This window comes from Gobio gobio, assembly GCF_949357685.1.
Source record: "Gobio gobio genome assembly, chromosome: 12".
Classification (NCBI taxonomy): Eukaryota; Metazoa; Chordata; class Actinopteri; order Cypriniformes; family Gobionidae; genus Gobio; species Gobio gobio.
In genome coordinates, this window is record NC_137105.1 from 41,119,134 (window position 1) to 41,263,312 (window position 144,179).

A 144,179-nucleotide genomic window follows, 5' to 3' on the forward strand; every position below is an offset into this window, starting at 1 on the left:
GCGAGAAACAGAGCGCGCGGCCTTCCTAAACGCCCCGCTCTCCCCGTCTGGGCTCTTCGGACCAGCGGTCAAGGGGATCGTCGACCGCTTCTCTGAAGTGCAGAAAACGACGCAGGCCATGAACCTCTTCCTGCCTCGACGCCCCGGCACTGGCAATAGCTCCGTTGCTCGCCGTCCTCGCGACCAGCCAGCACCGAGCTCCACGCAGCGCCCAGCGCGGCCCCCTTCGTCTCAGCGAAGACCGAGCGGCCGCCCCAGATCGTGCTCTTCCAGCCGTGGTAAGCCGCCTCCCCCTCGGGGCCCCCGGCCTAGGATCGTGCTGAAGTCCGAGCCTCCAAAGCCCTCCTAGCCAGAGGCAAGAAACGACGGTTAAGTCCCGCCGCGGCCGGACCACCGTCAAAACTCTCTTTCCTGTCAGCCCCCACCACTGTGGCTGCTGCAGATGGATTTCACGCAGCCAACGAGCCGGCAAAAACGCCCTCTCGCCTGTCAATAACCGCCGTTTTTACGGCGAACCAGAGAAATCACAAAAGTTGCATTATTTCTGGTTGCACGGCTCACGCCATATGTGTTTCAAATGCAGTAAATGTGCCCACTTTTCTGTGTTCACCCCTGCACACAAGCACTATAAACCCCATGTCCCCCACTCACATAAAGCGGCCTCCGGCCGCTCGAGTGCTAGAGTTAGGTCACGTGTCCGCTTGTTTGCGTCCACGCCTAGCCACCACACGCGCTGTCACACAGCCACTCTTAACCGGCCATGTTCCACGCGTAAGAGTTGTGCCCGCTCAAACGCGCTCACACATTTTCGCGAACATTATGCCTCAGGCGCTACGCGCCGCGCCACACACTATTTGTTCTCCGCCCAGGGTGGCCGAAGCAATGAGTGTAGGGCCACACACAAGCCAGTCCCCGCTCAAAGCGGCAGAGATACAGTGTGTAAGGCGGCCAGCCATCGAGAGCGATCGGCTGGCCCACAGCACAGAGAGCGCGCGCACCGCGCCCGCCCCTCCTATACTGGCCGTCAAACCCGCGAAGCGCGGCGTTTCGAGCCCGGAGGCCGTTCTATCCCGCGTGGCACACGCGAAAACGTGGGAAGCCATTCCAGGTGTATCAGAATGGGTGCTGAGAATAGTGAAGCACGGCTACACTCTGCAGTTCGCTCGCCGCCCTCCGCGCTTCTGTGCGCGTACAGAGACGAGAGTGAGCGAGGAAGTAGCACATCTACTTCGAGCGGAGATAGCCACACTGCTGTGCAAAGGGGCTATAGAACCGGTTCCCCATTCTATGAGCGAGTCAGGCTTTTACAGCCGGTATTTTCTCGTGCCAAAAAGGGACGGGTCGCTCAGACCGATTCTGGATCTGAGGCGTCTGAACAAAGCTCTTATGAGGAGATCGTTCAAGATGCTCACGACCAAGCAGATCCTCGCGCATATTCGCCCGAGAGACTGGCTAATTTCCCTAGATTTGAAAGACGCATATTTTCAAATCAAGATAACGCCGCGTCACAGGCCATTCTTACGATTCGCCTTCGACGACCAGGCTTATCAATACACCGTCCTTCCGTTCGGCCTGTCACTAGCACCCCGTACATTTACGAAGTGCATGGACGCGGCCCTCGCTCCCCTAAGAAACCAGGGGATGCGAATATTGAACTACCTGGACGAGCTCCTCGCCCACAAGGCAATGCTGCTCAGCCATCTGGACAGCTTGGGGCTCACGGTCAATTGGACCAAGAGCTCATTAGTGCCCACGCAATCAACCTCATTTCTGGGTTTGAATCTGGACACTGTGACTATGTCTGCCCGCCTGTCACCCCAACGCGCGCGCCAAGTTCGGCGCATGGCTGCGTACTTCCGGCTGGGCAAAATCGCACCTCTCAAGCTTTTTCAGAGGATGCTGGGACGTATGGCCTCAGCTGCAGCTGTGCTCCAGCTGGGCTTAATGCGCATGCGCCCGCTGCAACGCTGGTTAAACGCCCGAGTGCCTCACAGAGCCTGGGCTTCCGGAGGCTTCAGGATCAGAGTGACTCAGGGCTGCGTTGCGGCCCTAGAGCCCTGGTTAGTAGCCGACTGGTACCAGCGGGGAGTGACAATGGGAGCCATCTCACACCGCAAAGTCATCTCGACGGACGCCTCCACCTCGGGTTGGGGCGCCGTTTTCGAGGGCAGACCGGCCTCGGGCCTCTGGTCGAGCGGAGAAAAACTCCTACACATAAACTGTTTGGAGATGATAGCGGTAGAGAACGCGCTCAAGCAGTTTCTCCCGTTTATACGAGGACACCACGTGTTGGTCCGGTCGGACAATACCACGGTGGTGTCCTACGTGAACCGGCAGGGCGGTGTCAGGTCCAGGTGTCTGGGCAATCTGACGGAACGCCTGCTCGTGTGGGCACACAGCTCGCTGCGCTCGCTGAGAGCTGCGCACGTACCGGGCCACCTCAATGTGGGCCCGGACAAGCTGTCCAGGGGCCTCATTCTCCCAGGAGAATGGTCCCTGCACCCCCAGACAGTCCAGCTGGTATGGCGCCTATTCGGCAGAGCGGAGCTCGACCTCTTTGCAACAAAAGAGAACGCCCGCTGCCCGACGTTTCTGTCCAAAAGCGAGGATGCGCTGTCCCAACCTTGGCCCAGCCTCCCGCTGTATGCTTTCCCGCCGATTTCCCTATTGACCCAGGTCATAGCGAAAATCAGGGAGACGCGCCGCCCGGTGCTCCTTATAGCGCTGCGCTGGGAGAACCAGATTTGGTACCCAGAGCTGGTGAAGCTGTCGCACTCACCCCCCTGGCCAGTTCCGCTGAGAGCAGACCTCCTCTCTCAAGCAGGAGGGTCAGTTTGGCATCCCCATCCAGAGCGATGGTCTCTGCATGTATGGGTGACCAACGGATACCCGTTGACCTGCCCGAAGGGGTTATGAGCACGATTTCACACTCTAGAGCCCCCTCGACGAGGCGGTTATATAGTTCTAAGTGGTCGGTGTTCACTGAGTGGTGTGCTTCCAAGGGATTGGATCCACAGCAATGTGGGGTCCAGCGGGTGCTCTCCTTCCTCCAGGAGCTGTTGGAACTGGGCAGGTCCCCTTCCACGCTCAAAGTGTATGTAGCGGCTATAGCAGCGTTCGCTCAGACGACGCTAGGCAGCACGCTAGGAAGGAACGAGCTCATCATCCGTTTCCTCAGAGGAGCCAGACGGATGAATCCCCCGCGGCCCCCATCGGTTCCTATTTGGGATCTGGCCTTGGTCCTAGAGGCCATGAAGGCTCATCCTTTCGAACCGCTCGAGACTGTGGAACCGAGGTTCCTTTCGCTAAAAACCGCGTTCCTGATAGCTCTGGCTTCAGTAAAACACGTGGGGGATCTACACGCGCTCTCAGTGAGCCCGACGTGTATGGAGTTCGGCCCAAATGACTCCAAGGGCATTCTTAGGCCGAGGCATGGTTATATCCCCAAAGTGATAGGCACTCCCTTCAGGGCGCAGATTGTCTCCCTCTCGGCTCTGCCAGCACCCGACGAGGGGGACGGTGGCAATGTCCTCTGCCCTGTCAGGGCATTGAGGGTTTACGTCACACGCTCCGCCGCCTTCAGGCATTCTGAGCAGCTATTTGTTTCGTTTGGAGGGCGCACTAAAGGTCTCGCCTCCTCGAAACAGACCCTATCCAGGTGGATAGTGGACGCGATTGCAGTAGCTTACGCTTCCAAACACCTGCAGTGCCCGCTAGGTGTCAGAGCACACTCCACTAGAGGCATGGCCTCTTCGTGGGCTTGGGCCAGAGGGATTTCCATCCACGATATTTGCATGGCGGCAGGCTGGGCCTCCCCGTCTACGTTCGTGAGATTTTACAATCTGGAAGTTCCTGCCTTACAGGCGAAAGTGTTATCAGTTCAATAAGGCTGTTGGTTCTGCCCAGTGATTCTGCGCAGACATAGCTCACATATTGGTAGTAAGTTCGGTACGAGGCTTACTTGAATTTGAAGGAGATCGGCGGTGCCGTTCCCTCATTTACGAAAAGAGCTGTCGTGAGTTTGAAGGTGACCGGCGGTGCCGTTACCTCACTCATATGACTAGATATTGTGAATTTGAAGGAGACCGGCGGTGCCGTTCCCTCATTTACGAAAAGAGCTGTTGTGAGTTTGAAGGTGACCGGCGGTGCCGTTACCTCACTTATATGACAAGATATTGTGAATTTGAAGGCGACCGGCGTTGCCGTTCCCTCATTCATGAGACAAGGTGTGGTGAATTTGAAGGCGACCGGCAGGTGCCGTTCCCTCATTCATAAGACAGGGTGTTGTGACCACCCGTTGTAACCACCCGTCAGTTCGAACGAAGTGTCTGTATATGTGGTGGCCCGTTTTCCTTACCGGCCACCCTGCCCGAGCAGTGTTTTTTTTCCCCGGTTCCCTGGGATACATATGCTGTATGCGAGGCGCGCACGGCGTTGACAATATGTTCCCGTAGCGTAAGGAACTTACGCAATACGAGAGAACCTCTCGTAAGAGAACGATACTCGGTTACTTAACGTAACCTTGGTTCTCTCTAGAAGAGGGAACGAGTATTGCGTTCCTTGCCGTGCGCCCTGCGGGCTTTTACGCTTCAGAACTACGAAAACCGAATATGCAGCCCGTGAGCCCTGCTTATATACACGTGGCCACGCCCCACCTGTAGGCAAATGAAGCCAGGTGATTGGTCATCAGTGTTGGGCACGTTACTTTAAAAAAGTAATTAGTTATAGTTACTAGTTACTTCTTACAAATAGTAACTGAGTTAGTAACTGAGTTACATCATTATAAAAGTAACTAATTACCAGGGAAAGTAATTACTGCGTTACTTTTTTTTTTTTTCAAATGTTCAAATATGTCAAATAACTTGGATGCCCCCAATATTAGATATGTTAAATGAATGAATTGGACACTAAATAGAATAAATTATAATTATAAAACATTGTACATTAATGTACACTATTGTAATGTTGCTGTGGGACAATGTAAGAGACACCTATCAAATTCAATGCATTATTGTAAATATTATCAATAGGCCTACTATAGTGTATATATTATCAGTACTATACTTTCCTTTGGTAGTGGAGCTCACGTTATCACCTGGGTTTTTAGCCACTAATTTTGTGGCATATGATGATGTGAGGCGCTTCAGAATCACTTGCCACCGGCGTGGAGAGACTCTTTCTTCCTGGGCATAAGTTGCATGCTACATAAATATTCTTACCTTTCACCTCAACGAGGGAAAAGTAGCGCTTATACTTCCAGTTTGCGAAAGCTACCTTTGAAGTCGTTGGACCATCGCTGAATGTGCATATGCGTGTGCGTCATTGGTGTGTGTGTGTGTGTGTGTGTGTGTGTGTGTGTGTGTGTGTGTGTGTGTGTGTGTGTGTGTGTGTGTGTGTGTGTGTGTGTGTGTGTGTGTGTGTGTGTGTGTGTGTGAACCATAGACCGTGAAAAAAATAGGTGTGAACTCAACCTATCAACTTCAACCTTGTCTCCCACCCACCAATCATCATCAGTTTTGTATGTGCACCACCGCACCCACCCCCAACAAGAATGGCTGGTGCGCGCGCGCACACACACACACACACACGTTGCAGGTCCGACTGACAGAGAGCCTGTTCGGATGAAAAGCGCTTCAGTGAGCTCAATTATAGTAACGCGACTAACGCCGCTTTTTTTCCCCTCAGTAACGCTAACGGCGTTGTAACGGGAGGAACAGTAATTCGTTTGATTACTCGTTACTGAAAAAAATAATTCCGTTAGTAACGCCGTTTATCTGTAACGCCGTTATTCCCATCACTGTTGGTCATTGGTCGCCACGTCACGCGGGCTCACCGATAGGCTGCTGCAGTTGCCAGCAGAGCAGCCAATAGCACGCTGGTATAGCCTGCTATGGTCTGCCAGGCTGCCGCACTGCGTTGACAATGTTACAAAATTAAGGATAATTTTGGGTTTTTCAGAAATCTCGAAGAAAGAATACTTTCCCGTAGCGTAAGGAACTTACGCAATACTCGTTCCCTCTTCTAGAGAGAACCGAGGTTACGTTAAGTAACCGAGTATCGTTTTAACAGTTTTACACTGTTAAAAATCATAAAAAAAAAGTTAAATGACTGGCAGCTATGGCTGCCAAACAAGTACCATAAAATTAAAGTAAAATATCTTCATTTAAACAAGGAAAAATTTGTAAAATAACAGTTTAATACTGTATTAAAAAAATCGTACAAAAATGGTAATTCACTGGCAGCTACGGCTGCCAAACAAAAACCGTAAAATGAAAGTAAAATATCTTAATTTAAACAAGGGGAAAAAATCTGTAAAATAACAGTGTTTTTCACTAAAACTTTTAATGGAAATTTCTGTAAAATTATTGTTTTTGCGCTTTATTTGAATTAAGATATTTTATTTGGCAGCCGTTGTTGCCAGTTATTTACCATTTTTTACTAATTTTTAGATAGATAGATAGATAGATAGATAGATAGATAGATAGATAGATAGATAGATAGATAGATAGATAGATAGATAGATAGATAGATAGATAGATAGATAGATAGATAGATAGATAGATAGATAGATAGATAGATAGATAGATTGATTGATTGATTGATTGATTGATTGATTGATTGATTGATTGATTGATTGATTGATTGATTGATTGATTGATTCACAGTTGTTCCACTGTGTCACAACTTCTATTTCTGTTCTAGTTCACTTTTGGACCCTTGTATTGCAGCACTTCTCACGTTACTGTCTGCTTAGGAATTGCTTAAGTAGTGTTCCTCATTTGTAATTTGCTTCAGTTATCTGTTAAATGAATAAATGTAAATGCACATAATAAAGAGGCCTTATGTGATGCTGCATGCACAGTGTGGAGCCCTGTTAAATTGCACTGTGGTGTCTAATTCCCAACCTGAGGATTTTGCCTCGATAGCTAGTGTTAAAATTAGATCTCATGTTCCTTATTTGTTTTTATAATTTAACTAACTCCAGTCATGTTTTTAAGGTGCGAAACATTACAAATTCACCGCAGATGCTTATTTTGCTATGTGATGGTAATTAAAATCAGTACAGGACCATAGATGCGAATCTTAGTTTAAAGTGCCTGTATTGTGCTATTTTAATGGCTCCCTAATTTTGTTTTGGAGGTCATCATAGGTAAAAAAAAAACTGTTTAATTTTCTCATAATATTGCACATCACCACATTTTTCGATGATTCTCAAACGACTTGATGGATAATCAGTCTCTCTAAATCCCCTTTCCCAGTCTCTGTTACGATTGGTCTACCGTGTACAGTGCGTGTTTCAGAAGCGAAACATCCATTACCATAACTCAACTTCAGCTTCCTAAAGTTCAGCGATTGTACACACTGTAAAGACAGTAATGATGACGTTGATTTTACCATATCAATCCGAGCACGAGTCCGATGATGAAACATTGGAAGGACTAGTTATTCAACCTGAGCCTCCATCGCAAGGACGACTTAAGCAGGACGTTTCTCAGTGATACACTACTCATTTTGAGGTACATTATGAGATGTTGCAACTGTAATTCCTCACCATCAGCATTAACAATTGTATGTACATCAACAAACCGATGTGCAATATTTCTAATTTATTGCAGTGCACTTGTGGGAACTGTCATACGATAACGCATGCATTAGCCAAGCAATGGGAGCTTTAGCGTAGTTCTACCTGGAAAATTCAAATGTCACGTCATTCATTAATTATCTATCTAGCCAATCATTATTCGTCATCTGTAGTATATAAGTTCTGTTCCCACCCATTACTACGTTCGCAGATACTGATGCCGGCGTTCACCCCCATCCTCCCCACCACCATCAGGCCGGTCCATGTCCTTACATCAGAGGGTGGGCTCCGCCCCTGCCTTCATCTTCAGGCAGGAACTGCAAGCATCCGCTACCCTCCGGATTCGGACTATGGACGGGGCCTAGGCCAAAGAACTTTATAATTTAATCTAATTGATACCCATTGTATACAAACTGTAAATAAATCTCCTGAGTCTTTCGGGTAGAACTAACGTGAATGACTGATGTAACATAAACGTTTGTAAAACAAATCTTGCTCCATCCTTTATCTTTACTCAAAGTAGTAAGAATGACAGACAATCTGCATTAATAGACACAGTTTTAGGTAATAGTGGCCCACAGCTGATTTGCAGAAGTATTTCAGTAAGACAGTATGTTACTGTAATAAAAGTTAAAAGTTAGCCTGAATAAAGTTAGCCGGAAACTTACACAACATAAAACACAAAACTGCATATTTTGAACACCCGGTAGAAAACACATCACTAATTATTCATACTTACAGGTTGTGATTCTGAGAAGCACTGTCCCATCTTTCAAGAGCAAGCATTTTGTGAATCCCGTGTTGAACTCCGAGAAGCAGATGTCAGTAAAAAGATGTGTTTGAGGGCTGGTCAAGTTGTTCGCAGGCAGACACAGTGGCGCCACCAGGGGGTGGCCAGGGGTGGCCGTGGCCACCCCTGGCCGACTCCTGGCCACCCCACTGGCCACCCCATGGCCAGTATAAATTTTAGTAGCATCAGTTATGCATTTCAACCCTAATGCACAGCCAGGCAGGCAAGCCGCTCTAGACCTTCGATCACACACAGCCCGCCCCTCCCCCGATGCCGCTGTTGCGCGCTCAGACAGCAACAGTACAGGTCAGCGCCATAGTTGCCAAGTCCGCGTATAACCAGGGCCGGCCCGTGGCATAGGCGGAATAGGCAAATGCTAGGGGCGCCACTCATCCATAGGGGCGCCAAAATGTATTACTGATACTATTTTATTAATATTAATTCGAAATATTAACTTAACTAAGTGCCCCGCTTCTTCCCGGTCCGCCTCATCAATCTCCCCCCGCCGAGCTACTTGAAGTGCGTCAGAAATATAACGCGCGATCAGTTTAACGTTGGGAATGTGTTGTGTCGCGTCGCCTCTCGCCGCATCTAATGTAGACAGGATTGCTTTCATTTTTTACGGTGCTTGGCCGCTCGCGCCAAGTGTAGACACGGTGAAAGTTGCCTGATATGATGGATGGCCGAATGGTAGTGTCAAAAAAGACAGAAGCCCTCTGATGCAGGGAAGATAAGGGAGACACTGCAAAAATGCTCTTCTTACTTAGTATTTTTGTATTGTTTCTGGTCTAAATATCTAAAACTTCTTAAATTAAGATGCATTTAGCCTACTAGATAAGTAAAATGACATAAGATCTATTTTCTTGTTTTCTTGAAAATAAAATTAACAAAATTAAGTGAGTTTATGCTTAAAACAAGCTAAATTATCTGGGGTGAGAAAAATTATCTAGTTTCTGATTAAATCTTGTTTCTTGTTTCCGTCCCAAACAGAAATAAGAATTTTTCTCACCCCATTTGGCAGATAATTTTGCTTGTTTTAAGCAAAAACTCACTTCATTTGAGTGTTTTTTCCCCCCAGAAAACAAGAAAAAATATCTAATGTCATTTTACTAGTAAATACATCTTGATTTAAGATTTTTTAGATATTTGGACTGGAAACAAGAAAAAAATACTAAATAAGAAGAGCATTTTTTGCAGTGTAAAGACAGAGGTAACGTGATGTAGGCTTTTTGATGAATTAATACAGTTTATTTAATTGCATAGTAGTAAAATACTTATGTTCGCTAATTCATTCCAGTTTTACCTTAAACTTTATGCAAACAGCTGTTCTGGGTTCTCCAGAGGCCAGCCAGTGTAATTTTGTAAATAAAAACGCATGCAATATCACTTTTTTAATAGCCTAATATTTTTACTCTACAGTTGTGCAGTTTTAAGGGGACATATGGCCCTTTTAAAATGTATTTGCCAAAATTAGTAATGATATTCATATACAGGTTTATTTAAAATAGCAACATTTTATTTAAAATTCACATTAAATATCTACATTTCTCAGTTTAATTCATGGTGAAAACATGAATGTGCATAGTTTAGTGGAAGATTGCTGCCATCTACTGGAAAACAAACACTTTTGCTAGTTCTCAATGAATAGTTTGTGCATGAATGCTAGATGCTATTACTCTTGCTATTTGTGTTTAAGCTGTAATGTGGCGTAGGTGCTATTTTTGTATAGTTTAACTATCATCAGCCTTTTAAAAAATAAAATAATAATAATAATATCATGAACATAATGACGGGGTAGAATGGACTGGACATCATATAGAACAACAACAATGAAAATAAAAATAAAAACATCAATGCATTACAAAAATAAAACAGTAGTAATTCCACAACTTAGACTGATAACATGTAGTGCTAAACCTTACAAGGGGCACCAAGTAAAATCTTGCCTAGGGCAGCAAATTGGTCAGGGCCGGCCCTGCGTATAACACGCGACTTTGGGCTTCTTTTTTGGCAAGTCACGTTCAAAAATCACGAGTCGCGGGTTGCGGTTTTTTGGGCTTATTTTAAAAAATGTGGTTGCTTGTTAGGAAAATATAAGCAACTTCGTTTCTTTACATTTATGGTCACTGTTTTGTCCAAAACATTGCCTGACACTGTCTTCTCACAGCTAATAGCCATTCAGTGCAAAGATACAAGTGCTGTAGTAATCCGTCCTCATACATCCCGCCTCCTTCTCCCCCTCATTGAAGAGAAATCGCGTTCAACGTGCAGGCATGTGACGTTATAAATGCACGTAATGATAGTTAGTAGACTTAAATAGACGTATACATTTTTACACACAATGCCACCAGCAGAGATGTACAGAGATGGAGAGGAAACAGGGAGGAGAGGCAGCTAATTTAATTAAAAAATATATTTTTGTAATGTTTTTAAAATTACAGGCTATTATTTAAAAAAAAGTAAACTAATAATAACAGTAGGTAGCCTATATGGTTCGAATTTATTTTATTATAAATATGTGGCTATATTGTAGCGCTCCCTTAGTGCTTGTCTGTGTCCCAGTGTGCATACTATCAATCATATAGTAATAAATAGTATGTGACATTAGTAATTTTCAATACTATTTAGGGCAGATAGTATATGCACATTGAGATGTAGGGCTTATCTTTTACAAGGTTTTTCAGTGTGTGTTCACTACTTACTGCCCATTATATGTGTGCATTAACTCCGACTATGGGTTACCATAATTGGCCTTCTTGTCACTTTTTCTCTTTTTCCATCTACAAACCACTTCTGTTCACAGCTGATCGGAGGATATTGAGTGTCCTTATTGCAATTTGATAATTTTTGTAAAATAACATCTGTTTTTGCTTTTCAAACTCCGAAAGGTTTCAGTGTAATATGTTGCAGGCCCATTTATTGATAAAAAAATATTTATTATAAATAATATTGATGATAATAAATAATTTAATAATATTGGGCTTGTTTTGGGCTTGTTTTTGAAGCTGCGGTTACTTATTTGTCTCGCGAGAGTTGGCAACACTCAGCGCGTGCCCGTCAGTCAACAGTTTCAAAAGAAGTAAGAAGACGAAGAAGACTACCGTAAATAAGTCAAAAAATATTCTTTAGTAAAAGAAGATGGGGAATTATGTGTCGTGACTTGCTTTTTAAGTGCCAAATGGTTACAGTATACTGTTACAGCAGCTTTTTGATGTGTCTTTGACACGTTTTGACAAGAGTTAACGTTACCTAGCTAACGTCGTTAGCTGGTGCAAGTTATATCAATTTTCAGACAATGAAGAGAAAGTCCACAGACATCTCTTCTTATTTTAAGAAGAAAAGTACAGAAGGAGGAGTGAAAGAGATGGCAGGGGAGCAAGAGAGGCTTAGTAATAGTGAGGATGAGGAGGAGGATGCTTTTATTTGTATCTGCTTTTCCCCAGTAACTGTTTTGTTTGCAATAAATGTACACCTTATGCCAAATATAATTGCAAAATAAAACAGAATTGTTGTGCAACTCAAAATGTTAACTGTACTGTTATTAGTCTATGCACATTATATAATTAGTAACATTAAATATAACACAATAAACCAAAGTATATCAGTAGGAGTTTCCCTAAGTCTTTCTGATAGTTTTCTACAGGCCGGTTTACTACACCAGTAGAATACAATTCTGAAATTATGGTTTCTAGTTTTGGTGTGCCACCCCAAGATTTTAAGTGGCCTCATCTGGCCACCCCTATGAAAAATTTCTGGAGGCGCCACTGGGCAGACAACATACAACATTATGCAAATGTTGGCTTTAGATTACGGCCCGGAAAGTACTGCGTAAATAAAGAGAATTTACAGCATAATTTTTGGTAATTATAGTGTAACTATAAAGTAAGTATGTGTAGGTAAAAGGGAACAATATGTAATATTGGGGGAATAAAGGGGTAACTATCAGGAAAATTAACTCATTATTTATACTGTAAGTATTTTTTATTTAAGAGGTAATTATCCATGTAGTTACAGGGTAAGTATGAATCTGCTGCCTGCAAATTAAAGCAGTGTTTGTTCCCCTCTTGTTTCATGTAGTTACAGGGTAAGTATGAATCTGCGGCCTGTAAATTAAAGTGGTTCTTGTTCTCCTCATTTCATGTAGTACAGGGTAAGTACAATAAAAACACATACACAATCTGGTATCACTCGGAAACCTTTATTTAAAAAACACGTTTCGTTTCTCTTGCTTGGCTTTATCCTTGTCTTGTTCCTTTTCTTAGTACTTTTTCATCCTTGCCACAGATGAATCTTAAGAAGGATGTCTCTAGCTATTCTGTATTATGTAACTACACTGAAAATACAGTTCATGCAGAAATGTTTTTCACCCTCATGCCATCCGAGATGTACATATGACTTTATTTCTTCACATGAACACAGAAAAATAAATAATCTCTGCTAATGAAAACTCATTTGGGTTCCTAAAAGTTCAAGCATCAAACAGCACATCCAGCAATAACGTCTCGGTTACGTATGTAACCCTCGTTCCCTGAAGGAGGGAACGGAGACGTACGTCGGAACTGACCGACGAATTGGGATCTGTTTCCAGAGACCGACCTACTTCGAGTGATTAAAACGAGCCAATGGACATTGGCATGCGGTTCACACATTCCACGCACCACCCCTTAGCGCGGGTATAAATACGGAAGTGGAATACCGCATCATTGCTTTTCAACTGAGGAGCCGAGATAAGTGACTTGGCCTTCAGCTGAGGCACAGCACCTGGCGACGGGACGTACGTCTCCGTTCCCTCCTTCAGGGAACGAGGGTTACATACGTAACCGAGATGTTCCCTTTCAGTCGGTCACGTTCGACGTACGTCGGAACTGACCGACGAATTGGGATCCCTACCAACACGCCAGGAGGCTGGCCCTTCCAGCGTCCTGCCTGAGCTCGCTGGACCACTCCTATGTTAGAGTGGGAGTCAGGGCTCCGGGCAGGGAAGGACAGTCACTGCTGTTCCTGCAAGACCCACTCAGCGTGACTATTGGATAACGCTGGGAAAGCGTGCCCGTCTCGGGAGATGGTACGCTGCGGACCACATCCTTCAATGGAAGGAGAGGTGGAATACACATAAGGAATAACCTAACAGGGTAGTGCAACAAATGGCAGTCTCTGGGGTGGACCCAACCTGGTTCCAGGGGGGGAAGAACACAGCCAGAGACGAAGCTCTGTCGAGGGAAAGACACGGGGCTAGCCGAGTAGGGTAGCTGGTACCGTGGAAAATACACATATGGGGTAGCCTAGAGGGGACCGCAACATATGGAACCCAGCCTACACACACGTTCCACAAGCATACGGGTGCAGGCCTGGCATCAGACGGCCGCCACGTCTGACACCGGAGGGGTGACGGAGGAACTCACAGGGTTAGCCGATTTTCGGGGAACACGACTGGAGCAAATAGACGCACGTATCCGGCCCAGAGGGCGGGAGTGGCGTATGCAAGCCGACACTTAGAATGGGCACTTAGCGCTGCTGGCCACTGGGGGCGAGAATGCGGGAAGATACCGGCTCTACACGGAGGCTATAAAATCTAGCGAACGTGTTAGGTGTCGCCCAGCCCGCAGCTCTACATATATCTGTCAGCGAGGTGCCTTGAGCCAACGCCCAGGAAGAAGCAACACTCCTTGTTGAGTGTGCTCGCAACCCGAACGGGCAAGATACGTCTTGGGACCGGTAAGCCAAGACAATGGCATCCACTATCCAGTGGGCCAACCTCTGCTTGGAGACAGCCTTTCCCTTCTGCTGGCCTCCGTAACAGATGAAGAGCTGCTGTGAGGATCTGAAGCTCTGAGTCCGGTCAACGTAAGCGCGAAGAGCGCGGACGGGACATAACAAAGCTAGGGCTGGGTCTGCCTCCTCCGAAGGCAGCGCTTGCAGGTTCACCACCTGGTCCCGAAAGGGAGTGGTAGGAACCTTGGGCACGTATCCAGGCCGGGGTCTCAGGACAACGTGAGAGTTGGCCGGCCCGAATTCTAGGCACGATTCGTCGACCGAGAGTGCATGCAGGTCCCCTACCCTCTTGATTGAAGCCAATGCAATCAGGAGAACTGTCTTCATGGACAGGATTTTTAGCTCAACAGACTGCAAAGGTTCAAATGGAGGACCCTGAAGTGCTCTGAGCACCAGGGCTAAGTCCCAAGAGGGTAACGAGGTAGAACGAGGAGGATTTAGTCTCCTCGCACCTCTGAGGAACCTGACGATTAAGTCGTGCTTACCTAAGGATTTACCGTCTACTGCATCGTGATACGCCGCTATTGCTGCGACGTACACTTTGAGGGTGGAGGGAGACAGCCTTCGATCCAACCCATCCTGCAGGAAGGAAAGCACAACGTTAATCGAACACTTTCGGGGGTCTTCCCGGCGGGAAGAGCACCACTCGACGAACAGGTTCCACTTCAGAGAGTAGAGGCGCCTCGTAGAGGGGGCTCTAGCTGAAGCGATGGTGTCTACCACTGCTTGTGGTAGGCCACCTAGAACCTCTGCGTCCCGTCCAGGGACCAGACATGGAGATTCCAGAGGTCTGGACGCAGGTGCCATAGAGTGCCCCGCCCCTGAGAAAGCAGGTCCTTCCTCAGGGGGATCGGCCAGGGAGGGGCTGTCGCGAGGAGTGTGAGTTCTGGGAACTAGGTCCGGTTGGGCCAGTAAGGCGCAACTAACAAGACCTGCTCCTCGTCCTCCCTGACCTTGCACAGTGTCTGTGCGAGAAGGCTCACTGGGGGGAACGCATACTTGCGTAGGTCCCGGGGGCCAGCTGTGCGCCAGTGCATCTATGCCTAAGGTACCTCCGGTCAGGGAGTAGTACCACTGGCAATGGGTCGAGTCCGGAGAAGTAAACAGGTCTACCTGTGCAAGTCCGAAGTGGTCCCATATCAGCTGGACGCTCCGGGGGTGGAGTCGCCATTCGCCCGGAGGTGTCGACTGGCGAGAGAGCTCGTCGGCTGTCTGGTTCAGCGCACCTGGGATGTGAATGGCACGAAGTGACCTCATAAACTTCTGACTCCACAGGAGGAGATGGCGGGCGAGCCGGAGCATGCAACGGGAGCGTAGACCACCCTGACGGTTGATGTATGCAACGGCCGCAGTGCTGTCCGAACGGACCAGTACGTGCTTGCCCCGAAGCGGTTTCTTGAACCGGGCCAGGGCAAGACGTACCGCCAGTAACTCTAGGCAATTGATATGCCAACGCAGTTGGGGCCCCGTCCACAGACCCGAAGCTGCGTGCCCGTTGTACGTGGCCCCCCAGCCCGTGGATGAGGCATCCGTGAAGACCACAGCATGCCTCGACACCTGTTCTAGGGACACTCCGGCCCGGAGAAACGAGGGGTCTGACCACGGACTGAAGGTTTGGCGACAGTAAGGAGTAACTAGGACCCGGTACTGACCGCTCTGCCACGCCCATCTCGGGACTCGGTCGTACAACCAGCGTTGAAGCGGTCTCATATGAAGCAATCCGAGCGGCGTTACCGCGGCTGCAGATGCCATATGCCCCAGGAGCCTCTGAAATAATTTCAGTGGGACCGCTGTCCTGCCTTTGAACGTATTCAAGCAGTTCAACACTGACCGGACGCGCTCTGGAGTGAGGCGCGCTGTCCGGCTGACCGAATCCAGCTCCATACCGAGATAAGAGATCCTCTGCGCGGGGCAGAGTTTGCTCTTCTCCCGGTTGACCCGAAGTCCCAACAGGCTGAGGTGACTGAGCACTATGTCCCTGTGTTCGCACAACTGCTCCCAAGACTGGGCGGGTATGAGCCAGTCGTCGAGATAGTTGAGTAAGCGAACGCCGCATTCTCTGAGCGGAACAATGGCTGCCTCGACGACCTTCGTGAAGACGCGAGGTGACAGGGACAGCCCGAAGGGCAAGACTTTGTACTGATATGCCCTCCCCTCGAACGCAAAGCGCAGGAACGATCTGTGTCGAGGAAGGATAGAGACATGAAAGTACGCGTCCTTCAGGTCGATCGCTGCGAACCAATCTTGGGGACGGATGCATTGAGAAATGCGTTTCTGCGATAACATTTTGAACGGAAGCTTGTGCAGGGCCCGATTCAGAATGTGCAGGTCCAAGATTGGCCTTAACCCACCCCCTTTCTTGGGTACAATGAAGTAGGGGCTGTAGAACCCCAACCTCATATCGGCAGGAGGAACCGGCTCGACCGCGCCCTTCGCCAGCAGGACATCGATCTCGGACCGCAAGACATGGGCATCGCTGCTCCGCACGGAGGTGAAGAGGATGCCCCTGTACTTGGGAGGCAGGCGTGCGAATTGAATCGCATAGCCGAGTCTGATGGTACGGATGAGCCAGCGAGACGGCCTGGGGAGACCTAGCCAGGCCCCCAGAGACCGAACTAGCGGGATCAACGGCACCACAGACGTACCCGGGGTGAGGCAGCGAGGTGGAGTATTCAGACCCGACTCGGGAGGCCCGGAGGTGGCCCGGAGTGTTGCCTGAATACTCCAGGTGGGGCAGAGAGTGGGTGAGAAGGCCCGGGGGCGTCCTCGGTGCCCAATCTACTGTCCCCTGGCGAGGGGTGAGAGGGGAGGAAAGGAATGGCAAGGCCCGGGGGCGTCGCACACTGCCAACCTGTCCCTCTCTGGGCTCAGGGAGGGAAGAACTGCTCTGAGAATGTGGGTACCGCTGGACTCCGGGGAGCCAGCGGCGTGACCGAAACCAAAAAAAAAACAAATAAAAAATATTCTCCCCCCGGTCCTCCTCCGGGGGAGGGAGGGGTGCGGACACCGTCTCCCCGAGCAAATTCCTCTCTCGCTGGGCTGCCCGTTTCAGGGTCGCTTGCCCTTGTGCTTGCTAGCAGGCTCGCAGGACCCTGGACGGGTTGGGCACCTCCCTTGCGCCCGGCCACCTGCTGCCTGGGTGGAGGCGGACGCAGGGTGGAGGCAGCAGCTGGTCGTCGGGGCAGGTTTTTTTTTTTTTTTTTTTTTTTTTTTAGCCACCTCCGTCTGCTTCTGGGCCACCAAGAACTGCTGGGCGAAGTTCTCGTTGGCGTCGCCGAAGAGGCCAGCCTGACAGACAGGGGCGATGAGGAACCGAACTTCGTCGGGCTCACGCATATCTGCCAGGTTTAGCCCCAGCTTCCTGGACCACTGGTGTGGACATCGCCTGACCCAGGGAGCGTGCAGTGACTTTCGTCACTCCGGAGAGCGAGGTCCATCACCGCACGCAGTTCCTGCATAACCCCTGGGTCGGGACTACCCTCATGCATGCAGGACAGAGGGCAGTGAGAGAGGGAAAAACTTATACAGGTTATGGCCCTTTTGGTGTTCCATATTTTGACACCAAATAGTTCCATGCTGTTAAATTTTTCCAATGCACATCCGGGCAGCCACCCCGGAAAGCATTGCTGTCAACTCTGAATCTGATTCAGCATGAGCACACACCATTATAGTGGGAAACTCAGCATTATCATTTCCAGCGCATAACAGCCCTCTTTCCGATGCAGCAATTGACATCTGTCCTCCGCCAGAGCGCCAAATGAAACGCTAGATCCCTTTTTTTTTTTTTTATCCCTTTTTTTTTTTTTTTTTTTTTTTTTTAAGGACCTGCAATCCCATCTGTAAGCTACCAGCAGGCATGTGAGACAATGAGCGTGGCCGTCAGACTTGACGGCACACGGCGCACTGAACAATCCAGCCCCTATGAAAGAGCAAGGTGAACAACGCGCCGACGCGGTCATGTTCTCGTGAGAGAACATGAACCACCCACAAACAAAGTCTCAGCACGCTCGTGATGCGATAGAGGAGTGGGGGCCCGAAGAGATGTACTCGGCGGGGAAGCCCCACAGTAATCCTCAGGTCACCAGCGCTTATTAGCCAAAGTAATCCTTTTCTGGAGCCCCAGAAAAGAAACTAGATCGGGGAATAAGTGAAGGGACTCAACCCCGTTTGAGGTTTCATAGTCTCGACCGCGCATCAGAGCGCTGAGTGACGCGCTGGGTTGCCGTGACAACCCCCGCTATCAGCCGGCGCGAGACGCTCAGCCCTTACGAGAAAGGTGAGACGAACAACGCGCCGACGTGACCATGCTCTCCTGAGATATTATTTGCTTGATACAGCAAACCGTTAGGCTCCGAAGTTAAAAAGCAATGATGCGGTATTCCACTTCCGTATTTATACCCGCGCTGTGGGGCGGTGCGTGGAATGTGTGAACCGCATGCCAATGTCCATTGGCTCGTTTTAATCACTCGAAGTAGGTCGGTCTCTGGAAACAGATCCCAATTCGTCGGTCAGTTCCGATGTACGTCGAACGTGACCGACTGAAAGGGAACTACAGTAATCCATACGATCCCAATGGATGAATCAATGTCTTCTGAAGTGAAACGATAAGTGTTTTTAAGAAAAATAACAATATTTAAAAAAATGTATAGTCAACTGTAGACTATCGCTTCCGACTCTGCGTGTGCATGCGAGGGTTGAGTTCACGCTTGACGTAACTTGAAGCATGACGTGTGTGCGCCAATAAACTCTGGTCATGCGGATGATTAAATGCGCACAAGAACCAGAGATGGGCATAAATACATGGAAATGTATTTAAACCAGAGATGGGCATAAATACATGGAAATGTATTTAAAATACAAATACAAAATACTGTGTGGAAAAATGTATTTAAATACAAATACAAAATACTGTGTGGAAAAAATGTATTTAAATACAAATACAGTATTTTGTATTTTGAAAATACACAAAATACATGTGAAATTGGTGATTCAGTGCAGGTGTCCCTATTAGGCTGAAATCTACCTGGGCCTATTCATTAATATGTTTTGTTCAGTTTATATGTGAAGAAATCCATTTATTCACAAACTTCTCACGAGACGAGTGTTTGACAAATTATTCGGCAAACTACTTCCTCTCATCGCTGCTTTTTGATGGTTTGGAGAACAGTTACTCAGAGTCGCCCTCTGTCATTTCACAGAATTATACAATGGAGAGCACGTCAAGCATTACTTCACTGAGGAGCGCTGGCAGTAAGCAGGTTCGCGGCGTAGAGCCATGCGAATTGCGAAAGTATAAACAAGCCTTCAACCAGTGTTGCCAACTTAGCAATTTTGATGTTAGATTTAGCAACTTTTCAGACTACCTTAGCAACAATTTTTTCTAAAAGCACCTAGCAACAAATTTAGCAATTTTTTTTAATTTATTTGGCAACTTTGAGCAACTTCTGAAAAGTGACTCTAATCCAAACAACACACGTACAAGCTAGCTCAATAGGCGAGCGGTTCATTCATAATTCCTTAAGATCGCTGTGGAAATGTGGAAATCGCTGTAAAAACCGGAAGATAGGTAGCATATTTATGGAGCCCTACATATGACATGCAGGAAAAAACTAGTAGGCTAAATCATGCACACAATTTATAAAACGAGGGAACAAACTAGTACATTTTGTGCATAATTTACTTTCTTTTTCTTGCACGTCATGTATGGGGCTCCATACATATTAACTAACACATTGCTTTAATTTTTTTTACAAACAAATCTCAATTAGCATTTCAAATAATATCTATGCGTTACATAATGGCGTAGTTTTGCCATTCGATTACGTAATGTACACATTCACAATGTCATTTAGCAACTTTTAGCAACAACTCGATCTGCCTTTAGCAACTTCCCCTGAAAATTTGTTGGCAACAGTGGCTTCAATTGAACAAAGCTAAAGAGAAAGCACAACTGTGTGCTGATTCCACCGCTTGCCGCATTAAAAAGGCCTTTAATTCAAAAGTGTAGGCTTATTTGTCAGCGTTCCACTCCGTCTCAGAGCGCGCGTGCAAAAAAACTGCCTGCCTACGTGCAATTGTGAATTTGAATTTCCTTTCGCGGCAGTTATAATAACACAAATCACATCACACCCAATAACTCATTCGCCCTTGCTTCTTTTTCCACTCCAACATTCCAATTATTCCTTGCCACTAAAAGCTGCACAGATATATTTGCTTACCCCGATAGGCCTATCTATGTAAACGATTTAGAAAAAGTTCCATCGATTCACAATTTGTATCATCGCTACGAATCTACGATATGTATTGTCATATGATATCACCCATCCCTAACATGCAGTAACGTTAATGCTTCAAACACATTTGACAAGCTACTTTAATCAACAAGTAGAATTGACCATGACATTATTATTCCAGAAAAGTTCCAGAAAAAGAATGTTGGGGTTGTGGGGAGGGGCATGTCTGGTCTGAACTAGTTGATGAAAGGCTTTAAAATACAAAATACAAAATAGTATTTTGTATTTCAAATATGTATTTTAAATACATGTATTTGAAATACTGCCCAACCCTGGCAAGAACGTCATGAAAGCTTGAAGCTTCTCATCCACGCCCTGGTAACAGCTGATCGGATGCAAAAAGATTAGATTAGTAAATTATGAGAGCATTTCTGGTGTACTTTTTATTTTAATAAATAATAATACAAAATATCAATTCATCTTAAGATCCAACTGTGAAAATAACAATAAAGAAGAAGAGGAACAAGAGGAGGAGAAACCAAGAGAAACAAAAAAGGGACAAAACGTGCCTCTTTCTGTCCGGACGTTATTATTTTAATGAAAACTTTATTTTTAAAAAATGAATAAGAAGTGTCAAATCTGTTTTGGATTAAGTTGTTTTTCAAATAAATATTTCCAAGTGATATCAGATTTTGTATGTGTTGTTTATTGTAATTACCCTGTAACTACACGAAACAAGAGGGGAACAAACACCACTTTAATTTACAGGCCGCAGATTCATACTTACCCTGTAACTACACTAAACAAGAGGGGAACAAACACCACTTTAATTTACAGGCCACAGATTCATACTTACCCTGTAACTACATGGATTTTAAGGGGAATTACCCCTTAATTAAAAAATACTTACAGTATAAATAATGTGTTAATTTTCCTGATAGTTACCCCTTTATTCCCCCAATATTACATATTGTTCCCTTATACCTACAAATACTTACTTTATAGGTACACTATACTCTTTACTTACGCAGTACTTTCCGGGCCGTAATCTAAAGCGTTACCCAAATGTCTTTTCTAGTCATGTAGAACTGTAACGCAGAGGGATTTTAATTGCAAATGACTCGTATAGACGGTTCAGAGTTGATTCTTTCTTTTGGGAGACAATAACTTTATTTATCATGCACTTTCGACTTTACAACTTTGCAGAATGTTTACATTCACAAACAGCTATATTACACACTGCATGAAAGGGAATGTTTGAAAAACCATAATAGGGGCACGTTAATACATACTGTAAATTTGTGTGTGGGTCGGGGGGGGGTGGGGGGGGGGCACATTAACTTGGTGGCATTTAAAGGTGTTGATGAACAGTCCAACAGCTCTGGAACTTTCCACGGTTTGTGTCACTCCACTTGCTGGTGTTTGCGCATTTCCAACAGTGGTGAGGATATTGGTCATTACATTATTTGTGTCGAACGACACAAATGAGTCGTTGAATTATTCACTCCCCTCGTTTAAAAAAATCCCTAATTCATTCAGGAATGAAACTGTCTGTGAAACATCAGGAATATATGATTATAATGTTGCTTGCTGGAACCTCCACTGGTGTAGCAAAATAATGTGTATAGTTATTCTATATTAACTACTTTTTTGTGACAGTGGCAGGAATTTTAGTGACTATTTCTATAGGTTACAACCGAGTCATTAAATCATTCACTCAACTGATTCATTAAAACACAATTCACTCCGGAATGAAAAAGTGTGTATATTTAAAGAAAAAGAGGTTATGATATGTGTGTGTGTGTGTGTGTGTGTGTGTGTGTGTGTGTGTGTGTGTGTGTGTGTGTGTGTGTGTGTGTGTGTGTGTGTGTGTGTGTGTGTGTGTGTGTGTGTGTGTGTGTGTGTGTGTGTGTGTGTGTGTGTGTGTGTGTGTGTGTGTGTTCCTGGCTGCTCTATTGCTTCCCTGGAGCAGAGGAAGTCTGTTGCTATGGTTACTTATCAGGAGTAGAACTAAATTGCTAAATGAGTATTGAGTGGATCAAGTGTATGTCCTGGGTAGCTGATTTATATTTTCTCCGGCATCGTAATCTCTCTTGCTCTTTCTCTGTCTGTCTGTCCATCTGACGGTCAGTGTCTCTCTGTTGACACTAACCCATCTGGGGCTTGTTTGGTGAAGATGTAAAGTCGCTCATGCATTACGGTCCTTTCTGCCTCTGCTCTCTTGTGTTTGGGTAAAAGGATATCAGCATTCCTGCCAGAACTAGAGGAGGTTTCACAAATGCTATTGATCCGCATTTTTTTCTGTCCTCACTTTCTTCCTCTGTCTCTCTCGCTCTCTGAGATGAGTGCTCAGGGATTGCCCCTCCAACACCAAATGTCAGGTGTTAACTAGCCAAGCATGAAGAGGAGAGTGAGCCAAGCTTTCTGGGATTTAACTCTGTTTCCCCTGTTATAGACGCCTCATAGTACTGACAGGAGCGAAACACACACACACACACACATACTTGCACGTGCACACTCACATAATCGCAAGGAACAAAAGCTTTTGCTCACATTCAAAATGTCACCAAAGCATTTCTCTTCCAGGAGACAGGAGCAGTAGTTTCTGCCTGAAAGGGAGCGTGAGGACTGATTGGGACTTTAAAGGTTAGTTCTTTGTTCATATGCTTTCACCAGACAGGAGAACCGGGATATTGATTTGTGCTTTGTGAATGTGTTTTGCTGAGACATCTTTCTTATTTGTCTCTGTCTCTGCATTTTTCAAAAGAATTGTTCCTCAGCCTGTGAAACTGCTTGAATTTTTAAATTATACATTATACTTTTTTTATACAGGGGAGACGAGGGCTGGTTGCCACACTCCAGTGATTGTTTCTCATTGTAAGTTTCTCTTTCCATAGATACATACATGTCTGCTGAACATGAATAGGCAAAAGATACAGTTTATTATACGCATACTGACTTTTTCTGAGAACATGTTCAAGGTTGTCCCAATGGGAATAGGTTATTCAGTTTTTATACATTAAAAGGTGTTCATGATACAAAAAAATTGTTTTGGTCAATGGATATGACATGCTGCCCCTGACATTTATGAAAAATACCCTTGTACTGACAACACAGGTAAACCTTTAAGTTCAAATGTATCATCATTATATTGTTAAAGGCACAATATGTAATTTTCGCCATTAGAGGTCGCTTTGCTTAGAGACGTAGCTTGATTGCACCGTGAATGAGAGTGGATTCATGGGAGTTGTCGTCTTAACCTCCACAGCCGATGGAAGGGAATGAACTCAGGCAGAAATCATGTTCATGGGTGAACTGATGTATTGAAGTTTTATTGACGTACTGTGGTATGAAGCAGGGCAGGCCATGAGCCGTGGGAGCGGAACAAGGCTGCTGGAGTGAATGCCAATGCGAGACAAGCACGACACACCGGTCTCGAGTCCAGCAGAGCTTTTATTATGCTTTATGCTGCAGTCATTGCGCATGTGGGGTAACACAGAGCTGTTTTACATGGTTAAAACAATCATACATTTGAGTGCGTTTAAAGTTGTTAACGTTACTCTGTGCGTTAGCGCGGGGCCTGGTATGAGAGACTTGTTGCACTTGCAGTGTCAATCAATATTAGACTTGTGCTGCTAAATGACATGCACTTAATTTTTTAATATATTGTATGATGGAGAAAGCCCTCTCTGATTATGCTGTTAGCCACTTGACAAAAAACACTAACCTAAAGGATTATTAGGAACACCATACTAATACTGTGTTTGACCCCCTTTCGCCTTCAGAACTGCCTTAATTCTACGTGGCATTGATTCAACAAGGTGCTGAAAGCATTCTTTAGAATTGTTGGCCCATGTTGATAGGATAGCATCTTGCAGTTGATGGAGATTTGTGGGATGCACATCCGGGGCACGAAGCTCCCGTTCCACCACATCCCAAAGATGCTCTATTGGGTTTAGATCTGGTGACTGTGGGGGCCATTTTAGTTCAGTGAACTCATTGTCATGTTCAAGAAACCAATTTGAAATTATTCAAGCTTTGTGACATGGTGCAATATCCTGCTGGAAGTAGCCATCGGAGGATGGGTACATGGTGGTCATAAAGGGATGGACATGGTCAGAAACAATGCTCAGGTAGGCCGTGGCATTTAAACGATGCCCAATTGGCACTAAGGGGCCTAAAGTGTGCCAAGAAAACATCCCCGGCACCATTACACCACCACCACCAGCCTGCACAGTGGTAACAAGACATGATGATCCATGTTCTCATTCTGTTTATGCCAAATTCTGACTCTACCATCTGAATGTCTCAACAGAAATCGAGACTCATCAGACGAGGCAACATTTTTCCAGTCTGCAACTGTCCAATTTTGGTGAGCTCATGCAAATTGCAGCCTATTTGTAGTGGAGATGAGTGGTACCGGGTGGGGTCTTCTGCTGTTGTAGCCCATCCGCCTCAAGGTTGTGTGTGTTGTGGCTTCACAAATGCTTTGCTGCATACCTCGGTTGTAATGAGTGGTTATTTCAGTCAAAGTTGCTCTTCTATCAGCTTGAATCAGTCAGCCCATTCTCCTCTGACCTCTCGCATCAACAAGGCATTTTCGCCCACATGACTGCCACATACTGGATGTTTTTCCCTTTTCACACCATTCTTTGTAAACCCTAGAAATGGTTGTGCGTGAAAATCCCAGTAACTGAGCAGATTGTGAAATACTCAGACCGGCCCGTCTGGCACCAACATCCATGCCACTCTCAAAATTGCTTAAATCACCTTTCTTTCCCATTCTGACATTCAGTTTGGAGTTCAGGAGATTGTCTTGACCAGGACCACACCCCTAAATGCATTGAAGCAACTGCCATGTGATTGGTTGATTAGATAATTGCATCAATGAGAAATTGAACAGGTGTTCCTAATAATCCTTTAGGTGAGTGTAGTATTGTCTATGAGGCATGGTAAAAACTATCAAGAAAACAAGCAATTCAAACTATAAGACTAACCTTGTTGAGCTATATAACAATGATTAGTTTTCTGTAGATAAAGGTATCCAAACAGTTGCTCATCTGTCTAACAAAACACACAATATATTAAAGTGTCTTTGGTGATTCCATGGTTTCTACGGAAGTAAAACTGGAAATCAAAGTTAATGTGGATATGACATCATTGACAGTCGAATTTGGTAATTGCAGATTTCGCTGGATTAAACGTTGGAAATGTTTGGGATAATGTAAGTATACTAGTCAACAAAAAATGTGTGTGTGTGTGTGTGTGTGTGTGTGTGTGTGTGTGTGTGTGTGTGTGTGTGTGTGTGTGTGTGTGTGTGTGTGTGTGTGTGTGTGTGTGTGTGTGTGTGTGTGTGCACATTACATGTGAGGAAGATGCGCTACTCTCCTACTGAGCACTGAAGAAGCCGTAATTAGCGTAATTCTATTCTCTGAACCCTTGGGTTTAATTAGTCACACTGACTCACTGATGACTAGAGCGTTTAATCAATTCTAATACCAAAATAAACTGACATATCATCCCGATTTCTGTCTCCAACTCTAACGTCCCTATTGATTGCACAAATATATCATACTATCTCCATTCGTGACTCTGATGGCTCAATCTTTTGATTGGAGGTTTAAGTCAGGCTTAAAATCAGGCAGCACAAAAGGATACATTTTTAAAGGATCAAAAGGTAAGAGATGGCTACATGATCCTATTCTAGCACACTACATTACCCATGACTCATCAGTAATTGCTTCTATCAAGGATACAACAGCAGACATCAAAAGAAGACTGATGACAACATTCATCAGATAGCAAAATAGAGCAGGGGTGCCCGAAATGGACCGCAGACCACCTGCGGCCCAACAGCGTTATTAAATTCCTCCTGCAGGTTAATTTAGAAATGTAATTAGGTTTGGCCCACTAGGAGAAAAGAAGGGTCCCAGTTTTGACCACTAGGTTCCACCACTGTAGTAAATCGCATCTAAAACTGATTAGCTAGTCATTTTTTGTCCCACATCAAAAATGCAATTTGTAACATGGCAAAGGTTTGATAATGTTAGGTTGGCAAAATGAATACCTTATCACAGGGAAGTCTTCAGAGATCAGTGTGTGTGTGTGTGTGTGTGTGTGTGTGTGTGTGGGTTTAACTTCCATTTGTTGCTGTGAATGATGTAGGAATATTATAATAAGATTTAGCCTATATCCAGAGTCTTCCAAGAGTTCCTGTTGGAAATTGATGCTGACACTATGATGACCATTTGGATCTAGTGTGGCTTAAGTAGTGGCTCAGATGTTTTATAACATGATTACTGAAGTGGTTTCTTAAGACAAAGACTGTCTTAAACATCCTTGGTTAGATCAACATGAAGAATTTGTGTTTAAAATAACTGCACGCACATACAAGGCTCCAATGTGTTTGAGTTTCTGTGAGGAGATTGAGAGTTTTCCAAATGCTTAAATGCTAATGAAGAAATATGTAACAGTGCTTTCATCTAATCATATAATACAAGCAGCTCTTTGCAGTCCTTCAAGGGGACATTAATTTGCACTCAAGCTCTCTGTCCATTGTTCATTTCAATGGATTCATTGAAAGATGGAATTTGTTGGAGTGAAATGTAACTCAATGAAATGGATTTTGAAGACACTCTTGACAGTCCCAATACCAAAGCATGGAAACATCCCAATATTGACTTACGGAGCATCTCGCCACAAGAATGTTGAGAATTTTGGGCTTCATATGTGAACAAATATTTTCTTCTAATGACGCTCAACACTAACGTCATTGGAACTGTCAACTGTTGACGCATTCCATCTCTATGAGTTTCAACAGTCCTCCGCTTCATTGACATCAGAAAGGGCTTTTGTGAGTGGCATAAATCAGCTTTTACTTTGAATAAACCTTTTTCTGTATTGAGGCCTTGAAATGTTTTTGCAATATGCTGATTTATTTTCTTGATCTTTTTTGTTTTTGAAAAATATACATCCATTAGACAGAAATAATTTTCAAACCATGATAGATAGATTCGTCCATTCGAGTCCATTCATGAAATTTCCTCATTACTAAATACTCCACAAAGTGGTAGGCATGCTAAGGCGCACAGTACGCAGAAGTCTCCAACTTTCTGCACAGTCAATAGCTGCAGACCTCCAAACTTTGTGTGGCCTTCAGATTAGCTCAAGAACACTGCATAGGGACCTGCATAGGGGGGGGGGGGGGGTTATGGTGTGGGGTTGTTTTTCAGGGGTTGGGCTTGGCCCCTTAGTTCCAGTGAAAATAACTCTTAATGTTTCAGCATACCAAGACATTTTGGACAATTTCATGCTCCCGACATTGTGGGAACAGTTTGGGGATGGCCCCCTTCCTGTTCTAACATGAATGCGCACCAGTGCACAAAGCAAGGTCCATAAAGACATGGATGAGCGAGTTTGTTGTGGAGGAAGACAGATAGACAGACAGACAGACGGACATCATGATGCACTTAGACAAATATGTCCAATTTATCATCTACTCTCATTGCATCTATTTGCAACTATTTGGATATAACCAAATATGCACTCTCTTGTCCCTCACTCCCTGACTTTAATTACTGTGAGACTGACTTCAGACACCTTCAAAGACGGGCCAATTAGGCTCTTGTGTTTTTATCTGCCTTGTAGAAAGAAGTGTTTGCAAGCATGAGCAATTCTCACTCACATTACCAGTGTACAACTTCTCTGTTACCCAGTCTCACTTTTTTTCTTCATTTTCCGTGTATATGCTATATACTGTAAAAAAAAAAGATGGACAACGCACCTTCACTCTCTTCCATTGTAGTAAGAGAAGCCCAATATGGCACTGTCACCTAGGCTGCATCCGAAAACCTAGGCAGCTGACTTGTTGCCTCACTGCCTTATCAGTGCAATACCTCTATAAACTGATTTCTGACAGACTTCTGAGGCAGCATAACAGTTTAATGATGTACAGCTAAATAAAGCGAGCTTTGGTGAGAATTAAATATTTAATTTCTCGCTAGAAAGTAGAAAACATTGGTCAAAAACTTACATTTACACACAAACTGACCAGCAACCGCAACTTTCAGACGCCATCTTTCTTTTTCTAGCTCAACTGTCTGTCGCCGAATGGAACGCATAGGATTGTGGGATATCAAAGGCAGCGAAGGATACATCTATGCTGCCTTCAAAAATCAGATGAAGGTCTCTCAGGAAGCTAACATTGGATTCGAACGTGCCTTGATGCTTTCCTACCTTGAAATGTGTCCTCCGAAGGCAGCATTTTCCAGTTTTAGGACGTAGCCCTTGAGTCTTGAGTCTGCGCAGTAGTGAACTTGGAGTCCGAGTCAGTGAACACGAATTGGAGCCGCAATATCAAGGTCCCGCTCACACTTCCGCAAAATCGGTTAGTACTAATTTACTGCAGAACAACTCATTATGTTGGTGTGAAATCAACAGTTATGGAAATATAGAAATAAAAGTTAAAGTCCAATCTCCACTTGAAAATCCCGAAAAAAGTCTGTTGGTGCCTCTCACTCAGCTGTCATGAAGTCAAAAACCAACCCCCCGTTTTTATAGCATCAAATAACTAACTAAAACTAAACTTATTTAAAGAATGAACACTTGAACGAACATCTGCGTGATAAAAACTGCCTAAAATGACAGATAATGTTTTGTTAAAGTGCAATTAGTTTTTTTTTGTTTGTCTCACGTCCTATTATATTACATGGAGAGGGTGGGGTTTATGACCTACATCCAGCCACCTGGAGGTGATCGAGACGCTTTGACTTTCAGGACTCGTGTGGCACTCTTGGTATATGCAAACCGTTTTTTGTGGAGGGTGACGATTATTCGACCAGCCACCTTCCATTTAGCGATAGTATTCGTGTATTTTAATAGGAACAATATTTTACCTTGCTAGAGACACACAGGAGACACTTGGAGGTGAGAAACAGATAGTAGGGTAAATCCAGGTTGATTGGGACACTATTTTCAAGTCATCTTAATGGCAAAAAGTGTCCCAATCAACCTGAATTTACCATTAGATTTAGTTATAGAAATAGATATAGAAATATTAGAAATATATAGGTACTGAAATTATTCTGTCAGTTTAAATGTATAAACATTATTTTATATAAATGTGAGACATTTAAAAAGCTGTCCTATTTGTTTTATTTATTGTTTAATTAGAACTGGAGCTGTTCATATATTCAAATGGAGATCTTGAATATGATCATTAGCAAGGAAAGAGATCTATAAGCACATTGTACAGAAACTGTGCCGTTTGCCAAAGTTGACTTTTCCTCCTTTTTTTATTTGAGGTTTATGTATTGAGTTAAAACTGAATGTTTGTTTGCAAATCACACTTTTTGCCCATTCATACCAAACACCAGACATCTCTTGCTAGGAATGTGGCACTTGGACGTGCTTTATCACAGTCTAAATGTGTCTCACTTTGCCATCTGTTCTCTAAGTAGCTTGAGTACTTGGAAGTCACAAACCAAAAGTTAAGATATGCACAAACCGTTTCTGGGGTTTTCAAAAATGTGAAAGCAAATCCCAACCCGGCATGTGGACAGCAAGCGATTTAAAATTTGCATTTGTTTTGCTGCATGAGGCTGCCTGAAGTATTTCACAAACGAGATAATTCAGCGCACAATTCAAAACAAATATGTAATCTGAAAAATAAATAGCTTGCTTAGCCATTTTTTGCACCTATAATGTCAAATAGCATTTGTATATTTTACCATTTTGGGGCATTTTAGCATCAGTGCTATCAAATATTGTATTTCTCATATTATTATTATTATTATTATTATTATTATTATTATTATTATTATTATTATTATAAGAAAATGTATATTTCATTTGTGAAAGTGTATGTATGAAGCTGTGAGCTGTTAAACTGTTTTTCCAACAAACAAACAAAAAATTGCATTATCTACAAACCACTACCCAACATCTATCAAGTAAATGGGGCACCTCTAGGAATACTTTTCTGTTTCACTCTGGTTTGTTTTGTTTACTGTGAATGTTTCATCATATTTCTCTGTGTCCATTAGGGAGCTGCTGTGCCAACAACCCAGAAAAGTTTTGGGTGGATAGCTGCAGCTGATGAAGTATTTTATTTATCCTATAGAAAACAATTGTAAAATCAATTTGCTTAGAAGTGTTTTGAGGCCTCATTGCCTGCATGACTGAGAGAAGTCACACGGGAGAGAATGGGATTCTATCTGCTTGCAGTTGCCATCTGCACTGATAAGATGCTCTTTTGGTTCACATGGCTTTTAATATGTTCTTCTCTTGATGAAATAATGAGGCAAAAAAGCAGTCGGCCACCCTTACAAAGAGAACAAGAGGGCCAATTAATGAAGTAACTGAAAGTGTTGGGGAGTACTTGGGAGATTCCAAGAAGAGAAAAGGATAAGAGCACCTGCAAATGAGATCATTGGTTATAAAAGTGTGACTTGCGATTGAGATCATCAGATGGCATCTTTGTTGTTTCTACAATAAAGTTAACATCTTCTGAGACCTGGAACTTCGACTCTGATAGAGGTTCTTAAAATGCAGAATTAAAGGAACATTATGACTTTTCCACAACACGGCATAAATAGTTAATGAACTGTGATTTGTTTATTTTTACCATGACCTTATTATTACGACAGCTGAATCTTAAGAACATACTAAGCGTGAGGCCACACGACCATGAGAGCCCCAGTGTCTGTGAGGGCCGGATTACTGTGAATACCTGATATATAATGAGGACCTGAGCACTGCTGAGATTATTGAGTTTGCTCAATGGAGTAATTACAAATCCATGTGTGGGATCAGAATAGGAAAAGAAAAAAAAAACCATTATAACCGACCTGGTCCCAGAGAGTTACGTTTTATTTTTGCCCCTTGGAATTTTTTTTTTATTATTATTTAATCAAGGTCAATTCTCATTTGAACAATTATGGCTTAACCTATAAAACAATGCAAAGTATCTGGAAATTATGTAAATGATAATTAATAAACTAAACTAAATGTAGACTAGACCAGGGGTTTTCAAACTGGGGTCCGGGGACGGCCAGGGGTCCTCCAGATAGTTAAGGGGTCCCCAGAAAAGTTCAGAGAATAAAAAGACAAAGCAAAAATGGATAAAGTCTACCAAACATTCCAACTGTTTCACTTCTAAATGTTTCTCTCCTTTCTTGCCATATACATACTTTACAGAATATATATATATTTTTTTTTACTATAGTCCCCTTTATCTTGCTCACTGGGTTGTAAGGCAGTATTCTTAACCCAGTATGTAAGCTGTTTATATACATTTATTGTGAAAGTTGCTTATATCAATAATTTAAATTGAAAATGTTCTTCTTTAGGTTTAACATCCAACATTAATATAGCCAATTTAAGTTTGGAAACAATATGTTGTATTTATAATGTCACACTTATCTAAAAGTTTTAATGTTTTTTACATACATAAAAATATATTGATCAGGAAGGGGGTCCCTCATAAAAGATTCATCATATTTGGGGGTCCTTGGCTTCATAAAGTTTGAAAACCCCTGGACTAGACTAAATTTAAAATGATTTGCCAGACCCTCTTATAGATTAGTTTTGAATCACTTGATTTGTCAAAGTTCGACAGTTTAGTGGAATCAAATCAAATGATATTCACTTTTGTTATAGAAAGATAACTCTTTCCTCGTCATTGACGGACATTTTCGTCATTTGTGAGAAAACGCTAGCCCTAGTGGCAGCAAATCTAATTTACAGCCAGGGTCGTCTAGCAACTCTCCGTTGCCTTGCGAGTTGGAAAAACCAAACTCTGGTCAGGCCAATCACATCGTGTATAGAGTCGGTGGGCGGGCTTAACATAATGACCGCAGAGTTGCGGCGGTTCCGCGTGCTACTTGTAAACAAAGAAGCTGGCGAACGGCGGTCTTTCGAATCGGCTTTGGCCGTGACTCTGGAAGACTTGGAGTTAAGCTTTTCTTTGAGAAAAGAACAAAGAACGGCACTGAAGTCATTCTTAAGAAAGGAAGATGTGTTCAGAGTTTTGCCGACTGGATACGGCGAAAGTTTAATCTATCAAGCTACGCTTCACCTTCTTTATTGCTCTGGTTGGTTGTAGCGCTATCCTATTCCCCGCTTCCCCGACATTGACAGAATTTTCACTCTTATATGCTACCCAGATAGCAAATGACATCTGGTCCAGTTGTGGCCCATATGGATGGAGAAATTAAGCTTCTTGAATCTTTGAAGCTTTCATCTCTGATTGTTTCGGAAAAGATTTTAATCATCAGAAGTGTCATAGTTTTTTTTTGTACCCATACATTTTAATTGCTCTTAACTTCAAATATTTGAGGAATCTAATTCATACATTTAACTTAAAATTATCATGTAATCACAGAAAGAAAGAAAAAAAACATGATATAATATTTCATTTTAGCATTTACGCTCTCTTTTGAGTGTCATGGCAAAGCATGGGAAATAGAAATGCCAGCCCTTTTCAGTTACATTTAAGTTTGTCTTAATGAAAAGAATCAAGTTCATAAGACTCAAAACAATGAAACAATTCAGATTACTTCAAATGTGTCTGTTGAGTGACCTCAAAACAAAAATGAAAGTTCTAAATACTCATAAAAGTTGACCGGTGGCTGGCAACTTTTTTTAAAAACGCTGGCAGGGAAAGAGTTAACAATGTCAACAAGAAGAATTGTTTATTTCTCTCAGGAGGAGGAAACGCACTGCTAAATAAAAAACATGATATAATATTTCATTTTAGCATTTACGCTCTCTTTTGAGTGTCATGGCAAAGCATGGGAAATAGAAATGCCAGCCCTTTCAGTTACATTTAAGTTTGTCTTAATGAAAAGAATCAAGTTCATAAGACTCAAAACAATGAAACAATTCAGATTACTTCAAATGTGTCAGTTGAGTGACCTCAAAACAAAAATGAAAGTTCTAAATACTCATAAAAGTTGACCGGTGGCTGGCAACTTTTTTTAAAAACGCTGGCAGGGAAAGAGTTAACAATGTCAACAAGAAGAATTGTTTATTTCTCTCAGGAGGAGGAAACGCACTGCTAAATATAGAGCCAAAATAAACTGTGAAGAGCCACTGTGATTGGCCAATGTGAAGTAGGCGGTTCTTGGCCAGAACAAACTGCTATGTGGACTTGACCATATGTGATTCAGTTGAAATTCTGGCTACATGAGACTAAGTAGGTTGTAACTTCTCCTGTGTCCTGAAATACATTTATCGGTTTATGGACACTGAGAGCAGATGTTCATACGAATTTTGTGCCAGAAGCTCAGTTAATTTCAAAATACTAGTATTCCCTCTAAGAGAGAAACATACATTTATTGGAAAAAGAAAGAAAGATATTGGCCTGAGTTTCAATCCCCATGTTATTATATATAAATTTTCCATTGAATTTTGATCATTTTTGTCTGTCAATAATTCAGCGTCTATTGATAGAGAAACACTCAAACAGACAAGTGTAGGAGAGTGAATCCTGGGTTGCTAATTATTTCATAACAGTTAGAGAGCCATTTTTATCTTATTATTGTGGCATGAATATTGTATATACTGAGCAGATGTGCTGAAAATTATGAATATTGCCACTTGGGAACTGAATATTTAGAAACTGAGTATTTAGAAGCGTGTTTAGAAATAGTGGTGTTAATGGAACCGTAATCTTGCATAACTGATGGTGATTCAATATTTCAGTGCATTTTAGATTTTTTCAGGAGTCTGAGAATCCCTGGTTTGCTAATTATCCATTTTTTTCAATGTCTATGTACCTGGAAACTGTTGTTTGCATTTACAGCGAGCACTATGTAGATGTATGTTAATGGTTATGCAAATAAGGCCATCATCATCAGGACTTCAACATGCTGTTATCATGTTTCTGTTTTGATTATGAATCCGCTAGAGTATGCGAAGGGAATCGAAATGATGATCAAATGATAGAGGCATGACAGTGTCTGGATAACCTCTGTCTTTAATCTGTCCACGGCTGATCCACTGTGAGCCTGATAACTGAGTAGATTACCACTGACCAGGGGCTAAATGTGTAGAGACGCTGAGCATATTGTCTTTGTAAATGGTATGTAATCCCTCTTTTTCACTATCACACTCTCTCTCTTCATGAGCAAACATGCACAAACACACAAGATTAATTTAATGTTTTGTTCGGTTTGGTGTCTGAGAGGCCCTTAGGCTCATTTAATAGCACAAAAAAACATAATTTAACTCTGAACTTTAATGTTTATTTTTTCATCATCTTCCTGAAGACGACTATAACCATTATAGAGAACATTTCTTAAAGGGATAGTTCACCCAAAAATGAAAATTATCCCATGGTTTACTCGCCCTCAAGCCATCCTAGATGTATATGACTTTCTTCTTTCAGAGTTGGAGTTATATTAAAAATGCCTTGGCTCTTCCAAGCTTTATAATGGCCGTGAATGGAGGACGAGATTTTGAAGCCCAAAAAAAGCACATCCATCCATCATAAAAGTACTCCACACAGCTCCGGGGGTTTAATAAAGTTCTTCTGAAGCAAAACGATGCGTTTGTGTAATAAAAATATCCATATTTAAAACTTTATAAACTAAAACAACTAGCTTCCGCCAGACAACCGTACGCATTGATTTACGGCGAAAGAGTAACCCCGAACCTGACGCATGACGTATTGACGAACGCGGAAGTGCAAAGGATAGAGCAAAGCAAAACACGTCTAAAATGAGGATTTTTAAAAAGAAATGTCGGAAGATTTCGATATAAGAGACAAGCTTAAGTTTGTTGCCCAGCACTATTTGTTTTAACTGCAAGAGTTACGCTACTACCACGTCATACAACACGTCAGGTTACTCTTTTGGCGCATGTTGACCGTCTGTCGGAAGTTAGTTATTTTAGGATTTTTTTCTTACAAAAACCCATCGCTTTACTTCAGAAGGCCTTTATTAACCACCTGGAGTCGTATGGATTACTTTTATGATGGATGGATGCACTTTTTTGGACTTTAAAATCAGGACTGTCTATCACTGCCATTATAAAGCAATTCTATTTTTAATATAACTCAGATTGTGTTTGTCTGCAAGAAGATAATCACCTAGGATGGCTTGAGGGTGAGTAAATCATGGGGTAATTTTCATTTTTGGCTGAACTATCCCTTTAATTACATGGATGAAATGTACTACATCAGAAATAATTAATTAAGATTTTTTTTAATTTTCACATACGATTTTCCAATTAGTAGTATTACTCTACAGTTTTACTTTATTGTATTTTTCACATATTGTAAATAAACAAGTAAATTAGATTGCTATTTTCGATGCCAGATAAGTATGTCAGCTTATCGATATCATACCACAGAGGAATAAAATTGGTTAAACTAAATTAGATCTGCCTACAGCTTAGGTTTGAGGGTTCTTCATTTAAAAACATAACAGAGGCTTGTTTAAAACTATTTTGCATGTCTCTCAAACATGCAGACAGTAAAGTAATTTTCAACAACATGATAGTTAATAACTTCTGTTCAAATGACAACAACATGAGTGGCTTTTAGCAAACATATGGTTCGCTCTTTACCGTAGCTAATAGCTTTATTGGCCAGTACAACATTTGTTTCCTGGATGCCTGTGACCTCTTGTTCTGATTACAAGAGAGCATAGTCGTCCCAAGTGACAAACTGCAAAAACATTCCCCATGGAGTAACCAGGGGTTAAGAGGCTCACAGTGGATGGGCATGATGGAAAACAGGAGCAGAGAGTGACAGGACTGTGATATAATTAGCTCTCCTAGAGTCACTACTACTTGTTATTGAACCTTTAACCTAAGCAGCACAGATCATTAATCATCAGGCTACCCATTGTATTCAATAGAATTTATTACAAGCAGAGAGAGTTTATTAGCATATAAGATTGATTTATGGATTGTGTTACGGCTTCCGATGATAAATATCCACCATTCAAAAAGTTTAACTTATTTTGTTTTAGAAGTGCTGAAAGTAAAAAAGAGGTCTGACTTTTTCATGCGTATGCTTTTACAATCACTGGTAATTTCATTTGTGGAAAAAAGAGCCAAAAGAATGAGATTTTTTTTTCTTTATTGTTTTCTTTTCTAACATTGCTATCACACGGTAAACCCAAAATAAGTTGGCAAAACTCAAAAAAATGTGGTAATCAGTTACATACATTTTTAAAGTTTAAGTTAGTAGAACTTTGTATGCATACATTTTAATTGCTCTTAACTTCAAATATTTGAGGAAGCTAATTCATACATTTAACTTAAAATTATCATGTAATCTCAAAAAAAACATTACATAATACTTAATTTTAGCATTTACGCTCCCTTTTGAGTGTCATGGCAAAGCATGCTGGGAAATTGAAATGCCAGCCCAGTTTCAGTTACATTTAAGTTTGTCTAAATTAAAAGAAAAGTTCATAAAACTCAAAACAATGAAACAATTCAGATTACTTCAAATGTGTCAATTTTGTGAACTCAAAACAAAATGAAAGTTCTAAATACTCATAAAAGTTTATTTGTTTGAACTAATTTGTTTAATTTGAGTTGGCTCTACTCAAACTAATTCCTTATTTTGAGCTTTAGGGTTGGCAGTGCACTGTACATAACTGATAACAAAAAAGAAGAAACATAAGTATTCAAATTAAAATGGAAAAACATCAAATGTGACATGTTCACTGTAAATCTTTTTGTCTTCCAAACATGTTACATTTAACAGTATTTTACTGTAGCAATTACATCAAATGTAAGGTTAGATATTACAGTTTTTACCTTACTGTTTTAATTAACAGGTTTTTGATGCAGCATTTTTATAGTCTTTACAGTTAAAATTACAATCATTTTTTACAGTCTTTCAATGCAACATTTTTTCACATAATGCAGTTAAGCAGTGGTAGGATAACAGGGCTAAAACAGTGGTTAAATAACATTATTTCATAAAAATAAATGATTGAATATGAATTGAGAGAAGCAGGTTCAGAACCATAAGGAATATTAATAAACAGGTGGATTGTATAGAGCCAACTCCTGCCCTACAGATATGAAGAGAATGACAACAGACACGGTCAGAAGGCCACAGTGAGATTTCTACACATCAGAGTACCCTTTTAATGCACCTTTTGTGCTGTGTAATAGCACTACTGGTATAGACTGGAGCTGTCTGTGATTAACACTTGATACTTTCATAGAAATAGGTAAAATGACAAAAAATCTTAAGCAAATAAGTCAAGTGAGATGTGTAGGTGTGATGTACTTGTTTCGACGGGTGCATCAAAGCACACACACACGCGTGTTCTTCACACAAAGCCCCTCAGGTGAAGAGAAGTTGCGGTAATTAAGTTGTTCAGCCAGTGAGCTGTGGAAGAAGGAACATTTCTTGTTTCTTCTTTCATCTCAGTTTTAACGGCAAGTCCTTTTGACACAATTCCACAATCCTGCTGCCCTCTAGTGCCAAATCTCCATGATTATTTTCCTCTGCTCCTCTAGTCCACTGGTGGAAGTGTCACACAATGTTTGGTGTTTTTTTGTTTGTTTGTTTGTTTGTTTGTTTGTTTGTTTGTTTGTTTGTTTTTTATATGGATGCACTGTAAACCCGTATAAGTTGGGCTAACTCAAAACATTTGAGGTAATCATTTACATCAAATTGGTTATGATGCTCCCAGAGTAAGCAGAACTATTAAGTTTTGAGTTTGTAGTACTCATGCATGTACTGAGTTAGCTAATTGATAGCAATTAACATAAAAAATTGTTAATCTAGTTCATTAACTTTGTTTATTTTGAAATCTTGCAAATCAAATTATTGAGTTATTTACTTCACTGTAATAAGTAATAAGTAAAAAACCCTAATAAGTAAAAAAAAAGTTGAAAGAGAAATTTTTAAGTTAAGAAACTCTTAGACTCTTAAAGATTTTTACTTTGTACTCATACATTTTTATTGTTCTTAACTTGAAATATTTGAGTACACTAATGTATACATTTAACTTAAAATTATCAGGTTTTCTCAACATAAATATTTTGCTAGCTATAACAAACTAATTCAGAAAATGCCAATTTGCTAATTTACTAACATGTAAACAAAGATGTTTCCCAAGCTGGGAAATAAGAAAAAATCCCAGCCCAGATTAAGTTAAACTTAAGTTAGTCTATAAATTAAAGGAAATTAGGTTATACAACTCAAAACAATGAAACAGCTCAGTTTACTTGAAATATTTCAGTGCTGTGAACTCAAGAGAAAAAAGAAAGTTCTAAATACCCATAACAGTTAATTTAACTGAACTAATTTATTTAATTTAAGTTTAACCTACTCAAACCAATTAAGTATTTTGAGCATTAGGGTTTACAGTGTGGATCTCTATGATGTCAGTTTCTTAGGGCTCCACTTGTTGAATAAAGTAAAGTGTGAATACTGTGTACTCTGTTAAGGCTCTCTTGAAGATTCATGTTCTGTGTGAATGAGACCACATTTGAAATATAATTGGTACACGAATCGGTGACAGTTTACTCGAACACATATTCACTATTAACTGACTTTTGCCTCAATAAACTCCTAATTTACTGCTTATTAATAGTTAGTAAGGTAGTTTTTGTAGTCTTTAAGTTCAGGTACTGGGTAGGATTAAGGGATGTAGAATATGGTCATGCAGAATAAGGCATTAATATGCGCTTTATAAATACTAATAAACAGTCAGTATACTAGTAATATTCAAGCTAATAAGCAACTATAGTGAGAAATAATTCAATTAATTTAGATTAAATTAAATAACTTCTGTGACCTAATTATTTAGTTGTTGTTGTTTTTTTCAGTTAAATTAATGTAGGCCTACTTCAATAATGTTTTTTTGTTTGTTTGTTTGTTTGTTTTGTTTTTTAGGGGATTTTATAATAATAAATTATATTACAGTAACAATTATATTCGTTACAATCCATTAATTCACTTGAGCTAGATCTGAAAATGAAATTTCCAATTTAAACATAAATCTCATTCAGAATAAGTTAATATGTGCTTTATAAGCACTAATACACAGCCAATATAGTAATATGCAAGCTAATAAACAACTAGTTAATAGTGAGAACAGAGAATTGTTCAGTAAATCTGAGGAATTGGACCAAAATAAAGTGTTACCCATGAATAATTTTCCGATATATCGTTAAATCATAGATTTTCCCCAGTTGCAGAAACCCAATTAAATGTTCAAATAACACTGCTCTCTGGCTTTTTATTTGTCAATCACAGAATTCTGCAGTAGCCTATATGGTAAAGCTACCTGCGCACAAACCACTGTGTTTATACATTATCATAAATTTAAACAATATGATGACAAATACCAGTTTGCAATATCAAGCAGCATAACTAAATGTTTTTATACAGCTAAAATAACATCACACATTTGGCGTGAAACGAAAGTTGCCATAGTATTACAAAAAAATGTAGGGCGGGGCTTGATTTTGCCCATCGTGAATTGATTGGATGGTTGTGGTTTGCTATCGCTGTGATGTCATGTGAGTGACAGGTTGTCCCGCCCCCTCACGCGAGAAGGTGATGTGCTTGGATAAATAATTTATAAAAATGTATCATTTACCATTATAGCTGTTTTGAAAGCTGTATTGTATAAAGCGCTTTATAAATAAAGGTGGAAGGTGCACTATTCCATAAAAAACAAGACTTGTTGAATTTTGATTTCATGATGACTTTAAGAGGACTTCAGTATTCATTTTATTGTTGCAGTGTTCGTTTCTAGGCCAATTATTTTGTACATTGTCATGGACTTTTTTTCTTAGTGTAAGCCATAAGATATACAGTACAGGTTCTAATCAATCTTTCATGTCCATGTATTTATTTATTTATTTGGCGAGTAGCCCAAGCAGAAATATGCACAGTGCACTCATTATTGCAAAACAAACCCCTTTATGATATTGTATGATAATGATTGACTGACTGCATCTAAAGCTGTTGCAGGAGTAATCCATATGTTTTGATTTATTTTTGTTTCAGAATAAAAGGTTTTAATTAGTCGCACTGGATTTTCAGAGGTTGTGTCAAGGGTGTTTACAGTGTGGCATTAAAAAAATCTTTCCATATTTTTTTCTCCAGCACAAAAGCGCTCCCTGAAGGGACTGACATTTCAAATGCCTGTGTGTTTGTGCGGCTCCTGTTTGTGTGTCTAAGATACGTAATAGAGATTATAGGAGCGGTGTTTACGGGTGTACTGTATACGCGCATGTGTGCGTGCAATTGTGCTCGCAGGCGTTTGCATGTGTGTGTGAGATGTCGTCCTGTGGGTGGAATATTTACCTCCTTCCCTGCGGGTGAGAAGTTCAGTATAAAGCACTCTGCTTTCTGATTGGTTTGAGTGACTTCTGCGAAATACAATCTGACCTCAATAATGGTGCAGGCCATTGCTTATAAACAAAACTAATGGAGTATTGAACTTTGATACAGCACCGGCCAGGTCTAATCTAACATACAGTCACACGGTATTAACAGACGGAGTCTGAAGCGGCCCGGTTTAGCCCAGTCAGCCCTACCGAAGAGAATGTAGGCTATTCATGCCTCCTCCTGCACGCAGGGGCTCTGTCTCATCAAAAGCTATCAGCATAAAATCAGTTCCCTTTCCACAGCTCTGCAAACACACTGTAAATCTAAGATGAATAAAACATCAGACACACCAACAAACACCCTGATCAATGAGGGTGGGGGGTTGGCTGAGCCGAGGGCTGGACAGGGTCCTATATGTGTGTATGTGAGACAGATAATGAGCCCTAGATAAAAGTGTGTGAGGATGTGTCATTTGGTCCAGTGTGTTTACGGGACTAATTTTGTCACAAACACACTGAAAGATACCACAGGACGCCAGAGATAAGCAGGTCCCTGTGCTGAAACACACACACACACACACACACACTCATGGCATTGTGACTGCCTGGAGAGGTGGATAAAAGGAAGGGAGAGAGTTATCACATAAGAGAATGTGGCTTTGATAAACGAATGAATCTTTTTTTCTCTGAACAGTGTTCAGACACAGGGACAGTTCAGCGAAAATCATGCAGAGAGTCCAACGAGAGCGAAAGTTAAATAAAAGAAAGTTTGAGAGTGGTACTTTCTTTAAAGCAAACTACCAAATATATAGCTGACTGATTGCGCAAACACTAAAGAAAATGGCTTGTAAATAAATTGCATATGAAGTAGTTGATGAAAATGTAATTATTCAGTTAATCTGAAGAATAATAATAATTTAATATAAGATTTTTAAATTAAATTAACTTCTGGTGTTTTTCACATGGCAGTCAAAAATGACCTAATTATTATTATTTATTTATTTTATTTTATTTTTTTGTTCAGGGAGATGTACTATATATGTATATTAATTTTTTAGGGGATTGTATGGTACTAAATTATATTTTTGCTAAATCATAAATCTTGAATTCTTTGCAGCACAGACTTTTGTCTCTTTTTGAATAAGACACATGGCACATTATTGAGTGAACTTAAAACAATTATAGACATTTAAAATGATTGTTATGAAAAATGCACAAAAATACTATTTTACAGTTTTACATGAAATATATATTTTCCTTTTTTTACTCACTCAAATTGCTTGTTGGTCTAACTTAATACAATTATGACACCTATTTTCACACAGTTGAACTGATTTATTTGAACTTCAACTGGGTTTATTGCATTGATGAGTAAAATTCATCCAAAGTGAATGAGAGCACACCAGTTTCATTTTATGTATTCTGTGAATGTTTCCTGAACATAATTCCCTCTTGTTGAGCCAACCAGTGCTGTTGCTGTTCAGACTGGTGCCCTTGTGTAGAGTTGCGCAAGTTTTCCGTGTTTTTAAGAAAATGGAAAGACCTGTTAGAGTTTGAGTGTTTAATGTTTGGTTATTTTGAACACTTACAATAGTTTGTAGAATATATATATATGGATATATGGTTACCATTGTGGTGAAGAGTTGAGCTTGTGGTTAGGTTGTGGGTAGCTGTTATACACACATACAAGTTCCATGATCGTTAGATTGCAAGGCGTAAAACTAATGACCATATTGTGACACATCCCCAGTGCAAGGAGAGGTTTACGCTGCCACAAAACAACCACAAGAGAGCGGGGTTAACACTATTTAACCAAGAATTGAGGGAGGCAAAAAAGGAATCTAAACTGGAACTTAGATTCTGCCCGGTCTGGGGTATCCGTAACAGCCGTGTTCTCCTCGTCTACTTGAACACTAGGCCACCTTGGAGGGGAAGGCAGAACAAAAATAAAGACAATGTTGGTAAAGCAGAGGTTATAAGTTTAACCGTGTCCTTTTCCTCTTCAGTCTGACTCACTCTAGGCCTCCCTTTGCTTCAGCGCCCCATCCTGGGGTTTCCAGAATTTTCCCAGATTTTTCCCAGATTTATACTGACATACATTGGGTCATTATTGGCTACAGCTGTGAGTGATTCCATGCTTGGAGTGTGAACAGGTGGAAATACTCACAGTTGATGACTTTTCCTAGTTTGGACCTACTTCTTTGTTCCTTGGCTCCTTTCTCCACTATTGGTTTGCCACAATATGTAGACTGTGTAAATGATGTGCTGACCTGCAAACTTAATTATTTTATTTATGTCTATAAAAAATAATAGCCATCACAACACTTGTTCATATGCCAAGTGTAACATTTGTAGCATGCAAGTATTGATCAAGTAAAAAAAACTTCAGCCCACAGCCTAACCACAATGTCTACACTACACGATAATGGTCACCTCAAAAATTGACATAACATAAACTCTTTTAAATGTCAAATATAACTGTGCATCAATCAATTAACTGGTCTTTCCCTTTACTAAAAAACACATTACACAGCACTTAATTTCAACATTTACTCTCCTGAGCCATACCTATGCAAAGCAAGCTGGGAAGTATGAAAGAAAAATTTCAAAAAGGCAGTCTAGGCAATTAATGCATAGATGGATAGACGGACGGAAAATCCTATAAAGGATGTAGAAAGTGTGTTGGGTTAGAATAGGTAAAAGAATATTTCAGTGCGGTTATGAGTGGCATTTTCTGCCAAATGTATGGCTGACTGATTACTCAAACACTTTTGTAGTGTGTGTACATACAAAATGTCTAATCACACAAAATTGCATAGGTGATGAAAATTTAATTATTCCCATTAATCTGCCATTCATCAAATATAATCACTTAATCCTGATTATTTGGATTCAAGTTTTCTAATTGGATTATCTGATTGTACCCATACATTCTAAATTATTTAATTCATGAATAGTGAGCCAATGAGGAGTTATCCAGGCTGAATTAATGAGCATGTGCATTCCAGCAGACTCGAAACACCGTAGAGCCAAGAACTCCCCACGCTGACCTGAGAGCTGTTCTACATTCATACGCCATATTCTTTTACTTTTTATCTGTCATCTGATTCCTAAGGTTTTATTCCAAGAGTAATGGAAAAAGCAAATGTTGCGTAAAATAGGCTAATATTGACAAAACATTTATAGTCTGCATTCGATAAGGCTGGATTCTCTATATGCCGATTAATAACTGATGCAGTAAATTGTGATAAAAAACTATTCACAGTGTGAATCCTTAAGGAGTGAAGTTCTAATCACAAACCTACACACTTTAGGTGAAAGCGCATGGAAGTTATTTGTATTCATTATGAGTTAATTGTTCCTTTTGTCATTATTTTTATCTCATTTATATTTGCATCAGCACGTTCCGTCGCTCTGGGGCAGACGGCTTGTGTAAAATACTGTGAGTTGAATAAGATTTAAGCAAAAGCCCGCCAGGCAGACGTGTACTCTTTCCAAAATTCTCATCAGTAAAACCAACAAAACATCTCTCAGTAGACCAAACCCAAAATCCTTGGTTGTAGTGCAGATTGGTGCTTATAATCATGTGAGTTTTGAAATGTCTCCAGGTCTGAGTAAATGATGTTGTGAAATTCAGACAAATCTTAGTAGCGAGAAGTTGTTTAACAGTTTTGATCCATTGATAAAAGTTGTGGCAGTTGTTGTTCTGCCTTTTTGTGATGTAACGACTAGAAAAGTATCTTCAATAAAGTTCCAGCAGGCACTGGATCAATGCTTTAACCAGAACTCAAGAAATTACAATAGTGAACTTGGGTCTAATCAATAGTCATTATGTGCTGAGTACTTAACTACCTTAAATTATGCTGCACAGTACACAATACAGTACAGATGCACACACATGGCATGGTACATTTAATGTTTTAAAAACTGAAAAATTTTCCCCTTGCATTTTTCATATACAGACGGCAACATTGTCAAAACGATCCTCGTTCACACGGATCCGCGAAAATGACTAAAAACGCTGTATTGTTGGCGATGTCACTTTGTAAACACACTATGCGCCTATAGACTGAACACGTAATATGCATGTGCATGACATCACCGTTTCCACAAATTTTAATTTTTGTAGTTTATATGGAGTCGATAATGGTATCGTATTCAAAAACTTGCACTTCGAAACCCATTTTCAAAAGTTTTCAGGCCCCCAAAACACTGTTGTCGTGTTAATGAACAACCAAACCGCATAAAAAGTTTTCAGTTGTTAGTTGAAAACAGTATTTTGTAAACGGCCCCTTAAATATCAGGTACTTGTCACATTGTTGAATTGCAGCCAAATCAAAAACACTGTAGCTGTATTAAAGAGTTTCGAAACATTCACATTTAGCGTCATAAAATGCTCCTGAAAATTGATTTAGGGGAAAGATGTGGTAATCTCATGTTAAAGGCTTAGTTCACCCAAAAATGTACATTTTGTCATGAATTACTCAGCCTCATGTCGTTCCAAACCCGTAAGACCTTTGTTTATCTTTGGAACACAAATTAAGATATTTTTGATGAAATCCAAGAGGTTTCTGACCCCACATAGACAGCAACGTTATTAACACTTTTAAGGCCCAGAAAAGTAGTAAAGACATTGTTAAAATAGTCCATGACTCCAGTTGTTCAACCTTAATGTCATGAAGAGACGAGAATACTTTTTGTGCGCAAAAAAAAACAAAACAAAAATAACAGCTTTATTCAAAAAGTATTCTCGTTGCTTCATAACTTTAAAGGTGCTGTATGTAAGAATGACAGCTAGTGTTTGAAATGGGTACTGCAGTCCAAATTCAAAATATTGTTTCTCCGCCCCCTCCTCTTCAGACTCAACGTTCAAGTGGGTTGCCTATAAGTTGATGAGTTGATTTATCTGCGTTTTGATGTGCTTCCGTTCATAGAGATTTTTAGATGGATGCCGAGGCTTTTTAGGTCGGGTAGAATCTGCGATCTCTGACCCAGTTTGTTTGCTGGCTTCCATGGCAGCAAAAATCTGTGTTTTCCACCACACACACAAAAAAATTGGTGTTGAATTTACTTAAAAAAGCAGTGTCAAGTGGTTCCACACAACTATATTGAGTACATTTTACAAATAACATTTTAGTCATATGATCAAAAGAAATTCAAGTAAAGCTGACAAAATTTCTTTGAGTAAATACAAACCATTTGAATTTGTCACTGTTACATAATATTTATATGTCCAGTTTACTTAATAAAGCCATGTTAAATGTATAAAAGTTTATTATGTGAACACATTTATTGATTTAATTTACCTTATTAAATTAACTATTTGCTCTACAAGTGTGAAAAGTATTAAATAACGACAAGCATATTTTTTGAAACAAAATGCAAAAATGATTTATTGGACAAGCTCAGTTTAATTGAGGGCAGAAATCCCATCCAATAAATATGTGTGTGCGTGCCCACAACCTAAACACAGGCACCACTCTTCTGCATAATGGTAACCACAAAATTACAGAAACTCTTCTAAATGTCCAACATAACTGAACATAACACTAACATAAACTAACAACATCTTTCCCTTTACTTAAAAACACATACAATAACACTTTAATCCCTAAATTTACTCTCTTAATGCAGTCTCTTGCTAAGCATGTTGGGAACTCCAGATCCACTGCCCAGTTTGTTCGTTTCACTCAGCAATGTTAAGATGACTGAACAAACACTTATTAAGTAAAGCTGACAAGACTCATTTTTAGTAGAAACAACAAAAATTTAAGTTCATGTAGTTACATGAGTTTTTAAGTCATGTGAACAAGGATGATTTGAGTGCAACTAACAACAGTGAAAGAATTTTTTTTTGAGTGCAACCTGTGATGTCAAAATGCTTTTGGGTAAACTGGCAACCTGCGGTATCGCACAGACCAAGACAAAAACAGACATTCCGACACGGAACGCACATTTCAAAGTAGAATAACTGGCTGTTGCATTATTTTTGGAGAAACGAGTATGTGAACTTTGCATGTTTCCTACATATCTGCAAACATATTATGGTATTTTTATGCTTTATTACTGTCAAAAACTTACAGCACCTTTAAGGTCGAATCACTGTAGTCGCATGGACTATTTTAACGATAACTTTAAATGAAATTAAATTAAACTTCTGGTGTTTTTCACATGGTGGTCAAAAATGACCTAATTATTACGTTTGTTTGTTTTTTCAGTGAGATGAATCTACTATATTTTAGTTCAATAATGTTTTTATTTTATTTTAACGATAACTTTACTTTCCAAGTCTTGAAAGTGGAAATACCGTTGCTCTCGGATTTCAAAATATCTTCATTTGTGTTCCGAATTAATTTTTTTGTGGTGAACTAACCCTTTAACGTGAGATTACCACATCTTTCCCCTAAATCAAATTTCAGGAGCATTTTATGACACAAAATCTGAATGTTTTGAAACTCTTTAAAACACAGTGTTTTTGATTTGGCTCAAAATTCAACAATGTGACAAGTACCTGATTTTCATTTTTGGGTGAACTAACCCTTTAATGTGGGTGATACTTTGCCTCCAATCCTATTTAGATCCTAAAGATAGGATCCTGCCTTTTAAAGATGATTGACATCTCAGGGAGTAACACCAAAAATCATCAGTTTCTAATTATATGATGGTATTTAGATGGTTTGGCTGATTAAGATATATATAGAGTACCCTTCAAATGTTTTTAAGTCTCTCATGCTAACCAAGGCTGCATTTATTTGATCCAAAATACAGTAAAATAGTAAAATATTGTGAAATATGAATACATTTAAATATGTATTGATGTAATAGTATGAATATATTTGTAATGTATTCCTGTGATTGTAAAGCTGAATTTTCAGCATCATTATACCTGTAAAATGTACTTTTGAAGTATTATCATCATATCATATAAGAGGCGGTCAATGAATTTCAGGATATCAAATCTCAATAGATATTTATAAACCCACATGTCACTCACCTATCTGAAACATCTCACCTGATTGATATATCGTGATTCCTTTATCTTAGCCATATGTCGTATGTGGTTGTAAATTGACAGCTGTTCTCCAAGCATGTTTTTGTGTGTCAGTCAGAAAAGATTCTTCACAGAATGCTGGCAGATTGGCTAGTGTTTACAACAACACAGGACCTGTCATTTTATTCGTGGGAAGATTGAGGGGAAAGGGGTGAAAAGGAGGAGGAATAAGGGTGGAGGACAGAGACGCAAAGCCAGAAAAGAGGGAAAGTGAGAAAGCGAGAGAATTTGAGGTGAGGGTGCAATGAAGTTAGTGACGGGTGTGCCTGTTACCTGTCAACAGCTTGTCTTGGCTGCCAGAGCCGGAAAGGCGTGCATGCGAAGTGTGTGTATGTATACATGTGTGTGGGGGTGTGTGAGTGATGGGTCCGGTCTGTGTGTATGTGGCAGTGTGGCCCATCTCCATCTAAAAGCCTCTTACTTATACCATACTGGAGAGGAAGGACGGAGGGTTGTGCTCAATTTTGACTCGCCCTCATTATCTTTTAAAAGCAAAAATTGGGGTTATGATGAAACCATGTTGGTGAAACCATGTCTCCAGTCCTATTTAGATCCTTTAGAATCTTGTCTATTAAAGGAAAAAGATATCATAATGCCAAAAATAAGTTTCCAATTCTAAAGATGCTTTTAAGATGGTTTGGTCGGTTAAGATATAGCCTATGTATGTATAGTTTGGGGTCTGTAGGATTTTTTTATGCTTTTGAAAGAAGTCTATATGCCCACCAATGCTGCATTTTTTTTATTAAATGATTTCTATTTGAATAAACTTTAAAAGATCATAAAACCCCCTGTTTAAGCAGCCATCAGTTCTCACCACAGTTTCGAAAAATGTTATAAAAGTGGGCATGGTTAAGCTGGAGTGGAGGGAGATGAGGGGAGACAACACAGCAATGACTTCTGATTCAGAGTTTTATTTCCCTCTCAGTAAAAGCATCAAAGCTTCCCCAAAAAAATGCATGCTGCAAAATATCATTACGCAACACAATATACACATAGTTTTGTAAGCTCACCTTAAATAACACAAATACATAAAGTGCATATCCTGTGACTGCTACCATTTATTGCATAAATAATAGAAAATATGAACACCCTGTTGCTCCATTTATAACTTTTGAAACTTATTTTGCAGCGTTTTATGAGCCGTTTGATCGGTTAATGGGCCGTATGGAGCGATTACACTCACAGTGTGGATGAATCGCGTTTGTTTCGAAGACTAAGGACCTACTGAAGACAACTTGTGACGGAGAACACATTCTGTAACGTTGATACAAAGATGAATTTAAACCCGGAAGTTAAATAGAGCGAAAAAAGGTTTAAAATCAACTTATTTTCTTCTACAATCAAAATGAATGGATGGTAACATTGACTTATATGATGCTCAACACTCAGAACTCATACATTTGGTTGAGAGTTTCATGACCCTTTTAAAATGTCATTTATTCCTGTGACGGCAAAGCTGAATTTTCAGCAACCATTACTCCAGTCTTCAGTGTCATATGATCCTGATTTGGTGCTTAAGAAACAGGAGGCAAGAAGAGTTGAGAACAAATTTCGACTCGACTCACAAAAAATAAGAGAATGGTGAGGCACTTAAAATGGAAGTAAAAGGAGGCAATTTTGGAACATTTAAAAGCAGAAATGTGAAGCTTATGATTTGATACAATCACTTACATTAATTATGATAAAATTCTGTCTGTTATTTGAGCTGTAAAATCCTATATGGTCGCTTTAACTGTTCTGTTGTCGTGGCAACAAAGTTGGGAAATTAAATATATTCTGGTCTTTTATATTAAATATATAAAAAGGGTGATGTTTTTCACACTAAAATCATGTTAACAAGCATATTGTTTGTCTTGTGGCTTTGTTGTTGAAACAGTGAGTACTTTAACATGTGTCTCACTGTAACCCAGATTTTGGTTGTTGTTGTTTTAAAGAATTAAATGTTTTTTGCAATCAACATTATGCCACAAATGCTGTCGATTGAGCTTAGCTTGTACTGAACCAAGAATATTTTTAAATGGAAGCTGATCATTTTGAATGATGACGTTTTTGAGCTTAAAGGTGCTGTATGTAAGTTTTTGACTGTACTAAAGCATAAAAATACCATAATATGTTTGCAAATATTTAGGAAACATGCTAAGTTCACATACTCATTTCTCAGAAAAACAATGCTACAGTCAGTTATTTTACTTTTAAATGTGCGTTCCATGTCGGAATGTCTGTTTTTGTTTTGGTTTGTGCGATACCGCACGTTGCCAGTTTACCCAATAGTATTTCGACACCATAGGTTGCCAATTGGTGGAAAAAACATGCAGCCATAGAAGTCAGCGGACAATCTGGGTCAGAGATTGCAGATTCTACCCGATCTAAAAAGCCTCAGCACCCATCTAAAAATCTAGCATATTAAAACACGATATTAACTCATCATAAATCAATAAATCATTAACTATAGGGTCTGAGTCTCCTCGCCTTCCATTGTCAATTGCACTCATTCCCCTAGCGTGTCCTCAAACTGTCAACCCACGTGAGTGCCAAGTCTGAGCAGGGGGGGGCGGGGGAAACAAAATTCTACAATATTTAGAATTTAGACTGCAGTACCCATTTCAACCACTTGCTGTCAATCTTACATACAGCATCTTTAAAGGCATGAAACAGAAGTTGTGATAGTGTTTCCTTTCTATTGTGATGTATATCCAAGTGCTTCTCAGGTAAGAAAAAATATAGGGCGGGCTTTAATTTTTTCAATTGATTAGATGGTTGTGGTTTGCTATTGGTCTATCTCATGTGATTGACAGGTTGTCCCGCCCTCACGCCAGTAAACACATCATCAGAGAAGAGAAGCCATTTCACAGCAAGAGGGAGGGGAAGATATTTTGATTAAAGATCACGAGGGAACATGAATTTAAAAAAAGATTGCTGATAAATCATTACTAATAAATAGGCTTACTGCAATATTCCATAAAAAATAAGAAATGTCAATTTTGATTTCATGGTGACTTTAAGTGTAGATGAATGTTGCTGGTGAGTGTGCAGACGTTTGCAGGTCTGTTAAGGGATAGAGAGTGGCATAAATCAGAGGAGATGGGTATTGTTATGCTTGGAGTTGTCTCTGCTCTAGGACTGAGCTCACTCTCAAAGCTGCTGGCAGATTTATACACACACGCACACACAATTTATTTTACATTGACAGATTGAGCTGAAATATGAAATCATTCTGGACATGGGCTGCACTGTTGGCAGGAGCCCTGTGTGTGTGTGTGTGTGTGTGTGTGTGTGTGTGTGTGTGTGTGTGTGTGTGTGTGTGTGTGTGTGTGTGTGTGTGTGTGTGTGTGTGTGTGTGTGTGTGTGTGTGTGTGTGTGTGTGTGTGTGTGTGTGTGTGTGTGTGGACTGGTAATCATCACGTTATGGGGACAAAATGTCCCCACAAAGATAGCAATATCCGAAATCCTCATCCTTGTGGGGACATTTTTAGGTCCCCATGAGGAAAACATCTTATAAATCAGACTAAGTGATGTTTTTTGAAAATGTAAAATTGCAGAATGTCTCCTGTGATGGGTAGGTTTAGGTTTAGGGGCAGTGTAAGGGGATAGAATATACGGTATGTACGGTATAAAAACCATTACGCCTATGGAAAGTCCCCATAAAACATGAAAACCCAACATGTGTGTGTGTGTGTGTGTGTGTGTGTGTGTGTGTGTGTGTGTGTGTGTGTGTGTGTGTGTGTGTGTGTGTGTGTGTGTGTGTGTGTGAGTGTGTGTGTGTGTGTGTGTGTGTGTGTGTGTGTCTTTCCGTACCCTTTTCTTTTTTTATTTGCTTATTGTATATTCTTCGATCTTAAAACAGAAAAAACCTTAAAACACTAATAATTTTGCACTTGAACAGGAATGCTGAACCTGAACGTGAATCCAAGGTGTGTGTGTGTGTGTGTGTGTGTGTGTGTGTGTGTGTGTGTGTGTGTGTGTGTGTGTGTGTGTGTGTGTGTGTGTGTGTGTGTGTGTGTGTGTGTGTGTGTGTGTGTGTTGATTTTGGAGGCAAAGTGAGTGGATTGAAGAGGAATGGATCAAAACAAGGAGATCAGGAGGTTTAGGGGATGCGGACAAAACAATACAACAGAAAAGAGACTAAAACAGCCGAAGGTGAAGATATTGAGAACAAACTAAAAGAGATTGTTCATTTCTGATTCATAGATGTTAGCATCATTGTTATTATTTATTGCATAAACCATATGTGATGGAAAGACATGGTCTAAAAGCATGATTGAAAACATAACTTTAAAAATATAATTTTAGCAGTCATCAAGCACTGATCAAATGGTGGAATAATATATGCCTAACCTGTGTGGGAGAAGACGTCCCATCTGCAGATGGTGGTATGATAGATAAACAAGAAAACAAAGCCAGAAAAAGTGGAATGCAAAAGTTGTAGAATAAAACTTTTTTTCTTATAGTTCAATGAAGGTCACATTAAAAGTACAAACTTTTTTTTCTTCCATGACTTCATTTTTGCTACTTTCCAAACGCCTTTTAACTATTGTTTTAGGCTTGTTTCAAATCAAGACTTTCTTAGTATTGAAAATCCACAAAAAAAATAAGCTTTGATGATCTAAATAAGAGGGATAAACATAAAACATGTATTGTATGAAAATTGCACTGTCCTTGTTAAGTCATTTCAACAATTTTACCAAAATAAAGTTCTATCAATAAAGTTGGTGTGCTGTTTGCCAAGTTACCACTGAAGATCTTGAAGTATGTTGAAGTATGATGTGTGGAAAAATATGTATATATATATCGTGTTAATTATCACTGAACAGAATTTGTTTTTATATTGTTCAATTAAATTAACTCTGTGTATTTATACTACATTAAATGGTATCTAATTAGACAAAGGATGTCTAATCACCAGTGCCGGCTGGTCAATAGAGGGCGCTGGGGCGCCGCCCCCATCAAAATTCCAGAAATATACATGTATACAAAAATGATATAAAAAAAAAAATTATGTAGTCATACGATGTGCCAGCTGTTAATAAGAGCCTCAGCATTTAATAAAAACTGGCTTTGATCGGTTAACTATTTTATATGTTCTTCAATATGTTTCAAGCGGTTTCATGCACGAGGGACGCCGGACAAATGGATGTCTATCTGAGTATAAAAATATACGGGCAGCATGTGACCTGAAGCTGGTCTCTAATTGGTTTCTTAAAGATCCTCCTCCGGACACAGATCGCTGCGTCCCTGGCAAATCAGAATTGGATGCGTGTTATTTTATCCAATCTGATTGGTTCGTCACCTGTCATTCAACTTTACGCTCTTGGCAACTAAAGCGAAAGTGTGCGGGCGACACAGTCACTCCGACTCCGCCAAAACCTTGTTAGGACGATCACTTTCGTAGATATTGCAGCAGTTAAACCAAATTCTTTCACAAGGCGTTCGCTGAAGAAAAAAAAGGATAAAGGATCCCGGACCAACGCGATTTACAGATCCAGCAGCAGGCCAGTGACAGAGGACGAAGCTGCACTCGGAGCTTCACGTGCTTGCAATGAGAAACGTAGTTGGCTGGCTGGATGTGTTGTTAGCAATGCCCTTTATTGCTTTCCTTGTCTTTTATTTCAAAGTGTCGGTACTGAAGTTTTGTGGACAACAACGGGGGTAAGAGACCTCAAATATCTAACTGAACAATGCAAATGTCAGGATACTACTGAGATGACTGACTTTGATCAGAGAGTCATTGAGAAATTTGCTGGCCAGAAAGAAAGGAGAGCAAAATGTATGTTCAAGTAGTCAACATGCTAGTCTGTTATTGCTGTTTTCTTTTGTTTTTCCTTTCCTCATTCAATTATATGTGGGAAATAAATGTGTAAAAAGATAAAAGTGAAGACACTGTTTTCTCTTTGAATTTAGTCAACATGCATCTTGATACTGCCAAAAATAATTATCACCAACCGCCACTGCTAATCACAGAATGTTATTAAAGAATCATATTTTCATCAGAAATGATATTACGCGGCACCTGAAAATAGTCCCCAGATACTTCATGTTTATTCTGTAACTAGTAGGGGAGATCGGAGCACAACCTAACTCTTTTTGACTTTCTCAGTTTGTGTAAATCCACTTGGGGTTCAGAGTATTTCTTTTTTCCCACATTCATTTAATCTCATTATTACAATGTATACTTTTTTCTTGATTTAAAAGAGTGCCTAGAAATTTCCTTGTCGGTCGTAGTACACAAAGTCAAGTTTTAAATAGGAAAAATATCAAAACTCTTTGGTAATTTTTTGAGCGAGAGGCTAACGGTCTAATCAGATTCAATGATCTATGCTAAGCTATGCTAAAAGTGCTACCGCCAGACCCGGAGATCGGCCGAATGGATTCGAAAACGGTAAAACTCAACTGTTTAACTCTAGGGGAGTTGGAAATATTATAATATTATAATACACAATTTTCAAAAAAAGTGGAGTGTTCCTTTAAACACGATATTTTATATTTTGTAAATGTTCGCAACTTTCCACTGGTTCCCACTGTTTGTTCACTGCTTGTTAGTGGACAAACGAAATGAACTAGTGTTGAAGAAAGCCCATAAATGTAATAAAAAACCATCTGAACCGTTCATCACTTGTGGTCATGTTGTACTTTTCTGAAATGATCATGTTGAATTATGCCACCCATGAGGCATTATGGGTAATGGTGACTCTCATTAAGCCTGCTCGCCGATCACATGCACCGGTGAGAGCTGTGGTCTCTCATTAGATCCCTTAATATCTCCCCATATTTCATTCAGCTGCCGTTTACATTAGATGTCTTTCATTTACATGCAGGGAGCCTTCACTTCAGCTCCAGCTTCCTGTTCATCCTCTCCTTCCTCCCACTCTCCCGATCCTTTCTCTTTAGATGCCTGTCTCTTTTACTTAAAGTCATTATGGTTCAGTCAAAATCTCTCTTCCTCCCTCTGTCTCTCTCTCGCTGTCGTTATCTCTGGCCCTCCTACAGACTTCCTCTTCCTTTCCTATTAGTGTCGCTCTGTAACCTAGCAACGGGCAGACTGTTTAATCAAAAGACAGATTCAATGATGATGAAACTCTAAAATAGGACAGGCTCCGTCAAAATGTCTCTCTGTCTCTATACAGATTTGAGCGCACTTTTTTTTGCCCTAGTTAAACATTTATATGTGTCTTGCAAGTGCCACAAGCAGAGAGAGGACTGCGTAATAGGCAAACAAACGAAAACAACATAAATGTTGCACTTGTTGTGTGATTTTTGTCATATTCAGTAGGAAAAATCAGCGGCATGAGCAGTTTGTGATTGTGCAACAATTACACATGGACTAGCTTGTGTTTTTCTGAGAGGTTGTGCCATTCTTTCTGAGCAGCAATTTATGTTGTTCCCGAAAATAAACCTCTGCACATATTTTCCTTGAATGAGATTTAACCTTAACTGCCTGTTCTCCGCTTCACCTCCACCATGAACAATCTCTCTCACTCCCGTTCGCTCTGTGAAGGAAAGCTCAAGAGTAAATGGTTATCATTTAATTGAGGCTGTTTCTCTTTATTTTCCCTCCTCTCTCCACCTCTCTATCACTCTTTCTGTCCTCTGTGAGCTTGACTGCAACAAATCAGGCTAGACTAGAGGAACAATCTCAGTCCTGGCCTGACACACACATAAACACGGTTGAGCAAAATACAGAGTATAAAGACTTATTTTTTTATCAGATCTATTGCAGTTATGTCTAAACATTGATGACTCATCCTGCACTCTCTCATTTAAAACAAGTTGGCCCTTTGATATGTCAATTTATTTATAAAACAGATTGTTTTAATTAAAACAATATTTAGTTAAACAGTCATAATATTCATAATACTGTCAAAACAAATAACACAAGACGTCAAAACTTATTTTAATTTTGCCATTCAACACCACAATTAGGGCTGTCAAAACGATTAATCCAACATAAAAGTTTGTGTTTATATAATATACACACGCATTTATATATATATATATATATATATATATATATATATATATATATATATAAACGCAAACTTTTATGTTAGATTAGATTAATCGTGATTAATCGATTTGACAGCAGTGTATAAATATATACACTACCAGACAAAAGTTTGAAATCATTAAAGGGTTAGTTCACCCAAAAATGACAATAATGTAATTTATTACTCACCCTCATGCCGTTCCACCTGTGCGTTCACACCGCCGCCGGTGAGAGCGTCAAAGTGGCCGGGAGTCAATCATTTTCAATGGGAGCCGGCGGCAAGCTCCGGCGATAGCGGCGCGTCTTGGATGATTTGGGCATTGAGGAGAGTTGAAATCAGCTCAGCTTTATGGTAATGAGCTATGACGCGGTTCGGCGGCAACCAATCGGAATGTAGAAGTGCTCCGCTTGAGATGATTCCAGAGAACGCAGCAGTGTTAATTTTGACAGCAAATTTTTATTTAGTTTTAGTCATAGTCTTTTGACTAAAATGCCATTTAGTTTTAGTCATATTTTAGTCACCTGAATTGTTTTTAGTTTTAGTCTAGTTTTAGTCGACTAAATATTATAAGATTTTAGTCGACTAAATCTACAGTAGACTCTAAAATAAGTGTATTTATTTTTTTAATTTCAGTTAAAATTGATTTAATTTCAAGTAATGAAGATTTTTTTAAATGGTTTTAGTTAACTATTATAACCCTGATACTTTGATACTTTATTGAATATGTGTCAAATACTGGTCTTTCCTCCTGACTATGAATTAAATGGGAATTAAATTAAATACAGTTTATTGTGTAACCAAAAAACGAATATATAATGCGTGACTTTCAATTACAAACAAGCTCGAAATACACATTGACTCTTATTTTGAAATGTCTGTGCCTTACAGTTGCAGCAGGAGCTCATTCAAGTTCAGGAGACAAAATATGCGTTGTTACAACCGTCTAAAACATATTACTATATAAACATCGTAAAGTAAACATTGTCATTATTCCTCAGCATTAGTTCATAAACAATTGCCTGGCATAAATGTGCGCTATTCATTGATTGTGAGCCGCTCTGATGCTTGAGCCTGTAGAACGTGCAACAGCGCCGTGTTCTCGAGCGGTTAGATCAGCACGTTCAAATCAAATGTGCGCATCTGTTACAGAGGATATCAGTTCTGACTGGATCTCTTCCCTAATAGGCCTTTATCACAGAGGAATTGAATACCGGAATATGCGTGTCGAAGCAGTGTGCTGATTCTTCCGGTTATGCATGTTATTCAATGTGCTGTGAACACCTAGCTGAACAAACGACCATTAAAATAAGCATCTGGAGGATGATTTAAAAATCCGGACATTTTCCGAGACAGGAGAAGAGAGAAACTGATCATTACTGTGTACAGGATTTTTCAAACTCTGTTGAACTTGTCGTTTTTTAATCCGACATAAGCCGAGGGTCGTAAACATACGTGATTATTTCACCACACGGTGTCAGTGCACGTCTAAATAGTGTCCGCGATTAAGTGTGTGTGAGACCTAACGAATAAGATCTGAATGAACATATTGATTTGTATTAATATTTTAGTCATTGTTCTGTCACTTTTCAGTGACAATCATTTCACTGTAGCCTACAGTATATGTAATTCACACATTTATGCCAAAATTCAGTCACGCTGTTAACGTATTACTGTTTAAGATTAATTAAATGCTTAACATTGTTTACTTTCTTTAAGGCAGTTACCGCGCATTCATTCATCTATTTATTACAAGAAAATGAACCATGGTTTTTATTACAAATAAAATAAAACATGGTTATTGTAGTTTATCATGGTATTTTTTAGTAAAACTAATACAAATGGTAGTCAATCCACGAAAAAAAAAACATGGTTACTACATTCTTACTATAATAAAACCATGGTTAACTTTCGTAAGGGTGTTTATCAGTCAAATTAATTAAAAAATGTAACAACAGGTATGAAATATGATTAGTAAGAGAAACACTGTTAATGAGAAGACAATCACTGGACTGCGGCAGGTTAGAAATGTATTTATTATTCAGAATGCACATTGGGATAGGAACATTTCAGCAGGCTGACGATATGAGACGTAAACATCCGCAGTTTGGAAATGCATAGGCCTACAACACACACACACACAACTTCATCCCACCATATCAGTCTCACCCATGCTCTCCTCTATTCTTTTAGTGTCAGGAAATGTTCAAATCTGAGGTAAGGATGTCATTATTTAGTATTAGAGCACGGGATCACTGCAGTTACACCCGCGTTTTGATTGAGTCGCGATGGGACCGGAAGTAGAGGTGCACTGCTTCACTTACCGGAAATAGGAAGTGTGATAAAGGCCTATTGTCCCTCCCTAACATTTTCAACATTTTGAGAGGTTGATAAGAAGGTGCGCAACATTATTTATTAGCAACATTTTCACTCTAGAACACTTGTTTTTCAGCGGGAATGCAATTCATTTGCTCAAAAAAACACAGATTCGACCAATTGCATTAAGGCTTCAACCAGGACAGTTATTGTAATGTATAGGCTGCACGCAAGTTAATGTTAATTAAAGACCACGGCACGTCTCCTATAAACTGCATGTTGAAATTAGACTAGCACTTAACCATGAACACAAAAGCCACACCACACAATGGCTTTTAAATGGTTTATTTCGTTAGCAAACATGCAACTATAATTTGCAATTTTTTTTTAACTTTCACATTTAAATGATTTCATGAGGTTAACTTGTACAGTTATACCCTACCTGTGGTCAGTCTGCACAAATGCAGAAAAACATGATTGTTTGCTTTGCAGTCCCTTTAAATAAAGTAAAAAAAAAAAAGTCCAAACATTCAATCGATGTCAGCGCGTCCACAAATCTTTCTACAGCGTTGCTGGCAGGTTGGCCAGAGTGAAGTTTGAGGCGCCCTGCCAGCGGCGTGAACGCACAGTTAGACCTCCGTTCATCTTCGGAACACAAATTAAGATATTTTTGTTGCAATCCGATGGCTCAGTGAGGCCTGCATAGCCAGCAATGACATTTCCTCTCTCAAGATCCATTAATGTACTAAAAACATATTTAAATCAGTTCATGTGAGTACAGTGGTTCAATATTGATATTATAAAGCGACGAGATTATGTTTGATGCGCCAAAAAAAACTAAATAATGCCTTATATATAGTGAAAACCGATTTCAAAACACTGCTTCATGAAGATTCGAATCGTATATATGAATCAGTGTATCGAATCAGCGGTTCGGAGCGCCAAAGTCACGTGATTTCAGCAGTTTGGCGGTTTGACACGCGATCCGACTCATGATTCGACGAGTCTCTTCTGCTCACCAAGGCTGCATTTATTTGTTACAATGTTATAAAAGCTTTCTATTTCAGATAAATACTGTTCTTTTGAACTTTCTATTCATCAAAGAATCCTAAAAAAAAATGTTTTACACAACTGATTTCAACATTGATAATACTAAATGTTTCTTGAGGAGCAAATCAGCATATTAGTGATGCTCAAAATTCAGCTTTGCATCACAGGAATAAATGACATTTTAAATATATTCAAATAGAAAACGTCTCGGTTACGTATGTAACCCTCGTTCCCTGAGGAGGGAACGGAGACGTACGTTAGTGACTAACGAATGGGGGTTTCGCTTAGAAGCCAATCATCTTCATCGTATTCAACAGCGCCCAATGGCAGTGCCAATGCCATGGGCATGCGGAATTTGCATGCGTAACTCCGCCCCACCTCGTCGGTATATAAGGAAGTACGCTGCGAACATCGCATTATGTTACTGCTGCAGGAGCCAAGACTGAACTCCGCGTTCCAGGCAGCACAGCTGACGTGGCTAAGGAAACGTACGTCTCCGTTCCCTCCTCAGGGAACGAGGGTTACATACGTAACCGAGACGTTCCCTTTCGTTCAGTCACTACGACGTACGTTAGTGACTAACGAATGGGGGATCCTATTCAACAACGCCACTCAGCTGTCATCCAGTGCCCTGCGTAAGTGTGAGATCCCGCCACTTAAGGCCCTAGGACTCCCACTTATCACAGGAATACCAAGGTACACTGGGAAGCATATCCCAGTGAGGGAATGCCAAGATGCCTACCGTAGGGAGGACTTAGAGAATACACATATGACCCGCTGAGGGTTGCATATGGAAGATCTCTAGGGTACCAGCCGAAGGTGGATTTTTAACCCTAGGGGTGGCAGGGACTTGCCAAGGGAAAGACACCTGCTCACTGAGGAGGCTTACGGTGGGAATACTCGTGTGGGGGTCGCCGGAGGGGAACCATGCACACGGAGCACCTGGCCGGACATGAGGGTCTGGGCTCGAAAGGGCAGACTGAACTGATGTCGGCGTCGACAGTGCTGGAGGAGCTCAGGGCTCTCGGGGAGCTCACCTGAGGAAAATATCGCACGTATCCAGTCCTTGGAGTGGAATGGCGAGCAAGCGAAGACACCTGAGCCTGGCCCATTACCGGCCACCCGTAGGGGCGAGTACATAGTCGGACACTGGCTCCACTCGGAGATTGTAGAATCTGGCGAATGTGTTGGGTGTCGCCCAGCCTGCAGCTCTGCAGATGTCTGTTAGCGAGGCGCCATGCGCTAGAGCCCAAGAGGAGGCCACACTCCGGGTGGAGTGTGCCCTCACACCAAGGGCACATGGTCGGCCTTGCTGCTGGTATGCCAAAACAATGGTGTCCACTATCCAGTGAGACAACCTCTGCTTTGAGAGAGCGCTTCCCTTCCGCTCTCCACCATAACAGACAAAGAGCTGGTCTGAGGTCCTGAAACACTGCGTCATGTCTACGTAGGCGCGGAGAGCGCGTACTGGACAGAGCAATGCCAAGGCTGGGTCTGCCTCCTCCAAAGGCAGCGCTTGCAGGTTCACCACCTGATCTCGGAACGGAGTGGTAGGAACCTTGGGCACATATCCGGGCCGGGGTCTCAGGATCACGTGAGAGTTAGCCGGCCCGAACTCAAGGCACGCTTCGTCAACCGAAAATGCTTGCAGGTCCCCGACCCTCTTAAGCGAGGCCAATGCGGTCAGCAGAGCCGTCTTCATAGACAAGAACTTAATCTCGGCCGACCGCAAAGGCTCAAAGGGAGGCCTCTGCAGAGCACTTAAGACTACTGAGAGGTCCCAAGAGGGAACGAGAGGAGAGCGAGGAGGATTCAGTCTCCTCGCCCCCCTCAGGAACCTGATGATCAGGTCGTGCTGACTTACCTTTTTGTCTCCCAGGAGATCGTGGTAGGCAGATATTGCGGCCACGTACACTTTAAGGGTGGAGGGAGACAGCCTTCGCTCCACCCCCTCCTGGAGAAACGATAGCACGGACCCGATCGGGCATTTCCAGGGGTCTTCTTGGCGGGAAGAGCACCATGTGACGAAGAGGTTCCACTTCAACGCGTAGAGACGTCGTGTAGACTCAGCTCTAGCGGAAGTGATGGTAGCGACCACCGCAGGTGGAAGGCTACTCAAACCTACCGTGTCCCGTCCAGAAGCCACACGTGGAGCTTCCAGAACGCTGGACGCGGGTGCCAAAAGGTGCCCCGTCTCTGAGTAAGGAGGTCCGGTCTCAGAGGAATAGGCCAGGGAGGGGCTGTCGCAAGGAGTAAGAGTTCTGGGAACCAGGTCTGGCCGTGCCAAAGCGGGGCGACCAAGACGACCTGCTCCTTGTCCTCCCTGATCTTGCACAGTACCCGTGCAAGAAGGCTCACTGGGGGAAACGCATACTTGCGTAGCCCTGACGGCCAGCTGTGCGCCAGTGCATCCGTGCCGAGGGTGCCCTCGGTCAGGGAATAATACAGGGAGCAATGGGAAGAGTCCTGGGAGGCAAACAGATCTACCTGTGCGTCGCCGAACCGTTCCCATATCAGCTGGATCGTCTGGGGGTGGAGTCTCCACTCTCCGGGGAGAGGCTGAAACCGTGAGAGCTCGACGGCTGCACAGTTCAGGTCTCCAGGGATGTGGACAGCACGAAGGGACCTCAGGCGCTTCTGACTCCACAAAACGAGATGGCGGGCGAGTTGAGACATACGGTGGGAGCGTAGACCGCCCTGGTGGTTGATGTACGCTACTACGGCCGTGTTGTCTGTCCTGACTAGCACATGTTGACCCTTCAGCAACGCTCGGAAGCGGTGCAGGGCGAACCGTACAGCCAGTAACTCGAGGCAATTGACATGCAGAAGGCGCTGGGGTCCTGTCCAGGAGCCCGCGGCTGCTTGTCCATTGCACATGGCACCCCAGCCCGTGGATGATGCATCTGTTGTCACAACAACATGCCGGGAAGCTCGTTCTAAGGACACTCCGGTCCGTAGAAACTTGAGGTTCGACCACGGGGTGAGTGTCTGTAAGCAGGCCCGGGTCACTGGGACCCGGAGCGTGCCAGACCGCCATGCCCATCTCGGGACTCGATCGCGTAGCCAGTGCTGAAGCGGTCTCATATGAAGCAATCCGAGCGGCGTTACCGCGGCTGCAGATGCCATATGCCCCAGGAGCCTCTGAAAGTGTTTCAGTGGAACCGCACTCTTGCCCTCGAGTTGTCGAAGGGAAGTCAGCAGAGACTGCGCGCGCTCGCTCGAAAGCTGCGCGCACATGGCGACCGAGTCGATATCCATACCGAGAAAAGAGATCCTCTGCGCGGGGCAAAGTTTGCTCTTCTCCCAGTTGACCCGAAGGCCCAGACGGGCTAGGTGATGGAGCACCAGATCTCTGTGTCCGCAAACCTGCTCTCGAGAGGGACCCAGTATGAGCCAGTCGTCGAGGTAGTTCAGGATGCGGACCCCGTGCTGCCGAAGGGGCGCAAGGGCTGCCTCGGCAATCTTCGTAAAGACGCAAGGGGACAGAGATAGCCCGAATGGTAGAACTGCGTACTGATATGCCCGCCCCTCGAAAGCAAACCGTAGGAACGGTCTGTGTCGAGGCAAAATGGAGACATGGAAGTAGGCGTCCTTCAGGTCGATCGCTGCAAACCAATCGTGTGGACGAACGCATTCGAAAAGGCGTTTCGCTGTCAACATCTTGAACGGAAACCGGTGAAGGTAACGGTTCAAGACGCGCAGGTCCAGGATTGGCCGTAGCCCACCGGTCTTTTTGGGTACAATGAAGTACGGGCTGTAAAACCCGCAATTCATCTCGGCTGGAGGGACAGGTTCGATCGCACCCTTCGCCAGTAGGGTGGCAATCTCCGCTCGCATGACGGGGGCGTTGGCCCCGATCATGGTGGAACGGACTCCCCGGAAGCAGGGAGGAACCTGCGCGAACTGAATCGCGTAGCCGCGCCTGACGGTCCGCTCGACCCAGCGGGACAGCCCTGGAAGCTGAAGCCAGACATCCAGAAACTGCACCAGCGGGGTCATACGGTGTACAGACGTACCCGGTGTGGGCTTGCAGCGATGCAGCGTCACCGGCCCGGACATGGGAGGCTGTGGGGCGTCCCGGTGCGGGGGCACGGTTGACAGCTGCGTCCTGACAGAGGAGACCAGGGAAGGACAAGCGTTCCACTGGGGTCTGCTCTGCCAGGAGGCTGGCGACAGAGTGGGATGCGAGTGGCGGGACCCGTGGGTGGCGCGCACCGTCATCACCGGACTCTGTGGGCTCAGGGATGGGAGTGTTAATTCTTTCTTTGACCAACATAGGGTGCTGCTGACCCGGGGGCCAGCAGCTGAACAAAGGATTCTCCCCCGGCCCTCCACCGGGGGAAGGAGTGGTCCTGCTACCATCTCCTTGAAAGAATTTCCCATCCCTGAGCCGTCCGTCTCAGGAGCGCCGCTTGGCCTGGCGTTTAGCGGGGCGCGGGGCGGCCTGAGGGGACTTAGACGCCTTCCTACGGCTTCCTCCGCGACCCGGCCCGGGTGAAGGCTGCTGCTTGGACCGGGTGGGAGGGGCGGGAGCCTTAGGAGGGCGTCCTCGGCGTGGAGCAGACTGAGGCGACTGTGCCGGCGGCTGGGTGGAGGCAGCAGCTGGCCGCCGGGGCAGTACGTGTTTGATTGCCTCAAGAGGCCGGCCTGGGATATGGGGGCATCGAGGAACCGGGTTCGCTCGGTGTCCCGCATATCGGCCAGGTTCAGCCACAGGTGACGCTCCTGGACCACATTTGTGGACATCACTTGACCCAGGGAGCGTGCGGTCACCTTCGTCGCCCGGAGAGCGAGGTCGGTGGCGGCACGCAGCTCATTTAAGAGCCCCGGATCAACTCCACCCTCGTGCATATCCTTGAGGATCCTGGCCTGGTAGACCTGGAGGATCGCCATGGCATGCAGCGAAGCGGCAGCCTGCCCCGCGGCTCTGTGCGATTTCGACACCAAGGTTGATGTGAATCGACAGGCTTTGGAGGGGTGCTTAGGATCACCACGCCAGGTTGAAGCGCTCTGAGGACACAGTTGCATCGCAACAGAACGCTCAACTGGAGGGACCCCAGTGTACCCTTTAGCTGCCGCCCCATCGAGGACGGAGAAGGCGGAGGAAGTCAGTGAACGGTCACGGGAAGACAACGGGGACTTCCAGGACCGCGTGAGTTCCTCATGCAGCTCGGGAAAGAAAGGTATTGAGGGCAAGGACTGACGGGTGTCAGCGCGAGCCCCCAAAAACCAATCATCGAGCCTTGAGCGTTCGGGACAGGGTGGAGGGTTCCACTCGATCCCTAAACTCGCGGCTGCCCGAGACAACATGGCTGTCAGCTCTGGATCTGACTCGGGCAATGCTGGCACGCCCGAGGGCGGCAGCACAGCCGAGTCATCATCTCCAGAGGACTCGAGCCCACCTTGTGATGCGGTGATCGACATCGCATCCTCCTCCGGAGCGCCAAATGAGATGCGCGGGGGGGCCGGAGCCGGCCCCGCGATCTGCATCTGAACACTCGCGGGTTGCAATGTGCAAGACGGGGGTGTGGCCCGAGGCATGAGCGTCGGGGCTTTGTTCCACACCGTAACCGTCAAGTCACCCTGACCACCAGCCGAAGTACTGGGCCTCTGGGACTCAGTAGATCGGGGTGTGGTAGAGGGGACTCTCACTTCAGTACGAAGGTCATGGAGTCTTGACCGCAACATTGCGATGGTCATGTTCCCGCAGTGAGAACATGACTCATCCGCGAACGCTGTCTGAGCATGCTGAAAGCCCAAACATACCAGACAGTGTTCGTGCCCATCAGAGGAGGAAAGCAACCGACCACACCCAGAAGTACACGGACGAGACATCCTGAAAAGGACGCGTCACGTGTAAGCTCTTTTATGAGAGGAAAGCCTCGCAGAGAACGCCGAAGCGCCCAGGGACCACACACCAGCTGTCTAGCAGACCACTGCGCAGATCAGCAGGCAGGCAGTATGATGATCACTGGAACGCGCCGTAACACCAACGCCTCTGGAAAGCTGCTCGTCTCGAAAGCTGTCGATGACTCAGATCAGGCTTGTAGGAGTGAAGAGATCCTCTTGGCTCCAAAGCAGAAACATAATGCGATGTTCGCAGCGTACTTCCTTATATACCCACGAGGTGGGGCGGAGTTACGCATGCAAATTCCGCATGCCCATGGCATTGGCACTGCCATTGGGCGCTGTTGAATACGATGAAGATGATTGGCTTCTAAGCGAAACCCCCATTCGTTAGTCACTAACGTACGTCGTAGTGACTGAACGAAAGGGAACAGTTTTTTTACATTTTAATAATATTTCACAATATTACAGGTTTTTGTATTTTTAATGACATAAATGCAGCCTTGGTGAGCAGAAGAGACTTCTTTAAAAACATTACAAAATCTTAATGGCCCTCATTTATCAATCTTGCGTACACCAATTTTCCAGCGTACACCTGGCGTACACCCAAAACCACGGTGACTTTGAGATTTATCAATATGGACGTTGGCGTACGGCACGCTCAAATCCTACACCAGCTCAGGAGGTGGTGTACGCACGTTTTGAGTTAGTGCGAAAATGCGCAGAAAAACAATTCCTAACACCACAAAACGCACTGACAAAGATATGCTAGGCCTATAGCTATTATGACCCACTGTAACAACAACAACAACAACAAATAAAGCCCTATTCGCATGGGATAAGTATTATCTGGGGACCTCGTGTGATTTAGAAATTACTCCCCCACATCTAAATTTTGCGTGGCGCATTCGCACGGGATAAACTGTGATTTTACTCGAATTTACTGACTTATCTCCCGGATATGATGTTACTTGAAAATGTTTTTTCGTTATATAGCTGTATGAAATTATAAACAGTCGTATCGATATCATTTTGATTGTTTTAGTAATAGCTACAAATAATTTCGTATAATAACAATATACGACGGAAGATTCAGTTTCAAAGCTAATGTAAAAGTGCCCATTTAAGCGAGTTGTCATTGTACTGTTCTATTTTTGTGTTTTTCATTAAGAATAATATTAAACACACCATTCAAGCAATTACTCCCAAATTGTGCTCATTCTAAAGTGAAAGTAGTAGCTAGTCTATAATCCGCGCGGCTGCACGGGAAGTCATAACGGTGCGCATTATACATGGATTTCTCGGCGACGTCATCACTGCTTGCGCACGCACCCGAGAGGCAGAAAGAAGAAAACTCTCGTGTTGTAGGTTGGTAGCGGCGTGTCTGTAAGTCAAAATGCCAAGAAGTTGCTGGGTGGTTAATTGTACCAACAGAGCCAGTGCTGGGTGCCTGATGTTTAACATACCTAGGGGGAAGCATGCGTTTGCCAAAAAATGATTTTTGTTATTGCAGGTACATTTTGATAGGTAGACGTACCCTGCCATGCATTTGCAGTTAGCTGTGAGGATGTACCCAAGGGCCTTGAGGACATACACCCAGGCATCATAAGGCTTGGCTTTAATCCCTTGCCTTTGACTAGGGAGCACACCTGACCTCAACACGCAAAAATCCGGTGCAGCATCAAAGTATTTAACAAGCTGCACATGACCGCACGTAGTTGTATGCGAGGGATTTGTACGCTCTATTTCTCTAGTATACACACTTGGTGTCTGAATTAGATAATTGTATATATCAGGCCATTCAATTGCTGGCCATTTTTTGTCATCCACAATCCACAGATCGTCATGTATAGCGTAAGGATCTGGCAAGATCTCACCATTGCTGAGAGTAAGTTTTTTTTATATAATCGGCACGGTCGGAGGTAAGGCTTCCCACGTAATCCATTGTCAAATATTTTATTTACAGTTTAGTATTTTGTGTATATATGTGCAGTCATGAAATGTGGCAGGTCGTAAAGTAACCTTAACAAGCTTAACGTAAATAAAAACAAATTTGCGCTGTCCAGTAGATGCGGCTAGTACATTACTAGCCTAACATGATCATTCATACATGTATCACAGCAACACTGCAAAATTAAAGACAGACAAACAGATCCAACTAAAATCACGTTTTATTGAGTCAGCAGTTATATACAAACAATAAGGAAAGCTTCAATACTTAAGGTTGTTGCAGTAGCGGACCAGCTCAGCGATCTGTCTTTCTGCCTCCAGGATGCGCACGCACCCTGTAATGTTTGTAAACAGGAAACCTGTGTATATGCAGCCTAGCTCCATTCTTCGTGAAAGATAAAGATAGAAATGCGCACAGGACACAAAAACCTTGCAAAAATTATATACGATCCGCCTAATCCCGGCCAAATAGATGCCGATTCGCACAGGACTAATATTATCACAGGACCTCGGTGTTCGGCGAAATATGGTAGGTCATTTGCGGGGGAATTTTTACTTTAGCTACATATTACAGACATGGCCGATTTGCACGGGATTAAGATCACAGACATTCTCTGCAATTATTACAAATCACCAGAGCTCCCCACATCCCGTGCGAATAGGGAAGTAATTATAAACTTAAGTGTTTATTTTTGTGCATGGATGGACTTCAATGTTTAATTTGTGTGACTTTACCAAAGCATTTGATATGTATTCCTCCAGTTGCGAGCCTGTGCGCTTTACCTGACGTTGGTTAGGCCCGGCAGCTGCGCACGGACTGGGACTGAACATAATTCAGACTGACAAAATAATAAAAATGACATTCTTCTTCTTTTAAATAATAATAAAATAAATAATAATAATAACGAAATTCTTCTTCTAAATAACAATAAGCGTCATTAATAATACAAATCATAATAATAATAAGAATCTAATTGTCATGCAATTATATTAATGTGAATGAATGGTACTCCACATCACATCATCATCACTATTGTACACCCGAATACATGTGATGTGATACGAAATTAAATGCATATTATTTCAAAACACGTGCTGTAAAATAATTAATTGTGATAGGTAATTTCTCATCCAAAAAGCTATTTAAACTGGATTTCCACCGTACACCTTTTTGTGGGCGCCTTTAATCCCACTCTTTAAACTCCCAAATAAAACAATTTAGTTTTTTTTCCACTTCCCTGGTGATGGTCTCGATCTCCACGTACGAGAAGTTTCGCTTCATTGCCGTCTTCCGAGTGTCCATGGCGTAAAATGAGGGCGTGGGGGAGGCAGAGACTTGAATATATAGGGGCGTGTTATTCTAATGACGATCGTTTTCAGCCACGGCATTTATCAAGGGCAGGTTTTGCGTACGCCTGGATTTCAGAGGTGCGCACAGCTTCATAAATCAGGCGGTGAGAGGAGTGTAAGCATAATCTTACGCCAACATATACGCCCGTTTCTACGCAAGATTGATGAGGGCCAATGACTCCAAACTTTTGACTGGTAGTGTAGTTCATTTATAAAATAAAACATATATGTTTAAAAAAAAACAGCACATCCTTTGAAATTGCAGTTGCAAATCTGCATGCTACCTTCTAGGGGTGTAACACAAAACTGACGGTTTCGGTACATACCTCAGTTTTGAAGTAATGGTTCGGTTTCGGTATGGTTCGGTGCAGCAGGGGGGAGAAAAACTAAACATAAAATTGCTTTTTTTTTTTTACGGTGGCTATTGAACAAACTGTGTCTCTAATTTATTCAATTATAATTATTTTTTTTATCTCTGCTAATACTTTAAAACAATATAGGGAGCCCTTACTTGCACATTACTATAAAATAAAGATTAACAACAGAGCCCAAACTATTAACCTATTCAGTTTCTGTTTATTTTTAGATATAATAATCAACACTCATATAACAAGTGCACATATGTAAAATTAACACAAGGCAGATTTTGCATCTAATTAAAACATGTATATTTTTACTCCAATTCGTTGTTGAAATATGATCATTTGCACAGTGACTGTCCTTTTCATGACAGATTTATTTAAACATACATCAAATAATCAAGAGTGGAATATAATGAATATATAGTTGTTGTTTTTTTTCTCAGGACTCTTCTGGAACATTACAGAGATCGTTCTCAAAGACTCCTTTCGCTTAGTCACTGGTAAGCTTGTGTCGCACTCAGGTAGTTTCTGAACTTGCATGGTCCTAGACCGCTTGGCACTCTGGATGTTTTCTGAGCTGTGCAACAACCTCTTTGCAAAGCCTGAGTGGCATACGTCATTCTTAAACTCAAAAGTGTCCTCTGACTCTGGACTGCTGTTGTTCTGTGGCTGATATATTCTATTTACACCATATAAAAGTAGCAGTTCTTTGCAATATGTGTAAATGGTAATTACATGCAATTAATACTTTATTTTGACAGATACATACTATTTGCACCTCAGTATTGTTGTACATTAACAGGATGCAATAATAACATAGTGTAAATGATTATATTTATTAAAATTATTAAATGGATGCCGCCTTAATGGGACAATAAACGCCCTCCCTACACCTAACCCTACACCTGACCCTACCCAATAAATGCTTTTATTTGTATTAATCATTTCATAGGCACCTTATTTCCACTTTTAGAAAATTGGCTTAATTTTCATTGAAAGTGAATGCCTTTCCGATGTGATATGTGATGGGAAAAGGGAGAAGAGCGAGCTCTGCAAAAGGCGGATTCGAACCAGGCACGCTATTTGCACTTGGTGTGAATAGACACTCCGTTTAATCAAATGAATTTAGTTTTGTGACATAAGGTAAAGTGAGGTCAATCTCAACAATGGGCAAGAGCTGGGCGTTCAGTAAGCCATGAGAGTATCGCTGTATATACCGTGGGTGGTGTATTGCGGTTTTTCGGTTTGGTTTGAACATCATTACACCCCTACTGCTTTCTGAAATTAAGAGACATTCTGAATTCTGAATGAATACTGAATCTCTGGCCATATCCACTGCCATCCTGCATTTGGGTTCAGACTGAGCTGTTTATATATTTATCTTTACCAAGATAGATTTTTCTTTTTATTAAGGTTATTAAAAGTGTATGCATCACAGTGGAGCTGCTTTGTGTCTACAGTACACTTAACACACACAAAAACCTTTCTATGCAACCCAGAGGACGTAGATCTAATTTATGTAGCTTTTTCTCACCCACTGGCTCTGTAGGAATGCAAGCGCACAGGCACACAGGCCTCTTCTATAATGTATTGTGCCATTTGTTTATTATTCAGAGTTTGGTCTTGACTCCGAAATGTTTAAGCCCTTATCTCGAAAGGTCCCTGGATCGTTTGAGAAATGTGTACACTGCTCCATGTGTATCTGTGCCTGTCAGCGTGTTTGTGTATTGTGCGCCTGTGCACGTGGTTGTGTGTGTGTGTGTGTGTGTTCGTCTGCAGCTTTCTGTGTCAGTGTTAAAGTGTTCTGCTGCTCTCTGGAGGTTGCTGTGAGCAGTTCTGACAGTAGTCTTTATACGAAGAGTGCTTAATACTCTGTTGTCACTAGGGGCCGCTGTAGAGCATCATTACAGTGTCCCTTCTTTCTTTGTTTGTGGGTTTTTTGCAGGAAAGAAAGTGTGTCACTTTATGTCAGTGTGACAAATCATTAGTACAGCCTTTTCAAAGCACAGAAAGAAAGGATTTCATCTCACATTTATTAGTGTTCTTTCTCTTCCTTTGAAGCAGACTCTTTTAGTCTTCCGTATTTCACATTTAAACCCTGAGGAGAAAGACGCTACTGCTTATTGTCCCAATAGAGACGCTACTGCTTATTGTCTCTACGTCCCCTGCTGTGGCTCATTGTGTGGCATTCTCGACAAATCAGAGCGTTGTCATCCTTCACATCCTGTGCATGCGTGAATGCACAAATGCACGGCAAACACATTTTATGTCAGGAACCCTGCTGAAAAACAGGCATACATCTTAAACTAGCCAAAGCTGGTTTGCTGGTCTGTTCGCTGGTTTTAGGAGCTTATTTAATGTGCAATTGTAGTGTACTTCAAATCTTAAAAACTACTTGCAGATAATATTAATGAAATAAAAAGCCACTTAAGTGTACTTTAGAGTTACACTGAAAATTCCTCCATTCAGATCCATTTGAATAAATCTTGCATACAACATGATACAGACAAAATTCTTTTTAAATGATCATAAATTAGATATATCATTTGATAACCCTCACTGAAATTGGAAATTGTGTCACCATGGAAATGATACTTTAAAATCTCCTCCCCCATAGTGTCAAGTATCATATTACAAAATGTTTTATGATGTTGGGCAAGTTACTGAAAATTAGTAGTTACAGTTACTAGTTACTTCTTTTAAAAGTAATTGAATTACTTTACCAATTACTGTATATCAAAAGTAATTAGTTACTAGGGAAAGTATCTTTTAAGAAACTTTTATGTCTGCTTTTTACACCTATTTATTGTAATCAACAGGGCAACAGGCCTTCAAATCAAGCATTGGTACAAAAGTCCCATTTAATTCTTGAAACGAAATCGCAAGTGTCTCAGTCATTTAACAGTGTTTTTTTTTTTTACCATATTAGGCCCAATGAAATAAAAGTGATTGGTCTACAGTATTAACACTAATTAAAAGAGAAAACAAAGATTCCTTGAGGTGCTACATATAATTGAATATGCGATTTAACAAAAGCTTAACAATTAACAAACATGCCTCATAAGGCAAAGCTAATAGAGATAAGAGATGAGATTCTCAACAAACGTTAAAATGGGCTAACAAGTCTCATCTCTCAAACCTTATCTGAAAAGCGTGGCGTGCTCTGATTGGCCAGCGATCCAGTGTATTGTGATCGGCCAGAATACCGAGTATGAGGTCTCTGCAGAACAAAAATGAGAGTTTCTAAATTTGTGGGTGTTTTCAAATTGATGGGTGTTTATAAATCACGCAATGAAAATGATCCCCTTCACCCGACCATAAACCCTACCCAAACTGTGGGTCAACGTTTATAGCGCGACTGGACCAGAAAGTATCAGATTGGTACATTTGCATTTGTTATCGTAGAAACAACAAAGACGTAGAAACGGTCTGTACTCTCCCAGGTGATAGAAACAGTACTCCCGAAAAATACACAGCATCTCCACGACATGGCGGTGCGGTAACAATACTAGAGCAAGAATGAGCTTCTTGTCTGCAAGCATTCATTTTTCACAAAAGAGAGTAACACTAGTAACAAACTCATTTAAATTTCAGTAATTGTAATTGCGTTTTGTTAGGCTGACAAGCCAGACCCACATCAAGATGTTGGGTCTGGGAACTCATCATTGAAAAGGCTCAATCCGAGGGGCAGGACAAACGGTTGTCTTTCAAATTCCCTCTGCACGCAATTTGTAAAACGCCGAACACATCTTCCTTTTTTAAGAATGACTTCAGTGCCGTTCTTTGTTATTTTCTCAAAGGAAATTATGTTAAGCCCGCCCACCGACTCTACACACGATGTGATTGGCCTGACCAGAGTTTGGTTTTTCCAGCTCGCAGGTCTACCGAGAGTTGCTAGGCTACACTCGCTGCAAATTAGATTTGCTGCCGCTAGGGTGCGTCTAGATTTCTAGGCTAGCGTTTTGTAAAACATTTTTTTAAATATTTAGTTACATGCTTGTTACCGCTAAAAGTAGTGGAATTACAGTAACGTGTTACTTTGTAGCGCTTTACTCCTAACACTGATTATGATATTTTATAATCTTGACAAAATACATAGTCTCAAGATTTCATATTTGGTGGTTATTTTGTGATAGTAGTAATATTACAAAAGAACTTTATACATTTGTGACAGGAAAATGCATTAAAAAAATATTTTTTTTTTGTGAAAGAGAATTGCTGTTTTTGGTATAACGCCTAAATAAAATCTCACAGGAACCTACATTTTTTTATATCAACTTCAAATTTGGAACATAACTTTAGACGTACGGCTTTCATTTTATAGCAATTTCAGAGTAAAAAATATTATGTAAAATATGTTTTTAATATATATAAAATATAAATTTTAAAGCACAGTACTTTTTCTTAAAAAATTTTACTTCTATAACTTTTTCATACTCAATTTTTTTGATGATTTCAGCAATAATCTGCAGATTGTCTTCTTTAAAAAGAGGTCATAATATGTATGACTTAGGTCTGTATTACAAAGCGTTCATTAATTACAACAATTTAAGCTCAGATAGTGCATTTTCATGTCTATGTTAAAAAAAAAAGGGGGTGACACTTAAGGGGTTAATTTAAAAATGTACTACATTGCAACTTCATCATTACAAATGTGTCATAGGAATGTATTTAAATACATGTTGCTGAAGTGTACTTCTTTGTTCCCGACTGTATTTGTGTTTCATTGCTTTGTTTGAACACTTGGGATCTTCTGTTATATCCGTGACACACTGGTGCTGAAATATAAAAGTGATTGGGGGATTTGGTTTCAGTGCATCAACTGAATTGTTATGGAATGCATCCGAACTCTGCAATCTGTTCAGACATCTTGTTTTGAAATCTGTGAGATGAACACAAAGAGAGTGAGACAGAGCGTTGATTGAGTGGATCAGATGTGTTGTGGCAGTTATAGCTGGCTACTTCCTGCTAGGTGGTCTTCTGGTGGATATGACACCCCCTACATAGTACCAACCCACCTCTGTGTCTAAAAATAATGTTGCTGTAGATGAAAATCAGATCTGGACATCACGGTAAAAATAATCCATGGCAAAGGTGAAAAGTTCAGAGTGCTTTTAAAGGCTTGGTTCCTTCAAATATCATTGGTTATTAGCAGAGGATGCATTAAAGTGTCTCTATTATGGTTTTTCAAATATTTCCTTTCATGCAGTGCGTAATATAGCTGTCTGTGAATGTAAATGTTCGGCAAAGTTGTAAAGTCTAAAGTGCATGATAAATAAAGTTAGTGTCTCCCAAAAGAAAGAATCGACTCTAAACTGCCTATTTGAGTCTATTTTGCCATTTTACTGACGACTGATTCTCAAATCTCTGAGTTCAATGCGGAACTCGCAAAACTCTTGCTCTTAAAAGATGGGTCAGTACTCAGTTTATTTGGACCAGTTTGCTCCTCAGAATCACAACCTGTAAGTATGAATAATTATTGATGTATTTTCTACTGGGTGTTAAAAATATATAGTTTTGTGTACGTTTCCAGCTAACGGGCTAACTCAAGTTATTACTGTCTTACTGAAATACTTCTGCAAATCAGCTGTGGACCACTACTGCCTAAAACTGTGTCTATTAATGCAGATTGTCTGTCTTACTACTTTGAGTAGTACAAATGTAAATATAAAGGATAAAGGATGGATAAAGATAAAGGATGTAAAGATAAAGGATGGAGCAAGATTTGTTTTACAAATGTCTGTTACATCAGTAATTTACGTTTGTGTTCGGCTATGCACTGTTATTGAGACAGTGCCTGCATGTGCACCGCAATAAAAAAAAATCAATTAGTGAGGAAAACTGAGTACTTACAGTTGCAGCATCTCATAATTTACCTCAAAATGAGTAGCGTATAACTGAGAAACGTCCTGCTCAAGTCATCCGTGCGATGGAGGTCATCATCGGAATTGCGCTTGAATTGATATGGTAAATGGTCAAATCGACGTCATCATTACTGTCTTTACAGTGTGTACAATCGCTGAACTTTAGGAAGCCTCTGGAGCTGAAGTTCAGTTTTGGTAATGGCCGTTTAGCTTCCGATGCGCGCGGTAAGCAGTAGACCAATCACAACAGATTGGGCCATCTGGCCAATCAGAGCAGAGTAGGCTCAGAAAAGGAGGGATTTAGAGAGACTGATTCATCCGTCGACTCGTTTGAGAATCATTGATGCGTAATGCATAAAGAGAAAATGAAACGCATGTAAACCAGTTGTAGTAGACCTTGAAAACAAAATTTGGAGCCTTTTAAATAGTGGCACTTTAACAAGTGTTCTTTTCCATTTTTTTACTCATTAGAATTAAATATGTTAAATTACACATATACTTTATGCATTTAATCTCACTTTATTAACCAATGTCTTTGCTGCTGACCTTCGACGATCCAATTCAACCATACCAACAAGCAAAAATTACTTTAGATAAACATCCCATTTGTTTCACTTTTTTCTGAAGAGTGTTGAACTTTCTTCTCCTGCGTCCTATTCTTCTGCAATCCAGAATGGCAGCACAGCTGAAAGGTTTGTTTGGGCTGCGCCCTCTACTGTACAGACTTGAATATGCATTTCCTTCAGCCTGATGGCCTGTTCACACCGGGACGATTTTCGTGCGCGTTTATCGCTGACGTTTAACGCCTTGTGACTAAACAAAGGGCGCAAATGTGAGTGAGCACACCGACGCGCAAAACGGCTGGCATAAAAACGTCATTTAAAAAAAATACCTTGGGTTAGTTTTTTTGTTTTGACGCGGCGCGTTAAAAACTGGTCGACCAATGAGATCGGCGCTTTTGTTCACGTGCCTGGAGCTGCTGACAGTAAAACACGACTTGGTGGCGCTCAAACACAAAACTGTCTTGCCGATCACGCATTGATACGACGAAGAGGAAGTAAGCTGACAAAGAAGAAGATGAGCTGCTAATGCTGCAGTGTGTGAATGGTTTTGGCAAGCACGTAAATACCTTCTCTCTTCTTCTTCTGCGTGACAAGCGAGTTTCAGAAGCGTAAAGTGGTGCAGCACCACCTTGTGTACCGGGAGCGGCATCTACTGAATTTGCACTTGTTCACTCGCTTGGGTGTGAACACTCAAGACGTGCTGAAAAACGTCTCGAAAAACGCTGGCGAATAAGCGCACGCAATATTCGTCCCGGTGTGTACAGGCCTTGAGGCTTATTCAATTTCGGTGTGAAAGGGCCTTTGCATTTGCCAAAAATATAACTTTTTTTATATAACAAGCTAGCCTAGCCCTTGTGAGAAAAAGTAATGCAAATTTCTAAGTAACACAATTAGTTTTATGGAGTGACACAATATTGTAATTCATTACTTTATTTAAAAGTTTATATATAAAAGTTTATTAATAATTACTTATTTTCTCTCCTTCAAGAGGACAATAACTTCTTGCCAGGCTGTTGTTGTTTTATATAGAGGAAGGAGGATGGGGGGATCATTGTATGGTGTGGGAGAATGCAATATGGTGAAATAACAAATGATACCATCTCAGGCATTTAAATACCTAAACAAGCATTTAATTCTCACAAACAGTAATTTTTTATGTTTTGCGGGCCCATGCTATTTCCTTCTAATTAGTTTGCAATTCATCATCAGCCCACTGCCATGGGATCAAAGACATTTTCTTCCATTTCCCTTAAGGCAAGAGTATTTCCTGCCAGCCTGAGCTAGTGTCTCTGGGATTCAAGTAATATCTCAAAAAGTCATAATGCATTGCAGCGTAATGCTCCAACCATGTGGCCATAATGTTGGTAAAGTTAAAGCAGATTTGATGTCTGATGTTTCAGGTGTGATCGTGGTGTTCACGTCCCCCGCGTGGCTGATTGTTCTGTCTCTGCTCTGGGACACTGGGAGTGAGTGAGTAAACATACACGCTTGCACACATGCTGTTCTCACAATGCTACATGTCTGTGAATAGAGCGTGATGTTCCACAAACACACAGTCAGTTCCACTATGAAGTGATACTAATGCAGACCACAGAGTGGAAATGTAACAAAATGCTTTCTACTGCCATTGCTGCTATTATAAACATTTTCATGTACTGAATTCCTCTCATGAATATAGGTTTTTACCTTAATGCTTTGATTTTTAATGCATACAGTTCCTCTTTTGGGAAAATAAACAAAATATGTAGAACCAAAATGTTATAAATGATTTATAGAATATTTATATATAATATACAATATTCTAAATTTATGAAGGAGAGTTTTTTTCCCGACATACTTTTCCATATATGTTTCCACTATTCCATTAAAGGGATAGTTCAATTTTTTTAATTTAAATTACCCCATGGTTTATTCACCCTCAAGCCATCCTAGGTGTATATGACATTCTTCTTTCAGACGAATACAGTCAGAGTTATAATAAAAAATATCCTGGCTAATCCAAGCTTTATAATGGCAGTGAATGGCAGCCCAAAATTTGAAGCCCAAAAAAGTGCATCCATCCATAATAAAGGTATCGATAGATGCTATTTACTAAGTGGAATAGCATACTAGTGATATATTCTATTTAAACCATGTAGTAGTAGTTCTTTGCAATATGTGTAAATAGTAATTATATGCAATTTATACTTTATTTTGACAGATACTGTACATACGATTTGCACTTCAGTATTGTTGTACAGTAACAGGATGCAATAACATAGAGTGTAAATGATTATATTTATAAAAATTATTAAATGGATGCTGCCTTACTGAGATAATAAATAAATTATTTTATTATTATTAAACATTTAGTTAGCCACTTTCCGATATTATATGTGATGGGAAAAGGGAGAAGAGTGAGCTCGGCAAAAGGTGGATTCAAAACCCGGGTCGATCGCGTCAAAACTTAGATCCTTAAGAACTGCGCCACTGAAGACATGGAAACAAGTGAGGGTTTTTTTGTGTTGTTTGGCCCAACCAGGCATTGTTAGGCGGAGCTAGTGCAAATAGTACTTGCCAACTAGACACACTATTTGCACTTGGTGGGAATAGACACAGCGTAAAAGGGATCCACACGGGTACAGGGGGTTAATAAAGGCCTTCTAAAGCAAAGCGATGCGTTTGTGTAGGAAAAATATCCATATTTAACATGTTATAAAGTAAAATATAGCTTCCGCCAGACAGCCTTCCATATTCAATTTACGGGAAAAGAGTAGCTAACTGATGCGACGTATGAAGTAGGACGTAGCTTAAGCGTTTTGAACTGAATATGGAAGGTGGTCTGCCGGAAGCTAGATATTTTACTTTATAAAGTTTTAAATATGAATATTTTTCTTACAAAAACACATCGCTTTGCTTCAGAAAGCCTTTATTAACCCCCCGGAGACGTGTGTATTACTTTTATAATGGATGGATGCCCTTTTTTGGGCTTCAAATTTTGGGCTGCCATTTACTGTCATTATAAAACTTGGATTAGCCAGGACTTTTTTAATATAACTCCAACTGTATTCGTCTGAAAGAAGAATGTCATATACACCTAGGATGGCTTGAGGGTGAGTAAATCATGAGGCAATTTTCATTTTTGGGTGAACTATCCCTTTAAGGCCTGATAAATTATTCCTTTCTGATCTATTTAACTACTATGCATAAATCCCAGAATCGACAGTGGCAGATGAAGGCAAATCTGATAATCAGAAAATAAATATTCCCACAACCAGGCTCTGTTGTTTCTTCCTCCATGCACTTTTGAATTACATCATTATTTAAGAATGGAAAGCTGTTCATTCATGTTTATAATAATGAGGATTTTCACATACACATAGAAAAATCAACACATCTCCCGCCTCCCCTTCAAAGTCATTGCAAATTCCAACATAACAAAGAGAGAAATCTGTATTCTCTATGATTTTATACAGTGCTTAATCTGGCTTGCGTTTTTGTGTATTTATGTGCATTTGTATTCTCGTGACTTGGATTGAGTCTGAATATTATCAGGGATGACTTTTAATGATGTTATAATCCATCTGCCATAATGTAAGAGAACATATGCTTGAACAGTTCAGAGAGGGAATGCGAGAAAGAAATGTGGAACACTGACAGCACAGTTAGTTAATTGTTCATCATTACTGCAGTTACTGCAGGACAAACATGGATCCTGGCAGAACCTGTATGGAAATGTTGTTTACACTTGTGTGTGACACACACACACAAATACACAATGAGGAATTGTTTCAGAGTCTCCTGCTAATGAGCACATCAAGTTCTGATATTATATAACACATTCACACACCGCCCGTAATATACAGCAATGATATTCCGTTATTTATTTAACAGACATCCCAGTGAATGTTCACGCATGTTCGTGTAATCCTGCCAATCCCCAAAAAAAGAGAGAATTAAACAGCTGCTTTCCACACTACAGTGACAATACTGCACTCCAACACCTCGAATCCTTCAACGTTTTCTCCATCGGCTATGATTCTCTTCAAAGGCTTTTCACAAACTATTTAAGCAGATGCATTCGACCTCAACCAGGAAATCTGTTGTATCCTGACAGACAGGCAGACATCACAGTTTTCTGAAAATAAACTATTCACACAAACAGCACTCCTTTAGAGTCACACATTCAGTAAGTTCAAACCCTGGACAATATGTGACGAAACAAACATATTCATTTGATAAGGTCTTAGAAGAAACATTCTTCACTTTACGCCCGGTCCAGACTGTGGCTCTGAGACCTTACAGCACTCTGAGGAGTTGTGGTTGGAAATGAATGGTTGCTTTGTGTCTGAAGTGATTACAACTGACTCAAGAAACAACTCTAAGAGCTTTTTTCATCCTCAAGGGACACATCTAATATATAGTCTGTGTACTGTGTACTGTATATGCATTAGGAAATCCTTGCATCATCAACGAGACTGGGTTTTTGGATGACTCGGGGGCTGAGTCAAAATTGCACTGGTCTGAGATGGCAGAATTTGTTGTTTTGGGTGGGCCTCAAAAACAAAAGAATGATATTGTAATACTTGACTCCTTATTACATTGTAATACTTGACTCCTTATTACATTGTAATACTTGACTCCTTATTACATTGTAATACTTGACTCCTTCATTCTTTTTAGGTGTGACACATTGTAGTGTGACCTGTAACTGACCTCATCTGTGATTGCTAAAAAAGCACTGAAAAAGTTATTAGAATTGTCACATTAGGCAATACATTATCAAAATGAGTTTGCTTTGGGGTCTGTAAAGTTTTTTTTTAATAATTTAATATTTATTTAATTCATTCATAATTTAATACTATGACCAATGGAAGTTTGTTGAGTGGGGGATGGGTGGTCTTTTTAAGTACTTAGAGGATTAAAAGGGATTTAAGGGAATAAAGAATTAAGAATGGTAAAATAAGTTCCTGGTCTAATTAAAGCCTACACTGCCAAAAGTATTGGGACACCCCTCCAAATCATTGAATTCTGGTATTACAATCACTTATATGGCCACATTTGTATAAAATCAAGCACCTAGGCATGCAGACTGCTTCTACAAACATTTGTGAAAGAATGGGTCGCTCTCAGGAGCTCAGTGAATTCAAGTGTGGTACCATGATAGGTTGCCACCTGTGCAATAAGTTCATAGGTGAAATTTTCTCACTACTAAATATTCCACGGTCAACTGTTAGTGGTATTATAACAAAGTGGAAGCAGTTGGGAACAACAGCAACTCAGCCACGAAGTGGTAGGCCACATAAAATCACAGAGTGGGGTCAGCACATGCTGAGGTGCACAGTGCGCAGAAGTCGCCAACTTTCTGCAGAGTCAGTAGCTACAGACCTCCAAACTTTGTGTGGCCTTCAGATTAGCTCAAGAACAGTGCGTAGAGAGCTTCATGGAATGGGTTTAAATGGCCGAGCAGCTGCATCCAAGCCTTACATCACCAAGTGCAATGCAAAGTGTGGGATGCAGTTGTGTAAAGCATGCCGCCACTGGACTCTAGAGCAGTGGAGATGTGTTTTCTGGAGTGACCAATCACGCTTCTCTGTCTGGCAATCCGATGGACGAGTCTGGGTTTGGCGGTTGCCAGGAGAACGGTACTTGCCTGTCTGCATTGTGCCAAGTGTAAAGTTTGGTGGAGGGGTGATTATGGTGTGGGGTTGGCAATATAGTGTATTTGCGAAGTAATCCATTTAAAATTTTTGCAAATAATGTTTTATTTAAAAAAATGCACACATTCACTCTTGTTTGTATGTCTAATATGTAAAAAAAAAAAGTTAAACAAATTGCATATTTTCAATTCAAAATAGCGAAGTTACATTAAAAATGTTAAGTAGTTTGCATCACTGTATGTTACCGTGGGTTGTTAAACATATAGATATATCACCAGACCAAGCTCAATTTAAGATGCCAAAAAAGTGCAAAAGTGTAACAGAAGCAGTAGAAATTAATGTACGGGTTTCCAGACGGGCGAAATCAAATCGCTGGCAGATCAGACTGGGTTTACCCAGTCTAGGAAAATAGTATAAAGTAATTAAATGTAATCAGTTACATTACTTTATAATTACACTACTTATTACATTTTAAAATTGGGTAACTTGTAACATTACATTTCAAAAGTAACCTTCCCAACACTGTTTATAATGTAACAAATGTATAATGTTACATGTTTCAAATAAATGCTTTTCTTTTCAACTTTCTATTCATTAGAGAATCCTGAAATATCACTGTTTTTGCAAAAAAATACACTTCATTCAAAAACATTTTGTATTGTCACATTACAATAATTCATGTTCATTAGGCTTAAGTGCATGACATTTTACATGCAAATTGTAAATTAACGTATTTAATTATCGCAAAGACAATCACATCCCTTTAGCTGTTTGACCTTTGAGAATATTTCAGATTGTAACTTTAAATATGATTAATAGGTATACCAGTACAATTCATTATGCGTTAATAAGGATGGAAATTAATTCTTAATTTCAGCTCTGGCTAACACCCATTATGATGGTACTGTAACTCCCAAGAAAGAAAGAAAGATAGATAGATAGATAGATAGATAGATAGATAGATAGATAGATAGATAGATAGATAGATAGATAGATAGATAGATAGATAGATAGATAGATAGATAGATAGATAGATAGATAGATAGATAGATAGATAGATAGATAGATAGATAGATAGATAGATAGATAGATAGATAGATAGATAGATAGATGGATAGATCTCATATAAATATATGCTGTGTGTGATAAAATGAGGCATGTGAGGCATGTGTGAGTCGTGTCACTGCACTAGTCAATGCTGTCAGATCAGTTGTACCGACAGCTTCATATCTCTGTGCTTTGGTCTCTCCGCTCTGATTTGACCATGAAGAGCCGGTAACACGACACTGAGAGAGGAGCATACTGAGCTGCCAGTCAGTCTGAGGAAGGCATGACAAGCTGTGGAGCCCTGGACAGATTCAGGTGAGTTCAAGAGCAAAACTGCTAGATACACCCATGATCACTATGCTACAATTGGACATATTTTTGTTTGGATTGTCGGTTAATTTTGTATTCTGTATTATGAACACCCAAATCTGAGTGCTGTAATGCTTGAAAAAATATATGTTTAAATGTAGCCTACAGTAAATGAAAAAAAAAAAAGCTGAATATTCTGTATTTTGGTCTGATCTCTTAATTTAAAATAATATTGCATTGTGGTGGGGAAGTATTCAAAAGAGCCTGCTGTTTATTTTATTTTATTATGAGCTCACTGATGTATAAGGTTCAAACACAGGTCATAAATCGAAGTTAAACAAGGATATATTAGATACCTAGGGAGTGTGAAATGTCATAATACTAAATATGCACTCTACTTATATTCTGGCATTGAGGCCCATAAATTCATTTTCAACCACTGTTTAAAGTCCTGAATTTGTCATTTACTTAGCTACTTATATTGCTGTATTGTTGCTGTAGTACTATAGTTTTATTTATAAATTATTACAAATATTTTGTATTATGAACACCTAAATATTTAAAGGTTTAGTTCGCCCCAAAATAAAAATTCTGTCATGAATTGCTCACCCTCATGTCGTTGCAAACCCGTAAGACCTTCGTTCATCTTCAGAACACAAATGAAGATATTTTTTTGATGAGATCCAAGATCTTTCTGACCCCTCGGTAGACAGCTATTTAATTACCACTTTCAAGGCCCAGAAAGTAAAGACATTGTTAAAATAGTCCTTGTGACTCCATTGGTTCAACCTTAATGTTATGAAATGACGAGTTCTTGTGTGCCAAAAACACACTTTATTCAACAATTTCTTCTAGTCTGTGTCAGTCTCCTATGCCGTTTACGTTGACCAGCTCCTGCGTCAGCATCACACACATGCGTCGTTGTGCTCACGTGAACAGCGTCGGCTAATGGTAAGCCAGCGTTCTGCCGTAGCTCTGACGTAACTCGGGAGCACTGCACTCTATTTACTACGTCAACAGCGTAGGAGACGGACACAGACATGAAAAATTGTTGAATAAAGTTGTTATTTTTGTTCGTTTTTTGCGCACAAAAAGTATTCTCGAGTCACATGGACTATTTTAATGATGTCTTTACTACCTTTCTGGGCCTTGAACGTGGTCATTTAATTGCTGCCTATGGAGGGGTCCATAACCTCTCGGATTTCATAAAAAATATCTTAATTTGTGTTCTTAAGATGAACAACGGTCTTTTTTTGGAACGACATTAGGGTGAGTAATTAATGACAGAATTTTCATTTTTGGGTGAACTAACCCCCTACGTGCCTTTTAAAAAATATGTTCAAATGTACAGTAAATTAAAATGGGCAGAATAGGCTGTACTTGGTCTGATATCCTCATTTAAAATAATATTGCATTGGTGGTGAAGTTTTATAAAGAGCCTGCAGTTTAGAAACTTTCTTTAGAAAAAAAAAAGGGGGGGGGGGGGCTCGTTCACTGATGATTGAAATTTCATTGCATTATTCATAATAGGCCTATATTTATTTGTAACTGACATTTTATAACATAGCCTACCTCACATGACGAGAGGGTCTTTAATGTAGCCTACTATCTTCATTTAAAATATAATTTTCTTTCGGACAATAATGATTCTGTAATTCGCACCCTGGTTGAACTTAGGCTAATCGTTTTGATCGGTGCACCGGGGAATAGCGCGTGTGTGTTTGTGTGTGAATCAGAGGGAGGAGATGCTGAACAACACTCAGACTCACACACATATTGATCATTTAAAAGAAGGTGCGCTGTAACAGATCATCACGCCTTCGGCGCGATCCAGTGGTTCAGATGTCTTGTTTGAGGTAGACTTCTCCGCTGAGAGGATGCTTGTTCAGGGATGAGAAAGGCGTTTTCGCAGGTCTCGGTTCCGAACAGAAGTTGTGGCTTGCTTCGGTAAGTTTGTCGATTTTGACTCTATAGCAAGAAGTTTTGGTTTGTAACGTCCTGTTTCTTTGAGCATCTACGGGGTTAAATGTTCACATGACGTTCAGTTGGGTTCACCTGCCAGGCAACATCTGATCCCCGACTTGATCGTTTAAAATCATCCAATCATCGTCATCTTATTTTAAAGAGAGCCGTTTAATGTAAACACCGCCATAGAATCGTTTATCATAGTTTCCGCCAAAATGCCATATTAGTCTATTTGCATCAGTGCATTTATTTGGTAGGCTATTTTAAACCAGTCTAAGCTGGTTTGCTGCTCTTAGGTCTTTCCCAGAGGGTTTGGGTACTTTTTAGTTGGTCAGGCTAGTTTATGCAGGGTTTTTCAGTACGGATATAAAAGCATAATCAACTAATAGTGATATTCTTCAAAAACTAAGACTAAAATAAGAAGCTTCTGAATCTTCTGCAGTAGGCCTATGGTTACATTGATGTTGATAACTGGAAACAATGCAAAGTTATCAAAGTTTACAGTAGGCTAATATTTATATCTTGTTAGAAACAATGGTTACCATGGTAATGTTTGGTATGTACTATTTTGTATATAACACTTTTCACCACAATTGAATTAGGCCTAGTTAGTTTTTCTCTCCTCGTTTTCTATGTCCTAGTAATTAGTGTTGCTAATGATGTGTACATTCTGTATGTATTTTGCTGATGTATACAGTTGCTGTTTGGTTAATAATAGATCCAGTTTGTTATTGGAATTTTTCCGTGCCTGTGCTCTATGGAATCTTTGAAAGGAAACTGCTACTCTAATTGGATGAATTTCCACTTGGAAGGAGCACGCAGATTAACTGCATGAAGAGACACTTTAAAACAATGCCGAAATAAAGACACTATAACAGTCTTTTATACTATTGGATGGTTGAAAATAGTTTTCCTGTATATTCTCACTCATTGTTTTATTGTAAATAAATGAAATAGTCTTATAACAATTACAGTAGAGTCCAAATGCAAAACAATTGTTATGACATAAAATGCAGAAAAAGTATGTAAGATACTGCACTGTTCTTAGGTCAAATAAGTAAATTTGTTCAAAAGAACAAAGATGCACTTTGTATCATCTCTAATCATGCTTGATCACATGATCATCAGGATTATACAAACTTGTGGAGTTTATGTGGCTCAAATGCTTTCATTAAAGCGGTCATGACATGAGAAAGCAAATTTGCCATGATCTTTTAACATGAGGTCTTTGTACCATTACAACATCCAAGTTTCATAACTTAAAGGAATAGTTCACCCAAAAATGAAAATTACCCCATTATTTACTCACCCTCAATATATGACTCTATTTTGAAGCCCAAAAAAGTGCATCCATCCATCATAGGACTCGGCAACAAACTTAAGCTCCTCTTTTCTTATATTGAAATCATTAAAAGGGATTGTTTTGTTTTGCTCTAACCTCTGCGCTTCCGCGTTCGTCAATACACCATGCCTCAGGTAAGGGTTTACTCTTTCACCATAAATCGAATCATACGTCCGTCTGTCAGAAAATAGTTATTTTAGTTTATAAAGTTTGAAAGATGGATATTTTTCTTACAAAAAATATATTTTTTTCTTTTCTTAAAATATCATCCTCTATTCACTGTCATTATAAAGCTTGGAAGAGCCAGGACATTTTTTAATGTGTCTCAGACTGTATTTGTCTGAAAGAAGAAAGTCATGTAGACCTAGGATGGGCTTGAGGGTGAGTAAATCATGGGGTAATTTTCATTTTGGGTGAACTAACCCTTTAAAATGTCCTCCTCATTATAAAGAAAGCATTTAATTAATCAAATTCCAAAAAACATTTGCATACAACTGCTTCCAGAGCGTGACGTCGAAAATATTATCATCATCGAACCATAGGCCCTGCCGACTTGCCCACATCTTTGTTTGGAGCATTTTGTTTCGTCAGTGAGGCACAGTGTAATTAAGGGTTTGCAAAGAAACTTTTATTGAAAGATGAAGCAGCAAAATTTATCGGATCTGACAGCAGTTGCATCACAAACCGACAGTGCTGTCAAATCGATTAATCACATCCAAAATAAAAGTTTGTGTTTACATAATATATGTGTGTGTACTGTGTATAATTATTATGTTTACACACACATGCATGTATATATTTAAGAATTTAAAAACATATACTATATACATATACTAATATAAATGTAATGTAAATTATATAAATATATATACAGTATATACATGCAAATATCTCTTTAATATATACATGAATGGGTGTGTATTTATATATACACATACATAAACTCACATTTGTATTTTGGATGCTATTAATCGTGATTAATCGATTTGACAGCACTAATATATATATATATATATATATATATATACAACCCCAATTCAGAAAAAGTTGGGAAAAAGTATGGAAAACGCAAAAAAAAAAAAACAAGTGATTTCTAAATTTACTTTGACTTGTATTTCATTGCAGACAATATGAACACAAAATATTTCATGTTTTGTCTGGTCAACTTCATGTCATTTGTAAATATCCATCCTTTCCTGTCATTCAGACCTGCAACACATTTCAAAAAAAGTTGGGACAGGGGCAATTTAGGGCTAGTAATGAGGTAAAATGGTTAAATAATGATGTGATTTGAAACAGGTGATGTCAACAGGTGATTGTAATTATGATTTGGTACAAAAGCAGCATCCAAGAAAGGTCTAATCCTTTAGGAGCAAAGATGGGCAGAGGATCGCCAGTTTGCCAACAAATACGTGAGAAAATTATTGAAATGTTTAAAAACAATGTTCCTCAAAGAAAGATAGGAAGAGATTTGGATATTTCACATTCAACAGTGCATAACATAATTAAAAGATTCAAGGAATCTGGAGGAATTTCAGTGCGTAAAGGACAAGAGCGCAAGCCTAAGCTGAACAACCATGATCTCCGATCCCTCAGGCGGCACTGCATCAAGAATCGTCATTCATCTATAAGCGATATCACCACATGGGCTCAGGACTACTTTGGCAAACCTTTGTCAAGTACCACAATACGTAGTTACATCCACAAATGCCAGTTAAAACTGTACTGTGCCAAAAGGAAGCCCTATGTTAACAGTGTCCAGAAGCGCCGTTGACTTCTCTGGGCTCGGAGGCATCTGGGATGGACCATCACACAGTGGAAACGTGTACTGTGGTCAGATGAATCAGTATTTCAGGTATTTTTTGGGAGGAATGGACGCCATGTGCTCCGGACCAAAGAAGAAAAGGATCATCCAGACTGTTACCAGCAACAGGTCCAAAAGCCAGGGTCTGTCATGGTATGGGGTTGTGTCAGTGCCCTTGGCAAAGGTAACTTGCACTTCTGTGAAGGCACCATTAATGCTGAAAAGTACATAGAGATTTTGGAGCATAATATGCTGCCTTCAAGAACACATCTTTTCCAGGGACATCCATGCATATTTCAACAAGACAATGCAAAACCACATTCTGCACACATTACAAAGTCCTGGCTGCGGAGGAAGAGGGTACGGGGACTTGACTGGCCTGCCTGCAGTCCCGACCTGTCTCCAATAGAGAATGTGTGGCATTTTGAAGCGCAAAATGCGACAACGAAGATCCCGTACTGTTGCCCACCTTAAGACTTGTTTGCAGGAAGAATGGGACAAAATTACACCTGAAACACTTCATCACTTGGTGTCTTCAGTCCCTAAACGTCTTTTAAGTGTTGTGAAAAGGAATGGCAACATTACAAAGTGGTAAATGCTTTACTGTCCCAACTTTTTCTTAAATGTGTTGCAGGTCTGAATGACAGGAAAGGATGCATATTTACAAATTACATGAAGTTGACCAGACAAAACATGAAATATTTTGTGTTCATTATGTCTGTAATGAAAAACAAATCAAAGTAAATTTAGAAATCACTTCTTTCTTTTTTTTTGCGTTTTCCATACTGTCCCAACTTTTTCTGATTTGGGGTTGTATATATACACAGGTGCTGGTCATATAATTAGAATATCATCAAAAAGTTGATTTATTTCACTAATTCCATTCAAAAAGTGAAACTTGTATTTTATATTCATTCATTACACACATACTGATATATTTAAAATGTTTATTTCTTTTCATTTTGATGATTATAACTGACAACTAAGGAAAATCCCAAATTCAGTATCTCAGAAAATTTGAATATTACTTAAGACCAATACAAAGAAAGGATTTTTAGAAATCTTGGCCAACTGAAAAGTATGAACATGAAAAGTATGAGCATGTACAGCACTCAATACTTAGTTGGGGCTCCTTTTGCCTGAATTACTGCAGCAATGCGGCGTGGCATGGAGTCGATCAGTCTGTGGCACTGCTCAGGTGTTATGAGAGCCCAGGTTGCTCTGATAGTGGCCTTCAGCTCTTCTGCATTGTTGGGTCTGGCATATCGCATCTTCCTCTTCACAATACCCCATAGATTTTCTATGGGGTTAAGGTCAGGCGAGTTTGCTGGCCAATTAAGAACAGGGAAACCACGGTCCTTAAACCAGGTACTGGTTGCTTTGGCACTGTGTGCAGGTGCCAAGTCCTGTTGGAAAATGAAATCTGCATCTCCATAAAGTTGGTCAGCAGCAGGAAGCATGAAGTGCTCTAAAACTTCCTGGTATACGGCTGCGTTGACCTTAGACCTCAGAAAACACAGTTGACCAACACCAGCAGATGACATGGCACCCCAAACCACTGACTGTGGAAACTTTACACCGGACCTCAAGCAACGTGGATTGTGTGCCTCTCCTCTCTTCCTCCAGACTCTGGGACCCTGATTTCCAAAGGAAATGCAAAATTTACTTTCATCAGAGAACATAACTTTGGACCACTCAGCAGCAGTCCAGTCCTTTTTGTCTTTAGCCCAGGCGAGACGCGTCAAGAGTGGCTTGACACAAGGAATGCGACAGCTGAAACCCATGTCTTGCATACGTCTGTGCGTAGTGGTTCTTGAAGCACAGACTCTATTATTTGTGAATCTCCCCCACATTTTTGAATGGGTTTTGTTTCACAATCCTCTCCAGGGTGCGGTTATCCCTATTGCTTGTACACTTTTTTCTACCACATCTTTTCCTTCCCTTCGCCTCTCTATTAATGTGCTTGGACACAGAGCTCTATGAACAGCCAGCCTCTTTTGCAATGACCTTTTGTGTCTTGCCCTCCTTGTGCAAGGTTTCAATGGTCGTCTTTTGGACAACTGTCAAATCAGCAGTCTTCCCCATGATTGTGTAGCCTACAGAACTAGACTGAGAGACCATTTAAAGGCCTTTGCAGGTGTTTTGAGTTAATTAGCTGATCAGAGTGTGGCACCAGGTGTCTTCAATATTGAACCATTTCACAATATTCTAATTTTCTGAGATACTGAATTTGGGATTTTCCTTAGTTGTCAGTTATAATCATCAAAATTAAAAGAAATAAGCATTTGAAATATATCAGTCTGTGTGTAATGAATTAATATAATATACAAGTTTCACTTTTTGAATGGAATTAGTGAAATAAAAAAACTTTTTGATGAAATTCTAATTATATGACCAGCACCTGTGTGTGTGTGTGTGTATATATATATATATATATATATATATATATATATATATATATATATATATATATATAGTTTTTATATATGTAAAGTTTTTTTACTCAAAAAAAAAAAAAAAAAAAAAAAATAATAATATATATATATATATATATATATATATATATATATACTTTTCTAAGCAAAAAACTTTATTAAAGGGGGGGGTGAAAAACACAGTTTCAGTCAATCTCATGTCAATCTTGAGGACCTATAGAGTAGTATTGCATCCTTCATATCTCCGAAAGGCTTTAGTTTTATTATATTTATAAAAGTAAGATATGCTGTACCGTGTCTTTCCGATAAAAAACGAGCGTATCGTATGGGCGGAGCTAAAGAATGACGAGCGCACGCAGCTATTTCGTTGAGAGCGTCTGAAAGAGCTGACATCCTTAAACGTGGAGAAAAAAAACGTTATCCTAAATAAACCATTGAGATCAATCAGATTTAGCCATACATATATGATCCAGAATCAGATCTAGAGGCTGAAATTGAACAGGAGAAGCAGCAACGACTACAGCAGGACGTCTCAATGGTATGTACTTTAACTTATATATGCTTAGTGGCTTGTCATGCTCGCAAGTTTTACAACATTTGTGTGTGTTTACTCATGGTTTATGAGGACATAATTGGTTTATCGACTGTATGCGATTTAATGTTAGCAGTAGCAAATGGAACGGCTTTGCATGTCAGACTACTGCGTGTTTACATAGAAAAACAATGGAAGAGTAGCACATTTGAATGAACGAGTCGATAGCTAACAACACAAAGACATTTGAAGCAGTTTTACTCACCGCCTGCTTCCAACACACGACCGTGAACCTTAATCGCTGGGACTGCTCCATCTTTCAGCATTAGACGAGCTACAAATCCGGAGTTGAACTGTACCCTTGTTTAAAAAACCATTGTCGCTGAAATTCAGGGAACAAACAAAAACACTTGCACAACTCTGTTGCTGCCCCGGAAAAGCAAACTCCATCCACTGTCCCATTAACGCTGGGTTCTTTGGGAGGCTGTGCAGGGTTGTCTTGCCCTGACAACCTAAAACACACATCTTTGGTGACATTGTTGATTTCGTGAAGTCCTGTGACAATGCTCACTGTCCGTACGGCCCGTACAAGGACATTCCGCCCTATCTGATGTCAGATAGACCCATACTCTGAAAAAAACGTTCCGAAACTTATGAGAAACCGGAAGGGGTATATTTTTGGCACAGAAATACTCCATCAAACGTCCAACTTTAAAAAAAAAAAAAACTTTGTTCATGTTTAGGATGGGAATCCAAGTCTTTAACAGTGTAAAAAGCTGTTACACCCCCCTCCCCCTTTAACATCGAGGAACATATTAATGTAATTTAAAAAATCCATGTCATGACCCCTTTAAAGCAATAGAGGGACAAATCAAATCCTAATTGTTATGCAGATAATATAATTTGTTATAAAAAAAAGTATGCATTAAAAATGCAAAACAGAAGCATTTTCACTTGTGGTCTTATGGTATGTATGGGTATGAATCACTGTATGGGGAAATACAGATCAACATTTTTTTCTCTCATTTTATTCCTTTAAGGAGGTGTGTGTCGTCTTGCTCATGCAATAACCGTGTCATGGCAGCCTTCAAGGGTGTGTGGACTCAGGAATTCTGGCGAGCGGTTTCGGGGGAGTTCTTAGCCATGATAATATTCGTGCTGCTTAGTCTGGGATCCACCATCAACTGGGCAGTAAAACAGGAGAACCCTCCACCTGCTGACCTCGTCCTCATCTCTCTCTGCTTTGGCTTATCCATCGCAACCCTCGTCCAGTGTTTCGGGCACATCAGCGGTGCCCACATCAACCCGGCCGTTACAGCGGCGATGGTTGCCACGCGGAAGCTGAGCCTGGCAAAGGGGTTTTTTTATCTGTTGGCACAATGCCTGGGGGCAATGGTGGGGGCAGCCATCTTGTACGGAGTGACACCGACATCAGTGAGAGGAGGATTGGGAGTGACTTCTGTGAGTATTTTTAATTAGAGGGATAGTTTACCCCAAAATTGCTCGTCTTTTTTTGTCCAAAGGGTCCTGTTTTGTTTTTGGACCCCATTGACTTTCATTCTATGAGCAAAAAGCACTTGAGTTGTTCTTCAAAATATCTTCCAAAAATGTGTTCCACAGAAGAAAAAGTCATACAGAACAATATGAGGTTGAGTAAATGATGACAGAATTTTCAGGTTTGGGAGATCACTTTTAAGACATTTTAATTAGACGTTTTACATATGATTAAATTCATCAGTAATCAATAACCTGAATTAGGCATGTCTCATTAGTGTGAGCCCTTCAATTTGTAAGTGGTAGGGGCCTCCAGGAGAATGATTGAAAAACACTGGTGTCACGCAAGAAGTAGATAAAGTTCACTCTATACAAATAACCCACTATCGCCCCCTGCAGGTCAACACTGAAATCTCCACTGGTCATGCCATTGTGATAGAGCTCATAATCACTTTTGAGCTTGTCTTCACCGTCTTTGCCACCTGTGACCCCAAGCGCAATGATCTTAAAGGTTCGGCAGCGCTGGCTATTGGTCTGTCGGTGTGCATCGGCCATCTGTTTGCTGTGAGTATTTTTTTCTTGATCTGCACCACTAGAAAACATTAAATTCGTTTTGTAAAATTGCATCGCTATACATTTCAAGCGATTTCCAAAGCATGTTACTTGTATAACTAAAATGTTCAATCCTGCACTGTCAAACACATTTTTAAGCAGTGCTTGAAGATCTTTATCCTATAAAGATTAGTCTCTTGGGATATAACTGCTTAGTTCTCCTTTGGAGAATTTGTAGCCTAGCTACAATCCCAAGTGATAGTGGTATTTCCATGCCAATAATCCCAGCAGAATCTGCAGATGAGGTGTTTATATGAAAGCTCATTTGTGTTGCTAAGAACGTTGGCATGAGAGTGGGATGCCCTCTACATGCCCTCATGTATTTAGGCCTGGCACTGAGACAAAAACTACTTAAGACTCTTTAGAGCAGATTTATGATTTAAAGAGCCAAACCACAGTCACTCAGCTCACTCATTCCTCACATCTTTACCTCTTTATCTCTCACTTTGTTTTTTTGCATTTCTTCCGCTCTTCCTTTTAAGAGTCTCTTCTCTTCTCAAAATTATAAGCCAGGCTCATTGGAAAAATCGCACAAAAGTCTTTATTAATTGATAATCTGCCCCATAATCATAATTTGTTAGTGTTTTACTGCAACATGTGTTCATTTCAGCTGGAAACTGCAGTGAATTGTATCACCCTAAAAAATGCTGGATTGTTTCAACCCATGTTTGGGTTAAATTAGGACAAGCCCAACCGTTGCAATAAAAATGTAATTAAAAAATGTAAACCAATGGTTGGGTTTGTTCATGTTTGACCCAAACATGGTTTAAAACAACACAGCATTTAAAATTACTATTAGAGTGTACAGTTAAAGTAAATTTTTAGAGTTTTCAAAAAAAAATGGCACAATGAGCCTATGTTGCAAAATTCATGCAATTCATGACAAGTGTAACACGTTTTGTCTGTTTCAGATCCCGTACACTGGAGCCAGTATGAATCCAGCTCGCTCTTTTGGTCCTGCTGTCGTCATGGGAGAATGGCAGGACCATTGGGTAAGATTTACACAATATCTTCCATGTTTGAATAAACAATACCAGTGCATGGTTTGAAGAGCAGGTGCATTTAGGGCACAGTCATACAGAACAACAGAATCTACAGAACAACAGAATCCACTTTTGATAGTTTAATGACGGAAAAAACGGTCGGCACGCCAGGCGCATGGTCCAAAAGGGTTGTACCTAGTCTCTTAATGAGTCATGGGTGTGTTTTGGGCGTAACGTGTAATAAACCAATCAGTGTCTCATCTCCCATTCCCTTTAAAAGCCAGTTGCGCTTGCATCTTGGCGGATTCGCTATTTACATGGCGGAATTTGCGAGCAGAAATACAGAGCGCTTCTTTAGAGGAAAATCCTTTTATTTTTAATATTTAAAAATGTTTGTGTGCTGATGCGCATCCCTGTGTGTGTAAAAAGCAGAGTGTACGTGCGTTGTGCACCAGCCTATAGGCGCATATTACTAACGCTCCCTTCAAATAAAACAAATAGTACTGCGCTATTGACTTTAGACCAGGTTTTGTTGGTCAATGGCGCTGTCGTTTTCTGTTGCCTTGAAATAGCAACGCGCCAACAATGCTCCTGAACACACCTCGTTTTCAGACCAGCACACCCATGGGCGAACAGATGGGCGCGAGTGCATTTGCTATTTAAACAACGTGGCACTGGATGTGAAAATGATAACTGCATTGGGCTGAAACTAGCGTAGCGGCTCTATGATAGGTCCCGAAGACTCATTAGGGCTTTTCACACTGCGCTTAACCCTGAGTTATCGTCGTTCTAAACACCGTTTTTAACCCCGGGTAAAGGAATGTTTCACACTTGTAATTTAGAAGTGGGGTTAGCACCGTTTTTTACCCAGGTTAATGAAACCCTGCTCCGGAGCCAAAACTTGTACAGTGTGAAACAATGCTGTGTTTGAATGTTAAAGCTAGATGCTTAGACAAACCAATCGTTAATAGACAACCAATCGCATACTCATATTTGTGTGCTTTGGACAGTCACGGAAACACTGCACATTGTATAGAAACAGTAAATTCAGCGTTTGAGAGGAAAAATGTCAAATGCTGACCGAAAACGCAACAATTTGATTGAAGAAAAGACTGATCCATTCTTACCTTTATAGTCTGAAGTATCCGTTCAGTATACACTCAATAGTACAGTCGGCAATACAAGGTTGTGTGCTGCGTTCACCCAATCAATGACACTGACCCCGCAAATAAAACCGTTAACCCAGGGTTTAGGAATGTACAATGTGAAACGGCATCTTATAAATACCCAGGGTTAACTATTTCAAGTGTGAAAAGCCCTATTAGGTTCTTTCTTAACCCTACATTAATATTTGTGTGCATAAAGAGTGAAGGTCAGCGAGGCCTTTGGAACTGTGATTGATAATAGTGACGCTGATGAGAATTTGATTCAACGCCAAAACTTTTTTAAGAAGAGAATTTTGGCTTTGTTTCACTCCTACAAAGGAGCCTGAACTATATCTGGCGCGAGAAGGCATTTATCTCTGACCTACCACAGACCTTTGACATGAAGCTTGATATACTGGATTTGTTCCTTTTGAATATTTCAGTGCATTTTAATATGTAAAGAACCGTTGTATAAAAGCACAATGCTCTCAATCCTGCAGTACTGAATATCAGATTAAGGCCAGTGCATATACTGCATGTCATTCTACTTGAAATATTACAGAGCAGTCAGAAACCAGACAGATGTGGCATTCAAAATAACACCGGTGCATGACACTTGTTGATGTGCTCCCTATATGCACATACGACGAGTGTTATGTATCTTCATGAGCGGCGCGTCTGAGTGACTGCTGCTGTCATCACGGTTGATACAGGGTCTCCCCACTGGTGCTGTAATATTAGAAAGGTCAAAACATTTCTTTCATGGAGTGTTTACCACACTTGCAGCATGCTAAACACAGTGCCCTTTTCAAGGCGTTGGTGTGAGTTTCATCAATGAAAGATTTTCAAGAAAGAAATACATCAGGCGTGAAGCCACATGAAGGCCAAACTGGTACTGTTACACTAATGAGAGTTGCTGGTGATCATTATACTGTATATATAATCATTTGGAAAATGAACTGCATTTTTGGACACAGGTTTTGTGCGGTTGTGTAGGGGAAACGTATCTGGCCTGTGCTATGCAGTCGGTCGCACCCACTTCTATTTCTATCATCAGAGCAGTTAGTAATCCAGTTTTGGCACACTTTTGGAGTCGATATCCTTGTCACATTGATAAAATGCATATATCAGACATGGATATAAGAGCAGGACAGATTATTTACTGGGCAGGGCAGGGCAGGGCAGGGCAGGGCAGGGCAGGGCAGGAAAGGAAAGGAAAGGAAAGGAAAGGAAAGGAAAGGAAAGGAAAGGAAAGGAAAGGAAAGGAAAGGAAAGGACAGGAAAGGAAAGGAAAGGAAAGGAAAGGAAAGGAAAGGAAAGGAAAGGAAAGGAAAGGAAAGGAAAGGAAAGGAAAGGAAAGGAAAGGAAAGGAAAGTGCACACTTCATAAAAAAAATAATTTTCACAATATATTCAATCATATTCACAAAAAATGCAGAACATGATTAATAAAACATCTGAGACCATCAATGAATATGCTATTTCACATTTTAAATGTAATATATTTTATACTTTTCATTGACATTAGCATAACAATTTGTGTGAAAAGTGTAATATTCATTCAATTAATTGAGAATATTTATTTTAAATTACTTAAGATAAATATTAAATATTATAATATTGTATGTTAATGCATATATATATAATATATATTATGAAATAATATAATTATATTATTTTTACATAATAACATTTCTTAATTGTTTTCATTATTTAACTAATTTAATTTAAACAAATTAATTAAAGGAAAATTAAAATTGTATATATTGGTGTAGAATCTTAAATATTTAAAGGAACTGTATGTAAGAAATGTATTTCAATTAATCATAAAATGGCCCTGATATGTCACTAGACATTAAGAAATCATGTTCATTTCAAATATTTATATCACTGACAACGGTTGTCCGGCCAAGATATTGTCATTTTAAAAGTGAAGTTGCAGCCCTCAACTGATGTTGATGTTGACATGTTGTGTTTTGGCCTGAAGCGCCACCCTCCACCTGTCTACCAATCACGAAGTCAGTAGTGTTTCTGCATTCGGGTTGCCCGCTCTGCTCTAGTTACCACAGCTGCAGCTACAAACTTTTTGGTTAAACAATATCTAACTTTACGAAACCTAAACGACCTCGTTATGAATCAGAAAAACGTTGTGACAGTGTCCGAAATAAAACAAGGATTTGAGATGCCTTTGAAAGATAGAGACGGCTGAAAACGGAGAATAATTTGAAGACTGATGCCAACGTTGCTAATTTTCTCCTGGACAGGTAAGGTTCATCTATGTTTGGCTAATGTAAATGGACATTTCAAATATTCATGACAGTCGAACAAAGATATGCATGTTCGTGCAAAGTAACGTTAGGTTAGCGCAGATGGAGGAGGTGGGAATTGAAAAGGTAACGTTAAGGAATTGTTTGGTAAATAAAAACGACGAGTCGTCATTGCTAACATTAGTAATGCATTATCAGAGCCCGTTTCTCTGTCATTATGCTGGGACGCTGAGGAAAACAACATTAGCACGCCTATTAGCACTGTGTAAACGTATTTGAGACAGTAGCCTAACGTTACCTCTGTAAAAATTATTCCTCATTCGTTCTTCGCATATATAGTGGACAAAACATGCTGCAAGTTGACCTGTATGATCATAGCTAATGTTATTTAGCTTTGCTGTAATTTTACTATAGCATTTTTTTCATGTGGGAATGTACTGTCACATACGAGCGTTCATATTTATGATTATATTTGGCTAATCGCCATTAGTACATTTTTGCGATTCATAATTACTTCACAAAACATCGCTCTTGAAGCATAAACATAATTAACAGAAAGAAAAAAAAACTTACTGTGTACGACTCGTCACTTGCCATTGAAAGCTCCGTGTAGCAGCCTAGTTACTGTTGCATCCTGCAGCCTATCTGGCAGCCTCGAGTCAGGGGGAGGGGGAGAGGGGATACACCGCTCTACAGTCATTTGAAAGTGATTGCAGTACCAGTTTTGGCCACAGTCCTACATACAGCTCCTTTAATTTTACATCATAACATTTTGTCTTTTTTTAAGTTGAAATATTTGTCAAAATCGTAAAACTCACAATTTGAATGAGAAGTTAAATGAATTAATTACATTTAATTAAAAATGTATTAAAAGAAATCTTAAATATTATACATCTTAAATATTTTTTGTTTATAATTGTATAATATCTTTTTACATTTTACAGCATTATTATTTATTTATTTTTTTTAAATCCTAAAACTCACAATTTAAGTGGGAAAGTTCAATTAAATAATTATAATAAATGTTGGTGCAGAGTCTTAAATATTTTCATTTTATAACTTTATAATATCTTATTGATTTTACAGCATAACATGTCTTTATTTTTTTCTAAATCATAAAACACAATTTGAGTTAAAAGTTTATTCATTTATTTAATTCAATTGAATTAAAAGAAATTCATTAAAATAAATCTTAACTATTACATATTACATATTGGTGCAGAATCTTAAATATGTTATACATTTTACATCATATTTGTGTTTTTATATATATAGTCATAAGTCTGAGACTTTTGGACCCCACAGTATATTTTTGAATAAGATTTATTATTTCTCTCTCTCTCTTAGGTATACTGGGTGGGCCCTTTAATAGGGGGCATCCTGGCTGCCGCTGTGTACGAATATCTATTCTGTCCCGACCCTGACCTGAAGCGGCGCTATGCCGACGTCCTCTCCAAGAGCCCCTTCCAAATCGACCCGTATCGGGTAGTGGACACAGAAACGTACCCCAGCGATCACGCTCAGCTCATGGCCAAGCAGGCAGCGTTCAGAGTGCTGGACCTGGAGAGGGCAGAGAAGAAGGAGAGGGAGTCGGCTGGAGAAGTGCTGTCGTCTGTATGACTAGTGAGAGGCACTGAGGAGGAACAGCAAAACATTTACAGCATTAATGAGCTCAAAGAGACCGATCTGATCTAGAGTCACTGTGTACGCGTCCGTGTAGAAATCTTCTACAGAATGACTCTGAACACTTGACTTTAATCATTAAGAATGAGCTAAGAACCACCTAATGGTCTGACTCGCTTAAAACGCTCTGCCCTGTATGCCAGTCACAGCCCATAGACCTCATATCCAATAGAATCCACTTTGAAGATTTTAGCCAGTCACTGAACATCCTTTAGCAGTTGCACCTCATCAACTACTGAATCGATAACTGAATGGGATTCTCACATCTAAGCAAATGTAACGGTTTTGTTTGGTCTACGGGTTATTGCCTGGCAATCAGGGGTTGAGCTTAGATCATCACCATAGTAATGCAGATCATTTTCCTTCTCAGTGCACTCTGTGTGATTTAACCCCTTCTGCCCTTCACTTACGTCCTCGCCTTCTCCCTTTTAAATCTAATGTTGTATAGAGTATTTTTATATTTAATTTTTTCCTTAAGGTTATGGATGTCATGTCTTTGAATGTCGCTGTCGGAAATCTGTATAATTGCATGATTTTTATTTTATTTTTGAACCTAAAATGCGTGATTTTTCCCACACGAACCCAAACATATTGTGTCCTTCCAGCTCATTCTCATACTCTTAAGAACACAAACTGTAAAAAGCGAACAGTTGGATCAACTTAAAAAAAAAAACACTTAAATTGGTTTTCTCAACTTAAATGATTACGTTTTATCAACTTCATTTTACTAGGTCAATCACACTTATATTATTTGAGTTCATTCAGTCTGATTATTTACATTACTCTAACTTAATTTCACTGTATTCCAACGTAAAGGATTAGTTCACTTTTAAATTAACTTTTGCTGATAATTTACTCACCCCCATGTCATCCAAGATGTCCATGTCTTTCTTTCTGTAGTCAAAAAGAAATTAAGGTTTTTGATGAAAACATTCCAGGATTTTTCTCCATATAATGGACTTCAATGGGCTCCAAATGGTTCAAGGTCCAAATGACAGTTTCAGTGCAGCTTCAAAGGGCTTTAAACGATACCAGACGATGAATAAGGGTCTTATCTAGCTAAACGATCAGTTTCTGCGAGAAACCGAGCAGTATTTATGCTATTATTTTACCTCTTATCAGACGAACGTGATCATCTCTGAGCTCCGCCATAACTTCCGCTAAGTGAGGTCAAAATACGAGCGTGGTCATAGATATATCGATCGTAGATGCCTCATTCTACTGACCCTTGCAGGCGCTAATGAGGCATCTATGTATACATCTTTGACCACCTATTTTGACCTCACTTAGCGGAAGTTATGGCCGAGCTCAGAGATGATCACGTTCGTCTGATAAGAGTTAAAATAATAGCATAAATACTGCTCGGTTTCTCGCAGAAACTGATAGTTTAGCTAGATAAGACCCTTATTCATCGTCTGGTATCGTTTAAAGCCCTTTGAAGCTGTACTGAAACTGTCATGTGGACCTTGAACCGTTTGGAGCCCATTGAAGTCCATTATATGGAGAAAAATCCTGGAATGTTTTCATCAGAAACCTTAATTTTTTTTCGACTGCAGAAAGAAATACATGGACATATTGGATGACATGGGGGTGAGTAAATTATCAGCAAAAGTTTATTTAAAAGTGAACTAATCCTTTAATGTATTCCTTTTTCTTTGCTTTCAAGTTGAATGAGTGTACAATAATTCATTACAATTAAGAAGAAAGTAAATAGACTCAAATAGTTCTAGTAATCCAACTTACACCCATGTTCACTTTTTACAGTGCATGTAATCAATGAAAAATGCTTTACTAGTGTAGGCCTAATGTTTTAGATGGATTTCAAAAGTATTTATTTTGTTTGAGACATCACAATAAGGCATAATCACAGTCTCAGTTCTTTCATGTTTATATCTAACTTGTAATTACGTTATTTTAGACTGATTAATTATCTAACCATGTGTTGGATTCAGAAAATGATTTATGTAATCAAGTGATGTAAAGTAATTGTTACATAATAATTTGAAAACTGGAGTATAATTATATATTTTTATTTTATTTTAAAGAAAAATAACTTGAATTTCTTATGGGAGCCGGTGTTCTGTCGATACCTTGTCAGATTTTGCTACCTCCCATTAAAACAGTAGGTAGCATAATTCGACATCAAAAAATGTTACCTGTCAGATTGTGCTACCAGCATCATATTCGTGTGATTTGAGGCTTTATTAACATCCATACCTACCCCTACCGTAAACCTACCCTTAAAACTATGTAAATATTTTCAAAATAAATATTAATTATTGATGTGCGCATGCGCAGTTGGACAATCTGACGAGTAGGATGAAATGCACTGGTTCCACTCACAGAGTAAAAAAAAAAATATATATATATATATATATATATATATATATATATATATATATATATATATATATATATATATATATATATATATATATATATATATATATTATATGCCTCCAAAATTCCTGTTGCAGGCATTTACATCTCTATACCAGCAGAGGGCAGCATATCCTTAAACTGCGTTGTTAAAATGTCTGAAATTCCAGTAATGCTGAGCAGATTTGTTTATCTATTGGCGATAAGTACCAGATTTTATTTTTTGGTATTGTTTAGCTCCTCTCTCCTCTTTCATAAGTCATTCTCCTTCTGCCGGCCTTTTACACTTTTATAACACTCCCTTTCTTTCACTTCCTGGAGTCAGAATGAGTTTGTGTGCATGCTCATGGAAAACCTGGAAAGGTTGTTTTAATTATTTTAATACTGTTTGATTTCATGGCCTTTAAAATAGGTAAATTCATAACATTTTTAAAAGTTGTGTGAATTTTTGTTTAATATAATCAGGTTGTGCTCTGCTGTAAAACAAAATGTGTTTGCAATAATTTTCAATCAATTTTTTTTTTTTTTTTTTTTTTTTCATTTTTCATTTTCCCATACAACTGTGAGAATAATGGGGAAATCCTGTAAATTCATTGGTTAAAAACTGCATGAATCCTGTGTATAAATCAGAATGGGAGGGAGTGAGGAAGAGGGTGCAATGTTTATATTTTTATTTATAATTAAGAAGGTGGTTAATCCCTAGGCTCTTGACTGTAACAGAGACAGCCCTCCACCCTTCAATCCCTCCCTCAGCTATTTATGGAAATTTAAATCTTAATTGCTCCATTTAAATTAATTGGAGAAAGAAAAAACTCAGTTAGTCTGTCAAAATATTTATTTTCCCATGTGACTGGAGATTCTTCATCACAACGCACATAGAAAGCTGCACAAACTACTGACTAAGAGCATCAAAGCCTCTCTGTCTCTCTCTGTGTGTGTGTGTGTGTGTGTGTGTGTGTGTGTGTGTGTGTGTGTGTGTGTGTGTGTGTGTGTGTGTGTGTGTGTGTGTGTGTGTGTGTGTGTGTGTGTGTGTGTGTGTGTGTGTGTGTGTGTGTGTGTGTGTGTGTGTGTGTGTGTGTGTGTGTGTGTGTGTGTGTGTGTGTGTGTGTGTGTGTGTGTGTGTGTGTGTGTGTGTGTGTGTGTGTGTGTGTGTGTGTGTGTGTGTGTTAAACCAAACTTCCCAGACTCAAGTCATTAGACATTATTTAAACCCAAAAACAAATGATGAAAATTGCAAAAGCGCAGTCAATCATTTAGATGCACACATAGGAAACACAAAAAACATACATGTGTACATGCTCACACTCAAAAGTTTTATGTGACAGTTAAAGCCAGAGGCTAAACACAATACACAATCTGACTATGAATATTCATGCAAGCTCTTTTGTGTAATATTAAGCAGCCCAATGAATATTCCAGAAAAATAAAAGTGATGGGCTGTGTGTGGAAGGTTCAAGAATGCCACTCTGATCTTCCTGATTGTAACACACACATATGGTTTGAGTGTTAAATAGTCTGACGACTTCAATAATGAGGCCTTCTTGTGCAAAGCTTATTGACCTGAAACTATGAGTGACTGAAAGCACAAAACAATGAAATCAGGTAACATTATCATTGCCTACTTCAAATCCTGATTGTGTTATTTCATTATTTACATTTTGTTTTCTCTGTAGTGTCTCTGTACACTGCAAACCCAAATAAGTTGGCCCCAAAAAAGTTAAGAAATGTACATTTTAAGTAAGCAGGACTTGCAGGCTTTTATTTTGTAATCATACTTTTTAATTGTTCTGAACTTGAAATATTTGAGTAAGCTAATTCATAATTTAACTTAAAAGTATCATGTAAACTCAATTTTTTAGTAGTGGAAACTTGACTAGCTTTAACTAGCTAATTCAATAAACGCCACCTTGCTAATTGGAGCATTAGCATAGCATAGAACCTGCTGAATGAGGACAGCATATAATACATTTAACCTGTTCTCAAGCTCATTCTCCACTCGTCAACATGATGGTAACCCTACAAAAAATCAACATAACAGAAACTCTTCTAAACTAGCATAAAGAAAAATTAAACACTACTAAATATCCCACTTAAAATGAAAACAAAAGATATTTTGAAGAAAGTGTGTAACCAAGCAGATAGAGCAACCATTGACTACCATAGTAGGGGAAAAAATTGTCAATGGTTGCTCTCTCTCTCTCTGCTTTGTTACAAAAATTCTTCAAAATATCTTCTTTTGTTTTCAGCAGAACAAAGAAACTCATACAGGTTTGGAACAACTTGAGGATGAGTAAATCATGACAGAATTTTCATTTTTGGGTGAACTATCCCTTTAAAGTTAATCTTGCACAAAAAAATATAATATAACACTTAAAGCATGCTGGGAAATAGAAATCCCAGCCCAATTTCGGTATTTCAGATAGTCTAAATTCAAATAAACATAAAAGTTCATAAAATTCAAAACAATAAAATAATTCAGATTACTTAAAATATGTAAGTTTTGAGAACTCAAAATTAAAAAAAAGAAAGTTCTAAATACTCGTAAAAGTATTTGTTTGAACTAATTTGTTTAATTTGAGTTGGCTCTACTCAAACCATTAATTATTTTGAGCTTTAGGGTTTACAGTGTAGGCCACCTCAACTAAAGTTGCATATATTTAATGCCATTTAGGCCTAACAAAATAATTTTTATTTATTTTTATTTTGCTGATCAAGCAGCAAGACGCAGGGAAGGGGCACAATGAAAAGTTGGCTCATTAAAAGAGCCGTTTTTCCCGAATAGTTCCAAAACACAAGGTTAAAAAGCACCTGTGTTTTTTTTTTGTTTGTTTTTTTAGCACATAACTTAGGAACAGGTGTAATAATATAGCCTGTTTCACCGATAAGACTATCTGTCATGTAGTGACATTTTATGTGTGTTGTTATAAATAATAGCCATTAAAATCCCAGATGTGTTTTTATAAACATTTAAAATGCCCTGGAACGCGGCTCGTCCAATCAAAATGTACATTCGAAAGTGAAAAACACTGACATTTTCATTCTCACGGTCTCACCTTACCATGTCAACCCCGGGGATTCATATAGGCCTATATTTATCCTTACGCACGTGCACGCGCAAACCCTCGTTGTCGTTTTCTATCGCAGGGATACGCACGTGCGCATGCCTCACACAAGCACACCATGCGGAAACTCCGAGAAATAGCCGTTACTTGGGGAATTTTGAATTTTAAATGGAAAATCTAGCATTTAACACTTTCACCCTCCTAATAATTTATACAATAAACAGGAGCCTAAGTCACTTCCTTAATAATTTAGACATAAGCTAATGTTGATTTATTCAGCAGGGCTAGTGCCAGCAGGAGACCCGGAGGAGCTGAAATGTGTATTAAAGTAGGACAGAGGCAGCCGGCGCCATAATAACATTTGGATAATTTTATTATGGCTCACGGCTCAGTTCATTTCCCCTTCTGCTCGCTGCATGAAATTGTTTGATTCTCACAGTGCCTGGAGTGAACTGAGAAGGTGCCACACACGCACATAAACATATGCAAACACACTTTTTCGCGCAGTTCGCAGCACACCTACTCCCTCCTCATACCTTCTCCCGCTTTGCCATGCGTTCCTGGCACACGCTAAAATCTCTCAAACACACAAAACCCGTCCTCGTGGCTCTGCCTGACAACTTAGACGCGCAGAGAACAGGCAGATAAATGATGTGTCTCATTACCGGAGATGCGCAAGAGTGGCAGGACTTTCGATGGGAATGGACTGAGATTAATACCCTCTATCATCCCGTCTTCTGTCAGAGACACAGGCAGCAAAGAAAGAAAGAAAGCCGGCTGCGTTTGTTTAACTAAAGATAGGATGCTGATGGTAAAGTCTGTCTCCATAGAGAAAGACTGGAACAGTGGAGTCAGCCATAATGCTCCTGCCCCAGGGCTGTGTGTGTGTGATTTGAAATGTCCTGTTGCCATTCACTATCCTACCATCTTTTCCAGTCCCTTTTCCTTAATAGCATGCGTAATAAACAATATGTGCTTTTATACATGTTTTGAATGGCACAGCTTATTTAATGTGTGAGTGCCTATTATTTCCAATGCAATAAACATATTCAAAACTGGTGAGAAAAAAAAAACCTTGTTTCACAGTTCATATTTTGCACTAAAATGAGAGTTCCCACACCTTTTAAACAATGAATCTCCATGACTTTTACAGTTAGATGAACCGTTTTAGGTCTAGGGAAATTAGAAATAATACTATAATACATTAGTAAATTTCCATTACGTTTCACAGTTTTAAAATTCCCTCATTTTTGCAGTTTTTGCATAGCCGTGACATAGGTTTCAATCTGTGTAATGGCCCTCTCCCCCCTCTGTGAGCGCGCCCGTGCGCGCACTCACCATCCATTTGCAGGAAGCGCCTGCGGCAGCGTTCCATCAAAACTAATCATAACCATTCAAATCTGCCTCCCCGCTGCAAGATGTAGGAAGGAGGACGACTGTTTTACGCAGAAAAATCACCAGACTCCCCTTTTACATCCTAGAATAAGAGAAACTGCACATTTTTTGTATTACAACTAGCTCGGTCTTGTGATCGGTTAATTCACTAGTTGTTCTGAAGTGAGCAGAGATCTGCAGGGGCGTTTGTTTGAGAGCGCGCGCGCTCTCTCTCTCTCTCTCTCGCTCTCTCTCTCTCTCTCTCTCTCTCTCTCTCTCTTTCTCTATCCGGGTCTGGCCCAAAGGGGTTGTGAAACCCCTGGAGCGACTCTCTGTGAATTCAGCTTCAGCTGGGCTCCATTCCTCAGCGCTTGAGCGAGGGGCGCGGACAGGAGCCCAAACACGGAGAGGTGACACGTCGCTGGATGTCCCATGTTCCAGGTGAGGAGCGCCCGATTGGGCTTTGTGGGGGTTTTTTTCTACAGAGAGAGGCAGTGGGTCTTCAGAGCGCAGCTGCATGTACGCATGTGCCAGAGGATGAGCGCGTTTGGGACAAAAATATTTATCTTCTCAGTTCTCCCAGTTTACATCCTGTCGCTTCCCGATATGTGTAATGGCAGCGCGAAACGACACCTGAAGCAGTTTACGTTGTCACATGGAAAACTGTTCTGTAGCGTAGCCTCGAATAACTGACTGATATTGTAATGGCGTCCTCGATTAGGTTTCGCGATGTGATGTGTAAAGTCGCAAGCAAGCTCTTTAAATGAGAGGCGTATGTGGAAAGCGATTATGAAAATCTTTCTTTTACACGGCGACTGCTTATTCGTACTATAAGGGTTGGGGGTTGTCAAACCGCAGGTTTGATCGCGACTAGAGTGGGTTTACACTTTTGAATGTGGCTGAGGATGTCTTTCTTGTTTATTTGTGTTTAGCGGCAGTTGTTATTTTTAACCGCGATGTTTAAAGTCGAGCATTCCTTCATTCTTTTGGTCTAATACGCTACAGCTGCTGAACGCTCAGAGCGCGAGGAACAAGACGCACGTGCGCATGTTACAATGGAATCGCAATTTAGTCGCGTGATTCACTTGAAGCGTATTATCTGACCGGTGTATCTTATAAGTTGTGTTCTGTTGGCTCACAGCTGTGGTACCACATGCTACCAGCTCGTGGAATTGCCTTTTGTTGTCCAAGTGGATGTGTGTGGTACTGTCACCTGGCATATGAGTCTTTAGATATAGCCTACTGTCTAATTAGGTTACATGGCCAACTATATTGAACATCAAAACGGGCATACTAGTGTGCACTAGAGAGGTATCTATCTATCTATCTATCTATCTATCTATCTATCTATCTATCTATCTATCTATCTATCTATCTATCTATCTATCTATCTATCTATCTATCTATCTATCTATCTATCTATCTATCTATCTATCTATCTGAGATTGAACCTTTTTTTAATCTCAGGGCTCTTCAGCTCATGTTGTTTTATGGGATAGAAAAGTGTCCGTTGGTTGAAGAATCGCAGAGAATCGAGGTTTTGTTCACCTACAGTGTCATGAAAACTTTTTGAACATACTACCTGTTTGACAAAACAGTATTCAACATTATTTTCAGAAATTGTGAATGCTAGTGAATACTGTCATGCAGTAAAATAATTCCATTCCGCTCCACAAAATGTTCTTTATAGTGGATTCTTTAGATTATTAAAAAAATGTTTTTCACAGTAAGATGCGGTTCTTTTAAGAACTGTTTGCTGAAAGGCTCTTTTGGGAACCAAAAATGGATCTTCTATGGCATCACGGCAAAACACGTCTTTTGCATTGTTGCCAACTGCTTTCAATTGAAAGTAGCTAAATCTGATCGCTTGATTTCACTGATTTATTTAAATATAGATCTAGATCAGTGAGTGAGAAAAGAAGTAGCTAGATTTATCACTGGACTTTTGAAAAAAGTCTCAAAAGGGGCGAGGGAGTCGCTAAATCTAATGACAAAATGGCTAAATTGGCAACACTGAAAAATGTACTTTGAAAAGGTGATTCTTTTAAGAACTGTTCACTGAAAGGAACCAAAAATGGATCTTCTACACGCCTTTTGCAGTGTTGCCAACTGCTTTCAATTGAAAGTAGCTAAATGTCACTAGATGACGTCGTAATGGCGATTTCACTGATTTATATAAATATAGATCAGTGAGTGAGGGAAGAATCTAGATAAGGTTTGTCTAAGAAGTTGCTAGTTTTGTCGCTAGACTTTTGAAAAAAGTGACAAAATCGCTAAATTGGCAACACTGACCTTTTGGAACCTGGTGTGACCTCTTTGGAACCAGATTTGACCTCTGCAGTTGGCCTGTTGAAATAAAGGTTGTTGCTTTCCTGAGAAAACTGCACAGACAGAATCGGCATGTGGACGACGCAGTCAGCACAGCCTCATCTGTTAAATCTGGTAGAAACCTTGTATAACTGTAGGGGATCATAAAGTACAAATGTAATTGGTCTCGTAGAGAACACAAGCATTCCTGTACAGAACACCATCACCCACTAAAACGCACACAATGGATCGCATGCAGCGAGCGGAATTGCTGCCCACGGACAGGGCAGAGTTGCTGAGTTTTCTGACTCATTCTCGTAGAATATTCAACATGTTAATGTGAGCTTGGAATCACCTCAAACACAGGTTACTAATCCTCAGTCTGTCTTCAGCGCTTCTCCGACACATCCATACTTTGCATATGCACCCATGAATATGGATAAGATTAAGAGCAGGATGTCATGCAAGGCTTTCCATCTTTCTGTCTCTCTCTCTCTGCGCCAAAGACATGTGAAATGAACTGTAGCCTATGCCTAATGGTCAGACTTAAACGGGAACCATCTAGCACCAGTTAACTAAAACTACTGAAACCATAGAAACATTTTATTTGAAATAAACTGAAAAATAAAAATATAAAAAAACAAATATATATATATATATATATATATATATATATATATATATATATATATATATATATATATATATATATTACTCTTTTTTAACTTTTTAAACTTATTTTAGTTCAGCTTGTTGCAAAAGCAACATTTCTCATATTAACTTGAAGTAAAATAAATAAAAACGAATAAAAAACTATATAGAAATCTTTGAGAAAGGACAAAATTACTCAAATGAAAAAGAAAACGTAAAAACAAATACAAACTAATAAAAACTATAATGGTATATAAATTATAATAAAATAGCATTACCCAGCACACAGACTGTTGAATATATATATATATATATATATATATATATATATATAGAGAGAGAGATATATATAGATTAAAAAAAATTAACTAACTAATCAAATTTTTTCTGTAATTAATCATGATTAATCGCAATTAAAAAAACATTGGAGTTTTTAATATTTTGATATTGTAATAATTTCAGTTACTATCCAAATGAATGTAGAAAATTTAAAGACAGCATATTTTAAATATTTGTTGTAATGGCATCTTTTTATGAAGGAAGGCCAGTATCACTGATACTAAAGTCTCTATGAAACATTAATGACGTTACATTATAGCATAACTGAAAGCTACCAATTTCAACATTTATTAGGCTTAAAAAAAACAGCTTTTAATTTAAGTGAACTTAAAAAAATCTTTACATAAACCCATTATAATAAATGTTATATTTACCCATGGCCTTCCCTGTTAGATATAGTCTACACAGAAATTGAATAAAGTTATCAACACCTTTCTTAACTGCATAAATAATAAATGAAATATAGATGAAACCTCATTAAAGCTACACTTTTTTCTGTTCCCGTTGTTCTTTGATGAACATTAATGACAGGCATCATCAGTGCTGCTGTCACTTTAAGATCGGCCGCTGCCGAACATGACGCGGATCTGACGCGCTGTCCCGCGCATCTCATTTCCTCACAAGTTCATTTAAGACGTTATTTAACTAATTCAAGACTCCTAATATGAAAGTACTCGACAAAACTGGCATTCTGGCAAAATTCTGTGTTGTTGTTATTTTTTGTTCAAGAGCGAAAGAGAACTCTGTGTGTACTAGAGTGCGGATCGGGCTGCATATTTCTGTCCGAGCCCGGCCCGCGTCCGACAGAGTAGTAACCGAACCCGACCCGAGCCCGACAGGCATTAAGATATTTATGTCCGAGCCCGACCCGATACATTTTTTTTCTCATACTAATGACACATGTACGTTTGTTCGTGTGGAAAGCCCGCTTTTATTAAGCAACTGTAGGAAGGCATTCTGACATGATTACAGATGAGCGCATCAGGGCGCAGACGGGGAAACAAATACACACGTTAACACAGGGCCAAATCAAATAGCCAATTGAAATTAAATGAACAAAGGTCTACCAAAAATGGCCCAAGCTAGTAGAACAAAACATCAACGTAACACATATGCAGCTTATTGAAATGAAAATCACTCTTACCATTTTTCTCGAAAACTGTATGGCTACTAAACTGCAACATGGGATCTATTTACACAATCCATCCATCAAAGTTAAGGCTAATCCAGGTTTTTATGCAGAAAAAGGATTGCATCAACTCTGGATGGCTTCAAGGCTGTCCTCCTCTGCTCGATGGTCCTGCCAGCAGCGCTGAAGTTGCGCTGCCAGTCACATGTAGCCTAATATGCAATATGCCACAATTGTCACAGCTACATAAACAAATTTCCGCACACAGGAAGACGGATTAAAGGGTAATATTTTTAATTTATTTTAATCACAAAAACATACCTTTGCATCAAGTTAAACAGGCTCATTTGCTTCCTACATAATCTGTTTTGAATTTCAAATGTTCAATGCCTTATCGCGCTGACGTGACCGAGCCCGACCTGAACCCGAACATTATTTCTAAATATCTGTCCGAACCCGGCCCGGCCCGTCGGTTACCGACGGGTCCCTTCGGGCTCGGGTCGGGTATCGATCCTCTAGTGTGTACGTCTGCGCGAGACTGGCGCGCACCTAGCTCACCAAGCTCCCTAGGTGGTGAATCAGTATATCGTGTACATGAATGTGGCCGACTCCCTGATCAGTGCCCTGACTACTGAACTAGGGATCGAGACGCACTCACACAGATAGGACATTGACATACAGCGCGTTCTCTTGTGTCTTGTCGCGCTTATATTGTTTAAAGCATTTACATGAATAAGAGCGTGATCATATAATGTAACGCTGGGCAAAAATTGATATAAAAACGGACGCTTAGTTAATTGCGTTAAATATTTTCAATGCGTTAAACTGGAAAAATTCATCGCTCACGTTAGCGTGTTAATTTGCCCAGCACAAGTGCTGTCAAACGATTAATCGCATCCAAAATAAAAGTTTTGTTTAGATAATGTGTGTGTACTGTGGATAATTATTATCTATATATAAATACACACATGCATGTATATATTTAAGAAAACTTGGTTATATTTATGTATAAAATGTTTATATATAATATAATATAAATTTTATATATATATATATATATATATATACAGTATATACATGCAAATATTTCTTAAATATATACATGTATGTGTGTGTATTAAAATATACATAATAATTATATATACTGCAAACACAAACTTTTAGGATGTGATTAATCGTTTGACAGCCCTAATATAACTCGAAGCAGTGCAATATTGAAGATATTGCGGTCAGAGAGGAGCGTCATGCACTACAGGTGCTCAGTTCGATTTACATCTCTCCCACACCGGATGGCACGCCACGTTGGTGTGCTCAAAGATGGTTTCCATCTCTATCCGAGCCGTACATACCGAGACACACACTCGCACATTCAGTAGTTACTCTTTTTTTTGGCAGCCTCGGGCTCTGGCAGTGAGTTCAGCTATATCGCACCTTGGTGTTCCTCTCTCTCGCTCGCTTTCATTCTCTCCCAAGCCTCGGAGGTAGAGGCGATTTGTGATGCTGCGCTCACACTGTTTTTTAAAAAGTGCTTCCTCTGAACTTCTCTATCTCTTCAGATTAGTCAGGGAACAAATTACCTGCCTGCACATAAAAAGCCCCTCTCCAATCCTCCGCACAGCCATGTAACGAGCCTGATCTCCCTTTTGAAGAGTGGGCATGTTATTTTCCCTCTCGCCTGCAGGCTACCCTGCCATGCAAATGATTATGAAATTAAATTTAAAACTATACATGTATTCAGCCTCTCTCTTATCGCTATCTGCACAAAGCGCATACAAATCAGGCCGGGATCAGGGCCCCGGCTCAGGACTGCACTTTAAAGCTTTGCTAATTGCTAATTGGGTATCTAGGTGTGAAATGGGCTCTGCTAACGAGAATTTAAAATGTGGAAAGGAGGGTTTCTTTTTTTCCTTTTCTGCTCTCTCTCTCTCTCTCCTGCGCTCTCTTTCGCTCTCCTTCTCTTTCCTTTGAGAGATGTCAGAGCTGTTTCTGGTGACATGCCTGTGGGCAGGAATGACAGAATGAGACAAAAGAAGAGAGGTCTCTCATTTCAAAATGGAGGCTCATCCTCACACAGGGATATATATGTGTGCTGTGCGGAGGAGAGAAATGAGATACGGGTCCAACGTTACCTTGGCCGTGCGAAAAGGGTGCCGGTAGTTTAATGGTTAAGGATTGGGGCTTCTAACAAAGGCTGCTGGTCGAGTTCTAGTGAAGGGTAAACCCGGGGAGTCGAGTTGCAGAACTCACCATCCTGTTATATTGGCATTGTGGCCTCGAGCGAGGGACTTTATGCCAGGTTTCCCCTAAGCATCTGAGAACCTCAGCGCTGCACATTTGAGGTCTTTCTCATTCGACACAGGTCTTTCAGGTCATGGAGCACTCTACTAATGAGCGAAGATTTGAATCGGGTGTGTTAGGTGAGGTAGACGTCCAAAACGTTTCTTGCTGGAGGGTCCCAGGAGCAGAACACTGTTAAAAGTGACCAAAAATGTGTGCTTATAGCAAGTAATTAAAACTAACTACAAAACTGAATTCTGATTCTGCATGACTGTTCCTTGTAATTGTTTATTCTCAAAGTTCTGTTTGTGGTACTTTTTGGGGCAAGAACATTTCCCTCTTAAACTTATTAATTAATTAATGTATTTATTTATTTATTTTAAAAAGAAGAGAATGCAATACAATTACTTGATTTGAATACGTACTGTATTTTCCATGTTTTAAAATTTTGAATTAAAATTAATAATAAGTAATTGGTTTTGGAGGAGGGGAAGGGTAGGGAAGGCATAAAGTAAAAAATAATATTGATAATAATACAGGAAATGATATCATAGAAACGATCCCTGCAGACCCTCATCATGTGTCAATAAGTCTAAAAATATCAGATTTTGAATTTGAGCTTTTTATGACATGGCAAAGGTCAAGTTGTAAATGTCATGTGGTGTAAGTCGTGTGACTACATATTTATGAATTAACTCATGAAAAAAAAGATAAACTGTTACTTTATAAAATATTTTAAAATGTATTCTATATATTTAAATATATATTTTATTTAGGGCTGTCAAATCAATTAATCGCGATTAATCGCATCCAAAAAAATAATGTTTACATAATATGTACTGTGTATAATTATTATGTATATATCTACACATGCATGTATGTATTTAAAAAATAAATTAAAAAAAATAATATATATATATATATATATATATATATATATATATATATATATATATACATGCAAATATTTCTTAAATATATACATGAATGAGTGTGTATTTATATATACATACATAATAATTTTATACACAGCACACACACACATATTATGTAAACACAAACTTTTATTTTGGATGCGATTAATCACAATTAATCGATTTGACAGCACCACTTTTATTATATAAATATATTGTATTCAAGGTCTAAGGACAATTTTATTATTTGTACTATTATTATTGTTTTTAGTCATTATTTAAACTTTTCTTTTAAAATAGCATTAACATTTCCAAATCCACCATAGGCACTCTTATTTGCTATTGGCCCATATCTTTTCCTTAAAGAAATGTTTACAAGACTATGGAAAAACCGTATAAAGTTAAGACCGTGTAAAGTTAATGAGTCAGATGATCGCTGTTGATTTGCTGATGGATGAATGGAGCTTTTTTTTCATCCCTCCTCTAGCTTTGAGCCCTACTGAGCTCTAAAATCCGCTTCCTCATGCGTTGCCTCTCTCTGAGGCACAGCGCCGGAGACAAACATCTGCCTTATTCTCCAGAGCCAAACCTCAGCTCTGTGCTGTTCACACTGAGACAGCAGTTGCCTCGGGGTTCTCACGACACACACACAAACACAAACACAGGGGAGAGGAGAGAGGCGTGAATGTAGAAGCACTTAGGAATGTGTTCTTGATCAAGGTCACTCGTATAGGATGATCTTGTATTAGTGTAATGACTCAAATGAAAACTGGCATATTTTGCCATATAAATTGTATTTAGAGATTAACAGGGCCAAAAGTAATTTCACCCTGAGTACTCTAGAATCATTCATACATAAAAAATATCAATGCATAATCGAGTAAACCCTGAAATAAGCTATGATGCATTTCAGAGGGGCTCTGTTTACGTTACAATAGTCTCTATGTATGAAAATCAAAATTAAAATCTGCTCGAACTTCAGAAAGTCTGCAGCGAGTTTCAGCTGAGCTGCATTTGCAAATCGTTCACTCACCCTATGCCTCTCTTGATTCTGTGAAACACAAAAGGCACGTTTTGAATAATGTTCACTTTTTTCCATGCAGTGACAATGAATGAATGGGGACTGGAGATTCAAAGCTTCAAAAAGGATGCTAAAGAACCATGAAAGTATCATAAAGTGACTCAAGGTGAGCTTGATGTAGCCACCATGACTGGATCATTGATTCAGTGAGTTGATCTGAATCAGAATTGACTGAGAGGAGTCGACTCAAAAGAGTGATTCGTTCACAAACCAGACATTCTTCACTCTCTCAGGATGGATCTAAAGTTTTTTTAGTAAACTTAGATTGTCTTTTTCTGGTATTTTATTACGTCTAAAGACTGTAAAGATGTGTATTACCGCTATTATGATACATTTATGGTGCTTTATGTGTAGCTTGACAGCCCCAGTCCTCATTCACTTTCATTAAATCGTGAAAAGTGTTCGGCATATTCTTTGAGGTGGAGTGAGAAAGTAATGACCCAATTTGAATTTTTAGGTGAACTGTTCCTTTTATGTGCAGTTTCACCTGTTTAGAGGGGTTTTCTGCCTACTGGCCATCATTGCACACACAAACCCGTGGCTTTGCACTTTATGCTGTGTCGAAATTATTCTTCCAATGCACAGAAATATCAATTAGCTCACCACACCTTCATCTCTCTCTCCCTCCCATCTGTCACATTCTCTCACACATACACAAACAGGCTGTATACACACATGCTCGAAAGTATATGGATGGCCTCGGGGTTAGACATGATCACAGCTGCTGCTGGAAACTCCCAAATCAAGTCAGCCTGCCTGAGCTACATAGCCCTTTAATAATTAGCAGGTGTGTGTCTGTGTGGGTGTATTAAAGGCATAATTTACTGCTTAATTCATCTGCAGTCCAATACAGAGCATAGCTGACCGTTTGCTTCCTTCTCTCGCTTTATCTCTCCATCCAAGTTTGAAAGTGTGTGAATGAGAGTGTGTGTTTTAATTGTGGACAATCCAGCTCCCCTTTTCCTGCACCTTTAAGAGCGCGTGCCTGTTCTCGTAGCTGAAGGTCACTAAAACGCACAAAAAGCTCTCAGCTCTGCGGTCCAATATAGCGCATGCGCAGTGCCTCGGGACTCATACACTGTCAGACTGCAATATGGCGAGAATGCCTGGCAGCGGGGACCACTGCTGTAGAGATGATGAACCGGACCCGATGGCGGGGGATCGGGAGAGAGACGAAGGCTCGGGCGAGGAAGAGGAGGAAGAGATTCAGGAGATCCAGATCACAGGGGAAGAGGGAGAAGTGTCAGAAGAAGAAGCCGAGTTAGAGTGGGAGGAGTGCGGGGAGCCCGACAGCTGCGCTGCTGCCGTGGAAACGGGGGAAGCGGTCCTTATGCGGAATACGGACCAGCTCGAGTCGGCGGCTGGGGACCCGCTTTTCGCCGCTTTGGACTCGGGACCCGAGGGAGACATGCACCGCTCCAGGCTCAGCGAGAACACGCGCCTGGCCACCCGGTACGCGGTGCGAATCTTCCGGGAATACCTGACGGAGAAGGCGCAAAGTACGGACTTTGAGAGCATGGACAAGCACGCGCTCTGCAAAGTGCTGCGCTCGTTCTACTCGGAGGCGCGCTCCAAAAGCGGACAGCTGTACAGCAAGTCTTCCCTCATCAGCATCCGGAGCTCGCTCAACCGGTACCTGAACGAGCCCCCCTTTTGCCGCACGCTGGACCTCACCAAGGACCCCGAGCTGCGCAGTGCCAACCTCGCGCTCGCTGCGGTCATACGCAAGCTGGAGGAGCAGGGCGCCGGTCCCGTGGTGCAGAAGCAAGCCATCACGCGCTCCGACCTGAGAAAACTCTACACGTCGGCCGTGTTCAGCGCCAGCTCGCCGTTCGGGCTGCTCAACAAAGTGTGGTTCGAGACTTGCATGTACTTCTGCACGAGGGGGCGGGAGAACCAGCGCGAGCTCGAGGAGGACTCTTTCGGGCTGGCCGTGGACGAGGACGGACGGAAGTTTGTGTACTTCAAAGCGCTCGGGCCGTACCACAAGTCTCGTTCCGCCTCCTGGACGAAAAAAAGATCCGACACGGACGACGACAACCTTCCCCGCATGTACGAGACCGCCACGGAGTTTTGTCCCTACGCGAGCTTCGTGAAGTATCTCTCGAAGCGCAATCCTCTCTGCAAGGCTTTTTTCCAGCGCCCGCGGGACCACTGCAGCGAGACCGACACGACCTGGTACGAGAATAAAGCCATCGGCAAGAACCTTCTGGGCACGAGAATGCAGATGCTGTCGCGGGCCGCCAAACTGTCAAAGACCTACACCAACCACTGCATCGGCGCCGTCTCCATAGCAACGCTCAACGGCATTGCGGGCATCGGGTCAAAGTTAGCGCCTCTCCACGTCTCCCCGGAAACGGTCAACGGAGCGCACCTGCTGCACGTGCTGCACTGCGAGGACGAGGCCGAAGCCGAAGCCGAGCTCAAACCGCAGAAGGTGGTCAAACGCCCGCGGACGCTCGTCTATCCGGTAAGCGTGTCGGGACCGGGGGCATCGCCGAAAAGACTCTGCGCGCGCGCCACCGTGGAGCGCGCGGACACTCCAACGGTCACCGCGCTAGTCTCCTCTCATTGCGAACTCAACGGAGAGAGCCCTCGTATGCTCCCCTCACAGGTAATAGCGATTTCATGTATTTAGCACAAAACCATATGAAGTAATGACAAAACGTCTTAGAATAGCGCTAAACAGTTTCAGATCAGTTTTACCAGCGGCCCTGTTGTCTGTCTGTCAGTCACGTCAGTCAGAGGACAATTGTGTTTTCACACCAAGTGTATTTATGCAAATGAACGAATTAAAGCAACAACCGTGGGATGTCAAATTTGACTCATCTGCGTGTGTCATTTTGCATGGAGCATTTGTCAGCAAATCCCAGATTTACTTCATTATGTCAATTTTCTTATGATGGTGTACTGTATAACCAGGGCTATATTGTGAACTTAAAGGGATAGTTCACCCAAAAATTAAGTGTCATTTACTCACCCTCAAGTTGTTCCAAACCTGTATAAACTTATGTGTTACACAAAAGAAGATATTTTGATGAATGTTTGTAACCAAATAGCTATAGTTGTGGGGCACCATTGACTTCCATGGTATGGAGAAAAAAATACTATGGAAGTCAGTGGTGCCCCACAACTATTTAGTGAACAATATTCTTCAAAATATCAAAGAAACAAAGACATTTATACAGGCTCGGATCAACTTGAGGGTGAGTTCATTTTTGGGTGAACTAAGCCTTTAACTTTGAATTCTGCCACTGCTCCCCAATAATGCACCTAAGTGTGTGCATTTAGCAGCACAAATGCCAATGGCGGTCCATTTAGGGATGTGATTAGGATTGATTTCTTTATATGTTGATGAATATTATAATGCTTTTATTAGTAGGCTGCGCTAAAAGCACTGATGTCTTCACCCTTCAGCACGAAAGTGAGTGTGAAAAATAAAAGCATTTGTTGCCTGCAGAGGAATGAGCTAATAATGCACCTGTGCAGGGCTCCAGCAAAAACCAATGACTCCTAAATATAATACCTGAGATGAGCTGTATGTGGTGTGTTCTTCAGCTGCAATACATAATATTAATGAGGATCAGGATTAAACAGTGCTCTACAGCTACACTACTGTACACACTAAAATATTTATCCAGATCTGTGCTTTTTTTATACAACCTTGGCAGTACTGTGGTTATGAATGTTCAAGTATTTGGAGTTGTCATGCACTAAAATCATAGCATGTATTTTTCTTTTTTTTTTTTAAGTTTGCGGTAAATATCTATTAGCGACACCTAGAGGGGTGAGAGAGTGCTGGAGAAACATCCTGGGGAAAAAAAACTGAAAGGCCTTGTCAATTATGACACTTGGTAGTTTCACATTCACATCCAATTATATCCTGTTCCCTCCTTGCTAATTAACTGATGTAAAGTGAGTCTATTCTGCTTTCTTTCATACCTTCCTCAGTTCGCTGTACATGTGAGATGAGTTAACAGTAAAGCGTTTGGGTCAGAGACTTTGAAACTTTGAGAGACTTTTTACCTCATGCATCAATTGAGTCATCTGCATTATTTAGCTCAAACATTTTACATGCCTTTCATTTACAGGTCCATTCAAAAGTCTCTTATGCTTCAACAAAGCTGCATTTATTTGATCCAAAAGTACTGTAAAAATAATACTGTGAAGTATTAAAGTTTAAAATAACCGCTGTCTGTTATTTGAATATATTTTAAAATGTGTGCGATTTGATGGCAAAGCTGAATCTGCATCATTACTCCAGTCTTCAGTGTCACCTTCAGAAATCAGTCTAATATGATGATTTCCTGCTCAAGACACATTTCTTATATTTTTGTGAAAACTCGGATACAATATTTTTATAGGATTCTTTAAAACATCATTTATTTGAAATGGAAATCTTTTGTAACATTTGTGTTATAAATGCTTTCACTGTCACTTTTGATCAATTTTATGCATCCTTGCAGAACAATTAATTAAAAAAAAAAAAAACTTTTGAATGGTTGTGCATATTTTTTTAACTGTCATGGGAAATTTAGAAAGCTAGTATATAATTAAACCAATATTAGATCCTGAGACGTGAGGCTTATATGGTATTGCCTTATAACACTTGACTACTGTTTAAGAAATCACAGATAACACATTATGGATGGATATATTTATATTCATAATCAAAATCAAGCAATGAAGTATATCCTATTTGAATTTTTTTACTTTATCTATTTTGAAATAAATTTAATGTAAATTTTAAATGTAATTTCACCCTTTATCCTAATGTTTCTGGCTAGGTCTATAGACATCTATGTATCTTAAAGGGATAGTTCACCCAAAAATGAAAATCACCCCATGATTTACTCACCCTCAAGCCATCCTAGGTGTATATGACATTCTACTTTCAGACGAAAACAATCAGAGTTATATTAAATAATGTCCTGGCTCTTCCAAGCATTATAATGGCAGTGAATGGCAGCCCATCATTTTAAGCCCAAAAAAGTGCATCCATCCATTATAAAAGTACTCCACACGGCTCTGGGGGGTTAATAAAGGCCTTAATGAAGCAAAGCAATGGGTTTTTGTTAGAAAAATATCAATATTTAACATGTTATAAAGTAAATATCTAGCTTCCGGCGGACCGTCTTCTGTATTCAAATTAAGCAGAAAGTGTAATGCCTCTCGCAAAATGCTTACGCTATGTCCAACGTCATTGCCGTGCCAGTTATGCTTTTTGACGCTACGTCCGACGTCATCGTCGTGCCTGTTACGCTTTTTCCGTAAGTTGTATACAGAAGGCGGATATTTTACTTTATAACGTGTTAAATATAGACATTTTTCTTACAAGAAACCCATCGTTTCGCTTCATAAGGCCTTTATTAACCCCCCCGGAGCCGTGTGGAGTACTTTTATAATGGATGGATGCACTTTTTGGGCTTCAAATGTTGGGCTGCCAAAATGCTTGGAAGAGCCAGGACATTTTTTAATATAACTCCTATCCCTTTAACAACTCCCTTTCTGCCTCACACTCTCAAATCACAAATGATCTACAGAAATATTCTAATATGGGCATTTACTGGTCACCATAAACACTGCAGAGAGCTCAGCTCTCTTTAAACTCGCATGAGTACTATACAATAATTCATGTTTCCTGCTTGTTTATTTGCACCATCCACAATTCCAGAGTGTATTTTCTTAAGTTAAGCTAATGACAGAGCCAATAGCTCACCCTTCTCAGGCTTCCAGCACCATCCACGATTGTGGAATAAGTTGTTTTTATTCATGTAACACTTCTTTTCACTGCGCAGTTCACAGCTGTGTTCTTTAAGGCACATATTACTTTTTGATGTGTGTGTGTATATATAAGTTGACTGTATTTATTTTTGACAAAAGTCTCTGCCAAATGAATAAAGGCAAACGTTTTCCACCTCATGCTCTCATTTCCTCATTGTCTACACTGTGAATGTAAAATTAGCCAGAAAATAAAAGGCTTTTTTTCTTGCATGAGAAAATGCCTCTTTGACCCAAGATATTCTCCCCGTAGGCATAACGCCCCATTCAGCCACCATCAGAGAACTGCACCCGCTAAAACGCCCAGTTGTGCCAGAGATGTTTATCATTAGTGCTTTAATATGCTAGCCTGGATGCATGTTTACTTGCACATGTTCTGTGTATTACCAAGGGTTAATGCTTGTTTTGCAGGTCGCTGTATAAACCAGTCTTCTGAACTCATACTCTCAGCATGTTTCATTCTGTAAGACAGTCGACTCGGATAACATTACTCCACTCTGGGCCAAAAATGCATTGATATATTGCACGTACACAAGTATGCTTATGTTACAGTTGACTTGTTTTCTGTTTATCATCTTTAAAGGAAATCTGGCCCATGGCTGTTTCATTGTGCCTCGGTAGAGAGTGACCATTTGAGATTTAGCAAACACTTATTTCCAAGCACAAGCCACAATTATGTCAGATGAAGCCCATGGAACGAGGAGGCTAATGAGAGTGTGGCTACTGTAATGCTGTTTAGCGCCAACAGCGAAATCACCATTAATGCCACAACGGGTCAGTTTAATTTGTTGTAACACAGTTGTCAAGGTAGAAGTGATTATCTGTGTTTATGTTGCGAGCCATTTAGCACTGCGCTCCCATTCCACACTCATGACACACACATTAACCAAAATGAAGAGGCTGCTTTTCTATTTTAGTGTGCAGAGACTGATTCCCAGAAACGTGTATGTGTAAATGTGCCCTGTGGCATTTTTAAAAGGGCAAAACGGCACTGAGTGGCCAAACTACCTGTTTTCCTAACAATAGACAAAGAGAGTTGGAGGCAAAAGGGGCTGTAGGTGTGTGGGAACCTGGAAGACTCTTTGGTTTCGGCTAGTGGCATAGAAATGCAAGGCAACATGAAACCAAAATTGACACCTTTTTAACTTAAACACACTCCTTTTGTGTACAGTACATTGATGTAGTATTCAAAAAAAGAATAATATATCTATATATATATATATATAAATAACTTTTTTTTAGTAAAACATTTGACTACAAAGAGGCAAAAATCTTTGATTGAGGGTCATGGACTGAATAATCTAAAAATGCATCATTTCCAAATCCATTATGTGACTGTTTTTTTTTTTTTTAATCAAATTCTCTACATTTCAATGCAAGATTATTTCAATTTAAAATGAAGATAAGCTTAAGTGGCATGTTTTATTTTCCTCTTGTGATATGACGCAACTTTAGCCCTTGCGTGGGCATCTCTGTTTTAAAAGCCTCTAAAATGTCTTCCTTTTCAGTTGACGTCGAAAATCCCTGTTACTTTTTTCAACCACCTCCATCCTGGTCCATTCATGATCCAATCTAATCTTGATGGATAAATTCAGTCTCTATAAAAGTATCATAGAAAGTTCATACAACTTTTGTGCATAGTTTCCTAAAAAAAAAAAAAAATAGCTTCAAAGTTATATTCTCCTCCTCCTGCACTCCTTTTTTCTCTTTTATTAGTAAAATTCCATCAAATCGAATTGAATAATCTTACATATTATGAATTAAGAATTTTAAATGAGTAAAAAACTACTCGATAAAACCTTTTGTATACATTTTAATGGAACAAGGGAATAGACCATTTCGTCTATGTGATTTGTATTCATGAATAAAAAAAAACATTTAAATTTTAGGATTTATACAAAATGTTTTATGAAGTTTGTTTTACTCATTTAAAATTCTTAATTCATAATATGTTAGGATTATTCAATTAAATTTTATGAAATTTTACTATTAATTGAAATGCGTAAATCTTGAAAAAAGAGTGTGGTTTGTTAATGTTTTTTTTGGCTTTTTAGTATGAATATACACTCTAAAAAAAATGCGGGGTTAAAAACAACCCAAGTTGGGTTGAAAATGGACAGCAATTGAGTTGTTTTAACCCAGTGAATGGGTTGTTTTAACCCAGCAGTTGGGTTAAATGTTTGCTTAAAACAACCCAACCACTGGGTTAAAACAACTCAATTGCTGGATTTGTCCATTTTCAACCCAACTTGGGCTGTTTTTAACCCCGCATTTTTTAGAGTGTATTAGTCTTACTGTTATCTGTGAGCTTGTATGTTCCAAAACGATGACAAAATTCGCATTCAGAACGTACAGTAGTCAAAACGTACAGTTACTCACATACGCCAATGTTGATCAGTGATTTTGATGACATCACTCTGCACTTCAGCTTCTCATCAGATGTTCCGTCCAATCAAATGCTCTCTAGAATCTACAGCGTCCCGCCCCCAAATAGACCCTGATGCTGCAGCTAAAATCGGTCACTTGTTCACACATTTACTATTTCCTACATGGTGAATGGATAGTGCAATATACAGGGGATAGGGGACAGGCGATTCAGACGGTGTAAATATGCTTTCTCTTGGGGGCGAATTAAGTCTGGTTTCATGTCAGTGTCACGTGCAGAAAACGTATCGGACACATTTGAAGTCTGCACAAAATGCTATATTTTAAAGCAATTTGGAGGAGAAACATTTAGAGATTGTGGACACTGTGGCTTTACCAAGCTGAATGGCTCTGGCCGATCTGTGATATAAACAAAACGCTATTGGCTGTTTAAAAAAAGGGGAGGAGCTGTTCGATATGTCCCGCCCTGTCTTCCTGTTTCAGTGGAAATTATGTCAACACATTGAATAATGCTATGCATTTGCACACAATCCGAAAGTGAAAAACAAGTCCCAAGGTCCCAAGAAAGGAAGCAACCTTCTGCTATGTATATTAATCTTGAAATTGATGAAATCTTACCTATCATGTTGTTGTTTTGTTTTTTATTTCAGGAAAATCGCAGCAACAGTGTGGGCATGTCGACCCGGCCTATGTTGACACATTCGCCGGTCTCCCCGCTGGGCACAGCTGGCATCCCCACACCTGCACAGCTCACGAAGACCAACGCGCCGGTGCACATTGACGTAGGGGGTCATATGTATACCAGCAGCCTGGCCACATTAACCAAATACCCAGAGTCCAGGTAAATTACACACACAGATGCAAAACAAACAGAAACGGACAGTGTTGTGCAATAGAACACAAGGGAGGTGTTCAAAGGAAAAGGTGTTCTTTTTACCCATTTAAATACCATTTATTCCACGGTCATCTAATGCGTTTGGCAGTCAGCCTAAAATTTCTAAAACGCATGTCATCCTCTGAACACAAGCCCTTCATGATGTGTGTTTGCTCCATATAAGTGTGTTTTGTGTGTATGTGTATGTGTCTTGTCTGTGCTCATTAGCTCACTGACCGGTATATTTCTGCAATGCCAAAGAGCATTATTGTCTTGTAGCTGCTGACTGAGTCAAACATCAGAGCACAGGCCAAAATGAGCCTGAAGCGCTTCGAGCCAGACTAGCATCCAGTCTCACAACTGCTCACATGTCTCGCACGGTTTCCGCCTCCCACTGTCCTTTACAGTGGCATGGAAATACTGAGTCTCACACATATTGTCTCACATATTGTCTCAAATATAATCTAGTATAGGCCGTGAAAAGCCTTTATAATTGTCAAACAGATGTTTCAGAGAAAGGCATTGGCATAAGTGACAGTTGTGATCCATTCGCCCCTTGGCTACTTTATCACAAACAACATCAATATGACAACGCAGTCATCAAAGAGAAAGGAAGCAGGGCGCCAGATGATGACATTTGCGTCGTCAGGAGCAATGATGGCCGCCGCCTCCAGCCATGCCCTCCATGATGCTGATGCAGATGCAGGCTACGGTTTAGCCAGACTGTGCTGACCGAAAGAACTGTCAAAATCCACTGAATCCACGGATAGTCATGCAGATTATGTTAGATAGTTTTTAACATTTTAGCACAGTTGTTCTCAAACTTCCACAAGTTCTCAATGTTCCAAGGATCAGCAAGTCACAACAATGTTGTGGTCAACAAGCAAACTGACATCTCTTTAGACGCATGCAAAATGCACTACATTGGTGATTCCAATATTGCTGTAGTTAAGATATATCTTTTTATAAGAAAGGATCATTATTAATTTCACATGACAACATTTGTAGTGCATTTCAAACTAAAATAATGTCATTTTTGTCACTACTTAAAGTCACTAAGACTTTTTAAATACTATAATTCAGCAATGATGCATTAAGTTGACATTAAATACATTTATGAAAGAAAGAAAAAACGTCTCACAGTTTCCACAAAAAATATTAAGCAGCTCAACTGTTTTCAACAATATTAAGAAATGTTTCTTAAACATCAAATCATAATATTAGAATGATATCTGAAGTATCATGTGACTGAAGACTGGAGTAATGATGCTGAAAATTCAGCTTTGCCATCACATTTTAAAATATATTAAGGTAGAAAGTCAAAAGTTACTTTAAATGGTAATAATATTTCACAATATATAACAGAATTTTGATAACATAAATGCTATCCTTTGAGTGTTTTGTAGGAGTGCTCTGAAAGCTGAAAAGCACCCGGTCTCATTCACGTTTTTTCCCATCGAATGAATGGAGAGGCGGGCCTTTCGTTGTGTTGACTGAAGTTTACAGTTAGACTGACAGGATAGCTGATTCGGGGGTTGCCTAGCAACATAAAAAAAACAGCGCACTGTCAAAAAGTAAACTAAGGCTGCGTCCGAAATCGCGCACTATGTGAGTAGGTACTACATTTGAATTTGAACGATCTTCGCGACCGTTAAAAAAGTATGTTCTATATAGTATGAATGAATGTAGTATGAATGTAATCCGGACGTACTACAACCGCCATGTTGTCATGATCATGTGACCTACCAGCGCCAGTTGCGTCCCATCACCTCCATTCATAAATCGTCTCCCGTGGCCTCATGGGATAGTAAAGTGTCCATCGTATGCACACTTCAGAATTTCGCCGGAAGTAGTAGGTCATCCGGGTACTTTTCGCCTACTGTTTTTCGAATACTATGAATTCTGACTACTCTGTTGGCATACTGTTTTTCGCATACTATATAGTAGAGAAGTATTCGATTTCGGACGCAGCTCAAAAAAAGGCAGTGCGGTGCGCCTTGTGCTTTCATAAGAGACTTCAAAACTTGTGAATGGTAGTGTAAATATATATTTTTATTAGGGCTGTCAAAAGATGAATCGCGATTAATCGCATCCAAAATAAAAGTTTGTGTTTACATAATATATGTGTGTGTACTCTGTTAATTATTATTTATATATAAATACACACACAAGCATGTAGATATTTAAGAAAAATATATAATTTTTATATATAAAACATTTATATTTATGTATATTATAGATTATATAAATGTATATACAGTATATACATGCAAATATTTCTTAAATATATACATGAATGTGTGTGTATTTATATATAAATAGTAATTAACAGAGTACACACACATATATTATGTAAACCCAAACTTTTATTTTGGATGCGATTAATTGCGATTAATCTTTTGACAGCCCTAATTTTATATATTTTATATATATATATATATATATATGTTTGCATGTGTTTATGTGTGTGTTCACAAGAGATGAAAGCAAGTTGTTGTTTGGTTACATCTAAATATTTTAATATCTGTTCCTCTCTCAGGATTGGCCGTTTGTTTGATGGCACAGAGCCGATCGTATTGGACAGTCTGAAGCAGCATTATTTTATAGATCGGGATGGACACATGTTTCGCTACATATTAAACTTCCTCAGGACCTCAAAATTGCTCATCCCAGATGACTTTAAGGTAAGACTTTAAATCGGACGCTGCATAAGTATTATTGCTATATAGAGGTTTTTAAATAATAAAGGAATAGTTCCTCCAAAAATTAAAATTCGGTCAATTTTGAATCACCATTATGCTGTTCTGAGCCAATATGCTGTTGTTCTGTTCATGAAACACAGTAGTAAAAAGATACTTTGAAGAATCACTACACAATAAAGTATCATAACAGCCATAAATACAAATTGAATTTTCATGTTTGGGTCAACCGTTCCTTAAATATCAGTTGTCCCATCTATCTGTGCATCTGTGTGTGTAGGACTACTCTCTGCTGTACGAGGAGGCCCGATATTTCCAACTACAGCCTCTGCAGGCTGAGCTGGAGCGTTGGCGTTCTGAGCAGGACTCTAGGTACACATCACGCATGTGTGAGTGTGTGGTAGTGCGTGTGGCCCCCGAGCTGGGAGAGAGGATAACGCTCAGCGGCGATAAAGCCCTCATCGAGGACATCTTCCCAGAGATAGGAGACGTCATGTGCAACTCTGTCAACGCAGGCTGGAACCACGATTCCACTCATGTCATACGCTTCCCTCTAAACGGATACTGCCACCTAAACTCTGTACAGGTGCGTAACACCTTATACACTCCTCTCACACACCTGGCAATACCATTTGTTTGTTTGTACATTTGTTTATTCTTTTATTTCATCCTTATGAAGCATTGATCACTTTTTTTTTACTGTTTGAGGATTCATAAGTGATGCAAGTTTAAATTTGTCATTATATAAATTTGGCATCATTTTGTATTATTTCTTAAAAAACTAAACAAACCTGCTTCACTGCTTGATAATAAATTAAAAACAGCTGTCTGCCAAATCAAAGTTTAAGTCTCTCAAAATATCTGATAATTTGCACTTTTTATGACAAGGCAAGGTTAGTTCAGGTTATATCATGTGGTATGACTGCCCAAACGCATAATGATATTTAAAAATAATTATATTAATTGTATATGCAATTTCTATATTAATAATAATAATTCATGATATTTGTAATATATAGGTCAATGACAAAAAGATAAAGATAAAAAAAAAAAAATGTAATGCATTTTTATGTCCAAAAAATGTATGGTGTTGATTCATATAGGTTTTACAGCTTTTAAGACAGCATTAATTCATTATTAAACAAGATTTCTGATTTTACCACCCAGAAAATGTCAGGTGGTACGACCATATATTCATTTAAAATAATATACATATACAATATACATTTGAATTATTGTAAAATGCATATCATATGGTAAATTCCCTTTCCCTTTTCTATGTATTGCCCTTTTAGTCCAATTCAAATAAACGGACACTTTTCTGTGTTCAGAACACAATTTTCCATAAGGAGTTTTTATGGGGGGTTTTTGTATACGTTATATAATGGTTTACATTTATATTTCTTACTTCATTTTCCAATTGCAGTGGGAATTGATACTTTTAAATGTAAATTTGCTGGTCGCACCTGACATTTTAGGTCTTTGAAACACCACAACTCAAAAAGTCAATTGAATTAAAAAAAATAATAAAAGAGTATCTTATAAAGGAAATATTGTAGATCAATTTGATATGTGACATGTATTTATTTTTTTTACCCATTGACCCATATATGTATATATATTTACAATTTATTGTAGGCTATGTATGTCTATATATAAACGGTAAAACTTTAAAATAAGGTTTCATTAGTTAACATTAGTTAATGTATTAACTAACATGAACTAACCATGAGCAGTACATTTGTTACTGTATTTGTTAATCTTTATTAAAATCCAGCTGTTCACGGTTTGTTCATGTTAGTTCGCAGTGCATTAAAGGTCCTGTTCTTCGTGATCCCATTTTTCAAACTTTAGTTAGAGTGTAATGTTGCTGTTAGAGCATAAATAATACCTGTAAAATTATAAAGCTCAAAGTTCAATGCCAAGCGAGATATTTTATTTGACAGAAGTTCCCTTTCAAAGCCTACAGCGAACGGCCGGTTTGGACTACATCCTGGTACATCCTGCTTTAATTGCGTCAGTAGAACAGTTTGTCGACTAACCTTCGCCCACAAGAATACGCGAAAAAGGGGCCGTGGTCTTGTTGCTCCCTCGTGGAGAAGAGGAAGTGTTGCGTTCGGTTCGGTTCGGTTCGGTTCGGTTGCGTTTGTCGCCATGTCGTCCAGACGCTGTTATTTTCATCCCGGAGTCAAATCACCTTTGTTTGGCCTTCAGGGGCTGTAGTTTGAGCGCGTTCATCTCCCCGTTATGGTAAGAGGCGTGACCTTCCCGGGCAACGTGAGCTAAGCTGCTGTCGAATCACAACACGGGAACCGCTGGCACAATCAGAACTCGTTACGTATTTCTGAAGGAGGGACTTCATAGAACGAGGAAATTCTCAGGCCGTTTTGAGGACAGTGAAAACAGCGGTATACAGATAAGTAAATTGTGTGAAAAATACTGTGTTTTTTTACACATGAAACATGAACATGTTATATTGCACACTGTAAACAAAATCAAAGCTTCAAAAAAACACGAAAAACGGGACCTTTAACTAATGTTAACAAGATTTTAATAATGTATAGTAAATGTTGAAATGAACATTAACAAAGATAAATAAATGCTTTATAAGCGTGGTTCATTATTAGTTCATGTTAACTAATGCTGTTAACTAATAAACCTTATTGTAAAGTGTTACCATATAAACATATGTTACTGGCAATGTGTGTAAAGCAGGTATTGTATGGAAAGCCTACACTGTAAAAAAAAAAAAAAAAAAGTTGAGAACTTAAAAGTTTAAGGCAAGCAGCTGCAGAACATTTTTGAGTTTTCTCAGCTTAGGGTCAATTAGTTGTACAAACTTTTTTCATGTTAAATAGTTGAATAAACTTTAAAAGCTGAATTTGTCATACAAAACATAAGTTGGATTTTTTACAGTGTAGGGACTATATAGAATGTGAGCAGTTTTTAGGCAAAGTGTGAAATGTCTGTTTTTTGCGATTATGTTGCACACTTTTCCTAGGCATTTTACACATGACAAGCACACTCTAGGCAAAGTATCAAAACACGCCTTTGCTGGCATTGAACGTGTTTTTGAAAATGAATGAAGAACTACGACAGAGTAAAAGATATTCTTACCAGAAAAACACGAAAGCAGAAGTGGCGTTGAACTACTTGTTGCATCAAGGAAGGCTAGAATGCCATTTTGAATGGCACTACACTTTCTTCCTGTTCCGACATCGTGACACAGCAACTGTCCGGGAACAATAGGGGCGAGCCTCTGTGGCGGAAATAGCTCGCGTGTTTCGCTACCGGCACAACCACCATTTATATTTACATTTACATTTATGCATTTGGCAGACGCTTTTATCCAAAGCGACTTACAGTTCCCTTATTACAGGGACAATCCCCCTGGAGCAACATGGAGTAAAATGCCTTGCTCAAGGACACACTGGTCGTGACCACCACCGAACAAATGGTGCGTTCAAGTCATGTCGTAAAGATCGTATTTACGAGTTGCACATGAACACCACCACAAAGTCGTAAATACCAGTGGGAAGTTCGGGATTTTCTTTAAGCCCCAATCTGTACGAGTTGGGTGCGTGTCAGTGAGAAACATGGCAGAATCAATGGATGTAAAGTCTGTAGTTGACGGTAAAGTTTTGTTGAAATTCTATGTTTACTAGTCCTAGAAACTGGCATTTATAATGTGCTTGTTATAATTACAATTAGCCTTATATATAAGCTGATATATAACGCTAAAGAGATTAATCAAAAACTTAAAATATTAAAACTCACCTGATGCACATTCTTTTTTCTTCATTTTCTATAAGCAGAGTTAACAAACCTTGCTGTATTTTCGTGAAATTCATTAAAAGAAGGTACACCACCATCTTGCTCCGACCAAAGAGATTTGAACGCACTTGATGTCGTAAACACGGCTTCTCACCTCGTAAATATGAACATCCCAGGAGGACTTGAACGCACCATAAGACCCAAGCATGAGTAGCAGGAGTATTCTATACTCTGCCGGCTGGCCCTTTGGCATTGTAATGTGTGGCATTGGCATTGTAAGGAAATGTGTGAAATACAAACCATTTCATACTCTACCTACAAACTTCGGGCATTCTGTATATTCCCTAGGCATTCTACACAATGCCGGAATACACACATTACCGGTAACATATGTGTCACTGGCACACAGTGAGCGGAGATCGCACTCACATAGAAACATTCAGGAGCACAGAAACACAGAAACGAATAAACGCTTAATTTTTAGTTATAAAATTGATTTTCTACTGAATCGCTACATTATATTTCTCAGCAACGAGGGAGTTACATCACTATTTTGAAGTAATTAAACTCGCAGCTTCGTTGTTATGGAGAGAAAGGCGCTCAACAGACACAGGCACGAATCTCTCTTGACAATTCATTCTAATAAATGCTATAATTCATTAATTCAAATAAATGTAATCTTATGCACTACTTTATCTGTTGTCTGGTTCAAAGCGGGGCGGAATGCTAGATCTAACTAGATGAATGCTTGATGAAAATGACCATTCATTTTTCCCTTCCGGTCAAAAATTTTGCTGCAAACATCAATAACATCTTTAAAGGATTAGTTCACTTTTAAAAAAAATTTTGCGGATAATTTACGCACCCCCATGTCATCCAAGATGTCCATGTCTTTCTTTCTTCAGTCGAAAAGAAATTAGGTTTTTGATGAAAACATTCCAGGATTTTTCTCCATATAATGAACTTCAATGGGCTCTAAATGAGAGTTTCAGTACAGCTTCAAAGGCCTTTAAACGATACCAAACCATACCAGACGAGCGTGGTCATAGATGTAAACGTGCCTCATTAGCGCCTGCACGGATCAGTAGAGTGAGGCATCTACGATTTATATATCTATGACCACACTCGTATTTTGACCTCACTTAGCGTAAGTTATGGCGAAGCTCAGAGAGGATCACGTTCGTCTGATAAGAGGTAAAATAATAGCAGAAATACTGCTCGGTTTCTCGCAGAAACTGATCGTTTCGCTAGATAAGACCCTTATTGGTTTGGTATAATTTAAAGCCCTTTGAAGCTGTACTGAAACTGTCATTTGGACCTTGAACCGTTTGGAGCCCATTGAAGTCCATTATATGGAGAAAAATCCAGGAATGTTTTCATCAAAAACCTTAATTTCTTTTCGACTGCAGAAAGAAAGACATGGACATCTTGGATGACATGGGGGTGAGTAAATTATCAGCAAAAGTTTATTTAAAAGTGAACTAATCCTTTAAGTTGTGAATGCTGGCAAATAGCCATGGTATAAGCGGGACAATCCACGGCTAGCTGTGCATTAAACGACTTTCGGCACTTTGCGTCGGGCGGTTCTAACGTCATGCATTAAAGCACAGCTAGCCGTGGATTATTCCTTGCATATATATGTGTGTATGAATGTACCAGACGTAGGCCAGTAAGATCTGTACACCTCATTCCCCTGATCTCAAGAGCAGCGCTAGCGACTGACGCTGGAGGCTGTGGTCTTTAGCGTCCCTGTTAGCGCGCCCCCCTCCCACGCTGGAGACCCCGGTTTGAATTCTGCTCGGAGCGGGTCGAATAGGACTGGCTTCATTTGGTGCCGTGACCTGGATGGGAGTGAGGTTTAGGGGGGTGAGTGTAACGTAGGCCAGTAAGAGCTGTGCGTGTAAACCTCACTCCCCTCTCCTCAAGAGATGCGCTAGTAACTGACGCTAGAGGCTGCGGTCTTTAGCGTCCTTGTTTGCATGCCTGCCTCCCACGCCGGAGACAACGGTTTGAATCCCACTCAGGGCGGGTCGAGTAGGACTGGTTACATATTCACTTCTTTATACTTTATCAGTATACTTTTTTCTTTAATATGATGATTTAAGATGCGTATACTCACATTTATATCCAGTGTAAGGAAAATGTCATTTTTTACTTGATGGACTTGATACACCCCATGTAACCCCTTTAAATGAAATCTGCAGTCTGCAAACGGCTCCATCCAGGAGCTTCAGCTGATTTAGCATTATAAACTACAAACACTGGCCAATAATTCATGTCAGGAATGAATGTACAATATGAGCTCAATTTTTCCTATAGTGTTCTCTGTAACCATTTCATACTGTGTGTACGTGTGTGTGTGTGTGTGTGTGTGTGTGTGTGTGTGTGTGTGTGTGTGTGTGTGTGTGTGTGTGTGTGTGTGTGTGTGTGTGTGTGTGTGTGTGTGTGTGTGTGTGTGTGTGTGTGTGTGTGTGTGTGTGTGTGTGTGTGTGTGTGTGTGTGTGTCTAGAGGCTGTCTAATCCTGTTTGCTTATTAAATCTTTTGGCCCCTGGCACTTGCCGTCACACTAATGGAAGCAGGAGATTGAGAAAAGCAGAGGCAGAAGACAGGAAAGAAAAATGAGAGAAAAAGAGAGTTGAAGGACAAAAGCATGATGGAAAGTCACAGAGAGCAGATAGGCAGAAACTTTGACCTGTAAATGGGAGGTTGTAAGGGAAAAGCACCAAGAAAGAGAAAGATGGTGGAAAACGGTAGATGGAGGGAGAGAGTGAAGGGGAATTTAGTGACGCAGTGCTGGAGAGCAAAGGAGGAAGGGACATCCTGAAGGCACACTAATGGAATGTGATCTCACAGTTCTGTGGAGCGAAGATCTGCAGGACTGGAAGAAGCAGCGCGAGAGCGAGGGAGGGAGAAACAGACAGACAGAAAGACGAAATAAGCTAGTGGTTTAAGTATCTCATTTTATTCAGTCGAGAGAGCTGCTGGACAGATGGTTTATAACACTTTTGCTTTGTTGTTTTTCTAACTGTGCCAGGGGTGTTCAATTAAAGGGATAGTTCACACAAACATGAAAACGCTTTTACTATTCACTCATGTCGTTCCAAACCTGTATGCTGTTTTTGTTTCTCTCTCTCTGGAACACAAAAGCAGAATCTTCACAGTTAGTTTTTTTTTTCATACGATGATCATTTATAGAATCGCATCTTTTCAAGCTCCAAAAAGAATAAAAAACATCTTATGAGTAGCTCACAGGGCTTCGTTTATTTGCATATTATTTAGTGATTAACTCAAGAGATATTCTCTGAAAGCAAAGCTTAATCTCATCCAGTTTTAGGATGTATTAAATTGATCGAGTGAAGTGATATTATATGTGATTTAGAATGTTACAAAATGTTTCTATTTCAATGTTGTTCAATTAATCATGAAAAACAGTTTTCACGAATATATTAAGCAGCACAACTGACTGTTTTGAGCAGCAAATCAGCATATTGGAATAATTTCTGAAGGATCATGTGACACTGAAGACTGGAATAATGATGCTCAAGTCAGCTTTGTCATTAATTTTCTATATTAAAATAGAAAACCGTTGTAATATTTCATCATATACCTGTTTTATACTGTAGTTTTTATTTTAAAAAAATGCAGCGTTGATGAGTATAAGAGACTTCATTCAAAACCATTAAGACATTTTACTGACCCCAAACTTTTGAACGGTAGTGTATATTAATAATTCTTTAAATACTTAATACTTTTTCCAAGTCATCTCCCAATCACCCTGAATTCACCCTATGATGCACTGCCGTTCAAAAGTTTTTGATCTGTAATATTTTTAATGTTTTTAAAAGAAATCTCTTATGCTCACCAAGGCTGCATTTATTTTATTAAAAAAATAATAATAATTATTATCAATGTTGAAAACTGTCGTGAATGTGTACACTTTTTTTTCTGGGGGGGGGACAGTCTTATCTGAGAACAGTATTTATCTGAAATTTTTAGCGGGGTGGGGCTGGGGGAACTTAAAGAAATGAATACATTTATTCAGCAAGGATGCATTAAATTATTTATTTTTAAGCATAAACATGTTTCATTATTCATAATAAAGTTTTTAGCACACAACAAATTATAAATGTTTCTTTTTATGCACAAATCATCATATATTCTGTATTTTTATGTGTCGATTTCTGAAGGATCATGTGACACTGAATACTGGAGTAATGATCACAGGAATAAATTACATTTTAATAATATTTCACTATATTACTGTTTTTTTCTGGTATTTTTAATTAAATAAATGCAGCCTTGGTGAGCATAAGAGACTTCTTCTAAAAACACAACAAAAATCTTACCGATCAAAAAACGTTTAAACGGCAGTGTATATTGAATATGAAAGGATACTGATTCGGTGTGTTTGGGAATTTTTGTGTTCATCAGGTTCTGGAGCGACTGCAGCAAAGAGGCTTTGAGATTGCTGCTTCTTGTGGAGGTGGTGTGGACTCAACCCAGTTCAGTGAGTACGTTCTGAGGAGAGAGATCAAACGAAGTCACCGTGGGGTCACGACCTCCGTCATTCGAATCAAACAGGAACCGCTGGATTAGCTGCCCGCTCTGACAAACAATAAACTGGATATCGTATTTTTAACTGAATATAAGGGATGTTTTGATTTATATTGTAATCATATGAGACATTTTTTCATTGGTACTGTCCCTAAATAAACAAATAATGGAAAAATATTGTTTAAAAATCACATAGGAACTTTTTCAGAACTTCTCTGTCCATACTGAGTGATCTCCATTTGATTCTCTATATGAGGGTTTGTTTTAAAACGTCAAGACTGCCAAACTGCACTTTTGCTGGATTTGTCTTCAACATGACAGCTATGAGTAGAAGAGGCTAAACTAATGCTAGGCTCTATTATGACTTATTTAATAAGCTGTTTGATGAATGATTTATGTTGCTAATCTTCCAAGTGTTTCTCTCATAAATAGAATATCACACCGGAGAGGAATAGCAGCTCTAATTAGAAAAATACATGCACACACATAAAGGTTAAGCTGTGGGTTTCTGGAGGATCAAATGACTAGATGAACCCTCATTTTGTCAAACGCGGTAATGAAACTGAATGATCTGAAAAACTTCATTGAAAAGTATATTTCTTTCCCCCACTGTTCTTCATTCGTAATATTTTAGCAGACAAGTTCAAATAGAAAACCTGTAAGCCAGTCAGAAGAATTTCTCTTGTGCTGCAACCTGCAGTATTTTTTAATCTTACACACACGCACACACACAAAAATGTTCTTTTTTAGTTTGTCCATAAATTTACAGTGTCTGGCTACACTTAAAACTGGTTTATAATCCATGAGATTAAAGTTTGAGAAGAATGTAATGTGATATTGTTAATAAAAGTTTTTAAAAATCACCAAGACTTGTTTATTAACATGTGGAAAATATGCCTAAATCATAAAGCACAAGATGTCTTTTCACTTACATATGCAAAGGTAACAAATGCACAGATACTGGCAGGATTATTGATATGATGTTCGGTACGTGAATCATTTCAAGCGTAATCGCCAAATGGCATTCGAATGAGCATTTCATTGGTTGGAAACCTTGAATGACCGAGTCAATGAATGCTTTTGTGATTTGGTACGGTACTGAACAAAGCCTCTCATTCATAATGTGAATCTGATTGTGTTCGTTCAGTTCACACGAGGTGTTTACAAAAAGAATGCGGTGGAAGGATTTTGAATGTACACAATTACACAAATAAAACAATTTTTGCAGTTGACAAAATAAAGAAAAATTGGTAGCTTTATTGTAATTTCTGGCGGAATAAGAGCGCAAATGTCTTGTTGCCTCGTGAACGATTCAGTGTTTAACGAATCATCTGAGTGAATCAATGACTCGTCACACACATGCAATTGTTGCCACCCCGCCACCTACTGGCGTAACTGTAACGTGCAGAAAGAGTCACTGAACCATGAATGGTTTTGAGGAATTGAAAAGATTCGAATCCTTGGGATGAATCAAAATTCCGTCACAAACTTTTGAGATGGCCAAAGCTGAAAATCCGTCGAGTGTTTGGGCGCGTATGTACATATACATTTGATTATCCGAGCATATAGAAGTAAAATCGTTTCAGGGTGATCTTTTGTACCAAATTATTTAATCACTGTTTATAAGCTATCACAAACGTAGGCTAATAATGTCGGAAACATCGGGCTCAGCTAAATTAGGCAATGGTCAATGTCGTGCGCCAACAGAGAAAAGAGAAATCAACGACGCACAAATAAGCAACACTGATGAGTCTTTGGAAACCGCAAAACTCAAAGACTCAAACGCTAATGTTAAAACCCCTGAAAACAGCAAGCCAAATTCAGCTTCTCTTAATGGGGAAGGAGATCAGCTAAAACCAAAGGCAGATTCATCAAACTCTGCAACTCAACGCCCTTTAACAGTTACTGTGAATTCTAGTACACCAGCCTCATCTGAACCCACTCCAAAGATCATAGCAGGCCCTGCACAGATCAGATCCTCCACGCCAGTGGTTGTAGGGGCCAGGGTAGTGACATCCAGCGTTCAGGGACCAGGGACCACCAGTTTGGCACTGGTTCCTCAGCCTGGAAGGGTGACTGTGAGCTCTGTAACCATAAGCCAGCCCAGGGTCACCACACTGACTACGGCCAAAGGGGCGGTCGTGACATTGCCAAGGATTTCTACCCCATCACAAAGTGTACCAATGACACGCACCCCTCAGACTGTGCCACTGCAGCTGCCTGCCAACTTCCAGGTCCCACAAGGTGTGATGTTTCAGGATCTAATGTTGTTTCATGTCTTGGTCTAACTGGTGCACTCTAGCTGTAATATTATACACTTAACCATCAAGCCTACTTATCAGTCTTGGCAATATCTTACTCTCTCTCTCTCTCTCTCCCCTGCCTCTGAAGGAATGGTGTTAATCCGCAGTGACAGTGGGCAGTTGATGTTGGTATCTCAGCAGGCTCTGGCCCAGGCACAGGCTCAGGGAATGCTGCCAAAACCAGCCAGTGCCAATGCCTCTGCTATAGTTAGACCCCCATCCTCACAGGTGTGTTATTTTTGTCACTCTTTTTGTCTGCTGGAAACAAAAGTGATATGATTTAGGAGGTAGTTTTCAAACTGGGGTCTACAGATCATCAGGGAAGGGTGTCCATGGACAAAAAAAGAAAGAATCGCAAAATATGTTTTAATAATTATTAAAAAAATATATTTATATATGTATGCATATGCAGTTATGTAAAAATAAATCAGAAAAATACTTATTTTTCAGAAAAGCGTCATACAAATACATTTATTAAAAGGCTATATATTACATTATAATTTAGTAATATTTTAATGTTATGATTTCTCTATATTAACACAATTATATTTTAATAGTGTATATGCATTCTTCTAGATACCATTTAAATAATTTATTTTAGCTCTAATTAAATTTAAAATGAAAGCTAATCAAGTTATGTTGGGAAAAAAATGTAATTCATCAAACATGCCATGTCAATATCACGCTCACTATTTTCCATATTATAAATGGGTCTGCATATAGGAAACCCTGAAGCGGCCTTCACAAGGGGGATAATCATATTTGGCCGTCCCTGGCATTAAAATATTTTGAAAAGCCATCATATAGCATATGTCACAAGCATTTTCTTTACGAAATTACAGAAATCCACTCATTTATTTAATATCTCTTTTCACAGGCAACTGTAACCACCACACCAATCATCAGAGTTTCTCTCCCACCTTCAAGTGCATCAGCTACTACAAATATTAAACTTAACCCCACTCCAGGGACTTCCGTTCAGAAACCAGCCTCTGCTACAGGGACTACTAAATTCACACCATCATGTACAACAGGAACTACCATCATTAAGCCAGCCGGTGTTATAGGGACAGCCGTCAGAAAGCCCAGCTCTACCATGGGGCCTGTTATCAAAGCCATGACTCCAAACAGCAGCACATCAGGGGCCTTTAACCAGAGGACTAATTCTGTCACTGCAACTACCGTAATTAATACCACTGCTGTAAAGGTATTACTCACGTTGGCTGCATCAATTATTGATCCAAACAACAAAACAAACAAAAAAAAATGATTCATACTCTGACTCCAGGGCAAGATGTTGACTGAAATGCATTGTTAGCTTTCCCTCAGTGATTTAAATAGAAATGTAGGTCATTCTGTGTCGCATTCATCTACCTAAACATGTCTCTGCTTCATTTGTCTGCAGTCTGTGGGTAAAGGTGCTCTCTCCACCCAGGGTAATGCCCCACGTATGGTGTCTCCTAATGTACCAACCAGATCCAGCACAAACACAACGTCAACCCCAGTCACTGTTACAGCTGTAAGTTCATGTTACAAGTTCTTGTGTGTAGGGATGCATTGATATTCAAATTGACCCGATACAGAAAAGCCGATAATTTTCATGTAATGCTCGATAAATGGCTTAAGCTTTACAATAAGGTTCCATTTGTTAACATTAGTTAACTACTTCATTCAGATTAATTAACAATGAAAAAGGCACAATATGTAAGATTTTTGGATTTGAATATTCAAAAACCTCTAGAACAGTTTTATACATTTTGTTGACTTGTGTACTTGCATTATCCCAGAATGTTAAAATCCAGATAAATAAGCAATTTTAACCAGGACACGGACACGCCAGTCAATGACATCATACCCGCGTTACCCTCTATTACCATGGAAACACCAAAGACGCTTTAATATATTATGTGTTTTATTAGACAGGTGAGCAACTGTTTGGATACATTCATCGACAGAAAACAAATCATTTTTATATAGATCAACACAGTTAGTCCTATTGTTTAAATCTTGTTTTCTTGATTTACCGCGAGTATCATGTTTTACCATGCCTAATATCGATCTAGCTTACTACAGTGTGCAACAAGTGTCTCATAGTAGCCACAGAGTGCGCACAGAGAAGCATTATAACATAACTTTCAACACACTCAAATGTATCTAAACAGTGCCCACATACGCTTGACCAGAAAAAGCGGAAGCGGTCGTCTGCGGCATAATAAAAGCCCTGCGAAATCAAGGCGTCATCAAGCTACGCCTTTGTTTTGAACAAGCGACCTCTAGTGGCGAAAAATTACATATTGTGGTTTTAATCTTAGTTAATATTAATTTTAACATTTACTAATACATTATTAAAATAAACAGTTGTATCTGTTAATATTAACTAACATTAACAAAGATGAATAAATACTGTAACAATTATATTGCTCATTGTTCGTCAATTTTAGTTAATGCATTATGGGACCTTGTTATTAAGTGTTACCAAAATGTTGGACTTTCTTTGTTTAAATAATCTAAAAAATAATACAGTAAAAACTTAAAGGGTGAGTTCACCCAAAAATGAAAATGCTGTCATTAATTACTTACCCTCATGTCGTTCGACACTCGTAAGACCTCCGTTCATCTTCGGAACACAAATGAAGATATTTTAGTTGAAATCCGATGGCTCAGAAAGGCCTCCATTGGCACAATGTACTTTACACTCTCAAGACCCATAAAAGGTACTAAAGACGTCGTTACAAAGTCCATCTCACTACAGTGGTTCTACAATAACTTTATGAATCGACGAGAATTATTTTTTGTGCGGAAAAAACCCCTAAATAACGGCTTATATAGTGATGACCGATTTCAAAACACTGCATCATGAAGCTTCGAAGCGTTATGAATCAGCGGGTCGATTCATGATTCGAATCGCGTGTCAAACCGCCAAACTGCTGAAATCACGTGACTTTGGCGATCCAAACCGCTGAATCGACTCACTGATTCATAACGCTTCGAAGCTTCATGATGCGGTGTTTTAAAATCGGTCATCACTATATAAGTCGTTATTTAGGGGTTTTTTTGCATTTGTGTTCCGAAGATGAACGGAGGTCTTACGGATGTCGAACGACATGAGGGTAAGTAATTAATGACAGAATTTTCATTTTTGGGTGAATTAACCCTTTAAAGGTTTAAAAAAATGAATGAAAAGTATCCCATAATTGACTCACCCTCAAGCCATCCTATGTGTATTAGACTTTCTTCATTCAGCCAAACATAATCGGAGTTATATATAAAAAAAATATATCCTGGCTCTTCCAAGCTTTATAATGGCAGTTAATCGTTTTTGAAGCTCCAAAAAGCGCATCCATCCATTATAAAAGTACTCCACATGGCTCAGGGGGGTTAATAAACTTCTGAAGCGATGCGTTTTTGTAAGAAAGAAAAAAGGAAATTTATTGGCTAACAATTACATTTAACCATGTTATTAAATTAGTTGTAATTATTATTAGTAATAGTTATTAAAAAGGTCTTAAATTAACGTTAGATAATTTAAAAGTATAACGAGGAAATGAGCATGCACATTATTTTTATATATATATATATATATATATATATATATATATATATATATATATATATATATATAATATATAATTTTTTATTTTTTTTTATTTTATTAATGACTTTAAGTGTATATATAGGCTGCACAAAATTTTTTTTTTAAATATAATCATTATATTCTTTTTTTTTTTTTTTTATGTAGTCGCTAATAGGCAATCCTTAAGAGTCTATGACTGGATCATTATTGCCGTGATTATTATGTTTCTTGAATAATTGCTTTCTTAAACAGCCATGTAGAAAGGCACATCATGGCCATATTCCAGGATCAAATTGTGAAAGAATGGTTGGGAAGTAGCATGAGGAATCATTTTCACACATGAATTGACACCTCCGAGTCCAGAACCTTAAATTCATTGAAAGTCTTTGGGATGTGATAATGAATATGTTATTTCCTTCAAGAGGTGCACACATTTTCGGTCAAGATTTTGTATTGACAATGCGTCGATCACACTGTAAAGTGTCCCCCAGCACAGCCCAAAGACTTTCAATGAATTTAAGTTCTGGACTCTTGAGGTGCCGATTCATGTGTGAAAAAAGATTCTTCATGCTCCCTCCCAGCCATTCTTTCACAATTTGAGCCTGATGAATCTTGTCATCCTGGAATATGGCCATGATGTGTCTTCCTACATGGTGGTTCAAGAAATGAAAAGCTACACACTCTATTGGCTATTGGGTTTCATATTACATTTGAATTTTTATCATCAGGAGACCTTGGAGAATGTGAAGAAGTGTAAGAACTTCTTGGTCACTCTTATGAAGCTAGCATCAAGCGGCACTCGCTCGGCCAACATGGCCCAAAACGTCCAAGCTCTTGTCAAAGGCCTGCTGGTACGTCATTCGCTGCTTTCAAAACCAATGTATCGCATATATATCACCATAAATTTTGTGTTTAAATGGGCTTTTGTTTTCTTCTCTGCATGTAGGATGGGAAACTAGAGGCAGAGGAGTTCACTGAAAAACTCTACATGGAGCTCAAATCGTCCCCTCAGCCATATCTAGTGCCTTTCCTGAAGGTGAAAGCTTCTTCACATTTTAAATCCATTTAGAACAAAGTCAGATGGGTACATAGGAGGGTACTGACCTCATTTTTGACCTGATTTTAAGATGAAATCTATTATCAGACCTTCACAGATCATGTATGAATGAGACGCAACCTCTTTGGTATGAGCTAAATTAGAGATGCTGATGCCTTCATTCTTTCAGAGGAGTCTGCCGGCTGTCCGTCAGCTCACCCCAAACTCGCAGCTCTTCATTCAGCAGTGCACCCAACTCAAGCCCTCTGATTCAGCTACAGCCAAGGCCGCAAACCAGAAGCCCACTGCGTCCGTCAGCTCCACCCTCAAACCCAACCAGCCAACCAGAACTTCTCAGCTGGTAAACCCCAGCCCATTCTTAGTCCCGGCGATGTCATTTATCACGAAGATGATTTCAGGGGTTTGCCTATATGAAACAACGGAAGAGTAATTCGATAATAAAGAAAACAAATGATCATTCAGTGTTTGTGCTTTCACCATGGAAACAAACCTGGATGTGCATAATTGTAATGTTAATATGCAGATATGATTCATCAATAGTTAGAGTACCATATGGTGTCTGGAATTCAGGTATGTGTGTTTGGGGATCCTGAATACACCGTTTTGATGTTTTATGTAATAGTAGACTCAATAGACCGTGTGTATGTGTGTGAGAAAGAAACACTCTAATTTCACACTGCCTCCTTCCCAGCGCACTGGTTCATTTTTATGACAGCCTCTCTTCACTTTGTCTTCATTTCCTGGTTAACTCACCACCGCCCACGGTGTACAGGCTAATTCACTTAAAACCACCAGTATCCCACAAGCCCAAGCAGAGCCAAATTAGTTTTACACCAGAGACAAAGATGCATGAGTCTTACCCCATTTCGTACCAGGAATGTCATGTTATCATATTCAAATAATGTCATGATTTGTTTTTCTGTAATCTAATATCACCATTTTATTGGACGTCTTGATGGATTTCCACTGAAATACAGAAGCTCATTTCCCATATACCTGAATAGACTTTAGAGGTTTTGATTACTTCACAATCAGAAAGTGCTCTGAGGGTTTGCAGGAAGTGCTCCTGTCTAAAATAGCTTGTGCAATGTCCTCGAGGTGGACCAAACCCGGCATGCCTCCTTTGAATATTTTCATATGCAACATTTTTGCATCTTTGCTGTATTTATTTAGGAATATTATTTGCATGCTGATTCTTATTGCCTTTGTTTTTACTTTGTCAGATGATCCAGCAACCTAAAGGAATAATCGTCAAACAGTCTTTGACATCAGCTCAGGTGGGCTTGCCTGCACAGAAGCAAATTCAAGCCAAACAGATTGTCCTTCAAACCAGCACTTGCACAACAGGTATAAGCTATATGCGTATGCTCACTAAGGCTGCATTTATTTGATTAAAATACAGTAAAAAAAATTATATTGTGTAATAGTATTACATAGTGTTGTAGTCAAGACCACCTAATCCAAGACCAAGTCGAGACCAAGACCAATGTGTGTTGAGACCAAGACAAGTCCAAGACTTTGAGAGGTTGAGACCAAGACAAGACCAAGACCAGACAGGCACTCCTTAAATTCATAAAGATCCACATTACTGCCTGAAAAATTACTTATTTTTTATCAATTAATATAATTAGAATAAGACACCATATAGAGCTGTTACCAATCAAATGAAATCATTAACAAAAAAGCATCTGAATTGGTAAATTACAAATGCATAAAACATTGAGAATAATGTTTTTCTTTAAAATTACCGAATGTTTGTATAAAAGCAATATCATGTTTGCAGTCATGCTCAAATTTGTGAAAACAGCTCCCTTGCTCTTGTGATATTGCTCAATTATATCACGTTATTATAATATAAAAATCCAGATCTCATACAAGTACTTTTTTGCAACAATATCTTGAGCATTTGTATCCATTTTGGTGACATTGTTGACACAATCCCTCATTACTTTCTGAACCAGCACAATAAATAAATCAAATTAGAATTAAGTTATTGATTGCATCTGAAGCAGTAAGTTTGACATAAATCAGACAATGCACTGGCAGTTTAGTAATATCCCAGCAGTTGTGCTCTTGACCAGTGTTGGGCACGTTACTTTAAAAAAGTAAACAGTTACTAGTTACTTTTTACAAATAGTAACTGAGTTAGTAACTGAGTTAAATCATTATAAAAGTAACTAATTACCAGGGAAAGTAACTACTGTGTTACTTTTTTTTTTCTTTTTCAAATGTTAAAATATGTCAAATAACTTGGATGCCCCAATATTAAATATGTTAAATGAATGAATTGGACACTAAATAAAATAAATTATTATTATAAAACATTGTACATTAATGTACACTATTGTAATGTTGCTGTGGGACAATGTGAGAGACACCTATCAAATTCAATACATTATTGTAAATATTATCAGTAGACCTACTATAGTGTAAATATTGTGTAAATATTATCAGTGCTATACTACTCCTTTGATAGTGGTGCTCACGTTATCACCTGGGTTTTTAGCCACTCATTTTGTGGCGGCATGTGATGATGTGAGGCGCTTCATTGGATTAGAATTACTTGCCACCGACGTGGAGAGACTCTTTCTTCCTGGGCATAAATTGCACGTTACATAAACATTCTGACCTTTCACCTCAACGAGGGAAAAGTAGCACTTATACTTCCAGTTTGCGAATGCTACCTTTGAAGTCGTTGGACTTGCCATCGCTCTGATATATGCGTGTGCGCGCGCGCGTGTGTGTCATAGGTGTGTGTGTGAACTCAACCTATCAACCTCAACCTTGTCTCCCACCCACCCATCATCATCAGTTATGAGTACCAAAAACGCGCATGGCATGCACGCACGCCCGCACACACACACACCAACCAACCAGAGAAAAAAAAACATTGCAGGTCCGACTGACAGAGAGCCTGTTCAGATTAAAACCGCTTCAGTGAGCTCAATTATAGTAACGCCGCATTTTATTCTCAGTAGCGCTAACGGCGTTGTAACTGGAGAAACAGTCATTTGTTTGATTACTCGTTACTGAAAAAAATTATTCCGTTAGTAACGCCGTTTATCTATAACGCCGTTATTCCCATCACTGGTCTTGACTTAGCCTGGGTCCGCCCTCCTACGTACTTCGGCTCAATTTTCATTTTCCTTCAGTACTCTGTCTGGGATTGCGGTATATTCTCTGGTTTTCTCCAGTCAAATTTTCTCCAGTCCAATCAGCGAACAGAGGGAGTGACTGAGAACGATGACGTTGATGTCGTGCTCTAGTTTGAGATGACACACGTCACGACCAAACGTTAGCGATTGGTTATGGCAGATCCAGAGGGGCTCCGGGCAGATCCAATAGTTTTAAACTTCAACAGAGTACCCACCTTCAAGGAA

General features: G+C 39.9%; 3 protein-coding genes across 6 annotated transcripts in view; all 3 read left to right on the forward strand.

Annotated features, from left to right (window-relative positions):
* The first annotated feature begins 22,897 nt into the window (after positions 1 to 22,897).
* Positions 22,898 to 99,141, forward strand: aqp4 (aquaporin 4). 3 transcript variants are annotated; one of them, XM_079831074.1, is made up of 8 exons: positions 22,898 to 23,023; positions 23,210 to 23,254; positions 76,429 to 76,498; positions 81,938 to 82,029; positions 91,142 to 91,562; positions 91,995 to 92,159; positions 93,119 to 93,199; positions 97,949 to 99,141. In XM_079831074.1, the coding sequence occupies exons 4-8, from the start codon at positions 81,998 to 82,000 to the stop codon at positions 98,219 to 98,221; spliced, it is 972 nt and encodes a 323-aa protein (XP_079687200.1). In that variant the 5' UTR covers positions 22,898 to 23,023; positions 23,210 to 23,254; positions 76,429 to 76,498; positions 81,938 to 81,997; the 3' UTR covers positions 98,222 to 99,141. The 3 variants fall into 3 exon arrangements, with proteins under 3 accessions (XP_079687200.1, XP_079687201.1, XP_079687199.1); XM_079831075.1 differs by lacking the exon at positions 76,429 to 76,498 and having other exon boundaries at positions 22,929 to 23,023; XM_079831073.1 differs by lacking the exons at positions 22,898 to 23,023; positions 23,210 to 23,254; positions 76,429 to 76,498; positions 81,938 to 82,029 and adding an exon at positions 83,795 to 83,970 and having other exon boundaries at positions 97,949 to 98,981.
* Positions 99,142 to 105,087: 5,946 nt separating this feature from the next.
* On the forward strand, positions 105,088 to 135,095 carry kctd1 (potassium channel tetramerization domain containing 1). Of its 2 annotated transcripts, none has more exons than XM_079831007.1 (5): positions 105,088 to 105,540; positions 122,614 to 122,804; positions 125,377 to 125,521; positions 125,817 to 126,122; positions 133,743 to 135,095. In XM_079831007.1, exons 1-5 carry the CDS (start codon positions 105,532 to 105,534, stop codon positions 133,905 to 133,907), a joined length of 816 nt encoding a protein of 271 aa, XP_079687133.1. In that variant the 5' UTR covers positions 105,088 to 105,531; the 3' UTR covers positions 133,908 to 135,095. The 2 variants fall into 2 exon arrangements, with proteins under 2 accessions (XP_079687133.1, XP_079687132.1); XM_079831006.1 differs by lacking the exon at positions 105,088 to 105,540 and adding an exon at positions 114,872 to 116,411 and having other exon boundaries at positions 133,743 to 134,721.
* Positions 135,096 to 135,514: 419 nt separating this feature from the next.
* taf4b (TAF4B RNA polymerase II, TATA box binding protein (TBP)-associated factor) overlaps positions 135,515 to 144,179 on the forward strand; it is a gene marked incomplete at both ends in the record, with an annotated part of 29,802 nt that continues 21,137 nt past the window's right edge. Inside the window, 8 exons of the mRNA XM_079830771.1 lie at positions 135,515 to 136,109; positions 136,257 to 136,396; positions 137,046 to 137,375; positions 137,574 to 137,687; positions 140,471 to 140,593; positions 140,689 to 140,778; positions 140,969 to 141,139; positions 142,023 to 142,146. Coding sequence (XP_079686897.1) covers positions 135,515 to 136,109; positions 136,257 to 136,396; positions 137,046 to 137,375; positions 137,574 to 137,687; positions 140,471 to 140,593; positions 140,689 to 140,778; positions 140,969 to 141,139; positions 142,023 to 142,146 — 1,687 coding nt within the window. The remainder of the gene's footprint in view (positions 136,110 to 136,256; positions 136,397 to 137,045; positions 137,376 to 137,573; positions 137,688 to 140,470; positions 140,594 to 140,688; positions 140,779 to 140,968; positions 141,140 to 142,022; positions 142,147 to 144,179) is intronic.

What these genes read in the sequence shown, in the direction of transcription:
- aqp4 (XM_079831073.1), top strand. Translation starts at nt 83,915, where the DNA reads ATGAGAAAGGCGTTTTCGCAGGTCTCGGTTCCGAACAGAAGTTGTGGC. An exon ending in AGAAGTTGTGGCTTGCTTCG is followed by an intron (nt 83,971 to 91,141) that starts GTAAGTTTGTCG and finishes TATTCCTTTAAG; the next exon opens with GAGGTGTGTGTCGTCTTGCT. An exon ending in GCATCGGCCATCTGTTTGCT is followed by an intron (nt 92,160 to 93,118) that starts GTGAGTATTTTT and finishes TGTCTGTTTCAG; the next exon opens with ATCCCGTACACTGGAGCCAG.
- kctd1 (XM_079831006.1), top strand. Translation starts at nt 114,891, where the DNA reads ATGGCGAGAATGCCTGGCAGCGGGGACCACTGCTGTAGAGATGATGAA. An exon ending in ACCAAATACCCAGAGTCCAG is followed by an intron (nt 122,805 to 125,376) that starts GTAAATTACACA and finishes TTCCTCTCTCAG; the next exon opens with GATTGGCCGTTTGTTTGATG. An exon ending in TCATCCCAGATGACTTTAAG is followed by an intron (nt 125,522 to 125,816) that starts GTAAGACTTTAA and finishes CTGTGTGTGTAG; the next exon opens with GACTACTCTCTGCTGTACGA.